The 137,216-nt window shown below is 30.1% G+C and overlaps 11 protein-coding genes and 1 long non-coding RNA gene across 12 annotated transcripts; 6 read left to right on the top strand and 6 right to left on the bottom strand.

Annotated features, from left to right (window-relative positions):
* Window positions 3,509-5,995, bottom strand: LOC109340784. The gene is made up of 3 exons (XM_019578548.1): window positions 5,273-5,995; window positions 4,821-4,892; window positions 3,509-3,718 (listed from the first exon to the last, which is right to left on the bottom strand). Exons 1-3 carry the CDS (start codon window positions 5,993-5,995, stop codon window positions 3,713-3,715), a joined length of 801 nt encoding a protein of 266 aa, XP_019434093.1. The 3' UTR covers window positions 3,509-3,712.
* On the bottom strand, window positions 17,443-19,054 carry LOC109325232 (oxygen-evolving enhancer protein 3, chloroplastic-like). The gene is made up of 3 exons (XM_019557448.1): window positions 18,802-19,054; window positions 17,931-18,226; window positions 17,443-17,686 (listed from the first exon to the last, which is right to left on the bottom strand). Exons 1-3 carry the CDS (start codon window positions 19,037-19,039, stop codon window positions 17,588-17,590), a joined length of 633 nt encoding a protein of 210 aa, XP_019412993.1. The 5' UTR covers window positions 19,040-19,054; the 3' UTR covers window positions 17,443-17,587.
* LOC109325226 (transcription termination factor MTEF18, mitochondrial) lies at window positions 22,337-24,556 on the bottom strand. The gene has a single exon (XM_019557439.1). It carries the CDS (start codon window positions 24,422-24,424, stop codon window positions 22,763-22,765), a length of 1,662 nt encoding a protein of 553 aa, XP_019412984.1. The 5' UTR covers window positions 24,425-24,556; the 3' UTR covers window positions 22,337-22,762.
* Window positions 33,327-61,887, top strand: LOC109325206 (cellulose synthase-like protein G1). The gene is made up of 10 exons (XM_019557408.1): window positions 33,327-33,954; window positions 34,450-34,542; window positions 35,313-35,414; window positions 35,527-35,739; window positions 35,921-36,023; window positions 36,286-36,464; window positions 36,956-37,303; window positions 37,831-38,353; window positions 55,157-55,166; window positions 61,877-61,887. The coding sequence occupies exons 1-8, from the start codon at window positions 33,376-33,378 to the stop codon at window positions 38,296-38,298; spliced, it is 2,085 nt and encodes a 694-aa protein (XP_019412953.1). The 5' UTR covers window positions 33,327-33,375; the 3' UTR covers window positions 38,299-38,353; window positions 55,157-55,166; window positions 61,877-61,887.
* Window positions 55,245-58,082, top strand: LOC109325214 (homeobox-leucine zipper protein HAT3-like). Its single transcript, XM_019557420.1, has 4 exons — window positions 55,245-55,475; window positions 55,929-56,263; window positions 56,887-56,966; window positions 57,404-58,082. The coding sequence occupies exons 1-4, from the start codon at window positions 55,280-55,282 to the stop codon at window positions 57,756-57,758; spliced, it is 966 nt and encodes a 321-aa protein (XP_019412965.1). The 5' UTR covers window positions 55,245-55,279; the 3' UTR covers window positions 57,759-58,082.
* Window positions 60,279-60,753, bottom strand: LOC109325222. The gene is made up of 2 exons (XR_002105101.1): window positions 60,645-60,753; window positions 60,279-60,531 (listed from the first exon to the last, which is right to left on the bottom strand). It is a non-coding gene; the product is annotated as an uncharacterized LOC109325222 (long non-coding RNA).
* On the bottom strand, window positions 65,067-90,858 carry LOC109325196. Its single transcript, XM_019557398.1, has 6 exons — window positions 90,623-90,858; window positions 90,239-90,353; window positions 89,418-89,478; window positions 88,962-89,261; window positions 81,801-81,813; window positions 65,067-65,077 (listed from the first exon to the last, which is right to left on the bottom strand). The coding sequence occupies exons 1-4, from the start codon at window positions 90,654-90,656 to the stop codon at window positions 88,965-88,967; spliced, it is 507 nt and encodes a 168-aa protein (XP_019412943.1). The 5' UTR covers window positions 90,657-90,858; the 3' UTR covers window positions 65,067-65,077; window positions 81,801-81,813; window positions 88,962-88,964.
* Window positions 69,709-71,236, top strand: LOC109325178 (hydroquinone glucosyltransferase-like). The gene has a single exon (XM_019557376.1). It carries the CDS (start codon window positions 69,756-69,758, stop codon window positions 71,151-71,153), a length of 1,398 nt encoding a protein of 465 aa, XP_019412921.1. The 5' UTR covers window positions 69,709-69,755; the 3' UTR covers window positions 71,154-71,236.
* Window positions 85,449-88,884, top strand: LOC109325172. Its single transcript, XM_019557363.1, has 6 exons — window positions 85,449-85,604; window positions 86,637-87,036; window positions 87,203-87,516; window positions 87,611-87,667; window positions 87,927-88,321; window positions 88,475-88,884. The coding sequence occupies exons 2-6, from the start codon at window positions 86,660-86,662 to the stop codon at window positions 88,754-88,756; spliced, it is 1,425 nt and encodes a 474-aa protein (XP_019412908.1). The 5' UTR covers window positions 85,449-85,604; window positions 86,637-86,659; the 3' UTR covers window positions 88,757-88,884.
* On the bottom strand, window positions 91,494-98,498 carry LOC109325186 (protein PIN-LIKES 3-like). Its single transcript, XM_019557387.1, has 11 exons — window positions 98,418-98,498; window positions 97,206-97,416; window positions 96,350-96,429; window positions 95,805-95,929; window positions 95,456-95,577; window positions 94,753-94,995; window positions 93,895-93,987; window positions 93,502-93,602; window positions 93,221-93,273; window positions 92,608-92,793; window positions 91,494-91,787 (listed from the first exon to the last, which is right to left on the bottom strand). The coding sequence occupies exons 2-11, from the start codon at window positions 97,338-97,340 to the stop codon at window positions 91,663-91,665; spliced, it is 1,263 nt and encodes a 420-aa protein (XP_019412932.1). The 5' UTR covers window positions 97,341-97,416; window positions 98,418-98,498; the 3' UTR covers window positions 91,494-91,662.
* Window positions 105,245-106,090, top strand: LOC109340636 (AT-hook motif nuclear-localized protein 28-like). The gene has a single exon (XM_019578376.1). The coding sequence runs from the start codon at window positions 105,245-105,247 to the stop codon at window positions 106,088-106,090; it is 846 nt and encodes a 281-aa protein (XP_019433921.1).
* Window positions 125,535-126,407, top strand: LOC109340552 (AT-hook motif nuclear-localized protein 28-like). The gene has a single exon (XM_019578304.1). It carries the CDS (start codon window positions 125,535-125,537, stop codon window positions 126,405-126,407), a length of 873 nt encoding a protein of 290 aa, XP_019433849.1.

Here is a 137,216-nt window from a genome sequence, read left to right as displayed (position 1 = left end):
TTAAGCGTCAGTATTGCTTCACATTCAGATTTCAAGACTGGGAGACGAAGATTCGCTCACCAGCAAGAGGAGGTATTAGAGTATATCATTGTGTTCAACACAATTATTTCAAGCTTGGAATGCTTAATACATTCCAGCTTGCGGGGGGAATGTTAAAATACTTGAGCATTTGTTAGTTGGTTAATTAGTTTAGTTAGGATAGTTAGTTTTTCTATCCTTTATATAAATGATTCAATGTAATTTTGTTATCATTCTATGCAATATTCAATAAATAATATTCTTTTCTTTCATGTTTCTTTATTCATCAAGAAATCTTTTTCATGCCTCCTACCATTTTAACATGACACGCTAAACAACACTTACTTGAGAAAGTATTGCTGAATGTATCATAATCAACAACGATTTCTTGAGAGAACACAGTTGATTTAAAGTGTTGTCGAATCTAGCCTTATATATACTATGACCATATAGACAACATCTGAAAGTTTTATTGAATGCCAATTTTAAATGTTATTATTTTACAATTATAACTTAGTGTATGATAGCATTATGATGGCTAAAGTGTGGTGCTTCTATAACATTATGTTATTATATGGACTAATCTCAATTTTCAGGTTTGAGTAAGGGTCGGTGTCAACCTAACTTTTACACACACCAAAAAACATGAATATTGTCAAATGATGAAGAACACAAATAACAATACTTGTGGCATCGATAATCGAGGTTCTAAAAATGGCATCATTGTCAAGGATTTTTCTAATAGTTACATTAACCCTTTTGGAGAAGTTTAGGTTATATTCTTTGCTTTCTATATTTTAAATCCATTTATTTAAATTATATTGCCAACGATTATGCTATTTATTTAAAATGAAAAATAAAAAGATAATTATATCAAGTATAATTATGCTTAATAGATCTCCTTCACATAATCTTGATTATTATAAAACAAACATAGAAAGGATTGAAGGCAAATTAAGAAAATTAAGAAGCAAGTTAAAGAAGAATGGTTGAGAAACCACACACATTCCAACATTATCGATCTTACTCCAATTATGAGAGATCATATGGACACTACCATCATAACCTATATGGCTGTGAACAAATTCGAGTTGAATCCACATATAGTCAACATGATTAGTAACATCACTCAATTTGGAGGAAGGGCATAGAGGACTCACATTTTTACTTGTAAAGATTCAAGAAATTCATAGATACAATGAAAAAGATTCATGCATTAATAGACATTATATATAGTTCATGTGAAGATAGATATTGAAATGTGTCACAATTTTTTAGAAAATTCTACAAATGTGTGGCAAGATATAATATTTAGTTTGTATCTAGTTAGAGAGTTCTATACTAAATACATCATGATAGATATTACTTATATTGTGTAGAAACTTCATGACACTTCTTTAGGTTGTAACATTTCTATAAATAGGACTTATAATGTGAAATGTAATGATATAACGAAGGATGTTCGAGTAAAACATGTATCTATGTTACATCTTTCAACCTACCATAATTACTCCTCCGACTATTATTCTATTTAATGAATATTGTCTTCATCTAAGACGTCCTATGTTTAACTATCATTTTTATTGTTCTCTAAAACTAACTAGTGGTATCAGAACTAAGTACCGCCATATACTAGGTAAGTAGGTACATCCACTCAACCATTATTCCAAAAATATGGTCTAATAACAATATCTATAACTACAAACAAACTTTCTATTTGATACTAAACTACTTCTAAAATTTTCTAGAGTCATAGCAGACTCAACCATTTGTCATCTACATTTGTCAAAGTGCTTCAGATATATAGCCTCTAAGACTCAATTTTAAATAAGGACCACAAGCCTATGCAATGACTAAAAATGGAAGGCATGTGACATACAAACCTGAAAGGAAGATTGAAGGTACAACATGGAGTTCCTATCAAAAGTGTCTAACAAGACCAGCAAGGACACTATCATATAACTAAAGAGTTAACAAGAGTCGTTATCAAAAGTCACCGAACAAGGCAGGGAAGGAGACTCACCACTTCAAATATAGAAGAATGTAGAAGTTCCACTTTGGAGTTCAATAATATTATTTGAGTGTCAATATGCTAGAGGAGGATAGGATGAGGAAATATTGCGAGAATTATAAGAGAGTTTGAAAAATTGTGCCAAAGAGGAGTATTAAAATGTGCCACAATTTTATAGAGAATTCTACATATATGTGGCAAGACGTAATATTTAGTTTGTATCTATAGAATTCTAGAAAAATTAAATTTTGATAGATATTACTCATAATTTGTAGAAGCTTTATGAGATTCATTTAGGTAGTGATAGTCCTATAAATAGAATATGAGGAAAAATGTGATATGTGATATAATGAAAGGTGTTATGGTAAAAGCATGTTATCAAAATTACTCCTCCAACTAATGTTCTATCCTATACATTCTTGTTTTCATTTATGACAATATCCTCTCATATTCAACTGTTATTTCTATCCTTCTCTAACACCAACACTAATGTCAGAGAATCTGATATTCTAGTCGTTTGTGGTAATTATTTAAGGAATAAGACCTAGGATGCAATCTATGACATTATATAGGAGAATTTTCTCTCTTCCATGTTCCTCATATAGAAATAGCCAATCTAAGAATATATATTGATTATTAAAAGTATATAAAAAATATAATTAAAGTTGAAAATTTCCATGAATATCTTGGATACCTGCAAATAGGTGTAGGTATTGGCATCTAATATAACCACATTCACCCTATCTATATCCTAATATGTACTCGGTAATTAGCAAATAAATATATTTACGAACTTAGTTTATTTTCCAAATTATTTCTCAATTTGATAGAGAGAATAGATTTGGCACCCGTTTTGAATTATGGTAACTTCATTTTGCTTGGAAAATAATATTTTGGAATAACTAGGAAACTAAGAATTATATTTAGGTGAACTATTAGATTTTTTATACCTTTTTCCTTAAATTTAGGTTCATACCCTTCTACAAGAAAGTTGAGACCAGGAGGTACTAGTTGATTTTGTAACAAATTTATTGAGAAAATTGTTTTATCTTTTCAAATTCATTGTTAATATGATAATGTACAAAGATATGAGATTTCAGATATGTCTCTAGCTAGAATAATGATTCATTTTAGAAAGAAATTTATACACTCTCATTGCATCATCCACCATTCATAATTTGAATTTTCAGAAAAGTAATACAAATGAATGTTGGATGATGTACTGACTATGTATAAATATTTACACTGACATAGTATAAATATTACACTAATAATTTAAATAGTAACTTATTAAAAAATATTGTAGCTGTAAAGGTATAACAACAATGAATATATCACGCCATTGAACATATTTTGTCATCATTTGCTTATTGTGAACTTATACTGATAGAGAGAATATGATTTCAGCACACAGAAGCAATTTACACATCAATAAACAACAGAAATTGAATAACACAGAAGTAAAATGATGGATAAAGATAAGGTATATTATATAATATATATAAAACATGCAAACACAATAAGGAGAAAATAGAAGAGAAATGCAACATGTTTAGGTCTGAGAATAATAAAGTTCATAAACATAGACACAGGAATTGAAAGAGGAGACAATATTTGAAAAGGTAAACTGTAAAAGAGTTCCATGTTCAGAAGATATCAGAACTCCAACAAACATTCTCAACCCTATATCTGCAACAAATATAAAACAATTCTTAGTACCACTGCTTCATTATTCTGAAACTTTTAAGTCATCAAACAAACAACAACTTAAACTTACATATTTGTAGTGATTAGTGCCTTGATACTAATAATAACAAACAAATATGAATAATAATCAAGTTGGTTGTCACTTGAATAATATATAATGAGGAAAAAACGTATGCACCAATAATATAAGAGATTTTTGCGGTGTATAAATATTACAAATATGAGTTTTATTATTTAGTCTCTTTTAGCTCATTCAATGTGTATTATGTTATTCTAACTAGTCATTTAAAGATTCAACCTAATTTGCACGAGGAAATGCACAATTAAAACTGATGAAAATGGGTTTGGATGACTGCAGATTGTGTACTATTCAGACCCATCTTGTTTACTGATTTTTAAACTTCGATTTGTTTTAAACTCATGTGGATACTCGTTAAGTTTGCTAGAGATAGCTCATATAATAAGAAATTAATAAAATATTAAAAATAATTAGAACAACTTATACAATTGAGTGTCTATTTCATATAATCTTATATTTATTTTACTCAAACAAATATAAAAAATAAGGCACTACTTCAATAATGATGAAAATATATTTAGTAAGAATTGTAACAATATAATATTATTATTTAACAAAATAACATCACAATGTAAAATTTATTTAGCAAAAATTATTTAATTAATATAATATTACATTAGAATATGAATTAATGACATAATATTGCTACTTATTAATATGACATCACAAATATGATTAAGATGATATTATGGTATGTTATTGCATGTATATATAAGAATTGTAGATCGGAATATACATGAGTTTGAATATATCATTACTCGGATTTATTTAGCAGCAAATTTCAAAATCTTTAGTCCCAATTACCCATTGATCCAAAATATAATCCAAACTCGACTCATTGTAGATATTACTCAGGAGTATCAACGAGTAAAGTTACTTACTATCAACCGTAATTGAAACTTCTTTTTAACTTTTTGTTTTCTGTTGTTCATTAGCTAGGCTTAGGCAGTCAAATATATTGAAAAAAACAAACATAAAACAAAAAATGAGGTTGGAAGAAAAGACCTTAAGAGGAGGATCCGGAATTTTGTAAGTTTCAGCAGTGATAGTGTCCAAAAACATGCCTGGGAAAATTGCCTACAAAATGACAACAAATCCTGCAATAAGATCCTCGTAAAGCCAAAAGAAAAAAGCCTAATTATCATCATCATCATAACTTAGTATTCTAAATTGTGGTTGGGATCGTGATTGTGACGCAGTTGCAGTTACTGCGACTATGATTATTGCGGCCATTTTGGTGTAAATTATTTTATGAGTAAAAACATATATTTGACATCACTGTAGCCTGATGCCGTCTGCGTTATGGCCTGATGCAGATACGTTACGATCATATCACTGTGATTTGGTATCACACCACAATTTGCGATTATTGCAGCCGGATCATGTGATGCAGTACACAATTTGAAACACATAATGCATATAATGAAATTCATGAAATAGAAATGAAATTGAATTACATCAATCTGATTCTGCACATTCCTGGGCCTTCTAAGAGGCTTCTTAGGTGGAAGCTCCCCAGTCATCTTCAGAAAATCACTCTCAATCTCTTTCTTTGTCAAAGTCAATGAGAAAACTGTTGAAGCTGAACCTGTTGCATTGTTTGCAGTGCGAGACCTAGTTTGTGTCCTAAGCCTAGTTGGTATCTCAGGTAACTTACACGTTTGTCTCGTCACCCTTGTAGCACCATTTCTTGATCCTTTAGCAGCAACATTAATCTGAGTTCTAGAATTCACCACTTTCTTTTCCTTTCTTGGCCTCAGATTGAACTTTTTCTTTCCCTCTCCTTCTTCCTTTTTGTTATCCAAATTCTTCAGCATCAAATTTGTCTCCTCTTCTTCATCACCCAACACTTCCTCTTTCTTATCACCTTCACCACCATTATCATTGGAGTTTGAACCCTTGTTCACTTCTACTGGTAACAGGAAACTGACCTTGCTTTTCCTAAACCTAGGGTAGTAATTGGTTTGGGCTGTCATGGAACCTAAACTCAAGGAATTGAAACTCGTAGCTGAGTTTGAACCAGAATCAACGAATCTAGAACCTCCATGACCAACACTAAGACCATAATCACTAAGTGAAGGTTGGTTTGTTTGTGGTTGCAGTTTCAGTTGGGGTTGTGGTGGTGGTGGTGGTTGAGTAAGTGGTGGTGTTTTAGCATCAGACATTGGATTAACAGACATGGTAGCTAAGAGAGTAAGATGAAGATCACTATGAAGAAGGTTGTGGTGGATTGAATGGAACCATGGAGGGATTATATAGTGGGGCATGAAGAGAGAAATACAGAAAGTAAAGGCATAAGAAGACAATGTGTAATGTAAAAGTTACTATACAACAATGTCATAATGTTTTATCATAAATCAAGTTTAAATTTTGGAAAGTTAATATATTGTGCAAATCCATTTCAAGATATTGGTTGTATAAATATATTAGCTTTAAGATTTTTAGATGATTCATTTACTATTCAATTCATAAGGATAGGTACATTCATCTCTATCTCAATGTAAAACTCTACTACATTTTTAAGGTTGAAATTTGATTTCCGGGAGCAATACTTGTTGCAAGGGACAATCATAAACTCTAAAATGAGTTAATTCCTTATCTAAAAAGGTGAGAAAATACTCTTATTAGTACCAAAAAATAAGTAAGTAAGTAGAACACAATATGTAATGAGAGATTAATATATTGTGTACATTTGGAACGAAATTTAATATTTTTTATATAATTCATTTAATATTTTTGTATAAGTCATTAAATATTTTTATGTGATTCATTTAATATTTAATTCATAAGGCTAGGTACATTCCCCTTTACCACAAATTATGCCAAAAGAAGACAATATGTAATGAAAAGTTAATATATAAAAATATTGTAGAAATTTGGAAATAAAAATGTATTAAATCTTAGATTTTTATATGATTCATTTACTGTTCAATTCATAAGGATATGTAATTTTTCTTCTTTTTATCAATAAAATTTTGTATATTTTCACACCTACATCCATTAAAAAATACTAATCACATTAAGAATGCATTTCAAACAAAATTCATAAAGCTTTGTTAATTCCCTTCATGTTAAAGTTTTTTTAAAACATGACACAATGTTTATAGATAATTTTATAAGTATGTAAAGACATAATATTTAGTTTCTAGAGAGTTCTAAACAAATGATGTTATGATAGATATTATTGTATTGTATATATTACTGATCTAAATAATTAAATGATGTTAGAGATATTTGGTTTGTTAAAATATTATCTTATTTAGGATTAAGTTTGTTTCATTTTATTTGAATTTATTTATAATTTATTATTATCTTATTAGTTTTTGTTTGAGTTTATTATCCTATCATTTTTAATAACTTCTACCTATATAATAAATTGTTGGATTACAACTCGTATTTGAATTTGCCCAATCTTTATTATCATATATGTTTACGTAGTATGAAAGCAGTTTCATCATTCATAACTTGTTTGATTATTATTCTACTACAAAGGTGTCGAAAATTTGGAACTTCAATTAATCATCTCTCTTTGGTGTGTCACAATCTCATTATTATTCATTTATTTTTTTCTCAACCTTACAATTCCATATTACATGCAACAATTATACAAACACCAACATGCTCCAATATACTAATTCAACTTCTTTTATTTGTATATATGGTCATCTTCACATCGACGATCATCCTATTAGTGCATTTTCTCTTATTGGTTAATTATGTTAGTAGTGACTTCTTTTTTCATTGGGGATCAATCCGATAGAGATATACCATTGTGTTCTATTCCTACTGACACTCATTTTTGAGGTGCATTTTCTCCTATTAACGAGTTATGTTAGTAATTACTCATTTTCCTATTGACGATCATTTTGATGGTGATTATACCATTGTGTTCTCTTCTCATTGACGTTCATTCTAATTCTTCCCTTTCTCCCATTGACGACTTATGGTAGTAATGACATCTTTCCTATCAATGGTCATTCTGGTGATGATTATATTAGTGACTTATTTTCTCACCAACGATTATTTTAATAGTTCCTTTTGTCTTATGATGAATTATATTAACAATGACTTCTTTTTATATCAACGATCATTCCAATGCTGACTATATCCGCAGATTTTGAAGTTCATGACACCATTCAATGTTTTTTGTAGAATTCATATAGTTATTTGGTTATTTTCGTTTTTAAAGGATTTTTTTGTAACAACCTTAATACTTACTAAACTTTAGTTTGATGGGGCGTGTTAGATGATATTTGGATTAATAGAACACTATATCATTCATGTTTTAGTTAGTTTCATTTATTTGAATTTATCAATAGATTATGTTTATCTTGTTAGTTATTATTTGTATCATATTATTGTATCGTTTGTAACAGTTTTTGTCAATATAACAAATTATTGATCTAAGTCATATTTGACATTGGTCAATCTTTATCTTTCTGAACTTCTACAGTATAGGGATAAAAGACATCACTAGAATGAACATTGGTGGGAATAGAACGTAGTGGCCAGTGTAATCACCATTTGAATTATCATTGATGCACTACCAAAATGATTATAGTTGTGAATATTACATTATATAAATAAAGGAAGAAAATGAATCGTTGTATCAAAGCATGTCGACATTTCTTTATTTGGATAATTATTTCATGTATTATGAAATTGTGAGGTTGAGAAAAAAATGAATGGATACTAAGGAGAAGGTGACACGACAAATGGAGATCACTAACGAAGTTCTGAATTTTGGCACGTTAGTAGCAGAATAGTAATCTGATAGGTTATGCAAGATCAACAACTCTATTTTGTAGAAGTTTAGGATGATAAAAATTGGTGAAGTGCACACTTATGAAATTACAAAGGGAAAATGATTTACACAAACCTAAACCATCTACATTCCAAAATTACACCATTAAGTTTTGTTAGAAACATTCCAAAATCACACCATTAAGTTTTGTTAGAAACATTTGTGAAAATCTGTGCCATAGTGCACATTCATTTATAGACTACTCTCTCCATGCCAAATATGTCAAATATTTTGCCCAAGGACAACATTAAAAGAAAAACCAATAATGATATGCTAGCAAGAAACTATCATAATATCAATATGGCTTATAATTATAGACTATACTACACATCTTGTTATATAAAAACACTTCATTATTGTTACAATCCAAACATTTATTAGCTTATCAGTAAACAAATATCAAGGATAAATTAATAAAAGTAAGTGGTTCCAGTTTGAATCGTGAAACTAGTGGAACTGAACCAAACTAAACTATAAAATATGTTTGGTTTGATTTCATTGTTTATTTAGTTTTTTTTAAGGAATTGTTTAAGTTCGGTTCAGTTTGTGGTTATGAAAATTTAGGAATCATTGAACTGACTGCATATCAAAGAAATATATATTAGAGAATAATATTGTACTATTTTATAAATTCTTCAACCAATTTTGTGGCTTAAATTACCAACTGTTTATGAATTATACTTTTATAAATGTTGTGATTGCATTTTTTTGCATTAATCATGTTGAGTCCATTAATCATCTATTCATATACTATATGATCACCAACCTTTGTCTCTACAATAAGATTTATTTGCATCTTGCAAAACTTATTATCCATATACTATATTAACTTATACCAAATATTCATGTGCTTCTAAAGTTTTTCTCTACATTTCTACCTTTCCATTTAATTCTTTTCTCGAGCCTCGCACTAAGACAATGTCATTTACAAAAAGCATGCATTGTGGCAATGATTCTTGGATATGCTCAATGAACATATCCTAGATCAATGTGAACAAGAAGAGGCTCAATGTTGACCCTTAGTAGCCTTATGGCAATAGGAAAAATTTCTAATGTCTCTCTTGTGTTATCACGCTAGTCCTATTCTCATCGTACAAATCCTTGATTGTTCAAATATAGGTAACTATACAGGTTCCCACAAAATCTCTCTATGCACCTCATTATACGTCCCTCCGATTATGTACAAGTCTCTTTTGTTCATTCAATATATGTCCATCTATCGCCGTAAAAAGTAAATAACCTCCATAGTTGACCTCCCCAATATAAAGTTAATTTGATTCTCAATGATATTTGTCTATTGTCTTAACCTCTACTCAATTATCATGTCTCATAATTTCATAACTCATTAGGTACTAAACAATATCCCCTCCCCTTTCTCTCCATCTCAAATATGTCAAAATATTTTGACTACTATCTCTTTTATTATTTTCTAATGTACCCATAAATTAAACAAACAGAAAATGACCCCAATTAAAATAAAAATCAGTAATGATATGCTAGCAAGAGAAAAAAAAACATGATAATATATATGACTTGTAAGTAGAGTAACGTAACAATCCAAACATTTATTAACTGCCTCAGTCAACAGAGATTTTTAGGCATGAAAAGAAGATACAATGTTTTTATTCTCTCATACTTCAAATGTTCTATGGCTATATGGTATACCTTCGGAGGATGTTAACATGAAAAACAATTCCATGTTCAGAAGATTACAAACCTCAAACAAGTATACTAATCCCAGAACAAGTAACTCAAAACCCTATCTCTGCAAGAAATATAAAGAATTATCAGTACCAATATTGTATTAATCTTACTTTTTTTACAAGCAAAAAAGTGTTATTTGATAAGAGGATGAGTGGTACTCACACAAATACAGTGTATTATTCAGGAATGTAAGATTTCAAACAAGAACTTGAATTCAGACATATTTGTTTTCTGAAGAATTTTAATACATGAAAGAATTCTCTAATGTGTAATAATATCTATGCACTAATGGTGCAAATATTTATATATAATCAATATATCATTCATTATTCATTTATATTACTTATATTTAAAAGTCAATGACAATTAAATATGAATGGTGGAATATTTCGAATATATACAACAGGTGAGAAGGGAGACATATTTGTTTTCTGAAGAATTTTAATACATGAAAGAATTCTCTAATGTGTAATAATATCTATGCACTAATGGTGCAAATATTTATATATAATCAATATATCATTCATTATTCATTTATATTACTTATATTTAAAAGTCAATGACAATTAAATATGAATGGTGGAATATTTCGAATATATACAACAGGTGAGAAGGGAGACATATTTGTTTTCTGAAGAATTTTAATACATGAAAGAATTCTCTAATGTGTAATAATATCTATGCACTAATGGTGCAAATATTTATATATAATCAATATATCATTCATTATTCATTTATATTACTTATATTTAAAAGTCAATGACAATTAAATATGAATGGTGGAATATTTCGAATATATACAACAGGTGAGAAGGGAAAATTTTATCAGTATATTTTAGGTTTTGAAAGAATTCATTTAGTAGATTTTAGCTTACTAATGGCATAAACAAAAACAAGACTAGCAAGAGAAATATTTTTAAACCATAGAATTACTATTATATTACAATGTGCATAAAATCAAAACAAGCATTGTTTGGTTCCTTTTTCATTAACCCTAATCTGAACACCTAAATGCAAAATTGGAGCCCTTTTTTCTTAATCATTTTCAATTCTTCATTAGCCATGTATCCAAATATACTGATAACTGAAAAAGCATATATAAAACAAGAATAAAGAATATACCTTCAAAGTTTATCAGGAACTTTTGTAGGCTTGAGGTGTGACTTTGTCTAAAAACATGCCTGGGTAAATGCCCTACAAAATCACAACATATCCTTCATTAAAATACTAACAAATCAACACAAAACTTAATTATCATAATGATCATATCATCATATATATAATAAGATTAAAAATTAATGAAATCTAAGTTAAATTGAATAGTTACATCGATATGCTTCTGCACATTCCTGGACCTTCTCTGAGGCTTCTTTGGAGGTAATTGCCCAGTCATCTTCAAGAAATCTTCCTCTATTTCTGACTTTGTTAGAGTCAATGAAAACACACTTGGCCCTGACCCTTGTGTAGAATTTGCAGAACGAGGTGTTCTAGTCCTTGTTGGCATCTTAGTTTGACTACTATCTTGTACTACACTTCTTCTCCCTCCACTACCATTTGTAGTTCCAGACTTGGCCACTTTCTTTTCCTTTCTTGGCCTAAGATTCCATGTTTTCTTCCCTTCTCCTTCATCTTCTTTGGTTTTCAAATTTGATTCCTCTCCACACAATCCTAATGCTTCTCCTTCAGCACTAACATCAGAACCAGAAACTGAACCCTTGGTCCCTTCTAGTAACTGAAAAGTTACCTTGGCTTTCTCCTTCTTCTCCGAACCCTCTACCAGTTCAACAGGTTTCTCAGTCAGCACATCATCCAGCTTTGAAAATCCTAAGCCATGAGAAAACACAATTTGGGTTGGGTTCGGATCCAAGGATAATGAACCAAAACTTAGAACCGGGTTTAGACTAGAATCGACTAATCTCAACCCACCAGGGCCAACACTAAGACCATAGTCACGAAGTGTTCGATGGTTAGGGCTTGGAACCGGGTTTAGACTAGAATCGACTAGTCTTAACCCGCCAGGGCCAACACTAAGACCATAGTCACGAAGTGTTCGATGGTTAGGGCTTGGAACCGGGTTTAGACTAGAATCGACTAGTCTTAACCCGCCAGGGCCAACACTAAGACCATAGTCACGAAGTGTTCGATGGTTAGGGCTTGGAACTGGGTTTAGACTAGAATCAACTAGTCTGAACCCACCAGGGCCAACACTAAGACCATAGTCACAAAGTGTTCGATGGTTAGGGTTAGGATTGTTCAGAGGCTGACTAAGGATGGAAGAAAGAGATTCTTCCTTACCAGATAATATCATCGAAGATGGTTGTAATTGTGGTTGTGGTTCTGGTTTCGGTGATATTGGTTGTGTGATTGATGTTGTTTCAGCATTTGAAACAGAATCAGAAGACATGATGATAATAAAAAAAGGTGAATTAGAGAAAATGATATTAATGAAAGAAGAGAATAAGATATTGAGGATTCAGAATAAGGTGATGGATTGAATGGAACCATTGATGAAAAATATAGTGTAGTTGGAATATAGAAGGAAAGAAACTCAAAATAAGAGAGTATATATTGAGAAGTTATTACATTCAACAAATTTGGAAATAAAATTATAATGGATTTTAAGATTTACTAATTAATTTTTTTACTATCTATTTATTAGACCAGGTTCATACCCCTGCTGAGTGATAAATATATTTACAAACTTGGTTTATTTTTTAAATTCATTATCAAATTCTACATATGGAAGTAGTTATAACATGAAAATGAGAAAGCAAGAAAAAAGAAGAGACTTTCTTATGAGAAATTATGAATATTTTTTTAGTATGGAAGAAGATATATTTGATATTAAGGTTTTCCAATTATGCCTTTTACTAATTAACAATTTATGAGAGACCAGGTACAGAACTCTATATGTTAAAGTTGAGGGAAGGAAGTGTGATTATATAATAAATATAATATATTTACATACCATTGTTAATTTTCAAATTCAAGATATGGAGATGGTAATATGAAGAAAAAAAGCAAGCAAAAAGAAGAGGCTTGATTATGAAAAATTATGACATTTTGCATGTATAGAAATAAATATATAATGGATTTTAAAACTTTCTTATCGTTTATTTTTCTATTAAATTTAAAACGGTGTGTGTAACATTATGATAATTAGATTAGTATATTTACAAATGTGGTTTATTTTCCTAATTTCATTCTCAATTTGAAAATGTACAAAATAGATGAAATTTGGCTCCTAGATTGATAATATTTTTATTTTAGAAGAAAATGTAATATAGTAGGAATAATTAAAAAATATTTCATCTATTTTAAGATTTCATTTTATTCATTTTTTTTATTAAATTTTAAATTTATATGACTAGGTACAAACTGCTGTATCTAAAAGTTGAGGGCCAAATGGAGTGATATAAAAACTGCTTCAAACCAAACAGTTTGACTAATTTAATTGTCACATCAACATTTGACTGATTTGAGACTCTTATAAGTCTAAAACTGGTTACTTAAATAGTTAGATTTGTTTGCACATTTTTGTTATAATAAAATATAAAATATTTTTTTTATAATGTTTTCAATTTATTTATAACATTTTAGGGTAGCAATCAATAATTAGGTATATTAATAAATTTATTTTGGAGAAAATCTTCACCAGAAGAACTAGCCTCGTTATATTTATAACATGGATGTTCTCATAGGTAACATTTGCTTATGTGGATGAAACATATGGCTAGAACAAATAAAAATGTAAAATATTATTTATTATAAAAAGAACTCCCATTTTTTAAATAAATATATATATATATATATATATATATATACGTTAATCCACATCTTTGAATGGGATGGGTGTTGTTGAGATCTTTATACTCAATTAGTAAATTTATATGCATATTATATTATACTATATTATATTATATTATATTATATTATATTATATCATTACAAATTTTCATGATGATGTCAACGCGGTTATAATTCTTCCTTTTTTCTTCAAGGTGGATTCTACACATCATGGTATTTGTATACACAACACTATTCATTTTTATTGTGACTTATATCATTACTTGATTTGATTTTGTTAACCATTCCCCTAGAACCCAAAAGTGTAAAATTAATTTTGGAAAGTGTTAGATTTAATAATTAATATATCAAATACTCAAAATTTTAAGTTTTCCGAGAGTCCGAGACTCTTTACATTTTTATGTTTTTACTTGTTTAATTATTGTCGTAAGAGAATTGATAAAAGAGGAAAAAAAATTTGAATCATCATTATAAATTTAGCTTTTCAATTTCCCTTCTAAAGTAGATCTCTCACAAAGGGAGGAATCAATGAAAATAAATGTAAAACATAATTAAAAATTGTGGATTACTTTTAGTATTAATAGTAAAAAAAGGAGTGGCTTAAAGAAATATAGAATGTATACATTCGGCCTCAAAGGATCCAACATCTCTAGACTAGGAAGAGAATCTAAATCCAAATTTCAATATTTTATTGCCACTTTCGGTAAGTCAATCTTAATATTAGTATCATACAATATTTATACTGGTCATTCAATTACGTCGGTCAAAACTGGTTAAAATCGGTTATATCGGCTGGTTTTCAATTGAATTGTACTAGTCATACAAGTTGGTTTCTATTAAAATTATTTTTTTAATGAAAATAATTTATTTTTACCAAAATGTTGGTTTGGAGATCAAGCACACAACTACTACATTTTTATACATCTAAAATATGGTCTACCATATACATTTTTAATAAGTGGTATAAATAAAAATAGTTATTTTTTTCTTTATTGATTTTTCAACATTAATATTAGTAAATCGGTAATAACATTGTTAATCAGTAAATCACCGGTTGAACAACCATACCCCTATATCATACATTATCCAGTTTGATGATCGGTAAGGAATTAATAACATTGTTTTATTGTGTAAACAAGTGTCAAATACATCTAGTCTTGAAAAAAGAGGATATTAGCAAAGAGTGAGACTCTAATGGAGAGGCAAGTACTCTCAAATATTAAACAAAAACAATTTACATTTACATTTATATCCTTTGAATTTATAGTGACATTACATTATTACCCTTGAAACTAGAAGAAAAAAGAGTACTTGTCTCTCTATTAATGGAGAGAATATCTTGTTTCTACATATCCTCCTAAGTAATAAGGAATCAAGACAAAATAGTTCTTGATTAAAAATGTTTTGTTAGTTGAGTAATTTTTATTTTAAAGTTGGAAAAAAAATAATAATATTTAATCATAGTCTATTATCCTTTCTTAAGAGATTGAAGTGCACCCAAATGTATGGTATGTAAGTAATATGTACTTGCTTCCATATCATGGGTACGTTTAAGGACACAAACAGATATGTGAACTTAATGAATATAGCAACTATATTACACCTTTATTTATTTATTTTATGATAGTAGATTGATACATCTTTATCACAAAGTTGAAAGGTTTGATGTACTAGGTAATTAATTTATCATATTTAAAAGAATATTTTCATATTCTTTCTCAATTTTGGAAATCTACATAGAAATTAGATTTCATATTTGTCTAATACTAGACTAATAATAAATTACATGGGTTGTTTACAGTTGTGAAACATTAGTTAAGAATTTTATCATTACATACAAAATTTGTTCCCACCTTGTAATAGAATTAGATATATATTCTTTTTGAAAATGTGTAAAAAATGGTTTATCGATATCTAAAAAATAGTTTAAATTCATTTCAATTGACCATAACATCAAAAGAAAAAATTATATAGATTATACCCACAATTCTCTTATATCTGAGTTTAGGGTAGCATCTATTCATGTTCAATTATTAGAGCTTCTATTTGTATTTATTTAAAAAAGAATAAATTTAATATTCTTGTTGTGCTTTGTTGAGGATAGATTTGATGGCTTGAACTTGAAGATAACTTATAGACTCCAACAATAGAGATTAAAAATATGCAAAGTTGTTGATATAAGGCCTTCTTAAATATGTAGTAGTACTTCAGGAGGTCTCATACTTTCTTTTCTAATATTAATTTTGTTGGGAGATATTCATTATGGGTTAAATTGTTCTTTCGTTGGTTATATCAAAAAATATATCAAAAAATATATAAGTGGATTTGATATCATACCTTACCTAAAAACCTTAAAATATTAGGTCTATGAATTCACTAATTTATAAATTGTTGAGAGATATTCACTTCTGGCCTATGGTTTACATCTTCATTAGTTTCCCATTGTGTCGTATTGCTTGACTTAAAATACCTAAATCTAGTAACTTATAGTATGATATTGTCCCGAATCTTTAATGAGTATGTCAGCCCCTTTCTAAACTTAAACTCTATATACTTCGTCTCACTTCAACTTATATGAAAATTGTGTGCTTCTAAAGTTTGTATCAACATTTTTGGCTTTCTATTTAATTCATCTCTCCCGTCTCTCACAAAGACATGCATTGTGGCACCGATTCTCGGATATGTACACTAAGCATATCTAAGACCAATGTAAAGAAATAGAGACTCAATATTGATCAATTGTGCTCCTATGGCAAAAGAAAAATCTTATGATTCCACATCTTTTGTTCTAGAATTAACCTTAACCCCATCATACATATCATTAAATGCGTGAATGTAAACAAGTTGAACACCTTTCTTCTCTAGAGCTTCCGACAAAACCTCTCCAGACACCTTAATATACACATTTCTCTAGAGCTTCCGACAAAACCTCTCTATACACCTTAATATGCATATTCTTCAAATAAATGAAGACCATGTTCCTAGTCTAAGTGGAGCAAAGACAAAGTGTTTATAAAGGGAATATCTAGCTTCTGAACTTTTAGGAGAACTTGTACAATCTAAGCTCAAGTTCCAGTCACCTATTTATGAACAATAACACGTCTCTTTCGGGGCATGTGACTACCCCTCTCAACAAGTGTTACTCCTAGGAATCGAACTCTTGCTTTGTGTTACTTAGGATCAAGCAACACTGTGTGAAGTTTGGTCATTTTTTTTATCTTTGGTTCTTAGCTATTTTGGCAATATTGAACACCTTCAAGTTATATTCTCTTTTTAGGAGCATATAAGGTTTCAAAAACTGTAACAAGAACCTTAACAAGTGTGACATTTGATGATAATTTTGTGCTTATTTATAACAAACTTTCCCTCATTTGATTTTCTTCAAATAGCAGTCAAACAAAGTGTCTGAGAAAATCATAGACAAAAGCTTACACAAGAAAGCAACAAAGTAATCACATTACACAAATTTGGCAAGAACATCATTCAAAGTAGATACAGTCTCAGCATAGTACTTCTCTGCTTCTGGAGAACTCTTAACTTTTGCTGCATAATCCAACTGTTAAACAAAATACCAAAATCAAAATTAGAACCAGTAATTACTCTACTAAACTGACAAAGAGCCCGAGTTTTCGAATTTGTCATTCACAACTGCAATCACGGCCACAATATTGCGATTTTGGTTGCTATCGTGATCACAGTTGCAACCGCATTTGCCCAAAATTTCCTTAAACGCAAAATCATAAGTGCAATTTAAAACCATAAAAGAAGTCCTATATGATTGTCTTAGTTTGTGAACTTACATTGTTGATATCTTGGAAAAGTTTTCCAGCAAGTTCCTTGAGGGATTGCTTCTCTTCTTTCGGCTTGGAAGAGATGATAGTGTTAAGGTCATAGCGAAGATACTCGGCCCTAAGACGCAGATCGTTCTGAACAAAAGGCCAAGCCTTCTTCTCGATGAACTTCTTGACAGCAACAATTTCCTTGGCTGATTCCTTTGTCCTTTGTGCAGCCTCATTGGGAGTCAATGGTTGAATGAAGAACCTTTGTTTCAATGGAAGATCAAGGTCTCTTGCTTCATCTGAGTTCAATGTTCCAGCTGCAAAATTCCATAACACACTCACCATGGTTATAGTTTTCATCAAATTCCATTCTATACATTCAGGGAATATTTGGCTAAACAAATAAAGCATAAACTTTTTTGTTTAAAAGCTAAAGATATAGCTTCTTTATACAAGTTTCTCTAATAAGCTTATTGTAAAAGCTAAAAAAACATTATATCAAAGTTATATACTACTCTTACAAGTCCAAATAAACACTTCATATGAAACTAATCTTCTACTTCTTTTTCAAAAAAGAATTCTACTTTATTTCTTTTTTCCCATTTTTCATAATTTAATGGAACATTGAACCTTTTTACTCTACAATACTAGTTCACTTATAATTGGTATAAATATTAATACTAATACTACTGCTTCCTAGAATCTCACATCCAGTACTGGACTCTCCGATACTGATTTGTACCTGAAGCACAAGATATATATAAAACCATCTATTAGGTGAGTTGGGTCTTTCGGGCTCACGAATAGAAGTCAGATCTATGACTAAGATGTGAAGTAGTTTTTTTTAAGGTGGATCTCCTCCCGTAAATAAAGAATGCAATTAAAAACTTACGAAGTCCGCCAGAGGGTGGAGGAGGAGGTCCAACTTTGATAGGAATAGCATCAGCAAGAACAGCTTGAACAAATGATCCAGTTACCAAAGTAGTAGCAACAAGACCAATAACTCCTCTTCTACTAGTTTGTGGTTCAACAACATTGTGAGCTCTAACTATGAAACGTGTACCTGAATTTACTTTATTACCATTGCTACAAACATTGAAACTAGTCATTGAAGCCATTGCTTGAGCCATTGAATCTCTTTGATTGTTGATAATGTGAGAAAGAATAAGAAAAGGGTGTTGAAATAATTATAACGTTGTTGGGTGTGTGATCCATAGTTAGATAAAGTTGGATATGGTATTAAGTATTAACCAATCAATGTGAAAGAATTGAGGTTGTTCAATCACATGCAAGATTGTGTTACTACCTTCAACTTTTAGTGCTCTCACACGTGGATTCAGATATTAAGCAAAAAAAATTATATTTTTCATTTTTCACTCATCTTTTGTTTTTTTACTTTGTTTGTTCACCAATGTAAAAGGTGGATCAATTGAAAGCATACATAATTTAAAGACAAACTTTTAGATAAATGCTCTAATAGTTACTAATTCAATAATATTAAAAATATAATTTAATTATAATGCATACTATTATATTTAATTATTAAAAATTCTTGTCACCCAAATAAAATTATTTGAAATTTTACTAATAGTTAAAGAGAAAATACTTATTTTGGTACCTTAAATTTTTGTGAATACCAACTTAATCCCTAAAAAATAATAAATAATCAAAATGATTCCAAAAATATCAAATGTGAGTTAAAATTTATCGCAGTTGAATACTAATGTGGATTTTTATTTTTTTGGATATCAAAATTATATTTGTGAAAATTCATAACAACCATTACAAAAAGTGATACATAAGATTATGCATAACCGGATGATCGTTTAAACAATTATTTTACAAGGCTAAAATTAATCTCTAAAAAAAACTATATGTTTTTAACCTTTGAGAATAAATCTTCTAAGACATGCACACAATATTTGTTAGACACAATTGTTTTTTTCTAAAAAAGTATTGGATAATGATAATTTGCCAAATCCTAATGTAATTTAGAGTTGCTAATATGATAGGATAAAATTTTACTATTGATTTATTATATCATATTCTATATTTTATATCTCTTATAAGGAGTTGTGTTAGAAACTAGAGCTGTCAAAATGGGCTATTCAGTTAGTTCGGAATACCCAAATGGATTCGAGCTAAATTGGACTGAGGTAAAGAGTTTGGTTACAATTTATATATATCAAATTGCAGCCTAAATCCACCCTAAGTGGGTTGCGAGTTGTGACGGACTAACATGTATAATATTAAAATATATTTATTTAAAATTTAATTACTTAATCTATTTTTTTAAATATATATCATTTGATATTAATATATAACTTTTTTAACACATTTGTTATGTTCGAATCAACCAAACTCAAATTCAATATCTTGTATTTGATTTAAGACATAATATCAAGTCCATTTATATGATTTTTACATAACTATTTATTAAGTCTTTTCATTTCTACTGGACTCTCAATTCCTAACATAATATATTTGAGACTTCACTTTAATATATAAATCTTTTGGACACTATCAAAAATAATATTATATCAATTTATACTAATGATAGTATAAGACTGAACTTCATAAGGAGTAAAATCATCATCTAATATATGGTCATCATTATTTACTTAATGTACAAAGATCATTTGTATCTTCATTATCACACATTCATTGTGAAATGGTGCGAATGAAATTTAGTTGTGTGAAATTCTTTATTATGCTTTGGTTCTAAAAATTAAATCTAATTAAATACACAATTCTTTTGGTACAATTAAAAAAGGAAAAATATAATCTATATGATTTAACACTTTAACATTTCTTCTCATTTAATTTAATATATTATTTTGTTCTTTTACTTAAAAATGACATTCTCCAAAAAAAAACAAATAATATAATGTTTTAGGATTCCATCAATTTAAATTATTATCTCTAATAGATAGATTTAATTTTCTCGGATTTAGATGAATATCTGTTTAAGACCAACCACTTCAATTACCAGAAAGACTCATGAAGATGCTAACTAACTTAGGAGAATGGTTAAGTTTGGGCCTCAAAGGAAACATGCATATTGAATCATACTCTAGCCAATGAACAACAGAAATCCATGAGAACATGGAAAGGTCAAGAAAATTAAGATGCAACATGAATGATGATTGTGAATCCTAAGAAAACCATGAAATTGAATCCTAAGCCACCATTGTCTAGTTCAATCATAATCACAAATAATTTGTGCAAATATGAGTTCTAAAAGATGAAGGATACTCTTATGGTTTCACATGTCAATTAGAATCTGTCAACAATGTTCAGCTCATCTTCATTTTAGTCAATTTTTCCCAAAGCCATAATCCAAAAAGGTAGGGTCAATCTACACATGTCCAAGATTATGGTGGAACTTACGTAATATCGTGACGAGTATAACTTAAAACTGTTCTACGATGCAACAGTAGATTAGAAAACGCCATAATACTCGTCAGAAAATTTAACAAGCATGCATAACAGTATATCTAATAACCATTGCAAATAGGATCATTTTAAACTATGTTGTGAGTTCTGTAATTGAAATTGAAGGGTTAGACTTATGCTTGAGCAACTTATTTGATCACTTGCACCAAACCAGCAAGCTCAAACAGCTCACAAAATATCGAAAATTCTAGTGACATTAGTAGTTTCACAAATATTCAACACAGTTATATAGTTTTACTTTCCTAATACCATGCAAATTAAGAGCAAGTATTCCATTTAGAGCCAAAGATAAACATCAAATCTTTGTGCTAGATAAGATTTTAATTATCTGATTAACTTTTCAGGTCTGGGCCTTGGGTTTTTCAGCAGCATTTCTCAAGAAAAACAGTGCAGCTACAAAAGGATGTGCATTTTCCGATGAATCAACTGGCCATGATGAAGCTTCAGGGTCCAAACCTGCAGCAACAGAAGCAGCTTTGCTACTAATACTAAAGAAATTTTTCGAGGTCGTTCTATATCACCCTGCAGTGAATAGGTAATATCTCTCTAATCGTTGCTCTTCTACTTAATTGTTGTTTAAAAATTTCATCTCAAGTTTTGCTTGTCTTTGATCTGAATCCAAAGTATTCTTCTACAAATTAATTTATTGTTAAACAGTTGTAGTTAAGAACAAGTTGATAAAAAACAACCCTGGAATGATTCGGCAATATGATTAAACTTACAAGTTACAGCATAGTGATTCAAATGTGATCTATGAATCTTCCTAATGGTTTTCAGTTAAGTTACCTATTCTTTCTCTTGATGAATATAGTGTCATCTTGTAGGTGGCAAAGCACATGTTATGTTTTGCATAATTTTTACAAAAAACGGGTATCACACACAAGTTCGCTCTGCAGAACTTTCATTATATGTTTTTCTATATCCGACATTATGAAACCATTCAATAATTTCATATACAATTTTAAATAATGAAAAATGTGAAAACAAATTCATGAATATCAACAGAATGAAGTCAAACAGAAAGTACATATTCTTACAAATGGTCTACCTATCATACCTCGGCTCTGGTATAATAACTTCGAAGAAGCATAACTAACAGTTCATAGAATTTGTTTCTTTTTCTCCGAACTGTGATCAGGTTGTGGGAAATGAAGTAATTCAGGATAGGATGTTTGCATGTCATTGTTGATGTCTCACGGTCATTGCAAAGCAAATAAATCTGTCACAAGTTTTCAAACAATATCCTAAAGGTTTGTGTCTTCAACTCCAAAAGATGTGAAGCATAGTTACATGGTCATTTAGCCTACGTATCGCGTACTGAATACCTCGCACCGGAACCAGTACCATGTATCTATGATGTTAAGTAACCAAGTTCACGAATCTACACAATATCAGAGTCATTCTACTGACAATTTCCTAGGATAGAATTGCTCAAACCAATGTTTTGGAGCAGCTGGGTGAATTCTAGAAATACGAGCAACGAAATTCTTGTTACTAGTTGCAATCATGCTCGCAATGGAATAGTTTTTCTTAGTCAGACCCCTTTCTTTAACCCACATATGGAATCTATATCTAGGCTTAATGCGGCTCTCTAAATCATGACATAAGTATGCCGGGAAAGCGACCAAAATCTCTATGTTATTTCCCATATCCTGACAGAGAAAATTAATCTTCTGCACTAAAATTTCAGGGTTTTGGCTTAGAATCCTTGGTCGAATAGTGATCATCTTACAGACCTTTGAGAATTCGATCCCTGAATTCATGAGGCAATCGAATCGTTCCTGCAACTCACTAACATTTCCATGCAAGTCATTTAAGATACTCATGGTGAAACCATTTTCTCCAAAGCCCAAGGCATGCAAGAAATTCAACTTATTCATATTGTGAATCGGGGTTCTTGAAACACGGATTGTCTCTAAACCGCGTTGATAATCTTTATCTTGGCCTTCATTTGGATAGGTTGTGATGTAACTCGGTAACAAATGATGATCCCCATCCTTGAGTTTATTAAAGAACCACTCGTGTAAACTCAAAGCCCTCATTACACTAGGCAGATTCGACATTTTAATTGTTCCCAACGCATGAACATAATTCCGCCTTACATCCTTGAGACCTTCAGAGCTTAGACCGACGTGTTTCAACAACTTCAATACATTAATCACCGGCGTCTCCAAATTGATATTCAACAACTCCGAACTCTGTAGAATCAACAAAGCAACTTCCTCCTTCTTCACACCAAATCTACAGAAATACTCGACTTTGCGAATCAACTCCTCCTCTCCATGCTCAAGAATGACACTCTTATTCCTTCCGATGAGTTCCCCTATCTTATACTTCCCATCATTCAAATCATAAAAAACCCGAATTTTCCTACACACCTCATACCATGAATCCACACTCCCCTCAACAGACGCAGCCAAATCAAAATCCAAGAAAACCAACTTCAAATCATCCAACAACCCATGAAATTGAGAACCATGTTCCTCGTCGTCACGAAAAACAAAAGGAAAAGCCAAACACACCCCAATGACTTGAACATTACAAAAACCATATCTTTTGAAAAAACAAAGCCTACCCTTTAACTCAAAAACACTCCTCTTAAACACAGACCCACCAGTTTCCACATACAACAATCCAAGCTTATCCCAAGGGAACCCAAATTCAGAAAGCACAGCAGCAGCATCAAGAAGAGACCCATCTTCAGAAAAGAAGAACTTGTTATGAGGCAAAAAGGAATGAACTTTGGAGTAATTTATACCAATACTCTCAAAGAAAAACTCAAACTCATTAATGGGGTTGTACCTAAGGAACTTAACAAGGGATTTGAAACTAAAGGAACCACCTTGGAGTTTGGAAATAAGATTAGAGAGAGAAAGGAATGAATTTTTGGCAATTTGATCAGCATAGGGATAAGGAAGAGATCTTGTAGCATGAAGATAATCAGTGAGGACTTGTTGGGCTTGTGTTAAAGCAAGTTGCTTCGATTTTGGAGGGAGTTTTGAGAAAACTTTGGTGGTTGAGACATGGCGGTAGAGTAATATCATTGATTTCATGAACATGATTCAATAACAAGGTGCTTTAACATTCAGAGGTTGAAGGTAACATATTTCATATTTTAGGGTTTTGTTTCAGCAATTCTCATCAACTGAGAAATCAAATTGAGTGTGAAATAAATAATAACAAAAAGAATACCCTTTGCCACATTCTCACCCATGTGTTATGCTAGAGGGCTCTCACGCTAGACCCAATATAGGTACCACTCACTAAGCATAGATATAGATCGTAAATCGGACAATGTCCGGCGCGACCACATAGTTCGTATTTTTATGTTAATAGGGTATACAAATTTTGTCTATTTATTTCTTTTGTTTTGTTTGTTTTGTTTGCAAAGCCCTCGCACATTTCTATTGGTCAATGTTGGCGGCCCAAAGAAAAAATTAAGAAATTTTTAAATAAGTTATAATGTAATGTGATTTTTGGTCTTTAAAAAAATTGTAATATAATGTGATTCGTTCAACTTTATATAAAATATTAAATTTTTTGTTATTTTTTTATCTTCAATTACTTTATTTTATTTATTATATGATTCTTTTTAATTATTCAATAATGTCTGCAGGGCGCACGCAAGCCCATTTTAAAACATGTATGGCACTGAGTTTTGTTCGTTAAGTCAATATGGACATGCACGCCCCCGCTTAAATTATTACAGAATTTATGGGCATGGGCTAAATGAGTCAGGTGACCCGTTTTGCCATCTCTAGTTATAGATATGTGAGAGAATTCTTTTTTTATTTTATTTTAAGTGTAAACATATCATCCCACTTTACGAATGACAATGAGCATTCAAACTCGTGAGTATCCATAAAAATATCTACCATACGTTGAGTTTGAGTCATATTTTTGTGCATGCTAATATTTGAGACCCAAGATTTTAAGATTTTTGTTTGATAGTTCTAGATCGGATAATGAGCTACCCAGATTCACGAGTACCTGGACCTGTTATTTCTTTCCAAATATATATTTTGTTCAATCATATCTCCTGACACATGAAACGACACAAAAAAGTGAGACATCAGATATAGACTCGTCATCATCTTTATCTCACTTATACATAAGGAGGGGTGTTTCTGTGTGGGTATCCCCTCAGCCATTTTGTGGTTGGTCTCAATGGGCTACTCCATTTCTCTGCCATAGTTGCTGGGTTTGGATCAAAGAGGGTCGGCCTCATTGGGCTGGCCCTTCCCACTTTCATTTTTTTATTTCCTTAATCAAAACAAATAAATATGCATAAGGTGTTTCTGTGGAGTATTTTTTTATGCTGGTTAAGTTTATATTTTGAGTGTAATATATTTATATTGTTAATGTAAATAAAATTTATATGTAGTTATTATATCATTCATTATTGATTTTGATTAGAGTCAATGATCATTAAATATGAGAGATGAGTGATTTTTTTTCTATTATGCTTTTTGTGTTTTTGTGTATTATTTGATTTTTTCCAAAGAACTACAAATGACTTGCTACTTCATTAAAGAAAGATTGAAACATAAGTTATCATGTTAACTTCCATAAGTTTTAGTTTTTAGAGAATGAAAGTTTATTTTATCCACACTGCATTTAATGATTTTATTTCAAATTTTGCGAATAGTAGATTATACACTTGATACTACTTATGATTAGGTTGATTACTCTAAAAGATTTAAGACGCACGAGTCCATTCATTTTTATGAGTACTGAGGCATATTCTGAGTGAGATTCATGGTTTAGTTTGATGGGCATTTCATACACTTCCGTCAAACAAACCAAGAGCTTCAAGATCAAGGATCACATGCTACACTTAACATGCATTTCTTAGCCCATTAAGCAATTTAGTTATGTTTTTATTATATTTTTCTTTACTTTAGGGTGAGTGTTTTGGTGTTTTGTGTAGATTTTCTAATTAGAAACCTCAAAGATGAAGAAATCAAGCTAAAAGAAGCAACGATTTTAATTGAAATCAAGAGTTGAACAAAAAGGAGCAAACATCTTGAGGAAAGCATAAAGGCAAGCAATGCAATACAAGTGATCATCATGTTGGGAATCATTTCTAATTGATGTGGAAGTAAGACTAATGAACTTTCATAGATAAATAATTGAGTATATTTAATGATGGTTATTCTAAGGTCTTGAAGTTATTCTTTTGCTCTTGAGAACTATGAAGTCTAACTTAGAAAGTTGGAGTAACATTTTTCGATGTGTTTTGAAAACTATGACAACAATTAATCTTCTATTATATCTTTATGATGACGTGTTCTTCATCTTCACTATATAAAGGAGACTTGTGATAAAGAGAATCACAATCAAGTGAGAAAGATCAGCATAGAGAGAAAGTGAGTGAGTTTATATCCACTTAGTGTGAGACTTGTATTCCTAGTCATATACTAGAGAGAGTTTGTATTTACATTCTTTGTGGGTGAGATTGAGTGTTATCCTCTTAGTAAGAGTCAAATATTGTAATCCTACTTTCTACAGTGGAGATATTTTCTAGACTAGGTCTCGTGGTTGTTTACTTCTCACATTAATGAGGTTTTTCAACATTAAAATTATTGGTGTTATTTTTCTACTCTTCTTTATTTTCTTTATTCACGTGTCGCTTCTGCAAGTGCCCATTTTGAATCATTCAGATGAGGGAAATTAATTATGAATTTCTCAACAGTGGTATCAAAGCTACCAGGTTCATTCGGGGAGCTTAGCCTATATAGTCGAAGATGGAAGGAGCCGCTAATATCTCATTTGATGGGGATATGTTCAAGTTGACAGTTGACAACTATTCCTATTGGAAGCTCGTGATGCAGGATCATTTTTATTGCAAGGATATGCATGAGCCTATTTCTTGCAAAGACAAGTAAGAAGGTAAGAGTGACAAAGATTGAGAGCTTTTGAATCGAAAAGTTATTGCAATGATTCAGAAGTATATTGACAGAAATTTATTTGAGCATGTGTCCACATACACAAATGCATGAGTTGTGGTCAAAACTTGAATCTATAATTCAAAAGAAAACTCCTGGAAATAAAGCATCTCTTGTCAAAAGGTCATTGAAACTCGACTATAGAGATGGGCAGAACATGATAGAGCACTTGAATTTATTCAAGGGTCTTGCCAATCAATTGACAAAAATAGATATGAAGATAGATGATGAGCTACAAGCACTTCTACTACTAAGTTCGTTGCCTGAAAGTTGGGATACATTGGTGGTCACGCTCAACAACCTAGTCCCTTATGGGAAGGTCTCAATGGACACTGTTTCAGATAGTCGATTGAATGATGAATCCAGAATGAAAGAACAGAGTACATCCTTCCATTCTAAAGCAAATGTTGTGGAGGGGCGTGGAAGAAGTGAAAATCATGGGATGGATCTCATGGAAGAAGCAAAAGTAAATTCAGAGGTTGCTCTCAATAGTACGAGGTCAATAATATGTTATTATTATAGTAAAGAAGGTCATAAGATATCTGAATGTAGGTCCTGAAGAGAGACCAAAAAGCTAGAAATGTCCATGAAGATTTAGTTGATTGAAGGAAAAATGATCATAAGCTTACCACAGTCGTCGCCGCAAACGATGATGTTCTTCTCATTAGAGAAGACAGTTACCTAAACTTTGCATATGGTGATTATGCTTGGATCGTTGATTTTGATGCTTCTTTCCATGTAAGTCCACATGAAGATTTCTTCTCAAACTATAAGAAATGTGATTATGGTACTGTGAAAATGGGAAACCATATTACAAACAAGATTGCGAGAAGTTGTGATATTATGTTGCTAATAGACACACGAGGAAAGCTTGTACTGAAGGATGTGAGACATGTCCCAGATATACATCTCAACCTTATCTCAACAGGTAAGTTGGATTATGCTAGTTTTATAAGTCACTTTGGTGCTGAAAAGGGAAACTAGCAAAAGGCAACCTAGTCATTGTTAGAGGCTCGAATGAAGAATTTTTGTACATTATGCAAAAAGGAATTTGTTTTGGAGAAGCAAATGTTGCTACTGACTCCAAAGATCTTTGGCATAGGAGATTGGGGCACACAAGTGAGAAGGCACTTCAGATGCTCGCCAAAGACCACCTTCCACGTATAAAAGGTCAAATTTTAGACTCATGTATTGATTGCCTTTATGGTAAACAACATATAGTCAATTTTCGGAGTATATTTAATCCCTCATGGAGAGATTAAGTACTTGAATTGGTGCATTCAAATATTTATGCACCATCTGGAAGATCTCTTTGAGGAGCCTACTACTTTGTCAGATTCATAGATGATCACTTCAGAAGAGTATAGGTGTACTTGTTAAAAAGAAAAGATCAAATACTATCGGCACTCAAAGAGTTCCATGCACTAGTGAAGCGTGAGATTGGGAAGAAGTTGAAATGTCTACAAGTAAACAATGGTGGAGAGTATCATTGTCCATTTGAAGCCTATTGCAAGGCTTATGGTATCAGACTAGAGAATACACCACCAAAGACTCATCAGTTGAATAGAGTAGCTGGGAGGATGAACCACACAATTGAAAAGAAGATCAGATGCATGTTGCAAGATGTCAACCCCCCTAAGTGTTTCTGGGGAGAGGCAGTAAAGACTAAAGTAGACCTCATAAATCACACACCTTTAAGACCCCTAAACGGATAAATTCTAGAGAAAGTATGGTACAATAAGAAGGCATCATTCAACCATCTGAGAGTATTCAAATGCAGAGCCTTCATTCACATTCCAAAAGATGAGAGAAAGAAGCTAGATGCTAAGACCAATGAGCGTATTTACCTTGGGTCCTTACAGGATGAATTTGGGTACAAATTGTGGGATCAAATAAACAAGAAAGTTGTGAGAATTAGAAATGTTGTGTTCTTTGAGGATCAAATGATAGAAGATGTTCAAAGTAAAAACCAGCGCAAGTCTGAAGTTTACATTGATTCAGTGGGAGGGATTCCTCAACTGACAGATCCTGATCATCATATAGATCCAGAACAGATAGACCAACAGGTAGATCTTGCTCACATAGAACTTGACTAGATTAATGAAGAGTCGGATCATGATGAAGTGGGTTAGACACACAAATGTATCAAGAACCCAAGCTAGTAGTGCATTAGACGCAAGTTGAGTGAGGTGCTCTGGAAGAGGCATAATACCTTCTTCAAAGTATCCTGAAGAAGATTATATCACATTGACAGATAATGATGAACCACAAGGCTTCTTAGAAGCTATGCAGACACCTGATAAATAAAAGTGGATTGAAGCCATGGAAGATGAGATGAACTCGTTACATGAGAACCACACTTATTATCTGGTGGAGTTTCCCAAAGGAAGAAAAGCCTTAAAAAACGGGTTTATAGTCTTAAAGTTGAATAAGGAAGCTCAAGACCACGATACAAAGCTCAGATTATTGTTAAAGGATGCAATTAGAAGAAATGAGTTGATTTTGATGAGATATTCTCACCAGTGGTGAAGTATTCCTCCATAAGAGTAGCATTCGATCTAGAGCTAGCCTAAACTTAGAAGTTTAACAACATGATGTCAAAACAACTTTCTTACATGGAGAATAAAAAAAGAAATCTATATGGAGCAACCTGAAGGTTATGAAGAATCGGGCAAGGAACACTTAGTATGTCATTTGAATAAGAGTTTATATGATCTGAAGCAAGCCACGACACAGTGGTACAAGAAGTTTGAATTCTTCATGACCAAATACAGTTTCAAGAAGACAACTAATGATCATTGTGTATTCATTAACAAGTATGAATATGAAAACTTTGCTATCCTTCTCTTATATGTTGATGATATGTTAATCATTTGTCGTGACAAAACCAATATTGTTGATTTGAAGAATGCTTTAAGCAAATCTTTTACTATGAAAGATTTGGGTCTTGCAAAGCAGATTCTTGGAATAAGGATAATCAGATATCGTTCCAAGAAGTAGTTATGGCTATCACAAGAGAAGTACATTGAGAAATTTCTCAAGAGATTCAACATGGATAAGGCAAAACCTATTAGTGTTTCACTTACTGGACATTTCAAGTTAACAACAATGCAATGTCCAACTAGTGATGAAGAAATGAAAGAAATGATCAAAATGCCTTATTCCTCTATGGTAGGAGCCTAATATATTTAATGATTTGTACAAGACCAGATATTGCCCATGTAGTTGGAGTTGTGAGTCGGTTCTTGTCCAATCCCGACAAAAAACATTGGAATGCAGTAGAGTGGATGTTGAGATATCTGAGGGGAACTACCAAAAGATGTTTATGTTTTGGTAATGAAGATCTTATGTTAGTATGATACACAGATGTTGGCATGGCTGGATATAGAGATTCTAGAAAATCAACATTAAGTTATCTAACTACATTTGTATGGACAGCTGTATCTGGGCAATCCAAGTTACAAAAATGTGTTGCATTATCAACAATTGAAGTAGAGTATTGCAGCATCCGAAGCTGACAAGGAGATAAAATATATGAAAAATATCTTGCATGAGTTGGATCATATTCAAGATAGATATGTTTTGCACCATGACAATTAAAGTGCAATTCACCTAGCTAAGAATCCTATGTTTCATTCTCAGACAAAGTATATTGATTATCGTTATCATTGGATACGAAATGCTTTAAAGGATGGTGAGTTGCAGCTAGAGAAAAATCGTACAGATAACAACTGGTCCAACATGATGACCAAGATAGTTCACTCAAGAAGTTAACAGTCTGTTATAGAAGTGCACGACTGGTGATACCCCTCAATTAATTCAGGAAGGGGAGATTTGTTGGGAAAGCAAGACTAATGAACCTTGGTAGATGAACCATTGAGTACATTCAATGATGACTATTCCAATGTCTTGAAATTATTCATTGACTCTTAAGAACTATGAAGTCTAACTTAGAAAATTGGAGTAACACTTTTCAAGGTGTCTTGAAAAGTATGACAATAATTAATCATCCACTATGTCTTTATGGTACAATCTTCTTTCGCTTCACTATATAGAGGAGACTTGTGAGAATAGAAGCACAAGCAAGAAAGAACAACATAAAGATAAAGTGAGAGAGTTTATATTTGCTTAGTGTGATACTTGTATTCCTAGTGAGATACTAGAAAGAATTTGTATTTCCATCTTTTTTGGGTGAAATTGAGTGTTATCTTCTTAGTAAGAGATAGTCAGATATTATATTCCTACTTTCTATAGTGGAGATATTTTCTGGATCATGTCATGTGGTTGTTTTCTTATCACATTGAAGAGGTTTTTTCACATTTTTGGTGTTATTCTTTTACTCTTCTCTATTTTTTTATTCAATTGCCCCTTCCGCAAGTGTCCATTTTATATCATACAGAGGAAGAAAATTGATTCTTAATTTCTCAACACACCAAATGAAGAACAACTACGAAATTGTGTGGTTAACCATGGTCCTGTTTTGGAGATTAGATAAAGATATAATTTTCCAGATAGTGATTCACGACTTGATCGTAAGAAAAACCCACCATTCATTCATGAAATATGACACTTATGTAATAGAATGGATATCTCTTGTTCCGGTCAAATAAATAAAAAATGATAAAACAAAATTATATTACGCAGCGTTATTTATTAGACAGAAATAGAAAGAGATTGAGTTTTTGGAATGGATAATCTCTATTATATGTAGCATAGCAAACTAAAGCTTCCGAAATTCTAAGATACAAGGTCCCATTGAGGCAATTGTGTTGTGAACTTGTAATTGGTGGAACTCGAAAAACCATCCCATAGGTCGAAACCTTATAATTTAATTGTCGGTTGGGTCAACCTTTAGTCCAAAGTCTAAACCAAACAACCTAATGTTCCTCCTTTGCACTAATGAAGAATTGCATAAATTAATGGATCAAATGATGGGCATAATAGACAAGAAGGTAATAGTAGTACATCTGTATCATATCCTATTCAAAAGTGAAAACGTTATCTCTTACTATAAGTTTTATATATTTTATTGTATTTATGATTTATGTTTAATTATCACTAAATCTTCAAAAAAATAAAAATAATACAAATGAATGGTTGATAATATAGTGACTATTTATAAATCTTCATACTAGTTGTATAGTAAACTAATTTTTCGGAAAATTAAAATTTTAACAATAAAAAAATAGCCACGAGGGTGGCAATCTGAGATTCTGAGCCATGTGTTATGCGAGCTCTTTTGGCGATATGTTTCTCCTAAATATAATAATGATAGAGCGAGTACCACGCTAAACATAATATATGTACCACAACACTATTACTTTATATTATTTAGTATTTACCCAATCTATTCACCTACCTTTTCTTTATTTTACTTGTTTTTTCTCCAACTCCATAATGAACATCTACTACTAACACATTAATTTATATATTCTCTTTCTTAAACCACTCACATTTTTATAATAATTAATTTAAATCAATATCAAAATTAAGTCATAAAATAAAGAGACCAATAAGATATTGGTCTAATAGTGTAAGGCACCGCTAAATCTTAGAATGACCAAAGTGATAGAAGTTTGATTTATGAGAGTGATATTTGTTGTGAGTGACAATCATGCATCTCGAAAATGATTAATTCCTTACATAAAAGATAATGATACCTGATACAAAAAACTAAAATAAAGAGAGTTCCCTTATTTAAGAACATAAATCTTCTATATGTAGCCACTAATATATATCATTTTTATTACGTTAACTTGCTAAAGAAATTATTTTCTTTACAAAACAAATTATCAGAATTTTCAATGATATGAGAGACAAAGAAAGTGACTTAAATTAGTGAGCTTAGTTATTTAATTAGCAAACCTTTATTTGTTTCATGTTTAAACATAACATTTTCCAAAGTAAAGGTCTACATAATATTTTATACTAAATGATAAAGGGTTATTATTATTTTTTGTCAACTTTCATTGATTTTGACTCATATGGCTTTGATGCCATATATAATAACTTCTTGAAGTAAGTAACATGGCAAGAAGCTCAAGAAACTATTGTAGTGAATAATGGCCACCTTCACTCTTCACACTGAAACCGTTCAATCATGGCTTTTCCTTAGTAGACTTCACATAATTTCTCACTTACTTGTTGTTCTCTCACTCTTCTACTATCGCCTCATCCATGACACTACTACACCAACCCTACCATGGATTCTCCTCACCGGAGCTGAGCTTCTTTTGGCCATCCTATGGTTCTTCAACCAAGCCTTCCGGTGGCATCCGGTGTTACGGTCGGTTAAGATAGAGAACTTGCCTTTGAATGCCAGCCTACCAGGGCTTGACATCTTTATTTGCACACTTGACCCTGAGAAGGAGCCAACTGTAGAAGTCATGGAAACCGTCATATCGGCAGTTTCCATGGATTACCCACCAGACAAGCTCGCCGTGTATCTTTCTGATGACGGCGGGTGTCCGGTGACTTTGTATGGTATTAGAGAGGCTAGTGAGTTTGCTAAGGTGTGGGTTCCTTTTTGCAACAAGTATGGGATAAAGTCAAGGACTCCAAAGGTTTTCTTCTCATCCATAGGGGAAGATGAGCAACTTATTAGAAGTGATGAATTTAGGGTAGAACATGAGGAGATCAAGGTATGTATATGTTATTATTAATTGAAATTTAACTTTAATCTACTTTTTTCTTATTCAATGTAATTTAAACTTGACTTCAATGAGTTCAATCTTTTTTTATTTGGATAAAACCTTTGGTCATTTAGTACTATAGCATGAAAAGTGTTTTATACAGTAATGGATGGATTATTTTGATATAGTAATAGATAGAAGAGTTGATTATCACTTTGATATTCAAAAGTTAAAAGTGTCATTAGTTTGATTAATATCTTAAGAGAAAAACTATAGGAACAAGTGATAGCATTAAGAATGGTGTAGAAATCAAGTATTTATCAATACATATTTTATTATAGGATATTATAACCTATGAATCTGATCCTATATAGTGAAAATAATACATGCTTTTTATTTGATAATGTTTCTTATTTATTTTAGTTTCTTGAGAATTAATTCTTGTAGTGTGAGCTACAAAAATAAAATTTATTTGTGCTAATGTGATGTTTTATTATTTTGCAGGCTAAATATGAGAGAATGCAAAAAAATATTGAGAAATTTGGTTCAGACCCTCAGAATCTTCGTATTGTTAGTGATAGACCTGCTCAAATAGAGGTACACTAAAAAATAGCAACTTTTGACTTTCCAAGTTAAGATTAAGAGTGAATAAATAAGTATATACACATTTTGGTACTTGAAATCTGAAATTGTATTTAATAAATAAAAAATGATTTATTTAAGTATGTGATCTCCATAATAGTTTCTTAATCAGTTTTCTATTACTTTGTTTTTTAGTCAATTAAATAATATTATCACTTCCTTCACTAAAATAAAGTATGAGTTCAAACTTCATTACCTGTCTACACTACACAGTACACATTACATTAAGAAAGATATATTATTTGAATAATCATTTTTTACAATTTTTAAGCAATTTTATTTTTATCAGGATGAGTACATATATTATGTATGAAATATTATTAACAAAAATAAAGTTAACCTATTTTATCTTTATTCTAGCAACACTTCCTGCATTCACTACTTGAGTAATAGAGTGCAATTAGAAACCTCAGTGGCTTGTTAAAAAAAACTTTTTTTTTTGTTTTTCCATAGCTTTTTCAACAACAAAAAAATGAATATGAATAAAATTTGCTAGTATATTTCGGATGAATATAATATTTACATATTTTCTGTATAAATTTTTATATACAATTGTTATATCATTCACTATTCATTCAGATTACTTTTTTTTTAAGGTTGATGATGATTAAGAAATTTACATTGTCATCCACAGGTTTAAGAAATTTATATAAATTGTAGATAATTTTATGTGAATATAAAAATCTCTTAATGATTGATGAGTTGATATGTTAATTGACTTTTAGATTATAAATGAGGAACCAGGAACTCCTCTTGTTGTATATGTGTCTCGTGAAAGAAGACCATCTCTTCCTCACAAATTCAAAGGAGGAGCTCTCAACACATTGGTTTCTTCTCTTTCTCTCTAAATATTATATTTATTTATGAATAAATGTGTATATATATATATATATATATATAATATATGCTTTTAATGCATGTAATAAATTGTTGTTGCAGTTTAGAGTATCAGGTTTATTAAGCAATGGGCCTTATGTACTTGCTGTGGATTGTGACATGTTTTGTAATGATCCATCATCAGCCAAACAAGCCATGTGTTTCTTCCTTGATCCTCAAACTTCCAAATATATTTCATTTGTTCAATTCCCTCAAATGTTTCATAACCTTAGTAAGAAAGACATTTATGATAATCAATCAAGGACTGCTTTTAAGGTAACCCCACATCCTAACTTTTTAATCCCCTTCTTTTTTATTATCAAATATGTTTTTAATTCCGGTAAAACAACTTTTTTTTATTAACAGAATAGTTCGATCCATATAGTCGATTTTACTTAGTAAAATAAAGACTTGATTATTGATGTTGTTTGATATGGACGAAAATAAATAAATGTAGACAATGTGGCAAGGCATGGATGGACTAAGAGGTCCTGGTCTTTCTGGAAGTGGCAATTACTTAAACAGAAGTGCATTATTATTTGGAGGTCCAAATGAAAAAGGTACATGTGAGATGGATGTTTATTCACTAATATATTTTTTTACTACTTAATGTATTTATCAATTTCACTCAATTTGATAAGTAAGATAGAATTTGTATGGTCTTGCTTGTTAATAAAGCCCCACTCAAATAATCTTCTTAGAAATTCCTAATCATGATTGTATTGTATAATATAGTAAGTCTAACAATTGATATTATTGTTTTATATTATATTCTTCCAAGAAACAAGGTAACTAATTTTCTATAGGATTCTATGATTTCAGATAACTATTTACTTGATGCTCAAAACTACTTTGGGAAATCTACAATGTTCATAGAATCACTGAAGGTCATAAGTGGACAACAAACTGCCAAAAAGAATATTCCAAGGGATGCAATTTTGAATGAAGCTCAAGTAGTAGCCTCTTGTTCCTATGAAACAAATACAAAATGGGGTACAGAGGCAAGTCTATATAACATTTGTGAATGCAGATATTTAAATTACGGTTGTAGTAGAGATTGCAATTACTGTAATTATGGTCACAATTGTGGTTATTGCAATTGTGGTTACAGTTGCGGTTATTACGATTGTAGCCACAGTTGCAGTTATTCCAATTATGGTCAAGGTTGCGGATTGTGGTCATTGTGGCTGTAGGGATGCAAATTGTGGTAGTTGCGATGCAGATTGCGGTTTTTGCAGTGTGAAGTACTTTTTGATTAAAAAAATATTTTTGAATTTGATGCAACCACGATATGGTTGCACTACAGCCTGATGTGACCGTATTATTATGAATCAGTGTCACACCACAATTGCGATGGAATGTGGTTACATCAGCCATCATAACAACAATATTGCGGCCGTATCACATGATACATCGCGCAATTTAAATCACATGCATTATCTTAAATTAGATGGTTATTATGGACTAAAATTGAGAACTTTGACACTGATAGGTTGGATTCTCATATGGGATATTATTGGAGAGTACTATCACTGGTTATCTATTACACAGTAGAGGATGGAAATCAGCATATCTTTATCCAAAAACACCTTGTTTCTTAGGTTGTGCCCCAACTGATATCAAAGAAGGAATGCTTCAATTGGTGAAGTGGTTATCTGAGTTATGTTTACTTGGAGTTTCCAAATACAGCCCTTTTACTTATGGCTTTTCAACAATGCCATTTTTCCATGCTCTCACTTATTGCTTCTTAGCAACATCATCATTATATTCTATAGTCTTCATACTTTATGGCATTGTACCTCAAATATGTTTCTTCAAAGGAATCCCTGTCTTTCCAAAGGTCAACTTCCTATTCTCAACAATGCATACTTATTTATTTCTTATACTTTATGTTTTCTATTTTCACTAATATGTTCCTATAACTTTTTCCTTCATTCAGCATATGATATAGTTAAATGTTAGGAGTCTCACATCGAGTAGAATAGTAAACTAAATATGGTACTTAAGTCATGGGGCTCTTCCACCTAATAAGCTAGTTTTTTAGGTTGAGCTATTCTCATGTGCTTAAGTCCTAACAATAAGTTAAGACTCATTTAGTCCATATAAAGTTTTCGTCTTTTGGTTTTAGTCTCGTTAAAAAATCGACGAAATCCCTATACACTGTTTGTTTTAATTTTAGTCTTTGTCATCACCCAGAGTTTGTTAAGTGTTTATGCGACATTACGTTTCGAAATCAATACTTAACGGACTCTGATTAGTGACAAGTACTAGCATCAAAATAAACGAGTTTACATTGACTTGGATCAAAACTTTACAAGGACTAAGAACATATTTAAGGCAAAAATTAATTATGTTTCTATGTAACAGGTTACAGATCCATGGTTTGCAGTGTTTGCATTCCTATACATAGCAACACAGATTCAACATTTGATTGAGGTTCTTTCTGGTGGAGGGTCAATAACAATGTGGTGGGATGAACAAAGAATATGGATATTAAAATCAGTTACAAGCTTATTTGCAATAACAGAAGCAATAAAGAAATGGTTAGGATTAAACAAGAAGAAATTTAGCTTATCAAACAAAGCTATTGACAAAGAGAATCTAAAGAAATATGAACAAGGTAGGTTCAATTTCCAAGGTGCAGCATTGTACATGTCTCCTATGGTTGTGTTACTCATTGTGAACATTGTTTGTTTCTTTGGTGGTTTATGGAGACTAGTTAAAGTCAAAGATTTTGAAGACATGTTTGGTCAACTTTTCTTGGTTAGTTATGTAATTGTTCTTAGTTATCCCATTCTTCAGGCAATAGTAACAATGAAAAGTAAGAGTGGGTAGGGAACTTTTTTTGTTGTTCATAAAAGTGGGTATTGAATTTTGAGTACAAATAAATGGATAATATGTATCAATGTGTCTTGGAATGGAATTGCTTTACTACATCATGCAACATATTGATTTTTCATTAGCATCAATATTGATTTTCCACTATGTATTAGAATAAAAAGAAGCAAAACAATTAGTGAAATGAATTCCAAAACCTTTTTTCTATCCATTTTCCTTTCCAATCATTGATTATTGTGATAAAGACATTTCATCACAAATATGAACCATGAACAAGAACCTTTTGTAAGAAAACATATAGTTTAGGCCAGTATTCATTGATTAAGATTTAAGGGTGAGTGTCGACGTGATAGTAAGGTTGTTTGCATCGTGACCCAAAAGTTATAAGTTTATCCCTTTTTAATTCCTCAATCAATACACATTTACACTTAATGTTATTTGATGTAACGTATAAGGCAAACAATCTTGTAATAAAAATGCCGGATAAGTTACAAGTGTAATATATTTACATTCTCCATATAAAGATTTATATATATTTAATACATTATTTATTGTTCATTTGTATTAATTTCTTTTGAAAATTTAATAATGATTAAAATAAAAATAATAGATGATACAGTAAAAGTGTATATAAAACTCATATATTATCAATACATACATTTTTTTTTGGTAAGAAAATACCTAGTTCTAATTATATTACTGATGACAATTGTATGAAAATGTAACCTCATTCTTGAAATCACAATATTATAGTCACAATGACGATAATAGGGTATAATATTTATTGTCATCTTATTCTTATATTTTTATACAATGTTGTACCAAATATTGTATATTAACATTCTTCTAGGATTCTTACTATCAAGTGTTAAATATGGTATCTCATTGAGCAATGAAGAAGAAACACAAGAATGAAAACTGAATAAAAGATTAAGGTGGATAATACTTGGGCTTTTCATTGATGAATTTACTCTAAACAAGGAAAAGCAATTTTGTAGAATAATGTGGTGGTTAAACTAACTAAAATAATCACCTGAAACTTAACAGACTTACTAGAAATAATAGTGGGCCTAATAATAACAAGACTAAGCCCAAAAACCAAAAGAAGAAAACTAAAACAAAGCCAACTATACCTCATTGTGTTTATGTATCTCCAAGTCATCTTCCTTGTTATCATTCTTTCTTTGATCACTTTCAACATCCCAAGTTTGGAGTGCAGCTTATGAAATAATCGAGGTGACAAGGATTTTGTCAAAATGTCTGCAATTTGAGATGCAATGGGTATATACAATAGGTGCAACAATCTAGTTTGAATCATTTCCCTTATTGAATGGCAGTCAACTTCAATGTGTTTGGTCCTCTCATGAAAAACGGGGTTGGCTGCTATATGGAAGGCTGCTTGGTTATCGTAGTAAAGCATCACTCGTTCTGAATGAGGAATCTGTAAATTATGCATCAGGTAGCTCAACCACTATGCATCACAAGCAGCCGAGGTCGTGGCTCTATACTCTGCATCAGCTGAGGATCTTGCTACAACTCTTTGTTTCTTGCTTTTCTATGAGATGAAAGCATTCCCTAGATAAAAGCAGTAGCCATAAACATATTTTCTTGAGTCAGGACATGCTGCCCAATCTGAATCTGTATACCCTTTTATCTTGAGATCTGAACCTACAGGAAAGAAAACCACAATGCTAATGGATCCTTTGAGATATCTAAGGATTCTCTTCGCTCCCTCATAATGAGCATTAGCAGGTGCAGATAGGAGTTGGCTTAAGTGGCCAACTGAAAAGCTAAGATTCGGTCTAGTATGGGTTACGTATAAAAGTTGGCCCACGAGTCTTCTATAGATACTAGGATTAGGGAATGGTGTGCCAGTTTCTGAACTAATTAGCTTCTTTGCATAGTCCATTGGAGTGGAACAGGGTCTATAGTCTAGCATCCATGTTTCTTCCAACAGATCCATGGCATATTTTCTTTGATACAATACAATACCTTTGTCAGATCTGACTATTTCCATTCCTAGGAACTATTTCAATTGACCAAGATTTTTTATGTTGAATTCTAAGTTGAGTAGGTCTTTTATGCAATTAACTTCTACTATGTCATTTCCTACCAAAACAAGATCATCTACATAGACAAGGATAGTAGTAAAACTAGAAGGATTAGATTTAATGAAAAGAGAATGACCAGTATTAGATTTTTGATAACCTAATTGAAGAAGAACTCCAGTTAGCTTGGCATGCCACTGCCTGCTGGCTTGCTTAAGACCATAGAGAGATTTCTGAAGTTTGCACACAAGTCCAGTTTGGTTGACAATGAGCCCATGAGGGATCCTCATATAAACCTCCTCTTTTAGGTCTCCATGGAGGAAAGTTATGTTGACATCTAGCTGGTGTAGGTGCCATTTCTTGGTTGAGGCAAGTGATAAGATCACTCTGATTGTAGTCATCTTGACTACAAGGCTAAGGTTTCCATATAGTCAACCCCCTCTATTTGGGTGAAACCTTTGGCCACAAGTCTAGCCTTGTGTCTTTCAATAGATCCATCTAACCTATATTTCAGTTTAAACACCCATTTACACCCTATAGCTTTCTTAGTACTAGAAAGGGTAGTCATGATCCAGGTGCCATTAGCATTGAGAGCATCAAGCTCTTTCTCGATGACATGTTTCCAACAATCTTGTTTGATTGCTTCATTAGAAGTATTTGGTTCTTTATTGGAAGAAATGATAAGAGAGTAATGCTTATGACAGGAAAATAAATGATCATAAGACACATTTTTTCATAAATGATACCTTATATTTGAAGACTCTAGTGTGACTGAATGAGAAGCAGATGTGGTCAAAGTGCAATGACAGTCCTGCAAATAGTGAGGCATATGCTTAACTCTTAGAGACTTTCTAGTAGTTTAAGTAGTGACATTACTGTCCTCATTGTTTTCAATAGATGAAACAAATTGAGAATTGTTAGGATCATAGTTGGCCAAATTGTTGGTAGGTATAGTGGACTTAATTCCATTGGAAGTATGATAGGTGGAAATGGATTCCTCATTGATGTTGTTGATGTCATTATCAACTTTATAACCAATGTCATTCTCAATAGGTAAGACTAACCCATGGTCCCTTTTAGTGCATATCGATTCCTTGGAAGGAAACATTCTTAGATATGAAGATTTCATGACTATTGACATATTATACAATATATCCTTTTACTCCTTTTTTCTGGTCCTAAGAACACACATCTCTTAGATCTAGGATCCAATTTCTTCCTTTGTGAAGTAATAGTGGCAGCATAGCAAAGACATCAAAAAATCCTAAGGTTAGAGATGTTTGGAAATTCTTTATACAAAACATGAAAAGGACTATCATTTGATAGATAAACATTAAGTTGTCTATTAATTAAATATACAACATGTGCCATAGCAAAGTTCCAAAAATAGTGAGGAAGATTAGATTGAAAAATCAAATATCTAGTAACACCAAGGATGTGTTGGTTTTTCCTTTCCACCACCCCATTTTGCTGAGGTGTTTCAACAAGACTTGTTTGATGCTCGAATCCTTTTTCTGCAAAGAAGTTACTCAGGAAAATTCTTTCTCATTGTCACTTCTTTATTATCAACTATGGTCAAGAAGTATCTGTACCCAAGGGTGCTAGGGATAAAGAAGGGTCCCTATATATCCATGTGTAACAAATAAAAAACACATACATAGTTAGTGATACTATTAGGATAGGGTAATTTCCTCTGTTTAGAAAGATGGAAAACATGACAAGGATTCATAATTTTATTGCATTTAATAGAAGGAAAAATATTTTGCATAGTCATTAGTTTGTCATGAGAAAGGTGGCCTATCCTACTAAGCCACACATTAGTGTCATATGAAGTAAAGGTATTAACTCGGTTATCTTTTTGTTGAGTGTGTGTGATGGGTAAAGTCCTCACAAAGCCTTTTATTGCATATAAATCATTCCTCAATTCAGCTACACCAATCATCTTCAAGGATGGGAGGCCCTGAATATGGCAAACATTTTTAGAGAAAGTTAATTGACAAGGAATATAATCAACCATTTTTGAAATAGAAATCAAATTATAGTGAAATGTCGTAATATATAGAACATCAGTTAAGTACAGATTGGATGAGAAAACAACACTTCCTGAAATGGTGGTGGCTATTTGGTTGCCATTGGGCAGGATAACAAAGACAACATTGATTTGTTTGTAGGTTTGGAATTTTGAAAGAGTGTGTCATACATGATCCGTAGTCCCTGTGTCAAGGTACCAGTCAAGAGATTTAGTGTGACAGTTCAAGAAGTACCTTATACCTTTATCATTGGATTCACTAGTGTGTGCTGAATTGGTTGGTGTTGTGATCACTTCTTGAGGGTTGTTGTAATATAGACAAAATAGTCTGGTGTTGTTGAGGAGTGATGTTGACTATAGTGGCTTGTTCATTGTTTTTGTTAGAAATGACTTGCTCCCTCATTTCCTTTTGGGAGCTATGTTCATATGGTTCTTCATCAACAGTAACAAGATTGTTAATGCTGTAATTTTTAGAGTATGTTGGTGGGAAACCATATTTCTTGAATCATTGATCAATGGTGTACCCTGTCCTGTGGCAAAAGGTGCAAACCTTGGCCCATCTTTCACTTGGACCTCTTGCTGAATTTCTACCTGTTTGATACATCCTTTATCTACCTCTTCCTCTGTTTCCTCTAGAGTTCACTACTATATCATTGTTGTTGTTGCTATAATTCGCTTCAACAGTGCTCAACATAACCTTTGGTTCTCCATATTGATTAGTAATAAGCCTTTCTTGTTTGATTAAAAGTGAAAAAGGCTTTGTTCATTATAGGGAATGGATCCATCATCATAATTTGTGACATCACTCCTTCATATTGGTCATTGAGCTCATTAAGGAAGCAAATGATATAGTCATTTTCCCCTATATCCTCTTATAGTTGAAATCAAGTTGCAACTACACCACTCAATGCAAGAACATAAGAGGATAGACCTAAAATTATCTAATTTTTGCCAAATATCTTTTATATGTGTATGATATGCTCCTATACTAAGGTTTCCTTGTTTGTAGGTATATTTTTCAGCCAACAATTATGAAATGTGGAATATATCACCTTAATAATATAACTAATAATTAACTTTTAATTAAAATTATCAATACATGATTATAAGATTCGAATTCATTGTTCTCAGAATTTTATACATATTAGATTATTATGACTCGAATTATTGATGAATATAGGTAAGATTTGGAGGCAGTCCTAGGGTAGGTGAGATTGTGTTGAATGTTAAAGGTGAATAAAATTAAAAGGGAATAAAATAAAAAAGAAAGTGGATTGGATGCATGTGTGATAATAATATATGAATGATTGTAGAGAAAGTGCGTGTCTGCTTAAGAACCGACAAAGTGACACGCACGAGTGTAATCATCGGACCACGTGTTCCCACGTGCCTAATCATCACATCTCAAACCACGTGCCCCATCAAGATATTAATTGTATATTATACATAATTGTATTAAGTGAATGAAGTAATTTATACATATTTAATATATATTTAATATTTATTTGTATTTAAGAGTTAAAGATAATTAAATATGAATAATTGATTGATAATTTAAAAACCATTTTATACATTTCTGTCTCTTAATATTTCTCAATAAAATCATGATAATATAATGTGCCTCTGTATTTGCGTTTTCAGTTTTTATAAACTTCACATATTTCAAAAATAAATAGGAGGGTGGTCAAAATATAAATTTTATTTTTTGACAATTAACTTCTGCATCTTTTAATTTTTCTTTGATTTTTGAATGAGATTTCTTATCCATCTTTGAATGATAAAAATGAAAAATTAGTGGTGTAAGGCTTCACCGGATCACCAAGATTGAGTGTTCAATTCATTGGAACGACATTTGTTGAAATGGACAACCACAAAACTAAAAATAGATTAGTTTCATACCCAAAAAAGTGAGAAAATATCATTAGTAATACCAAAAAATACATGATGATGTCAACCATACTCAAGTTTCAATTTCTTAAAGAGTATATAATTCAAAATTCAGTGCAAAACACTAATATTTCCATATCATCATAAATTTAGATGAAATTATAACATATATTTATTAATTGAGTGCAATAATCTTAATTATTTATTTTATTTAATGTCTAAATTAATATAGATTATGCAAAAACCAATCAGACGTTGGTTTAGTAGTGTACGACTCTATTGAATCTTCAATGTCTAATGAGAACGATACTTGTTGAGAGTGACAGTCATGAACTTTGAAAGTGATTAATTCCTTACTCAAAAAATGTGAGAGAATACTTTTACTGGTACAAAAAAAGAGTGATAGAATGTTGATGGAATGAGGGCCACAAGAAACATTCGTACATTGTTTGCAAGAAGATAAATAAAAGGAAATAAAATAATATAAAAGAAAATAAAGATGTTAAAGAATCGACAGAAGAAAGTATATTTCATTTACATATTTGGATGAAGAGAAAACTAATAGATTTTTCATAAAAAAAGAAGACATGTAAAATTACCCATCTATATAAAATTATAAATGCAAATACTTTATGATGCATAAAAAATTAATGATTTTCTTGGAGCACAAAATCCATCTCATATTTCTATTTCAAAATATTGGCATTTTAGACATGTTATGTTAGTATTAATTTCTTTGTGAGAGGTTAAAACTGACAAAATAATTGATAATTTTTATTAAGAGAATAAAGTATTTTATTCCTATAAGGAAATAAGTTATTTTATCTGACCACTAAAAATATAACATATATTCTATTTTTATTTAATTTTCATAAATATTTTGGTATAAAATGATTAAATATGACACATGTCTAAACTTATAACATTGTTTTCCCATTTTCTAATTGTGAGCAAATGTAATTATAATACATAAATTTAAATATTGATTCAAATAAATATCATATCACCATATATTAAAATCAGAAAAAGTGTATATACTGACAGTGTAAGAGTTTTTACATTATTATTATATTATTCACTATTTATTTTTAATTATCATAGACTTTTCGAAAAAATTAATTCAAATAAAGATAAATAATATACTAACTATATATAAATTTTTACATTGTCACTGTATATTTATTATACTATATTAAAATTGTCTATCATTGACTTTCAAATTTTAAAAACTGTTACATTGCACAATTAGATAAGTTTAAGATTATTTAAGATGTATGGCCAACATTCTACATTGCATGGTGATTTCGAAGTTAGGAAGATTCATTAAAATGGTGAGTTAGATTATTTAAGATTCGTTTTTGAGTTGGGTTGTGGATGAGAAATAAGGAAAAATAACAATTTTTATTTTTACTCCAAAACTTAATTCATAAGCAAACTTTAAATTTTACATTAAAAGCTAAAGTATACACCATTAAATATAATAATTGGGGAAGATTGTTTAACTTCTATTAATAAATCATATCATCATCAAGAAGTTTGTTTAATGTTGTAAGACTTAATTAGATTCTTATAAATAATATAATATCATTAGAAGTCAATATTTGATCAATAAGAATATATGTTAAGAGGAGCATCTACCATCTCATTAACGACTAGTTTCTTAAGTATAGAATGAAAATATAAACTCAATTAACAAAACAAAATATATATCATTTCATCTTTTTGGTAAGGAACTAATCATTTTTGAGATATATGATTATCATCCTAACAAGTGTTTCTCACGGAAATCAAATTCTCCACCTTTTGTTTTTCTTACAAATCTAGCAGGGTTTTATACTACTGGACCAATATCTTGTTTTTTTATAAAAATAAAAATATTATTGGGTATTTCAAGATTATATAATATATGAGTTAAAAAATATAAAGGAACATATATCTAATGCCCTCAAGGTTGGAGTCAAACTTAAATATTTTTTCATACGGTTCATAGAAAAATACTGCACCTCAAAAATGAAAATATCCTATTGTTTGAACCCTCAATCCGAATGCAGTAGATAAAGATCTAAAGTGGAAAAATTAAGTTAATTGCATACATAATTTGACATGGTATTTACAATATTTCTCTACCTCTTAATTAATTTTTATCTTGTTTCTTAAAAAGTAAGAGAAAAATCATTCAACAACTTTTTAATGTCCCAGAAATCAGTTACCCACAGTTTATAAAAATATTTCTATATTTATGCATCTCTTAATTTTCCTTGCATATTGAATATTATTTTTTTTTGTTGGGGGAGGGGCTCCGATTCGGCAAGAAATCAAAATTTTCTTCAAAGATCATAACTCTCTAAAATTTGTTCATTTTTAAATATTACTTTTAAAAAATCACAATTTAATGATTTGAACCCATTAATTAGTCAATTCTAGTAATTTAAATCAGTTTACTCTTTTTGACCTATTATAAAAATGAGTTAACATGACCAAAGTTATTTTTAAAGTAATTCAATCAACTCGAGTTAGCGAATTGGATATTTTAACCTTGTTGCCCCACCCAAATCCACACTAATTAAATAAAAGTAACATAATATTATACTATACATGTAATTTTAAAAGAATTTAATCTTCCAGCACAAATAATGAAATATTTTTATAAAATGACATATATTATTTCTATTTAAGAGTTTTTCATATAATTATTAAAAGATACACTAACCATTAGGGATAATAATGAGTATCCAGACTCGTGGATACCGGTAAAAGATATTTACAACTAGTTGAGTCTAGTTCATATTTTTGGACTTGTGAGTAATTGAAATCTGAAATTTTAAGATTCATTGTTGGATGAGTCTAGGTTTGGGCAATGAGGTACTCAGACCCATGAGTACCCAAACCTATTATTCCTTCGTATATATTGTTAATCCATAATGTTATATTGTTAATTCATAAATTTGATTGTTATATTGTTAAATGATATGTATAATCCAATATTTTGTTGATTGAATAATTCTTCCTAAATCAATTTTACATCATAATTTAAAATAGTCAATTTAAAATGTGTATAAAACTTTAAATATATTTTACAATATTTTTCTTTTGATATAAGATTGTAAGAATCAAATACACAATTACATAAGTTTTTCGTGATAATTTTTAATGTTTTTGAATTTGTGAAAAATCCGCAGATCTGCTGGGTACTCAAGGCCCTGTATGCAACAGACTTAGTGAGTATTAGCACAAGCCTGGTTGAAATCTGAGTCCAAAAATGAAGCAACATAGCGGGTCCAGGTAATACACTACTCGGGTCCATCCAGACGCACTACTATCCTTACTTATCATATAAGCAAAATTCTTATATAAAAACTAAACTCATTTAAGATAGAATGTAATAACTATTTACGATTAGTGTAAATATATATAGTAACTAATATCATTTATAATTCATTTACATCAATAATAATTAAATATGAATGTTAAATAACATATAAACAATATAATCGTATATTGTTTGTGCATACATTCTTTTTAAAATATTAACATTAGATTTTACCACCTTTTAAGAAAGTGCTTAACTTAGTGTAGAATATAGTAAATTAAATTTTGAAGTATAATTGAATTAATAAATTTGAAAGGTGGTATCCTTGGAAACACAAGAAACCATTAAAAACTTAAACGCAAATATTTGAAACAAATGAACCCATTAATTAAATAGAGAACGTTGGTTAAGAAATTAAGAAACACAGTGGTATACAAGTGAAGTTTTAATGAAACCATGTCCCATAAAAAAATGTTATGACTTAAGCGAATGGAGATCAGCGGTCCCACTTTTTGGTGTCCCATTGTGTCTCAATCCAATAGAAATTTGATATGTACTTAAAAAGAAAATTAAAAAATATATGAAATAACATTTTATGTAATTTGGTGGGATTTGATTGACTTGAGACATAGGGACATAAAACTTTTGGGACAGAGGATCTTGGTTCGACTTAAGCGAGAAGAGTCCAACTCAAATGGTTAATACTATTAGGTGGTGTACTTTTATGACTTAAGTATAATATTGAGTTCGGTATAATATTTAATATGAGACTTTTAATATTGTCATCTTTAAGAGGTCGACGTCCAATATGAAACTCCTAACATTGGCTATTCACTTATCTATATTCGATAATATATATTAATTTATCTTATAGATAGTTCTTCTCATGACGCAACTCTCAACAAAGACATCAATTGTTAGAAACTTAAACACACGAGAAGAACTCAACCCAAAAGACTAGTCAATTAGGTGGGAGAGTCTCATGACTTAATATCACATTAAGCTTGATATGGTATCCAATATGGAGATGACATCTTTTGTTGTAAAAATGTGTCACTCTATATCATCATTTGTGATTTGTCAGAAAAATACTTAATTATTGAAATTTTAACTTAACTATTTTTTCAATTAATCATAAATGAGTAACACATAGAATAATAGAATTTTTAGGACCCAAGATGTGTTTCTCCCTATGTGAAAGTTCTAATAAATTCTAAGTCAAAATCCTTCTTCAAAGAGATAAAATCCATTGATAAAGTCCATTGATAAAATCCATGTGTATTATTGATGTCACTCTCTCTAATTAGTTAAAAAAAATTAAAGTTATTGAATATTAAGTTGAAGTAAATTTTAAAGTGAGTTTTTTAGTATTATTAAGGATATTTTTACCCTTTTGGGTAATGACTCTTTTTCAGGGTGTGTGGCTATCCCTTCAAATAAGAGTCACTCAGAGGAATCAAATGCTTAACATTTTGATCATCTTAAAAATTTAGCAAAACCTTATTAGTTTAAAGTGAACAATTTTTGCTAATATTAAATCTGGACTCATCATCACTTACAGATTGGACTAGTTCATAATCTGAGTTAATATTATATAATATAATTATCTTCTCCAGAATTACAATTACATAAACCTAATTAAACAATTAATAAGTAATATTTTATTAGAATAAAATGTCACAACTAACTTAAAAATATCATCAATTTTCATATTTTAATCACAACGAAAATACACAAATAAGTTTAAAAATAAACTAAAAACTAACATTTTGTTAATAACAAAAAAAAACAAATACAACTGTAATAATCACAAGAAAAACTAAAACTAAAATCAAAACACTATATTTTCCCTCTCAAAATGATATTATTATGGTGTTTTAAAATATCATTGAATCAACTGAACTAAACGAATGAACTGATCAAGACGTGTTTTATGTTTACACGCCTTAAATTAATTGAGTCAAACCAATTTATATTAATATTAGTGCATGATCAATTGGGTAAGCAACTTGGGCCGGTCAAATTATTAATTCGACTGACCGGACTTACCTGAATTAATAAGAAGTGACATATAAAGAAATATGTGTCATTAAACTAGTTAACTAAATTTATTGTATAGTTTATTACTGAAAATTATATACATATAAATTAAAATTTTAAAAGTAAAATATACAAAATTTATTGTTAGTGATAATGATATATGTAATTTTGAGGGATTATAAGAATAATATAAATATAATTTTTAGTAAAGCTAAAATTTAAACAAACATGTACAATTATTATATTAGTGATAATGATTTATTTTATTTAAGAGATGATAAGAATATGAAGTAATGTGAAGATATAATTTTTTAATAAGGATAAAATGTGACATAATAAAGTTACACCATCTAACTGCTAATCCCCTTTTAAAATAACTATGAGAACTAGATATATATTATAGATTTAATAATAATCTTAAGGGTGAAATATTAATTTTAAAAATAAGTTGACTTTCTCTTTTCACTTTTTATTTAACCAAATGAAAGTTAAGTGAACTTAATACTACTTTAACTACTCTTTTTCTCTTTTTCTCATAGTAACCAAACAAGAAAAAATTATCTTCTGTATCTCTCTTTTTCTTCTCTTCGGTCAAATAAAACATAAATGAATTAGGGAATACTAACAAGTGTCCTAAAAAATATTGTTTGAGATTTTAAAAATAGAAAATAATACTACAAGACGATGTATTTAATATCTTACAAATTTAAAAGTAATTAATCATTTTCAACGCCAAAAATATATACAGAAAAGTTAGTTGTAAAATTGTTAACATATAAGCTATGTATCATTCTATGGATGGCAATAGACACAAGACCCATACATAAACATGAATAATATCTGCAACGGGTAAAGTTCAGATTAGTAATTTTAGATTCTTAGGTAATTGATATTCTAGATTTTGAGATTTATTATTGGAGGAGTCTGAGTCTGGGTAATGAGATACCACATATAGTGGGTACACGAATTTGCTATTCCTTCATAAATCTATATATAGTAATATAATTGTAATATCATATTAATCATAATTGTAATGTTATATTGTGAATTCATAATTATAATTTCATATTAATTCATAAATATGATTGTTATGTTGTTAAACAATGATATTATGTTGTTAAGCAATGATGTGAAGTTATGTTGTTAAACAATGATGTTATGTTGTTAATTCATATGTATAATATAATGTTATGTTGATTAAAGAGTTACTAAACAAATTTCTATCCTAATATTGAAGTTGTCTTTTTATGTTTGTTCGAGTATAATGAGTTATGCTTAATAATCAATTTAAATTATATTTAAAACTTTAAATTATGTTTTATGCTTTTTTTTCTCTTATTGATTGCCTAAACAAAATATATGATTGTAAGAAAGAAACACATAATTGCATAAATTACTCACAATTATTTTTAATATTTTTGAATTTGTGAGTACTCGCGAATCTATTAGGTACTCAAAGACCCACTGGTAGTAGACTCATCAGGTATCAACAAGGGTTTGGAATGTGTCTGATTCCAAAAATGGAACAATTGGGTGGATCCAGGTAATGCATTACTTTGATACATCTAGACTCATTGTCATCAATATATCATTTTAGTGTTCCTCATTCCAAGTAGGGGTGAGCATGGGTCGGAATGAGACATATTAAGGTTTGTCCGTTACTCGATCCTGAATGTTGGTTGGGTCATTTTTTTGAACCAAGATACAGCCTAGAGCTGAAGCTAACCCGACCCTAAATATTGTTTGGGTCAACTTTAAACTCGACTCGACCTAGACCCGATTAAATATAATGCATAATCATTTTAGATAGAAAATTTTCAATATTACTTATTATTATTATTAATATGTAATTTGACATATAAAATGATATATATATACACATATTGTTAATCATGTATATATGATAAAAAATTTGAGAATCAATGATACATTCGACCAAAAAATGTTATTACTCGGTATACAATTAAATAGATACGCATACAAATATGATGAGTAAATAACCACGTGACAAGTTGAGCTGGATCATGCTTGGTGTCTACCTGACCTTAAATATTGTCTAAGTCTAATTTTTGAATTTAAACTTGGTCTAGATCTGATGAAACCCGACTCTATTCGGGTCGATCATGATCGAGAAATATTTAGTGAGCGATAAGATCAGTTACTGCTCACCCATAATTCCAAGACACTTCTAATTAAATTACAAATTCATTTACTTTAACTAAAAACATTTGAAAACTGATATAAACAAAACAATAACAATAATCAAATTTTAGTCTTAATAGGTGTCCCTAATATATGAATTAAATCACACCATAATATTTATCATATATTATATTTATTAACAAATTATTATTATATAAATTTTTCTAATCATTTATTTTATAATTTTTTAAATCTTCATTTACCTCAAGAAATTAAATTAATGTCTATTCATCATATTATAGAAAATTTGAGCTAGGATCCTATTAAAAAATTTAAGAATTCAAATTTAAGGACCCGAGTTCTTCCCCTTATATTCCAGTACTCAGAGAATCTAGATGAGATGGTTTTTTGTTGAGTACTTGAAAAGCCATTATTAGGTTAACATTCCTGGCGCGTTCATCTGCATAGCGCGTGAAACACAATAGTCAACCAGCGAAAATGACGCTTTTCTACTTTTCTTCCTCAACACAAATGAATTATAATTATAATATAATATTATATAAATTATTACAAATAATAAATACAATGTTAAAATGTGAAACTTTAGTTCCTTATTATGTTGTGTGGAATTTTCATCTTCCAACTTAAATCATTTTGTAAATATAATTACTAGCGTGTCGACAAACATTTTGTATCTGCCAACTCGCATTCTTATTTTATGATATTAAATATTAAATTTATATTTTTTATTATAGAGAATTAGAATATTTTTTATTAGATGTGCTTCATATTATAATTTTTGTATTTATTATAATATCCAACTTAAAGTGAGATGTATTAATTATAGTTATCTAAGATTATATAGTTTTACTTTAAAAATTAAAAATATTAAGAGCAAAATGGGAAAATAAAATTATGGGGATAGTTATGTCAAAATTTGACTTTATATATATAATAAATAATTATAATCATTCCATTAGATTATATAATATTAAACGTATCATCCCCATATAAGATCCAAAACTTTTGAGGTTCTTTATTTGTACAAAATTCATCTTCCTAATTTTATATATATGCTTTACATCTTCTAATTAAAAATTTGTAAAAAAAAATATCCTCACATTGATATAATAATATCATCTTCTACAATTAAATGTTTAATACAGTTTTCCAATATGTGTCATTGAGAAACATAAGCAAGACAAAAGAAAGAGGAAATGAGATAGTGTGGAATAATAAAAAATAATCCTTATTTCTTCTAATTTTTTTATTTTTAATAATAATCTAATCTAACTAATCTAGAATTAAGTAAAGCTGTAAAGGACATCGGTAAATGTTAGATTGGATGAATAAACACACTTTATTAGGTTGATCTATGAAAGATTTTTTCTTTAAACAAATAAAAATGAAATTTCCACATAATTATTTACTTTGATTATTTACATTAATATTTTGAAAATTAAAAAATTTATCCACTAATATTTCATTTTATTAAATATAGTACAATAAGGATGAGTTTGGCATAATTGAATAAAAAAACATCTTCCAATTTTTTTCGATTTTTTATCTATTGATATAGTTAATACAAATTAAATAAAAATTTGGTTTCAGTAAAAAATAAATAAAAATAATATGCTTTAAAGTAAGATGATAATTGTGGAAAGAAAAGCTTGATTTTAGGCTAAAATGCAATTTTAGTCTCTTATCTTTGTTAATTGTTGCAACTTTTATATTCCTATTTTTATATATGATTCTTATATTCCAGCTTATATAGATGCTGTCCAAGGTAGTATTGCATTTGTTATCCAAACTTTTAAAGTGCAATTTTAATATCTTTTTTTATATTATGCAAAATTTACCCCTAATTTTTATAAGTGATTTTCATCATTAACTAACATGATTGTATAAAAACAGTCATCATATTAACATATCCACTTTGTTTTTTGTAATTGTACTTAAATTATTTATTACAATTGTCCATATACATTTTTATTGAATAATATATCTTTAAATATAAGTAGTTTTATAGATGCTTAATTTTTTGTATCAAATATAATATTTTAACTTATTTTTGGTAGTCTTAATTACTAATAACTTGAGAGCTTAAATAAGAGTGTAATATTTATATATTATCAGTGTAAATATTTATACAGTTAGTAAATCATTCATATTTTATTTTTAATTTTTTTAAAGAGTTAATAATAATAAAAAATAATATATTGATATTGTATAATTTTTTTATACCGCAAATACATACATTTTTTCTCCTTCATAAAACTCAAGCAGTGTGTTTGAAACATTTACTAAACCTATCCAAATTCAATGTCTAACAAACACAAACATTAAGCTAAATAAATAAGCATTGTTTTCAAACACAATTAATATTTTTTGCTACTGCCAAATGTATTTTCTCACTTTTTAGGTAATGAACTAATGTTTATCGAGATTTATAATTACTTCTCTCAATAAATATTGTTCATAGAAATCAAACTCTCAATCTTACGAGTTCAATAAAACTTTATACCACTAAACGAATGCATTATCAGTTAATAATAAACATTTTAACCGTATTTTTATCTTACACACAAGTTTCTAACCAAAACATGCACCAACAAGTTAAGTAGTAATAACTCAACCATAGTTAAAAAGGTAACCAGATTTGGACTTTTATGAAACCAAAAGAAGTGTGTAAAGATGAGATTCAAACCCTACTTGGACACAATACTTGATAAATATGCTACAAACAAATATTTAAGGTTTAGACTTATTTTTAATTTTAAGTTAAAAAATTTTAAAAAATTTCAAATTCATTTCCCTTACTTTCCACCATGAGAAGGTTGAGGAGAAGATTCTGATTCATAAAGGAATAAGAATCAGTTGTCCAAAATTATATCACAAATCATATTCTGCACCAATAAAAATATGTAATATTAATTAAAAAAATTAAAATATATTATTTTTTCTGTTTTTATTTCAACATCATTAGTACCGAAAATGATTGAAACATTTTGGAACAACAAATTTTTGGATGACATGAGTTTTTTTTGTTTACAACATATATCCTCGCACCGGAGGCAATCCTATCTGAGTCGGGAATATCCACAAGTACGTGAGGCTAACTCTCCTAGTGAATATTTTTTCATCCACAAGACTCGAATCCAAGACTTTACTTAAAGAGAATCAAACATGTATCACTTGAACCAACTCGTCGGTGGATGACATGAGTTGAAAGGCAAAGAAAGAAGATAGTAATATTATATATGATGATTGAATGAAATTGGTATACTGACACAGGTCATCATTAACTCTACACCTATTCACTATCTCTTTTCTTATCTATCTCTTTCATATTTATCTATCTATCTATCTATACATATATATATATTTACATAGAGAGAGAGTCTCATTCGTTCATTCATTTATCCTTCATCCTTTTACTATTCTGCAAAAAAGCTAAAGTTTGTGACACCCCCACAACTTCACCACCCTATTCTATTTTTCATTTCCTTTCTTTTTCAATAAATGGGTGACAAAGATGATGCTTTGAGTTTGGATTTGGATTTGAGTTTAAGTTTGGGATGTGCTCAAAATGCAAATAATAATAACAATAATAATAATAATCAAACTCCTTTGAAGGTTATGAATCTCATGCATAACCCTCCAAATCAATCTCTTCAAAATCAAAGACTTTCTTTTAATACTTTGTTTCATTTTCCTGGTATGTTATTCTCCTTAATCTCTCTCTCTTTTCTCTTTCTTTTTTTTTTGTTAATTTATTTCATGGATTCATTCAAATGTTTGTGTGTGTTTTTTTCACTTGCAAAAACTTTAATTTTTTGGGTTAAAAGATAAACCCATTTCTCTTTTTTCAACAAGTTTTGTATTTTACATTTCATTCAATGTTTCATTTTTTGTTTGAACGAGTTTTTGGATTCTAGATTCAACCAAATTTGTTTCTGTTTTTGCCACAAAGAAAAATACCATTTTTAAAAAAAAAAATCAATTTTCTTCTTTGAAGAACGGAGATATAAAATTATATATCATGCAATGAGGAACAAAATATTCATTTGTTTCTGAATTGAAGCATCTGTTTTAGACAGAAATACCCTTAACAGTCATTATTAATTACACAAATTGCCACTATCTAACTCACGTGCCACTCACATGACAGATCGAACCTCCGAGCCGCCCTCGTTCCTCCGTGGAATAGCCGTGAATGCAGCTCCGCCGCCGTCATTGGCGGTGGCGTCTGCCGGCGACGATGAGAATGGGGTATCGTCGCCGAACAGCACGGTATCGAGTGTCAGCGGGAAGAGGCTTGAAAGGGAAGCTAATGGAGACGACACCGACGCCGCCGAGAGGGCCTCATGTACTCGTGGTGGTAGCGATGATGATGGTGGTGATGGTGATGGCGATGGCGAAAATTCGAAGAAGAAATTGAGGTTGTCAAAGGAACAAGCCTTGGTACTAGAAGATACATTCAAGGAGCACAATACTCTGAATCCGGTGAGTTGTAGTGGCATTTATGTAATTCAATGGAATGGTAAGGGCATATTTGGGATTTCATTCTAGTTCTAATTTGTTTATGTTGAGGTTGTCTTTTTCTTTCCTTCTTAAATTATGTTTTTAAATTGTATTATTTTTAAACCATTCTAATTCAATGTAGGATTTGCACTTAAATTGTTACAACTTTTTTATCATTAATATTAATCTAATATATATGCACTATCAATATGAAATTTATACACAGTATTGGTTTCTATTGCTTTTTTTATGCAAGAGTAAATCATAGATGGTGCGACATTAATAGCATAACAAACTCTTATATTATCGCTTCATACATCTTTTTCTCTTAATCATTTGTGTCTATATTATTCTCGGTATTTGAAATTGTGGACCGAATATGTGATTCGGCCGCAATATTATGGTTGCAGTGATTGCATTTGGGCTACACCAGACTGCATCGCTATCAAAAATATTTTTTTAGTCGCAAAATAATTCACACCGCAACAGCCGCAACCGCATTGCAACAATCCACAATGACCGCAATCACATTAACTACAACCGCGATTGTAATGGCGACCTCAATTTAAAACAGTGATTATTGTTATTATATTGTTTTTTTGTAGAAACAAAAGCAAGCATTGGCAAATCAGTTGAATCTGCGGCCTAGACAAGTGGAGGTGTGGTTTCAGAACAGAAGAGCAAGGTGAGTTTCTCATTTATGTGACATGCCCACACACACATGCACATTTGATGTATATGCTTGAGCACACGCCCGAAGATGTGTGACATATATACTACAAAACAACCGCACGAGCGTTTCTAGCCTTTGTATGATTCCATTTATACCGGGATTTGTGTTATAAATGTCCATAAATAGAAACAGAAAAATATAAGCAATGTTGTTGCTTTAGCTCAATTGTTATACAAACAATATTGATGAAACAAACGACAATTGAGCGTGCGGCAGCAACAACGATGTCACAAACATTTAGACATGTAGTAATCTAGTAACGATGTAATCTGAGTTTTTAATTTTTTGGTGTTACTTCATCTTATATCGGGCGCGTTGTTTGACTTCATCTTAAACTATGCCATGGAAGAAAGAAAGTGATGTAAATGCTTTTGTTTCGATTACGGCAGGACCAAGTTGAAGCAAACTGAAGTGGATTGTGAGTACTTGAAAAGATGCTGTGAGCATCTATCTGAAGAGAACAGGAGATTGCAAAAGGAAGTGCAAGAGCTTAGGACATTGAAGTTATCCTCACACCTCTACATGCACATGAACCCTCCTACCACTCTTACGATGTGCCCATCATGCCAGCGAGTTGGCGTCTCATCTACATCCTCCTCATCACCAGCCACCATGCCCTCTGCTCCGGCTCTAGCTAACTGCAACCGACTGGGCCTTAACATCCAGCGGCCAGTGCCGATCAACCATTGGGTGCCGATGCAAATCCAACACCGACCATTTGACATCCCAACCTCCCGGCCATAATTGTCTGGGCAAGTGCATTTTAGTTGCTAGACAGAAATGAATCAATGAAATAGAACTCTCAGGTGTTGGTTTATTAGGGACTTAATGTGACTTTGGTTACTCTCAAGTGCATTTTTTATTTTGGCCCTATAGATAGAACATGTTATAGTAAACTTAAGAATATGTATAGTGTGGACATGGTAAAGTAGTTTGGTTGTGTTTTCCTTATGCTGAATAGTTTTTTGTTAGACTTCAAAGCTGGAAGAGAGAATGTAAGTCTTTTTCTCTTATTGGATTTGTGATACAAGTTGCTGAAAAAATTGAGATTTTGTAAGGGAGAGACAAATATTTGTTTTTAATTCGATGTATTTTTAATGATAGATGTGATATTTCATTATATATAAAGGGATATAAATGTCTTTATCTTATTACTTTTTTATTTGTTTTTATAGTATTTGTCTTTTCATTAATGAGGAAGATCTTACTTCGACAAATTAAGGAGATTCCAATAAAGTTATGATTGATCTCAAGTAGAAATAAAATTTGACAAAGATTTATAGTACTGTTATAAACACCAATTCGTGTTGGCCGGTTCAACTAGTAAATCAGTCAAAAGACTGTACGGAACAATAGTTATGTCAGTCATGTAATCATACTGTCAAAAATTGCTGAAAACTGGTCGAAATTAGTCATACTGCTTGCTTTCAATTGAATTGTACGAGTCATATGAGTTAATAATTATTTAAAATTAAATGTTTAATGAAAATAAAAAATTATTAGACTTTTATTGATTTTTCAACATTAATGTTAATATATTATATATGTATATTTAAATTCACTGGTATGCAGTTTAATTGGTGAGCTACCGTTTGAATTGCTATACATTATACCAGTATCCTGACCTATTTGATGATTGATATATTATTAATAACATTAATTAATACACCAAATATTTACATTTATTATTATATTATTTATCATTCATATTTAATTATTATTGAATTTTAAATATAAGTAATACAAATAAATGATAAATGAGTTTATATATATATATGATTTTGCATCTTTTGTTTTGATTCACATGATCTAGAGCATGAATATGGAGTTGAGTGAGTCAGATTGTGGGTCTCAACTTTGGGCCTTTATTTGTCTCACAATTTGACTTTTTAAAATATGACATGTTAAGTTTTATTTATATCAAGCCTCAAGTCTAGATTTGAAAATCGGGAACTTACAATGTTCATGTCGACAAACATAATATGTTTCATAAATTGAAAATATTATGATTGAATTACTATTCGTGTATATATTACAGACTCAAATGAAACGAATACTCATATAAAAACCGTGAGAATAATAAATTTGGCTTACAGGTTGGAATTATATTTGGTTTGAATGTGATTTTTCTTTGGTTGTGGACATGTTCAATGGAAAGCACTCGGTCCCCTGGAAGCTTGCAAACAATTGGAAAAAATGTTGTGGCATTATTACACAAATGAACTTTCGGGTATCCCATATTTTCAGGGAAGAGAATGTTTATGCTGATAAATTTTTGGCGGTTTTTGGAGTTTTATCTAAGGTTGATACCTGGTGGGATACTACTCCTGATTTTCTGGTGCATGAAATTGCTAGGAAAAGGACTGATTTGCCTAGTTATAGGTTTAAGAACTTTTAACTGGTTTGTGTGTTTTCGTTGGTTCTTTTGTCTTTGTATTCCTTCTAATCATCATTTAATATAGTTTGGGTGTGCTACCACCCTTCTGCCAAAAAAAATATATTCATATTATTGAAACAAAAACTTTCCCAATAACAATTAATGGAACCTTTCTCATAAAGATTAAAGTACAATATCTATGCATTGATGGTGTAAAAATTTATATATATTCAATGAATTATTTATCATTCATTTGTATTACTTTTATTTAAGAGTTTATAGTGATTGGAGATTGATGATGAATAATATAGTGACATTGTAGAAACTCTAATAGGATCTACATATACATTTTTTCTAAAGATTAATGATTAAGGTCACTAATTTTCGAATTTAAGGTCACTAATAATTAAGAAACATGATTTTTTATTTGTATTCACGAGAATGACAATTAATAAATTTAAATTTTATAAAAAAAATAGATCCACTTTCAAATACAATCACAATACCAATTATTAAAAAATTATTATTATTATTTTTTATGAAATTTGTAAGAAGCAATTACTTAATTCTATTGTATATCCCAAATATTAATAATATAAACAAACTAAGTTATAATTTGTTTTCAATGAAAATATTAGTAAATTAGAGAGGAAGACGTAAAAGTTTTTCAAATGTTCATCCAAGAAATTAACATAATATACTTTATAAAGTGTAAATATTATAATTTAATTGATATTTAGTTTTGTATATTTTACTCATTTTTTTGTACATAGATCAATCATTTGTAGCTATTTTCATATTGAAATTTAAAGTCTTGTAAGAGTATTCTACAAATTTGAAAAAAAAGCAAAAGCAATTGTTTATGAACAAAATAAATCACTCATGAATTCCATATAACAATTTTATTTATCATAGTAAAGCTTACATCTTCATGAGATATAGTTTGTAAAGGAATAAAAACCTATAAAATTGAAGTATATTGTGTTTTTATACAACAACACTTATTGGGTTTAGGTGGAGCAGTAGGGATACATAATCCTGTGAAATAGTGCATAGCTTTGCATTCTTTATCACAATTAGGATGATCTATGCATGTTCCTATACAAACTTCCTTTCCACCAATTGGCACAAATCCATATACTGCATGTATATATCATATGATCAACAAAAGTTAGAAATAAAAATGTATCAAATATTGAAACAGAAAATAATTATTCAAGATTAAAGTTTTGTTTTGTTATTTGTTTACTTACCATGAGATATAAGGAGAACTCCAACAATGAGTGTGAAAATAAATTTCAGCATAACCATGGTAGGATGTGTGCAACTCTTTTCTTTGTAAGTTTTGAATAGGTTGCTTGATATTTATTAGTGTATTTCAATTTTAACTGATTTTGTAATTGTTTCACTTAAAATATATCTAGCCTTCTTTTTTCTTTTTAATGTATCTTGACACGTCCTTATGATTCATTAATAGTTAGATTTCTGGTTTGCTGTAAGTAAAGAGCACATGCTCCTTTTGTAAGAATTAATTATGAAAGCTAATAAAGCAAAACATATTATTCTTTCTCTTTCTCCACCTTTTTTTCTTTTCCTTTTCTCTCTCTCAACACATGACTTCTTCTTCTCCACCGTTCTCACTACTTCTTTTTCTCCTCTAATTCTACAAAAACAAACATGATATCAGAGCTTATAGATCCGAAATTACCATGGATTTTTTTGCCAAAAACGACGTTGTGATGCTTGAAAATTATTTCATATTTAATATATTTAATTTCTTAGAAAAATGGGTAAAATTTTCTTTCCTTTTTCTTTTCTTTTATGTAACCTATAACTTACAAATCATTTTCACTTTTAATTTATTCCATTTTCAAGACGTCACATTTTCAAACCTTGCGGAAATAAAAATTTTAATACATTGAAGATAAAATATTTATTAATTTTTTTTGCCAAGTCTCTTACGGTCAGACGATCTCGTTGCATGGGCACAACATAATACTTCTCAACACCACTGCAAACCATCACTGAATCATCCTGGAGGACTCCTCTATCCAAGCCTCTTACAGTCAAACAATCTCGCTGCATGGGCATAATATCACACACTCGGGCCTTGCCTTTAACAAAGAAATTCCTTAATTGTATTACTTTCAAGAATTTCATATAGTTATTTACCTTTACAAATTCTTGAGGGCAAACATGTCATTAGGCTCTCGTATATATGAGTGTTACCGTTCAGACGACTTAAAAAGAAGTCATGTCTGTATGGAACCCTCTCGCTCATGCGAGAGCTGTCTCGTTCAAGCTAGGGCACATCCATTTTTGAGGCATTTATGGCTTAAGCGAGAGCTGTCTTGCTTAAGCGAGAAAACAATCACTTCTCTTGGTGCCTATTTTATCTCAAGAGAAAGTTGTCTCGCCCCGAGCTAAAACACTTGTTTTCTCTAGACACTTCTCGCTCAAGCGAGAGCTGTCTCGCTCAAGTGAGAAGAGCCTGAATATCATTTTAATTACTTTTCTCAAGGAAAATATTTCTCATTTATATCACGTGTTTTTAAGCCTTGAATTTAACAATTATCATTCCCATAATAATCATTCAAATATTATAATTCAAGAGTGAAAATGGTATTTGCCTACATAAACATAACATAAATCGGTATAAGAAATATTGTTGTACTTAATCCAAACAAACAAAAAATTGATTAAGTACAAGCTTTCTTAATTCCCAAGGCAACTCCAAATTTGTGAGGGAGTTTGGAGGTCCTGATGCATATTTGGACACTACTGTGTCACGATGTCTTCTCCCTCACCTGAGTGTATCGGGTCGCTAGGTTCTCTATTTGCAGGTGAGCTTACTTGATCTGATCTCCTCTCAAACTCTGCATTACACAAAAATAACGTTAATTAGTTAACTGGCAATAATTATTATATTTATGAAATAACTTTTTACATGAAGATAAAACTCGAATTTAAAATGATTTTAATTGCTTTCGTCCATCCGATTCAAGGTTGAATATCTTTGAATCATCATTTGTCATTGAAAGTCTTACAATCAAATAACATTTTTTAAAATAAGATTTTAAATAAAACTTATACCAGAATTATATCGTAATCTGTGGATATACACTAAGCTAGTTCCCACGAAAGAGAGGTGGGTCATAAAGACACCCTGAAATACGAAGTCTTTCCTTTGACAGAACCTTTATGGACATATATTCTCACTTCATTACATTTTTCCGATAGTTCATAAAACTTATTTTTTGTAAGTAAAACATTTTTACTAAAACTAACCTTTTAAAATAAGATCATTAAGCTAGACTTATCATTTTTAAAGTTAGTCAATTTAAACAAAATCAATGCTTTTAAATCAATACTTTTTAAGTAAATCTTACCATTTTAAAGTAAGTTCACTTAACTAAGATTCAACATTTTAAAATCATTTTACCATCTAAGACTTTATAACACTTTAAGTTTATAAAGTCAAGACTTTTAGGTAAATCTCATTATTTCAAGTATACTACTAAAACAAATTTTCATGAACATCTTAACACCTCCTAATTTTTTAGGAAAAAACCTAAGGGTTAGTAAATGTTATTTTCATAGTCATGAAAAAGAATGACTCTGAATTTAATATTTTACACTAAACATGTTTTAGTTATTCTTATTACTTTAAAGTAAGTCAACTAAAATAAATACAACAATTTTTTATGAACATCTTAATACCTCCTAATTTTTTAGGAAAAAACCTCAAGGGTTAGTAAGTGTTATTTTCATAGTCATGAAAATAAATCCTAAGGTAAGACTTTCTACTATTTTAATATTCAAAACTTCATAACACTTTAAGTTTATGAACTCAAGACTTTAATAAATCATCTTTTATCCCAAATCAATATTCTAACTTGGAAATCAAAGAGTAAAATATGCTAAACCACTTTTAAAACATAATACTTTCTAAAAATGAAACATTTTCAACAACAACTCATCAACATCATAAACTTTCAAGAATAAAATACAAACTTTTTCCTAGACACATTAAAGGTTCCTTTGATGTTAAAATCACCACCTTTAAATGTATTCAAATACTAACAATAATATCTAATATTTTCAAACAAATAACTCATCTAACTTTGTCCAAAGGTATAGTTTTTTCATCTAAGAACAAGAAGATATTTCAAGATTTACAAAAGTCAAAAACTACATAAAGGTTCATATGATTTTATTATCACCCCATTTAGTTATGCCTTCATAAAATACTTAAAGAAAAAATATGAACTCTACTTTATGAACAACATAATAAAAGCTCATAATTTTCTATGAAGCATGAGAAGAAGATGAAAAAGAGAAAATAAAATACTACCTTAGTTTGTATAGAGAATTTAGTGCAAAAATGAGAAAATTGGGTGAGGTATTTATAGGAGAGCCTCACCGTCATCAAATCAGAAAATTTAATGCAAAGTAAGTAGATTTAGACTAGAATGGGTGATATGTCTAATGGTGGTGGAGTGAGAGGATTTGTTGACTGATTTAGGGAATTTTGGAAGCTTTTGCATTACTTGTGTAACAAGTAAGTGACTCATGAAATGATGACTTCAAACTTTATTGATACGATGTAATTTCCCGATAAACGTCGTGTCCGAATATTTTCAAATAATTTCGTCCAGAAATATACAATCTCCCGATTTAGGACATTTGCCCGAAATGTCGACACTTGAATTTCGAGGTGGAAAATATCTAGAGATGAGTTACGAACAAACTTGATGTCTATTTTGACTAGAAATAATATTTCGAAGCCAACGGCGAAATCTGAATTCGATTCCGAGTTACGGAACTCAAAAACTGGGCGAAAACTCGATAAAACTACCTGAAATCGTCTGAGAAACTTTTATTCTCCAAAAATCTTGAAACAAATAGGGCAAGCAAGAAAATCATAATACAAGACTAAAACTCAACTGAAGTTTAGTCTAAAACATTACTGATTAATTTCTATAATTATTCCATTAATACTAATTACTTAAATAAAAGTGCTATGAAAAACACGGTTTTCCATAAGTTACTCTTATACTATATTATAATGAAAACAAAATAATGAGAATGTATCGACTCGTATACTATTTGTACATTTTCCCAAAATATACTATATTTTGTTTAAGTAAATTATGCTTATCGTCATTTTTTGTTTAAAATGTCATACTTATTTCTCATATAGGATAGTTAGTATAATGTATGTATAAAACTTAGAGGTTTTGTAGGTGTACAAAATTGAGGGGTAGTTTGTATAATTTCACTAAAACTTAGGGAGTATCAACCTTATTTAATCTAAAAATTATGGGGATATTTTTAGAATAATAAGGGCATTTTCTAAGGTACACTAGGACACAAAAACATCTCATTGAAAATTTTCTAATTAAGGCTATATTTAAAATCGATTTTTTTTTAATTTAAAATCGATTTTTTTTTAATTTAAAATCAACATTAATACAATTAACCACTTTAAAATCAGAAATTGATTTCTTAATCCTCTCCCTTTTTTTTTTGAAGTTTGACCAACATAGTTATAGAAATTAATGAAATTTTAATAACTCAATCATGTTTGGTGTCATATATTTCTTTTTACTCTCTAAGGAGGAAGTTGGTTCAGGATCAATGAGATCTCTTTATTATTTATTCATTTTAATTAACCAAATAATTTCTTTAATAAAAATCAATTCAATTAATCATTTTTCAATACATAATTGTATAGTCTTGGTTTTCCTACTACACATAAGAATATATATAGTAAGATCAAATCTTACCAAATACAGAAAAAATATATTCTTTAGTTTAATAATTAATTTTTGTAATAAAATAATTGAGGGTATAAAAATCCATCTGTTAGCAATGATGTAATTTTACAAGAAATGTTAATCAATTCCTGAACTCAAAACACTATATTATCCTAAATTTGACATAAAGGATAGTTTCTACATTTTTACCTCCAAAGTTAATAACAATTTCAAAAAAATTAGTAGCGATTCTAAAAATAGTAGTGAATGATCCACCTATACTATAAAATAAGCAGTTAACATATATATAAATGCAAGCAACAAGAGTGAATCAAAGAAAAATAAATAAGGTAAAATAAGATAATGATTCACCTTGTATTCGAAAATAGAAACCAAAAGCTAATTACTTGCTTGAAGAGAGAAACTAAGAGGATAAAAAGAGTAAGATAAATAGAATACTGAATAAGAAGTATAATACTGTGTGTAAGGTTTTGTTTTTAAATCTGCAAAGATTCCGCTCACTAGCTAATACAAGCGTTTTTTGAAATATGACTTTTAACCGTGCTTATTGTACGAAGTGATGTTAATATGTCACCTTTAACAACACTTATTTAAGCAAGCGCTGTTAAATAGATTCAAATCAACAATGTTTGTTTAAAAAAATGTTGTTAAATATCAAAATTCTTTAAAATTATTTAGTTGTCATATTATGTTCAACTTTTCATAATGGAATGACAAACAATATAATTTACTTACCACATATGATTTTTTGTTATGTCAAATCACATACCTTAATATTCTAATTTAGTAATATTGTAAAAGAGCGTTTTTTGAATATATGACTTTTAACAATGCTTATTATAAAAAATGTTGTTGATATGTCACATTTAACAATGCTTATTTAAGCAAGCGATGTTAAATAGATTCTAATCAACGGCGTTTGCTTAAAAAAAAAATACTGTTAAATATCAAATTCTTTAAAATTATTTAGTTGTCATATTATGTTCAATTTTTGTTAATGGAATGACTAATAACATAATTTAATTACCAAATATGAGTTTTTGTTGTGTCAAATCACATACCTTAATATTCTATTTTAATAATATTATAAAAAGCCTTTTTTGAATATATGACTTTTAACAACACTTATTTAAGCAAGCGTTGTTAAATAGATTCAAATCAACAATGTTGCTTAAAAAAATGTGGTTGAATATCTTAGGCAAACATACAACAACACTTCTTGATGAAAGTGTTGTTAAAACTATATCCACCTATCAAATTTAACAGCGTTTGTTTAAAAGAACACTGTTAATTATCTCCCACACTTAAAAGTGAAGTATTGTTGAATAAGCTCCTAGCTTTTAGTGCTTCTCATATTGGCTGAAGTAGTTTTTGTTTTGTTTTGTGACCAACACTGTATTTGTCTCACTATAAAAATTTTGAAATTGAAAAGGAACTTATCCCATATATGAGTATTTTCTTTATGCATGGATGAGTATTCAAGACCTCTTAAAGTTCTACAAGTATTTCTTATTAACTAAGTCTCTTCAGATACATTATTTTTTATAGTTTTGTTTAACCAAGTCTTTATAGACTCATTTTCTAAGTAATGGGTGGCAAGTCCTATTGAACCATATAATTTGATATTAAAACTATACAAAACAATATTTTTATTTGAGCACCATATATGGTGTTGTGTATAATTTAACTCTATCATATACTTTTTTCTTCTTCATAGACACGCATCATACTTTTATGCATGCCAACAAGAATTGCAAAAGGGAATCACTATATATCAAAGCATCTAGTTCCACGATATTCACAAAAAGATCCACCAATAGCTATGGACAAAACCACTTTAACCCAAACCCTATACGTGGATTATCATCAACCACATAATGCTCATCCTCGAGATCCACCATCATACACAAACTTCCAAGAATAGACGTAATGATAATACGATGAATGTGTGTTAATGACATGACATGTTCCTTAGTTATTTGTGTCCATTGAAATATGAGTATCGTTTATCTGAATAAAAACATTTTTATTTTATTCTCTATTGTGTTGTTTTATTTCTTGATTTTATTTGGAAAGTGAAGAGAGAAGTAGATGTTGTGAGAAAAAAATAAATATCATAAATCCCAAATAAAAATAAAAATGATGTTTATTATTATAGAAAAAATGATAAAATAATATGTGAGATTCGAATAAAAATGAAAAAAAGTTGTTTACATCCTAGATACCAATCTTTGAAGGTTTCTCATTCAGCGGGAACAGTATCAACTTATCATTAAAATATCAACAGGGTTTTAGAGTTATTGTAGTTATTGAGAATATTCCAATGTTACATGTAGTTATTCCAAACATAATGATGTATTGTCTTAAATTGAATTCCAAATTATATTTTGAACAAAAAAACATGTATATTAATTAAAAAATGTAAATATTTTTTTTATTTTAATATTATTGATCTATGATTTAGGACCTAGTTTGAATCAACAAATAGTAATTCATAGGACCATTATGAACTATCTTATTCATATAATACCAAGGGATTAGACGTATGGACAAAAATATCACCTCTATTCATCTCTCAAATCAAATTATATCGGCCTTAAACTAACAATGTGATCTCCTTATATCATATCTCTCTTTATTCTACTTAAATCTACTTAAATAAATTGTTTTTTGAATTTATTACTTTATTTTAGTTATTAAATTGTCAACTTAATTTGAATTCGTTATTTATTCTATTTTTGTTTTAATATCTATTATTTAATATGTTGAATAAAGTTAATTTAACATTATATACTAGACTAAAATTTAAAAAAAGAATTAAGATATAAAGATAATGAAAATTTTAATTTTAGTGAAAATAGGATACAAATTGGAAATATAAACGATTATTAAGAGTAGAATAGGATAAAAATTTATGTTGTCTAACAGCCAATTATTTTGTTATTGAATATATAGTCTAAAGTTTTAAACATAAAAAACATTATTAGTTATAATGAATAATACTAATAAGATGAAATTTAGAATATAGATAATTAATATGTATCACATAGAGTATAAGCTAAAGCTAATTTACGTTATGTAATTATCAATTCCTTTATAGTAGTATAGCTATATAATATAAGACATGCTAACTATATGCTAATATATAAATTAGTTTACATTTTTAGTGTTCACATAGACATCTCTTACATAAGATAATAATAAAAACAAAGAAATTGCCGGTTAAAATTAATCATGTATAGAGACTCAACAATTTATTACTATATCATCTCTCTGATGTACAAAAAAACAGTCCTAAAATAATAAATATAACAAATTAAGTAAAATAATCTCAGAACGCTACTGAGATATAATGGCTTTTATTTTGCCCTATCTATTTCATTTAAGAAGACTTCAATTTTTTTCGTTCTCAAAGTCTTTATAAGGGAATAACACAAGTCCACAAATACACACAACATATCTCTTTTTATTGTTGAATATATAATTTTAAATAAATTTCCTTGCTTTGACAATGATCTGTTTCGTAAGCGCTTACGTCACTTTTTCCATTATTGTATTTAATAGTGGCAAGATAGTAATATAGTATTTAGTAAAAACCACGTTAGTTTCGAGGTCTGATGAAATAATACCACGTTAGTTTCGAGGTATGATGAAATAATATAATATTTTTGCACATATAAAAACAGATATATACATCATTTATTTATATTATTTTTTATAAATAGTTAATAATAATTAAATATAAATAATAGATAATACAATAATATTGTTTAAAACTCTTATAATATTAATGTGTACATATTTTTTTCCTCATTTATCAAGCGTTCCAAATTAATGATTTAATAGAAATTGATGGTTCAAATCATCCTATGTTTACCGACATGTGTTAATCATTTGAACTCACTTAAACATAGATATATTATTGAATAGGCGATTCTATTAATACTTTTAGGAAAAAAATTACTCACCCTAAATAATGGACCATCCAATAGTTAAATGTCATAAATGGCCAAACATATAGGACCATTTTCCTATTATAAAATCATCCTAAAAAATGAATGTGCATTTAATTTGACCAATAAAACATTTTCCTTTTATAAAGTCATCATCAAAAAATGAACTTTCTAGTCCTAAAGCAATTCTTTCAATATAAAAAAAAATCATTGTGGACATGATCCCTATTATAAAATAATCTTAAAAAAAGAAGGTATATCCTACCATATCTGAGTATATTTGTTGTCCCAAAATATCTAACACTTCATATATCATTTCGTTTTTATTAGTTAAAAATACAAAATTAATATATATTTAATTTATATTATGCTCTTCACATTAATAAAAAAACAAGTGATACATCAAGTAGTAGAAAGTCTAAGACATAAGATATTTAGCTATCCTTGCTAATAAATATAGTTCCAAAAATCAAACATATTTGGTTTAATAGGATATTTGAAAATTTAATGGCCTTACACCATTAAAAGAATACATTATCTTAGGTGTATTTAATTTGATCTATAGAAACATTTTCCTATTATAAAACCATCTGAGAAAATGAACTTTGATGTCTCATATTGATATCAAATAATGGAGAAAAAGACATGCATTGCCATGGTTCCTAGCCCAGGACTAAGCCATTTGATCCCACTTGTTGAATTTGCAAAGCAACTAGTTCAACAACATCACAACATCTATGTCACATTTCTCATTCCAACACTTGATTCTCCCTCTTCTTCCATGTTATCAATCCTAAACAATCTTCCATCAAATATAAACTTCACTATTCTACCCCAAATCAACATACAAGACCTTCCTCAGAATGCTCACTTTGCAACAAAAATGAGTCTCACAGTGAAACATTCTCTTCCTTTTCTTCATGAAGCATTGAAGTCACTAAGTTCTAGCACTAACCTAGCTGCTTTGGTTTTTGGCATGTTTTCAGCAGATGCTCTTGATGTGGCTAAACAATTCAATCTCTTATCTTATGTTTTCTATGCCACAGGAGCTATATTTCTTTCATTCATTGTTTCTCTTCCAAACATTGATGATGGTGTTTTCACAGACTTAACAAACACTGTGAATATTCCAGGTTATGTTGTTCCTTACAAGGTTAAAGATCTTCCAGATCCAATTCCAAATGAAAGATCTTCAAAATCAATTGTTGGTACAAGCAAACTATTATCTTTAGTTGATGGTGTCATAGTGAATAGTTTCACAGATTTGGAAGGAGATGCAATAAGAGCATTAGAAGAGAAAAGATTGAATGGAAAAAGTGCTCCTTGTGTTTATCCTATTGGACCAATCATTCAATCTAAGTCAACAAATAATGAAAACCAATTTGAGTGTATTGAATGGCTTAACAAACAGCCACCAAAATCTGTGTTATATGTATCTTTTGGGAGTGGTGGAACACTTTCTCAAGACCAACTCAATGAGTTAGCTTTTGGATTAGAATTGAGTAACAAAAAGTTTTTATGGGTTCTAAGAGCACCAAGCAATTCCTCTAGTTCTGCTTATCTTACTAGACAAAAAGAGAATCCATTGGATTATCTACCATTAGGGTTTTTGGAAAGAACAAAAGCTCAAGGTTTAGTTGTTCCATCATGGGCACCTCAAATTCAAGTCCTTAGTCATGGATCCATTGCTGCATTCTTGAGTCATTGTGGTTGGAACTCAACACTTGAGAGTGTGGTTCATGGTGTACCTGTGATTGCATGGCCACTATTTGCTGAGCAAAGAATGAATGCAGTAACACTTACACAGGTGCTGAAAGTGGCTATAAGGGTAAAGGTAGATGATGAAAGTGGGATAGTAAAAAGGGATGAAATTGCAAAAGTTATTAAGAGAATTATGGAAGGTAATGAAGGCTTGGAAATAAGCAAAAGAATAAAAAATTTGAGTTATGCTGCTAGTGCTACACTAAGTCAAAATGGTTCATCTTACAATGTTCTCTCTGATCTGGCACTCAAATGGCAGAACATTTGAGTTGTATGTTTTACATTATTACCAATGTTATTCATTTTAATTTCATAATAATGCATAGCAACAGCATCAGAACAATAATATTTTATATTGAAACTATACATAGCAATACCTTTTTTAACATCATATTTCACATTATATATTGTTGAGAAAAAAAGTGTATGCACTTTATGAGTTTAACATACATCATTCAATATTTATAGGTGTTGTGCCTTGATTTTTTGTTGCACGACTTTCTTAGAATCGTTGCTATATTTTTTATGGTAAAAATGTAGAAAAATCTTCTATAGCCCAAATTCAATGGTCTTTGGATTTTTGATATTCAGGTTCGAGAGTCGGTTATATAGTATAGAAGGTATTAACACCCTATCCTTCACTACGTTACATTGTTTATTTTATACCTTAATGTTATTTGGTTATTTAATTAATTATTAAAAAGAACAAAATTTATTTAAGTTTGCTGTTGTGTCGTGATACATTGCTCCTACGTATGCATACAGTAAATAGGGAATCAAGGCTACGTAGTTCTTAAGTTTAAATGTGATTGTTGGTTGAGCTTGAGTGTTTTAATTAGGAGCAGAAGCGGAATAGTGTGACCGTCCAAATGATGAGTTGAGGAAAAAATTATCATTGGCGACTCTCCCTCCATCTTTGATGAGATTAGCAATTTTTATCTTTTATGTAAAAGTGTTAATTTTAGTATTTATTTATTAATGAAAAGTAATTTTGATTATTATTGTTGTTAACTATTAATTTTAATTAAGAAATTTTTTTATTTTTTTATTCGGAGTTAAACCAAGAGAATAGAAGTGTCACAATATGGCCTATTTAAAGATGATATGAAGATGAGAGGTGTTACCATGACCTTCCTCTATATTTGATTAATCCCATAAAATAGATAATATGTATATATATATATATTTTGTAAAGTGCCGGAAAGCACTTAAATTATATTAATAAGCCACCACATACAAAAGAAAAGAGCAAATTACATGTTCTTGAACCTGTAGTTGGGAAGATCCAACAAGTTTCTAGAAAAATCATAGTGAATGAAAGAAGGAATGACATTCCACCAAGTGAAAGTCTTAGAATTTATGCCAAACTTAGCAAGCTTATCCGCACAAGCGTTGCCTTCTCTAAAAATGTGGGAGACATGAAAGTTCATGTTGGACAAAGTTGTTCTGCATTTGCACCACTGAGCAGCAAGCTTCCAAGGCACCTCTGCCTCCCCCTTAAACATATGCACGACTAGCGAGGAGTCATATTCTAACCAAATTGAATTCCAGCCTTTCTATTTAGCAAACTCCACTGCCATCAAAGCCGCTTTAAATTCGGCATAAAGAACATCCTTTATGTCGAAGTAATCAGCAAAGCAACCCATGAAAATACCGTTGTGATTTCTAAAGATTCCAGCCCCAGCAGCCTGACTAAGAGAAACAAAAGCTGCACCATCCGTATTTGCTTTGATCCATCCTATAGGGGGACTCTGCCAAGTGACTTCCACCATCTTAGGACTCTGTCTGATATTCAATTGTATGCTCAGACTACGCATGATTGAGAACTCCCTGATGGTTGAATTGGAGCAGGCCGAAGCTAGCTTACCAGACAAAGCAATGTCCACCTTAATATTGGATATGATTATGCTATTAATAATGATTCTATCCTCAAACCTGCATTTGTTTCTAGCATTCCATATGCCACTTATTGCTAGAATGATTGAGTTTAAGTAAGTTTTGTGAAGCTGAGGGCTCCAACCATGGTTGGATGAATCAAGGAGCTCCTGAATAGAGTTATTTTTGATTGAGCAAGATAATATAGTGCCAATCCAAGTCCAAATTTGAGCAACCAGAGGGCATGAAAGAAATAGATGATTAGCCGACTCATAGGTGGACTTGCACAAGCTACACCAAGAAGTTATATGGCAACCTCTTCTCTGCAGATTGTCATCAGTAGGCAGTCTTTGATGAATCCATCTCCAAACAATAAAGGATTTACTAGGAGGAATGACCTTAGACCAAATAAGCTTAAACCATTTTTACTTTATGGCAGTTGGATTGCAGTGAAGATAGGCTTGTTTGGAGGTGAGAATTCCATCACAAGAATGCTGCCAAACTATTCTATCTGGAGAGTTGGATCTGGAGATTTTTGTAATCTGATTTGCTATTTCAGGATGCAAGATTTTGATGGAATTTGGAATTACCCATAAGTTATTCTCAATGAAGTCAGAGACCTTGGCATGAAGGCTAGAGTGCCACTTTTCAGGGATTTGTAGAGAGTGAATCAGAGGAGCACCTAACCAATTGTCCTTCCAATAATTAGTCTTTTTACCATCCCCTATTAGACAAAGAGGGTTGTTCTGCATCATTGCCCAATTCTGCTTAATACCATGCCAGATTGAAGATTTAAAGTATCTTGTTGCTTTGTTAAAATGAGATCCAAATCTCTCCCTATAGAAGTAGATAATTGATATATGATTATAAAAAAATTGTCATAAAAAGAAATATACTTTCAAGGAAAATAATTTTTATCACTGACATTTTTAATGATATAAAGAAGTTCTGATTATATTTATTATTACTGGTTATTCTAAGGGCTGATGATAATAACAAAACTAAAAAGAACATGAGTAGGAGAAACTAACTAGATTTAGCGTATATTGTGAGACTATGGAATGTGACTTTATTAGGTTGGAGATAGCCTAACACACTACAACTAGTCGCCAAATTGGGTAGTGTTGTACTAACTCATACACATATATGTTATAGAAGACGAAATACAATATATGGAAAAATGGATGCTGCAAGTTATTTTGTCACTTTTTGGGACATATTTATGTTATTTGAGATTTGTTGTATATTTGGGATAAAACTACCAAAATAATTTTTGATCTTTTTTAGAGAGGAGGAGAGTGAGTATTTTTTTAGATTTTTCTAGAATGGTTTTTTTGGAGAGACATTTCTATGTGCACCTATCCTTATTTATAGTGATGAAATTTGCACATGTAAAATAAAATAGGATCTCCAAATTAAGTTATTAAAAAGAGTTAAGGGTAAATATTCTCTTACCCATAAATCAGATTTCTTGTTTTTTGTTGTTGTAATTTTTCTATCTTTTTAATGTGTGATTTCTCTTATTTAAGAGAGAATTCAACCCATGTTTTAAAAATAAAATAGACAACTCATAATCACATAATCAAATTATATTCCAAAATATTATCATATCCTTAATAATAAAATTCGAATTTAAAAATAATCATAAATTCAAATGTTTTAATTGAGTAATTTTGTATCTGGGACATCTAAAAAACAAAGTTTTGCTCTAAAAATAGTCTAATAATTTTTATAATGTCAAGAAAATGTTGTAATACCAAAAAATGAACTCAACATAAGTATTTGACCTTTTTAAATATTGTAATTATGAAATGATTTTCGGGGCATTGTAACTTGCACTTTAATGATTGGTTAAATCACTATACGTTTTAAACCATTATATCAGTATCCTATCCGACTTGGTAACTGATACAATATTAATAACACTAGTTATTATATATTAACTATTGCTTATAAAATATATAAATATTTAATGGTACTATATATTATTCAATATAATTTATAATGTAATTAAGTTTGAACTTATAAAGTTTTTAAGTGATATTTTAAATTTTACATATAACAATCACAATACCAATTATTAAGAACCAATTACGTAACCTCATTGTATAATTTTTGTAATGAAAATGTTGGACCTAGACTGCGACCGGGGAGCCTCCAACCATCGGGGAGTTCCATTGTTACATAGGTATGGGAAGAGTGAAGAGTCACAAGTGAGACACCACGTCTTGAACCAAAACCTTAAGGCATTAGTTTCATGGGTCTTTCCTTCTTATAAACCCTTTGACTCATCCCTACATATCCAATGTGGGACTTCACACTTGAATAAACCCAACAGATTAGTAAACTAGAGAGGAAGAAGTAAAAGTTTTTCAATGTTCATGTCAAAAAATTAACATAATATACTTTATAAATTGTAAATATTATAATTTAATTAATATTCAGTTTTATATATTGCTCATTTTTTTGTACATAGATCAATCATTTCTAGGTATTTTCATATTGAAAATTAAAGTCTTGGAAGAGTATTTTACAAATTTGAAAGAAGAAAAAAAGCAAAAACAATTGTTAATGGACAAAATAAAGCACTCATCAATTCCATGTAATAATTTTATTTATCATAGTGAAGCTTATTTCTTCATGAGAAATATAGTTTGTAAAGGAATAAAAACCAATAATTTAGGATGATCAAATTATTGGATTTTTACACAACAACACTTAGAGGGTGCAGGTGGAGTATTAGGGAGACATAATCCTGAATAATAGCGAAGATGAATGCATTCATAATTACAAGTAGGATGATCATTGCATGTTCCTATACAAACTTCCTTTCCACCAATTCCCGCAATTCCATCATTTGGCACAAATCCATATCCTGCATTTATATATCACATAATCAACAAAATTTAGAAATAAAAAGGTATAAAATATTGAACCAAAAATTAATTATTCAAGACTAAATTTGTGTTTTGTTATTTGTTTACTTACCATGAGATATAAAGAGAACTCCAACAATGAGTGTGAAGATAAATTTCAACATAGCCATGGTAGGATGTGTGCAACTCTTTTCTTGGGATGGATTTCTTCAATTTTAACAAGTAGCATTTCTTTGTTTATATAATACATAATCTATAATTGTGAATCCAATTTTGTTTGGTACAGAATACTTCAAAATTAATTCGGTCAAAAATATTTCCATAAAAATTTGAATCTTTTTTGGATATACTTTCATTAAAAAATTGGTCAATAAATAAATTGAAGATTGCAATGTGCGAAACGTAAACCATATCAAAACAAATAATTTTTATATCAATTTAATTAGGTTGTAGCCGATCAAAAAACAATTTTATTAGGATGTATGAATTGGTTGGATATAAAATCAAATCTGTAGAGATTATTTTCAATTTCATCAACAAAAAATAAATAAATTAGAGATTGTTGTACGAAAAATGCAAACCATATCAAATAAAACAATTTTCATATTAAATTGATTGGTTTTCATTTTTGTAATACAACAAGAATTATAATCAGAATAAATTAAATAAATTAAGGATGACAAATATATTTTCCTTTTTTATCTCCTTTTTTTGTGTTCTTTTTTAAATAAAAATAAAAAAGAGATTTTAAATTACTTGACCATCACTTACTATCCTAATTTTGGAATGAATCATTTTTAAAGAAAAATCACATGCCAAAATAACCATATTTTTGTTTTCGTAATTAAATTAAAATTAAAAATGAGTATAAAATATTTTTAACAGTGCAATATTTACTTTTTACATACTCAAGGGTGTTACAAATGAGTTTTTGGCTCAACAAAAAATATGGGAGTACTTTTAGAATAATAATGGTATTTTCTAAGCTAAACTAGGACACAAAAACATCTCATTCAAAATTTTCTAATTAAGACAATATTTAAATTCGATTTTATTAATTTTAAATCAACATTAATACAATTAACAATTTTAAAATCATAAATTGATTAAGGGAGATAATATATTCCCTTAATCCTCTCCCATTTCTTAATGGAGAAGATTTACTTTCGAAAAAAAAAATTATACTTAAAGAGGATAAAGATTGATGATTGATTACTAAAAGATTTGATTGCTCCTAAAAAATAACATTTATTTTTTATAAATCTAATAAAGTAAATTAAGATTTTTATTTTTTGGCACATGTAAATTAACAATTTTCATTCACATAAAAAATAGAGATTAACATGTATTGTTGTTTGGGTATTATCTCATATTTTTGTGCAATATGTCAATCATTTTTAATTTTGTTTACATTTCTTCTTCATTCATTCATTAATCATTTTCTTATTAAACTATATTTCAAATAAATCATAATTATTAAAAAATATATAACAATGCTAAAACAATTATCACAGTGAATATAAAATTATAGATATGTATTCTTTTGTTTAATCAAATAAAAAATGTGAATTTATACACTATCATAGTTATTTTTTTTTTGAGGCACTGATTTCTTTTAGTAATAAATTAGTGAGTTATCTGTGCATCAGCACAGACCGGTATTTTTTGCTAAATGATTAAGAACTCACATATTACATATGCATTCATATGGTTAAGAACACATATATTACTCGTGCATTCGCATAGTTAAAAACACATGTTACTCGTACACTCATAATGTTAATAACAAACATGTTACTTGTGCATTCACATGGTTAAAAACACATATGTTACATGTACATTCGTATTGCTAAGAACACACATGTTATCTATGTATTTGCATAGTTAAAACACGCATCATACCCGTGCAGTTGCATTATTAAGATCATTTGTATTACTCGTATATTTTCCTATTCAAACACATAAGAAAAATAAACGACAATTTCGAATTTGAATTTTCTAATGAAAATAGGAAACCGAACATGATAGTATGTGATTTTAAAAAAATATATTTAAAAGTTTTAGAAAATGAAATGATTTTTTCAATTTCAAATTTGTTTTTTTAATAAAAATAAGGAAATCAAATCTTTATACTATATGAGTATTTTTTATTAAAAAAATATTTAAAAGTTAAATCAAATTATTATACTATATAATGTGAAATTGACATGTGACAATAGATGATGTGAGATGACATTTTCATATTATATTGTTAATAGAATTATTATATTATTATAATAAGGAAATGAAATGTGTAGTTTGAGAATGTACACATGAAGAAGGTGAAACCATTTTGGAGAGAAAAAAATAAATGAAAAGCTGACATGTGACAATTAATGATACGGTAAGACTTTTTATATTATATAGTTAAATAGATAACAACCACCAAAACTAAATGGAAATAATTATGGATAAAATTAGCTATTAATTCTATTTAATTAATTTGAGGTCGTTAGTTCTTAATGTTTTTAGCTTATGTCATAGCTTCTTTTATGGAATTTAAAAGCTCGATCATAGCTTCCTTTATACTCTCGAAGCGAGAAGTCGGATTACAACCAATACGATATATTGCTATTCTATCATTGTAATTAAATTGAAAATGTCAAACTGGTCTCTAAAAATTTTAAATTTGGGTTAAATTAGTCATTTAATTTTCAAAGTCAAATTAATTCATATCAAATATTTTAAAATATGCTAAAATGAATAATTTGACACACATTTAAAAAAATTGGAAACCATTTCGGTTTTTCAATTTATGAGAGATCAAACATGTAAGATTGAAAAACATGATGGACTGAAATGAATATACAATCATTTTCAAATGTTTTAACAACATAGTTATAGAAATTAATGAAATTTTAATAGCTCGGTCATGTCACTTGTCGTATATTCCTTTTTACTCTCGAAGCAGGAAGTTGGTTCAGGATCAATGAGGTCTCTTTACTATTTATTCATTTTAATTAATCCAAATATTTTCTTTAATAAAAACTAAATCAATTAATCAATTTTCAATATATAATTACATATTCTTGGTTTTCCTACTGAACATAAGAATATGTATGAGTAAGATCAATTCTTACCCGATACAAAATAAAACATATATTTGTTGGTTTAGTAATTAATTTTTGTAATAAAATAACTAGGGTATAAAATTCCATCTGTTAGCAATGATGTCATTTTACAAGGAGTGGACATAGTGTTAATTGATTCTCAGACTCAAAACTGTTTATCAAAGACTATAATTTCCTAAATTTGACAAAAATGTAGTTTCTACATTTTGACCATAAAAATTAATAGCCATTCCAAAAAAAATTGTAGCGCCTTTGAAATTAGTAGACAATGATCTGACTAGAATCAGGTCGCGATATTATGTAACTGTGTGAGACATAGAGACTTACAGTTGTGTGGCAAAATTAAACACTATGTTTTTATGACACCTTTTCTAATATTTTGCTTTGAAAATCAAAAGAAATAGATTAGTTGAATGACTTTAGAAATTCGGGTAAATTTATTTTGAAGTAATAAATATATGCTAAAACTTAAATCATAATTTGTATTAAACTGAAGTATCATTTTTTCCATACTACAACTTCAAATTCTAGTTATGTGCCAATTTAGGCTTTTGAGGAAAAGTCGTGGGAAATCAATTAAAACTACTCTCGAAACTCATAAAAGGTGATATATAAGGGTTGTTGGACGCACAACTCACTCTTCATTCGCACTTGCAGTAAAAGTAGAAAGTAGAGAAGATTTTGATAGAAGAAAGATTGAAGATAGTGAAGAAAAGAATGAGATAGAAAATGCGTTTATGATGTAGAGAATATGTAAATGAATAATACTTCTGTTGTGTATTCTTATGTTGAAAGATACAAATGAACCTTGCTATTTATAGGAGAATACTAAACTAACTAAATTAACTCAATTTTCTAAAATTTGAAAATTCCTAACTAGTTATTTTGAATCACAAGTAATACATCCCCTTGATTTAAACTATTACAAGCAAGTTACATTCAAACGCTTTCTTAATTTTCTAAAAATCTCTCCCTTCAATGGCTTAGTTATTATATTAGCCAATTGAATTTCTGTTTTGCAATGTTGTGGTTGAATCACTCCTTTGCTCACTTGATCTCTTAGAAAATGGTACTTGGTGTCTTTGTGTTTTCTTCTCTCATGAGACACTAGATTTTTGGCCAAATCTAAGGTTGATTTGTTGTCTATCAACAGTTCAGTACTACCTTCTACAATTACCGCCAATTCACTCAACAAGGAAGACAACCATAGTGTTTGGCAAGCAGTTGAGCATACTACAATATATTCAGCCTCACAAGTATATAGAGCCACCACTATATGCTTCTTTGATCTCCATGACACAGGAGATCCAGACAATAGGAACACTTGTCCCATTGTACTCTTTCTATCAACTAAATCACCACACTAATCTGAGTCTAAATATGCTACCAGCTTTGGCTTGTTGTCACTGTCATTTTGATCAGGTGGGAACATTATTTCATATCCAATTGATCCCTTTATATACCTCATGATCCTTTTAGCTGCTAAAAACATGATTGCCTTCAATCACTCATAAATCTACTTATTAATCCCACACTATATGCAATCTCTGGTATGCTATGACATATGTATCTTAGGGTGCCTATAATTTGTCTATACATAGTGGATCATCCGTGGCTTCATCTTCACACTTTGTAAGCTTGATGATTGGCTCAGCTGGAGTTTATGATGAGTTGTAGCCACTCATGATGAACCTTTTTAGCACCTCTACGGTGTATTTCCTATGGTGCATTAGAATTCCTCTTGTAAAGTATGAGACTTCTAATCCCAAGAAGTATGATAGAATTTCCAAATCTGTTATCTCAAACTCCTTCTTCAGACTTTGTTTGATTGCTTCAATACTTGTTGGACAGCTTCCAATGATCAGGAGATCACCAACATAAAGACATATGACCAATGTGTCACCAGAATTCAGAACCTTGACATATACTCCATGTTTTGCAGAGCATTTATGAAAGCTAATCTTTGTGAGGAATGAGTCAATTCCCTTGCTCCAAGCCCTAGGTGCTTGTTTCAATCCAAAAAAAGGCTTTACTCAACCTTAATACTTTCTGCTCACTCCCTTTGCATATGAAATCAGGGGGCTGAAATATGAACATTGTTGAAAGATTTTTCCTTGCTACTTATTGAAGCAAGTTTCTGATTAATTTATTTAATGACAGGTCGACTCTTTGTTCACCATCTCGGTTTTGTTGGAATAACTCCCAACGTTGATATCATGGTTTCAAGAATGTTCCTTTAATGAAAAACTTAGCTTTATTGCATTATTAACAATTTCATACCATCTCGGTTTTGTTCGAATAAATTCCAACACCGGTATAATGATATGAATTTAGAAATTTAATACAAGTGATAATGAATGATATTTATTTTCGTTTTCATTTATTTACCAAACTACTTCCTTATGGAATGTTGGTAAAGAATAAATAAATAAAGCAATAAAGTTAGAATTTAACCGTACAACTTCTTTCAAAGGGTTGGTATAAAGAATAAAGTATAAATCAATAAATAAATGTCAGTTGCGGAAATGTAAATGACAAAAAATAAATGTTAGTTGCAGAAAATAAATGTTAGTTGTAGAAAATAAATGACAAAAAGTAAAAGTTAGTAGTTAAATCACTCATTATAACTGTGTATTTTTTCCTTTTCACAGAGATACAATTTATGAATTAAATTGCACTTTGATTTTCTTTAATTTTTTTGTTTTGTTTCCATTTCTACTTCTTTTATTGCATTCATCATGTTCATATTAAATTATATTTCAAATAAATCATAATTATTAAAAAAAATATATAACAATGCTAAAAAAATTATCATAATGAATATAAAATTATTAATATATATTCTTTGGTTTAATCAAATAAAAAATGTGAATTTATATAATATTGTAGTTATTCTTTTGAGGCACTGATTTCTTTTAGTAATAAACTAGCATGTTACTCGGGCATTACCATGGGGCAATATTTTTTGCTGCATGACTAAGAACACACATATTACATGTGCATTCATATAATTAAGAATACATATGTTACTCGTGCATACGCATGGTTAAAAACACACATGTTACTTGTGCACTCATATTGTTAAGAACACGCATATTACTCATGCATTTGCATGGTTAAAAACACATATGTTACCCGAACATTCACATTGCTAAGAACACATATGATATCTATGCATTTACATAGTTAAAACGCACATCTTACCTGTGCATTTGCATTATTAAGATCATATGTATTACTCATGTATGTTTTTGTTCAAACACATAAGGAAAATAAATGACAATTTCGAATTTAAATTTTCTACTGAAAATAGGAAATCGAACATGATACTATGTGATTTTATAAAAAATATATATTTAAAAGTTGTAGAAAATGAAATTATTTTTTTCAATGTCGAATTTGTTTTTTAATGAAAATAAGGAAATCAAATTGTTATACTATACGAGTATTTTTTTATTAAAAAAATATTTAAAAGTTAAATCAAATTGTTATATTATATAGTGTGAAATGTACACATGAAGAAGGTGGAACCATTTTGGAGGGACAAAAATGAATTAGAAGTTGACATGTGACAATAGATGATGTAGGATGACATTTTCTTATTATATTGTTAATAGAATTATTATATTGTTATAATAAGGAAATGAAATATATAGTGCGAGAATGCACATATGAAGAAGATGAAACCATTTTGGAGGGAAAAATAAATGATGTGACAATTGATGATGTGGTATGACCTTTTTTATTATATAGTTAATAGTTAACAACCACCAAAACTAAATGGAAATAATTTATTGATAAAATTATTGGAATTTCAATTATATGATCATGACCCATATTGTATATCCATGTTATCCATTGACGGCGTTGAATTACACGGAATATCACATCCTGACAGACACGTAGAATATACACAATATATATCACATACATAAATGCAAATGATAAATGATGCTTGTAACTCGGATATGGGGATTAACATCCACGAGTACAATGTATGAATTCTATGTTTATTTCATCCATCCTTACACCAATATCCTTCCAATATACTATTCAGAAATAACCGAGAGTACATGTCCCATAACAACCGATTTGAAAGCACCAAAAATAAATTATTCCTCGCAAGGATATATGATCGATCGGTTTCAAAGAACTGCCCATTTCAGGACGGTGTCGTATCAAACATTTTGTAGACATCTCTCTCATTGATCCTGATTGTAGAGAGGGATTGTAAGAGATTGTCTAGTTTGCATTATGAGAACTGTCTGATCCAACATAATACCTAATCTAGGAATACAAGGGACTCGTCTCATCTAGACTCTCCCTCGAGACTTAGCTGACAATCACCGCCATCGTTGTCCCCTATGAAGCACAGATACTAATACATGTGTCGAGTACGATACGTATCCGATACGTCGATACGTATTTTTTTCAAAATACAGGATACGATATGTTCAGGGATACGCGTATAAAATAATAAAAACACATAAAATATGATAAAATTATAAGTGTAAATCAAAATATCCAAAGTAAAAAATATAATGGAAATTTAAAATCATGCCCTCCATAACAAATCTATCTTATCTTATTTTAATGAAAACGAATCTATCCTAAAATCATTGTCCTCCATAACAAATATATGTTATCCTATTTTAATGAAAATGAATCTATCTTATCTTGTTTTATTAGAAACGAATCTATTTTATCCTGTTTTATTGGAAACAAATCTATCTTATCTTGTTTTATTGAAAATGAATCTATATATCCTATATTTTACTGAAAACGAATCCATATATCCTATATTTTATTGAAAACGAATCGGATACGTGTCTTAATATTTATTTATTTAATTTTATTTATTTAATTTTTGGATACTCTATGGATACATATCATTCGCAAATCTGAGCCTGTCCGTGTCGGATACGTGTCGGACACCGACACGTGAGGGTGTTTAACGAATCCGTGCTTCATAGGCCGTCCCTCTCAACATCACGGGACTCGTTCGTCTCCCGTAAATTTCCTCTTCACTACTTCGTTATTCATAATGAATATGCACAATAATCAAGGTTAGCCGATTAAATCTTTTAATCATTCTTTTATATCGATTGACCCATCCTAAGACATCTCCCAAAGGAATGCTTCTTGTGGGACCCAATCTTACGTTATCACTTAATATAGGAATAACATTTCTACCACTATGAACCATTGCTGAATTACCCTAAGCAGCTGCATGGCCAAGCCTCTTACGGTTAGACGACCTCGCTATGTGGTATCTTGTAATCTTTTTTAGGCATCTCCTTGCTCACAACGTCCTTGCCCACATAAGGCACAAGAACAAAGTAACAATATAAGTTTGTCGATTTGGGAACCGAACTCAATCCTCTGAGTCACGGTCTTTCCCGAGTGTAAATAAACTTCACACCCAAGCTAGGGTTATTGCTTACATAATAAATCAATAAAAAATAGTCACAATTTATGTCTGTCTCTCGCCTAAGCGAGAGACTATCGCTCATGCGACCAATTCATCAAAACAGACTCAATTTCCTGCATGGATCTCGCTCAAGCGAGACGACTGTCGCTCAAGCTAAAAATCTGCCAAAACCTAGTCAAAATCACCCTATGGGTCTCGCCCGGGCGAGGTACTGTCGCTCGGGCGCCCAGAACTGCCCAGAACAGGCCAAATGTTAGCCTCGTCATTACTCAGGCAAGAACCACTCGCTCAAGTATGGATGGATATTGGGCTTGAATCAATACATGGATGAATATTGGGCTTGAATCAAATTTGCATACTTCATAGACTAAAGGGACACATTTCACCCAAATTAAAATAGTTATGAAAATCAAACATAGAAAATTGTGATCAAAATTGCAATTAAACCAAAAAAAATAAAAGCATAAATGTCAACAATTTAGTATAATATTCTTATGTCATTGTAGAATAATTTTTGTGGTAATCAAACATTTTTGTATAAATCAAAAATAACATTATGAACAGGAGATTGATTTAGTGGTATAAGTATAATCAACCTGATAATATGCCGCAAACATACAACATATGACACATATTTTTTATTTATACAACTAATTTTATTTCTACATGATAAATATGTTATTATTCTTATTCTTTTGAAACTTATTGTGTTATCAAATATTATTACTTTATGCATAAATTCGTTTAATACTTTATTGATTTTAATGATCATTATTTTATATTATCACATATTTGATATCTGACTAAATAAGTGTCTAGCCTAATATGAGAAAAGTATGAAGTCGTTTAACACTCATTAAGAAGATGATCCAATAAAATACTAAACTCAAGTAACCAATAAATAATAATAACCAATCCGAAAAGAAAATGTATTTTTTTGTTATCATGATTTATATGAAACCGTTATGTTTAAAGTTTATTATAAAAAATAAATTCTTTTGAAGACACTCATTTTATTTCACAATTAAAATTTTTAAGCCATTATATTTATTTGAACTTTGACATACCTCGTTGTAATAAGATATTGTTTTTTTAATATAGAAATTAAATATAAATACTCATTAAATCATTAACAAATATAAATTTAAACATATAAAAACAAATTTATGTAATTTAAATTCAATGAATTTTATGATAGAAAAAGGAAATAATTAACGGATATCTCCAATTAACAAAAATCTTAACGAGTCGTGATGATTTCACCATTGGACTCTCTCACTCTCTTAGTCACAACAAAAAAATAAGAAAAAAATTAAATCTTTTTGTTCCTTTTTTTCTTTCTGTTTCTTGAATTTCGCAAGTATTGTTGGTGCCTGTTTTTGAAAAGTTTTGCTTTTTCTTCAATTCCTTCAAATTCTGCTTTATGGGTAACTCTCTATTTTACTCTCTCTTTCCAGATTTTGGATTTTTCGAGGTATTTATTCGAATTGTGTGTATATATCTTTTTATATTTATTAATTTGTTGGTTTTCTTTTTTGTAAGTAGTGGGAACTGAAAATTTTAATTTTTTTTTTGTAATTTTGGGTTATGGGTGTTTCTTAATTCTGTGCGAAAAAGATAGAATTTTTAAGTGTTACAAGATTATTGTTAATCAGCCTTGAATTGTTCATTACATCGGATACCATCGAGGTTTTAGATTGCCATTGCGATCACGGTTATAGATAGTCCAAGAACCATGACATCATGGACAATTAAACGTGGCCAGTGGGCCATAGTAGCGGTCATGATGCTGTAACAGTGACTCCCAAAACATTAACATATCGGCGTTTGTATATGATGACATGATCATATAGAATTTTAGATTCTTTTACATTGTGTGGATTTGCAAAAGAATCTATTTGCAAGGATTCATATGTCAATGTTTTGTCTAGACATGATTTAGGCATGACTGCTGTTATTGTCACCTAAGGTTTTAAATCCGTGTCTACAACCACTACGGACAACAATATGCTAAGGTTTTGGGAGTCACCGAAACCGCATGGTGTGCACAGTTGTCCGTTATGTCAAGGTTTTGGAAGTCTTTGAAACTGCGAGCACAACCATTATTTAAAACCTTGATTATTCTCGCCATCGTTGTTGTTGTTGTCGATTTTCACCTAGGTACTAATGTAGCGATACAAGTGCATGGAAATAGAACAATAATAGCACTTGACTGTCCCTTATCTGGGTTTCTCAAATGTTTTTAAAACTCTTCATGAACACAACTATTACCTAAGAATTTAATTTAATGGTTATTCTGTCTGTGTTTTACTTATTCATATCATAAAGAATGTCACAAATTGAAGTTGAAGCAGTTTCTTCTATGCTCATGGTTTGGGGTGCATCTTAGTTTCAACTAAAATTCGAATTTCATATGTATTTGATGATGACATTGTGGTAATTGCATGGCCTTTGAACAGTGAAGATTTCGTGATTTGCAAAAATGGGACCAGACAGAGAGCAGAAGAGCAAGTCAGAGAATAATCATGCCCCTGCATTTTCAGTAGAAAAGGTTCTGGAGTCTGTAACCGACTACATGAGTGATGCTTGTGACATGGAAACATCACCGATTAAACAAAATCCTTTGTCCAGTGGAGAGACAGATGTGGAAGTTAACATCACTGGGTGCACAAATGCTGGCAAGGCTTTGGTGGTGGAAGATTCTTGTGAGGATGTCACTGAGTGTTCTAGTTCTTTTGGTGATACAGGATCGGGGACCGAGAATGCCTCCTTCAGTGATAATGAAGTCGAATCACGAACGTGCGCTGACAATGGATCTTCATCCATGTGTGATGATTGGTGTGGAGCACTTCGAAGAAGGTATATTTCATCTGTGTTATATCTGTTTTCATGTGTGTTGCATCTATCGTCCAGTCTTTTCAACTGTACGAGTATATGTATAGCCGACCCTGCCTAGTGGGAAAATGTTTTGATTGTTGTTTGGTTTAGTCTATCATTTATACAATTTACTCTATTGACCATTCAGAAAGAAAAGGACGATGGCAACTCATTGGAGGAGGTTCATAGGTCCTCTTATGTGGCGTTGTAAGTGGATCGAATTGAAACTTGAGCAACTTCGGTCTCAAGAACTTAAATATGTTGAAGAGCTTGCAGCATACAATTACACAAAGCAGCTTGATTTTGCACACTTGACGTTAGATGGCTTCGATATCAAATCAGTACCGATATCTGGTCGGATGCGTAGGAATAAAGTTATGAAGAGGAACAAACGGAAAAGAGTTGAAGAGGAGTGTGATTTAGCATCATACATGTCTAACCACAACTTATTCTCCTACTTCGGTATGGCATTTCTTCGCCTGTTAAAGTATTTATTATTTCCTGGTGTTTCTTATATTTTATTTTGTAGTTTAATTTTGCTTCTTTCATTTACCAGAGAAAACAGATCGTAATACCGATGCTTGTTTGAAAGATTTTCATGGTGTTTCTGTAGGTGAGTTGTAGTAATATACATGATGTTGTTTTTGTTATTTACTTAACTTGCAAAAATCGCCATTAAATCGAGAAATTGTGAATGAATCAAGCACAAAACATGAAAAAGAATTACATAGGCAAGTTTTCGTTGTGTTTTGTATTAACTTATAACTATACGACTTTCTTTTGAACGAATGGCTGATTAGTTCAAGTGGTAACCGGTTTTAGTCATTTCATTCCACGAGATTCTAAATCGACTCTTTGTTGTTTGATACCAGGAGGTAATGATGAAAATATTCAGGAGTTCAAGTTGAGTGATATGTGGGCTTCTATAGATTATGGTACTAATGACAAATCTTTGGATGAAATCATTCAAAAGATTGAAGCAGTAAAATCACAAGTTCGTGAAATGAAAACTCGAACTGACAAGGTGGTTAGTGAAAATCCGGGAAATTTTCATTCTGTAGCTCATTTGAGCATGCTCGGTTCATCGGACGGATTTAATCATTCTGATCTAAATTGTGCCTCTTTGGCTGACCATCAAAACACAACTCAGGTTGAATATCCCACAGGTGAACTACCTATGCATGGAAATGCATCATCAAGCCGAGAAAGGTTATCTCCCGTCATTGAAATCAGTGACGGGTCTGACCTCGAGGAACCGTGGAAAGATGTAAGTATTCAATACAATTTTCTTTTATCAAACTTATGATGGTCGAATAAATGATCAATCATGTTAAAATTCATTTATTCTGCACTAAACCTTATGGCCGTGCTTCGGGGTTGAAAATCATATGTTGTAATATTGGTCTTTTCAAACGTGCAGACGAAGGATGGAGTTCTTGTTCAACATCACGCAGTTAAGGAAGAGCTGCATGATTTCGAGAATGTTAGAACTCGTCTTGTACAGAAAACCAGTGCAGCATTTGAAGAGAGTAAGCCCATTTCTCAGTTTCAAGTTTCAGCACCAGACATGGCAATTGTTGATGCTGCTGTGCGTAACGTGCACTTGAGTTTGAAACCATGTTCTACGATAAAGTCGAATGCCCCGAGGGACAAAAGGAAAGGAAGGAAGAAAGGTAGCTTAAAGAGGTTAAGCCAGAGATAATCCGGTTAAGCTGAATCTGATTCGAATGAACTGAGAATTTCTCAAAATATGTTGCACTTTGCTTCTATAATATTGTGTAAATGCTGGTTATGCTATTAATACTTATACATCAAAAATTAATTCAATTATTCAAATTTTGGAAGATTCTTAGTTATGGATTCATTTCTGTAATCAATTCATGTTATACATTTTCATCAATTCATGTTCTTTATGATGATGCCACTTTCTTCATTAACATTCTTTTGGAGACCTTAACAACAATGAGAGCTAAGATTGTAGCTGTGGGTACAAAGACGACATCCGGAATGGCTTTCATGGCAGTTAAATGTGGCAGACTCTGGCCGGATCTCTTAATTACCATGGCTGCCGGAGGTGCCACCGCGCCAGTGATCACCATAGATTGATCCACTTTGCTTAGATTCACATTCTTATTCATGAAGTCAGTGAAAATCTTCTTTTTATCTTCTTCCTTGATTTTATTATTAGTCCATTGTTCATACAAAACCTGCTTGTTAGAAACATGTTAGTGAAGACTTGTTTCGACTTATTAATAATTGCAATTGCGACCGCAATATTGTAGATTCGATAGTTTCCGCAACAGCATTATAACCAAAATATAAGTATATTTGATTCAGCAGAAATGAGGGAAGAGTTAGCTAACCTTGATTTCCTTCTGTTGTGGTGCATCATAATGCTTACCAGGCAAGGCCATGTTGATAGTGCTAACCAAAATTTGTTAGAAACTATTAGTAAAACAGATTTTATATATTGCGATCGGTAATTCAAATTGTAGACTGCATCACGTGATGTGACCGTAATATTGTGGTTATGGTGACCTTCGTAATTGCATTATATTGCAATTGTGGTGTGACGTCGAATCACGATGTGGCCGCATCCGACAACAATGCAACTACATCGGACATCGTTTGGGTCGCATTAGGCCGCAACGCACCAACATCAGACCGTATTTGGGCTGCAATGCAATCGCTTTGGACTGTATTTGGGCCGCGTCAGGCCGCGTAGATTTCAAAAATATTTTTTACTCCAAAATAATTTACATCGCAACGGCCACAATCCACATTGCAACGACCGCAAGCGATTTTGGAACATTGTGATTATGCTACAAAGATGATTAAGGTTTAGCTTTTAGTCATTGAATATATAAATTAATTTATTGAGCAATATCTTCTTTGCTCCTAATGTTTATAGTACAAAATGCATTAATTCCTTTATCAATTATAAGATGTTGATGTTCAATTTAGTTGTACTACAAAGACTTCTCCTTTTTTTTGCAGCTATCATATCAATAAACATTTATATCATTTTATAAGATGTTGGAAAAGTGTAACATAATTTGTTATGCCCCTTTTCTTTTGTCTCTTTGGTTTTTTGAACAAGAAATTTATATATTTTAATCCGTGATTCAATTTGTCGAGTGATGCAGCCGTAATATTATGGTTATGGGTAACATTAGATGCTTACTTAAAGATATCAAGAATGGCAATGTGGAAATCATCGAAGTCTTTGATATCTTTCTCAACAAATTGATCAAAGAGTGCTCCCATTACAACAGTCAAAGATTGAGATGCTAAACCACCTGAGATAAAATATCAAAGTGCAAATCATTCATTTTATTCTAAGAGGAATAAATATTAGGCTTAATTAAATTTTTTAGTACTTGCAAAAATTGTTAGTTTATTGATTTATTCTTGCAAAATAATTTCTTTTCGTAATGGATAAAAATTTTATAAAACATTTGGCTATAGTATTTGAACGTTACGTGTCAACATCACAACCGATCGATCATTTCAATAGCAAGAGAAAACTAATGCAATAAATTGCAGAAAATGAAAAAAGATTTGTGACCTGATCCTCCCATGAAACTCATGCCCATGCCCATGATGTTTTGTATTTTATGAAGCTAAGAACTATTACCATAAGGAGAATATATATTGCATGAAATAGTGATAGGTTCTATGAAGAAAGTATATATGATAGTTTGGTTAAAGCAAGGTATTCTTTTAAGGAGATTTATAAGTTATATATAATTCTTTTCTTATTTGTACATTTCATATATTCTTGGCTTGGAACTAGCATGTGGCTTAAGATAGGCACATTCATGATAAATAAACATGAGAATATTCCCATTTTATGTGATTCCAATTTGTAGTGTGTATCAATCTTTATATCTTCATTGTTGATTTCAGGTTATATATTGTATCTTTTTCCTTTACATATTATTGAGATCAAGTTTCTTAAGGAATTTAGGAGAATTGGATTCCTCCTACTTTCTAATATTTTTGTGATGATTATAATAAATTATACTATACTCCATTAGTTTTAATGAAATTACATAAATCATTCATTATTTTTTACATCTATATTATAATGACTATCCTATGAGAGAGATAATTGTAATCTCTTAAACAAAAAAGAATATAAATGTAATTAAGTTAAACAAAATATGATATTATGTGGAGAAAAGTCAAAATAATATAAGAGATAACTTTTCATTATTTTTAGTTCGTTACAATATAATATAAAAGTGATTTACACATTTTCTTAGAATTACTGATTTATTGACTCTTATATTATTTGAATTTGTCTTATATCTGTTTAACATGATATATGTAACGGCAGACAACAACAAAAAGTGTGGGCTAATATAATATTTCCTTTTGACACCAAAACCTTAACATTTATACCTATATATTCATGCTGTAAAAATTATGCATTGTACACATAATGATACACTTTTTTCATAGTTTCTTCCTTCTCTTTTGGCTACAAACAATAGTATAGATTTACAAATTACACAACATATATGCTTTGCAAATTAGAATCTCAAACTAGTCCTAACAAACTCTATAGATATCTTAGATCTTAAGATGCAATTTTTAAAGTAATTATAGTACAAGCCACATAAAGAATGTGCACCATAGAGTAAGTGAAACAGCTGAACAAGAATAAGTTGCTAACATAATAACTGAACATTCACCCTCACCAGCTCCAAATAATTGAGTAATTGTACCTGCCAATCATAAAAATGTATATTTAATTTTTAGCATAGTTATCTGACGGAAATCACCTGTACTCAATCATTTCTTTGTCTCGGATTAATCAAATTTTAACAATTAACATAAAACTAGGACACGTTTGCACATAGATCTATTAGAAATTTATAATTTATAATTAAGTTGGACATTGTATATTTGATACAATGATATTGACTATTTATTTTGGGATTACATTATATGTGATTTAATTACCGACACCCCATAGATGTCTAAAAGCTGATAATGGATATGAGCTTAATGGTAAATACCCATCAGGTTAACCTATAGGAGATAATGAGAACCTTATAAGTTAACGCATAAGGAAGGTTATGGTCCCAACACACCAAATCAAATTCAGTTTTCACCTCTCCCCATCAGAGAGAAAACGCAAGTCCCAAGAGGAATAAAAGATTTGGTTGAGGAAAGTCATCACACCAAAACCCCTCTTAGAAAGGTAGGTCAAAGGAGCACATCCAGGAACATGAATTCAAATGTGACACTACACCCTTTGTTTCATATATGTATGTGAGAATCATGTGATTCAAGATCTTAGGATTGATATTTCACCAATCATAAGGAATTGCCAACAAAATCATCTTTTCCTAAGGATATCTCATTCCATATCCTGGACCAATCAGACATTGTCAAGGGTGTACTGCTTAAACCAAAACTAGTTCAACTTTAGGGACCATGAACATAATCAAGCTTAAGTTATTTTTTATTCCCTAGAATTTAACTTGACAAATATGAAAAAAAAAACACATTTTTAAGTTTGATAAAGTAAAATATACTTACTCATGCTTACTGCAGGTGGAAGAGAAAATTGAAGAAGTAAGAGAAATTGATATAATGGATCATGGTGGATGAAGCCAAAATGAATAGCACCTTTAACAATGCCTATACCTATTCCTGGCATGGCAATAAATCTAACCATAGCAATACCAATAATTAGTGGAAGCTGCTTTCTTACTCCTTTTAACCCTGAAATCAATCCAATTTATTTAAGGTTAAGAAATTTCTTAAGGTTAAACTATACATTTATAATTTATTCCTAATACTTTATGCTTGTCTTCAGGTTGGTCCCTATACAAAAAAATTTTTTATTTCATTTCTAAATTTCTTTATAATTCAGTTTTAGGTATTTATTATTGTTGTAACATCATTTATTGGTGGTTAAAGTATAGGAACCAAATTGAAAAAGATTGCGATGTATACCAAAAAAGTGTATATTTGGTCCCTACATGTGACAATAATTTGGAATTTGTTCCTTATTCTTCAACTCCAACTAATAGTGTTATTACAACAATAAATGAAAAATATGAGAATAATTTTACACATGAAGATTGAATTTGAATAAATTTTTTTAAAGTATATGGAGGTATACTTTAACCTTTATGTTACTGATTACCCTTAAGAAGATTTGCCCCAACTAACAAGGTCATTGCTGGAATGGCTGCATCCCTGAAAATCATGAAACAAAATAAAAGAGTACAATCTAATGAAATACCTTGACTTTTCAACTTAATAACCGATGTGGGAGCCTATCTTCTGACTGATAATATGTGCCATGAGTCGTGATTAGTCAACTTTTTTTTCTTTTAATTAATCACACCTCATAACACATTGAGTCACACATATTGTGGAATGGAGAATCTGCTCAAGAGGAAGGAGAGGAATGAGAATACTTACCCTAGCATGTCTATAGAATCTTGAACCACACGTAGAGGAGCATGGTCAACAACTAATAGTTTTCTGAATTGAGGGACTACACCAATTATTAAACCAACAATCTGGTATCACATGGAAGAAAAAAAAGGTAGCATCTTTATTAAGAAGTGTTCTTTGGTTGAGAGATGATCGGGCTAAACTTGACGGTTTAGTCCGGCCATGACATGACTATGTAAGGGATTGAATACGAAGAAAAGAACGTATATTACATTTGATCTTGTTTTGTTCACTCACCAAACGTTACCGAAATGTATTAATTTTGTTAATGCAACTCCTATGCTTCATTCTATGTCATTCCATTGATGTAAAATAATAGAAAGGTTACTTGGAAAAATAAGAGAATTTTTGACATACCGCTCCTATTGTGGATGGTGCAAATAGTACTTTGAGGTTGATCTTTTCAGCTATTATTTTCAGCTGTTTCATAATCTTTTCCTTTTTTGGTACCTGTAACATTATTGAAAATGTAAGACCATAATCTTAACCAAATGTTCTATACATATTACTCTACTCAACAAAGATTAAAATGCAAATATGCAATACTATATGAAGGTTTTCTACACTACATTTTCATTAACTCCAAGAAATTGGAGTTGCACATCTTTATTTGTTTAATAATTGCCATGCATGTCCTAATTTTCATTGGATTTCAAACACAAAATCTTATTTATAATTATTTTATCCATTGCCAACCACAATCAGGGACCTATAAGATACCACGTTTTGAACCAAAACTTGAAGACATTAGTTTGATGAGTCTTTCCTAGTTATAAATTATTTTATTCTTTCCCTCATATCCAACGTGAGACTTCACACTTGAATAAACCCAATAATCTCTCCATTAAGTGTGAGTAGCACATACTTATAGGTCCGCTCCCCCTTAAGTCCACCATGTCTCAGTCAAAACATTAGCTCTGATATCACTTATTGGACCAGACCATTGTCGGGGAGCCTCCAACCACCATAGAGTTCAATTGTTACTTGAGCATGAGAAGAGTGAAAAGCTACAAGTGAGACATCATGTCTTGAACCAAAACATTTAAGACATTAATTTCATGAGTCTTTTCCAATTGTAAACTCTTTCACTTTCCCCCTCATATCGAGACTTCACACCTAAATAAACTGAACACCTCGTACTTATATAATAAAGAGTTTATGAATATCTTAAAAAAATGCTAATATATTTGAATTATAACATAACTTATATATAACCTTTGCTTGTCCATTAGGCATTGTGCATTGAATTTCAAGTTCCTTGACATCATCATTAGTACTTAATCTATCCTCAGCAACATGCATTGTTTTTGTGGAACATATTGAAAGGTTTTCTGGGTCAGTTTCTGTTCCAGACACTGGGTTTTGTGTGGCACCATCAACTTTGATAACATTGGAAATCTTAGGAGAAAATATACGGACAATGTTGTAGGCATAAGACCATATGAAAATGGCTCCTAGCTGAAAAACCAGAAACACACTGAAAAAGTTTATAACAATTTAGAAATGTAATGAAATCTATGAAAAACAATCTTAAATGAAAAATGCAATAATAACTACATAAATTTTATAAGATTTGTGTTTTCACATTAACCATATATTAATTTTGTATCTTGTATCATAGTTGTATCATGCTCTTTAAATTTTAGCATGACATATGCTATGTGCCAGTGTTTTAAATTGTGATGGCAGTTATCATTACGATTGTGGTTATTATTAATGCGACTGTTATGGTATTTTTTCGTGATTAAAAAATTATTTTTAAATTTGATGCAGCCTGATGTGGCCCGACGTAACTGTATCCTTATGATTTGATGCTACACACAATTACAATATAATACGGTTCCAACTGCATGACATGATGCGATTCGCGATATAAAAAACACATTTAAATTCCAAATGTCCTAAGTTAGTGTCTTACTGCCATTGAGAGAGAAACATATGCTAATGCATTTCTATAGCAAACATCCACATCTCCAAAAGGGTTGCTTCTTTCTTTACAAACAGCTGGAACAATAATAAGAGGCAAGTTCCCCAAATTTCCTGTAGACATCAAACTCCGAATTATCATAGACATATAAATAAACTTAATGAGGTTCGAGGAGGATAAATGTACACAGTTTATCTCGGAAGTAGAAAGACTGTTTTCAGATTTGAACTCATGACCTTATGATCACTAAGCAAGAACTTTATTGTTGCGTGAAGCTCACCCTTTACATTGAGAATATCATTAAAGAGAAAATTATAAGTTAGTAATTAAGTGGCTTTACCTGAAGAACAACACCCTAATACAAGGCCTTGAAGATGATGAGGAACTCTAGTTACTTTAATAAGTAACCATCCAAGAAATGTTCCAATCATAAATGTGAGAAGAACATTCAATGGCATGAACCACCTACATTATTTGCAAAAGAGTATTTGTTAGTATGAATATTTTAAATTGCGGCTGCGGTAACGGTTGTGGTTATTGTGATTGCAATCAATGCGGTCATTTCAATGTGGATTATGGCCATTGCGGTGTAAATTATTTTGTAATTAAAAATATATTTTTGAATTCGGCATGGTCCAATATGACATGTTGTAGCCCAAATGCGATCCGATATGGTTGCACTACAACCTTATGCGGCTGCATCATTATGATTCAGTATCACACTGCAATTGAAGTATGATATGACTACAGCGGTTACTGCAACCGCAATATTGCAGCACACGTATCACGTGATGCGAAATAACTTGTTAAAATAGAGAACATTTTAAAAACAAATGTCACGATAGAAGAGTAAAAGAAAATGAAGAAGTTGAAAAACAAACTTACAACATAATCATGCTCTTTAAAGTTATGGTTTTAGCTAGATTTCCACAAACAAGAGCTGGAGCGAAGACAAAAAATACCATCTGTACAGAAAAAGCCAAAAGTAAAAGAGCTTGAGTATATATGTAATATTCTTGAAAGACAAAAAACACTCGTTTACCAATTGTTTTATATGTGTCCCTCTAAACACTTGCAATATATGTCCCTCTCACTATATTCACACCAGTGATTTAAATTGTAGACTGATGTGACCCCAATATTATCGTTGCATTGACTGCTACAACTACATCATATTGCAAATATAGTGTAACTCCGAATTACAATGATGTGGCCACATCGGGCTGCAATTTAGATCGTATCAGGTCACGTTGGATTAAAAAATATTGTTAATCACAAAATAATTCACATGGCAACGTCCATAATCCGCATCATAACGACAGTAATGACCGCAATCGACAAACCGCAATCCCGACCACAATTTAAAACACTGATGCTCACTTTGATTGAGTTGCATGTGTCTCCCATAGTAGCATTTGTCCCATTAAAAATAAGAGTAAATACTCCTTTTAGTCCATCATATTTTACGACCTTACCAGTTTAGTTATTTAAAAAAGAAAAAATCTAAAATGATCTCCAAAAATTTCAAATGTGGGTCAAATTAGTCTTTTTGGGTCAAACTAGTTTCTACCAAGTGTTGTAAAATATGCTAAAAATGACTAATTTGCCCTACATTTGAAATTTTTGGGATCATTATAAGTCTTTTCTTTTTTGAATAACTAAACTGGTAAGGTCGAAAAAATATGAGAGACTAAAATCAGTATTTACACTAAAAATAAATAGAGAAAAGGAAGAGACTTACAATATTCAAGTGTTTGGTAGCATTGTTGCCAAGTATATGAAAGCAATCAAGTGCAAGTAATGTCCCAAGAGCAGTGATCAATAGTACCTTCAGAACTGGCATTAATGCAACTATGAAAAGTCCCCAAAACTCCATATTCTATCTTCTTTCTTCTCTATGATTATAATACTTCAAATAACCTCTCTTCTATTACTCCAACCCAAGTTGCAACCTAATATGTAACAAGTTTCACATCAAATGAAAAGGAAAATAAGATAATCTTTTAAGTGATTAAGCATGATATATAATAATTTACATCATAAAATTAGCAAAATATAAAATAGTGTCATGTTAACTAGGCCATTCCTTGAGATATTGTCTTTTCATTGTAATTAATGAAAGTTAGTGTGCTTTTCAACCTAAATCCTTACTAAAAAACTAAAGCTTAAGAATGGACAATTGTGTATATAAACTATATATTTAAAAGTTCAAGAAAGTAAGTATATATTAATACCCTAGGTGATGCATTTATTTATATATGAGAAAAAAATTTATACTTTCATAATGTAAGAGTTTTTATCATTCACAATTCATTTTCAATTTATTGACTTTTTAAGGAAACTAATTTAAATAAAGATAAATAATATATTATCTGTGTATAAATCTTTACACCACTGTCAATGTATAAATATTACACTCTTTATTTATATATAGGGTATCGTGTATATATTACACTAGAAAATCACATATTAACATGCCATGCATAAGAAAAGATAAATATGGAGGAAAATTAATAAGTTTCAGGAGTATGAAACAATTAAAGGTTTACAAAACAAAAACGTAAAATTTAACATCAGAAGAAAAAACAAAATCATTTTTATATAATAATTTTAGAGATATTATATATTTTTTATTTAATGGATGTGGATGCAAAAGCACACCAACCTTCATTAATAAAAAAGAAAGGACTCTAAAACAAGATCAAAACATAACAGCAGCTACCCTGACTTTAAACCAGGGTCAAAAAACAAAAGAACAGGACTAACATTATACATTATAACCGTAAATATTTATACACAGTCAATACATTATTCACCATTATTTGTATTATTTTTTGAAGAATAAATAATAATTAAATATGAATAGTAGATGATTCAGTGACAAACATTTTCGGTGCATGCATTTTTTTCCTCATAATTGTATAGTGACAACTAAAATTAGCTAGAATTGTACCTGATGCTAAGTTTCTTGGCCTCAATGAAGGTATGGTTGTGCACCTTATAAACACTTGTAGAGTAAGGGAGCATGGAGAAATATATACATCGATATAAACCACTATATATAATGACGAAAATCAAATTGAGCACTCAACTTATTATAATATATAAATATAAAAAGTCTTAAAAACTATCGTTCAGAATATTAAAGATAATTGAGAAGTTGAGAAGTTAGAAATTAGCTAGGTAGGGTTGTGTTAGTTACTTATTTTATAAGCTTTTTTTTTTCTTTTCTCTCGTATAAATAAGTCATATTGACTTGATTTTTCATTTAATTCAATAATGAGAATCTTATTCATTTAATATCAATTCATTCAATTCATACTCATGCATGACTCTACTATTTTAATACATGAAGCATTTATTTGTTAATGGAATTTTAAAGTTTGAGCCTAGGAGGAATAGAACCTAGACCAACTATTACCACCGCCCAAATCCTTATCCTTATTTTGGTAATAAACAATTAACAATTTTAAATTTAGATAAGTTTATTTTCTAAAAGCATAAAAAAGTTAAAGAAGAAAAATAAATGAGTGATATAAATAATTGAATATGTTCTAAAAGAAATTGTAAAATTCTAATTGTTATCATTATTTATTATTATGCTATAAAAGTAATGATTTTCTTCTACCATTCACTTGTTCCACTTATTTTTTCCATTTTCGCTTCTTTCATTTTTACCGCACACGTTACATCAACATTGTCTCTTATTTTCTTCTCTTAGCTGTCCACTACCACTACCACTCAAATTCTTTCCCCTTCTCAAAATTTTCTTTTCTTTTTAGTCATGATTATTTCCATTTGGGTTCAAATCTCTTAATAGTTTATATAGTGATTATTTCCTATTACTACACTATATTAAAGATTTTATATATGTGTTCTAGTTATGTCTTATAAAATCTTATTACTAGAGTTAAAACTTAGAAAATGTTATACTTGCATATTCATATAATCAAGTATAAATCATAGAGAAGTATTAACATGGACATTAGTTGTTGGAAACTTAATATACCAACTATTCCCTTTAATGTTGGACATAAAATAAAATTAAATAAATAATTTTTTTTTGTTAACACGAGTAACACATATAAGACGTGGTTTGGATAGCAAAAGTGAGGTAGGTACGCATATAATATGCACGAAGCTAACGACCCAATTAATTTGGGAGTATGGCGTGGTAGATAGGCGTTTTAATTTAGTGTTTACGGATAATAAAATTGTTTAATGATTGTTTTATTGGCATTGAAAATATGGTTAATTACATTTTTATTTTGTTTGAATAAGGCTATATATAGAGAGCTTCAATTTATCAATACAATTGTAGCAATCTTTCTTCTTTTTGTTATCTCTAAATTTCTGATTTCCAACAATTGGTATAAGAGCTCCACGAGGGGCTTGATATAGAGTGAATGAGAGTGTGAGTTAAACACAGAGAGATAAGATGTCAATCATTTTCTCAAGAGGAAGGAGGTGTGGAACCTGATGGATGAAGGGATCCCTATTACGACAATTGGGACAAAATCAACAAGTGAAACACAAAGGAAGGTCGTGGAGGAGGCCAAACTCAAAGATCTGAAGGTCAAGAACTTCTTATTCCAGGTAATTGATAGAGAAATCCTGGAAACTTCTTATTAGTAAGAGAGTCAAATGATCTAAGTATTTTGAGCATTGATGAGTTGCATGGTAGTCTGCTGGCCCATTAACAAAGAATGCATGGATACAAAGAGGAAGAACGTGTGTTGAAAGTGGCTCGAGAAGATAGATAAAGCAAAGGAAGGGGTTGTGGTGTGTATAGAGGAGAACGTGACAGAGGTAGAGGGAGACAACCTCTAAACCGTACAATTATTGAGTGTTTCAAATGTCATAGGTTGGGGCACTTTCAATATGAATGTCCTAGCTGGGAAAAGAAGGCAAATGATAATGAGTTGGAAGAATAAGAACAAGAGATTTTGTTGATGTCCTATGAAGAATCTCATCAAACAAAGAGAGAAGAGATATGGTATCTTGACTCGGACTACAGTAATCATTTGACAAGGAACAAAGAATGACTTCTGCATTTGGAAGAAGATTTCAACACGACAGTAAAGTTTGGGAATGATGTGAGAATGGTAGTAGCAACAAAAGAAAGTATAAGGGTGCAAGTGAATGGCATAACTCATGTAATATATGATGTATACTATGTTCCCGAGTTTAAAAACAATTTATTAAGCATAGGACAACTTCAAGAGAAGGAGTTGGCCATTTTAATTCAGGACGGAACTTCCAAAGTATTTCACCCTATGATGGGGTTGATTATGAAACCATCTAATGACACAAGTTATTGCAAAAAAAAATCTATTTCACGCCTTACAAGGTTGGAATCGAAGACGTTTGTGTTCCCTCATTACAATTTGCTAATAATACTATTTTGATCAGAGAATACTATGAGCAGAATAGAAGAGTGTTTTTCAATTATTTAAGCTATAACTTTTGGCCTCAATGTAAACTTCACTAAAAGCAAACTGGTTGAGGTGAATGTCTATAAGGATTAAGTCGATAATTTATCCAACTTCCTTAATTTCAAGGACAACATTCAATATTTCTCTTACCTGGGTATTCTCGTGGTTGTAAATTATAGAAATTGTGTTGTTTGCATGCCCATCCTCAAAAGACTAAAGTCAAGCTTGTCTTCATGGAAATTGACTTATGGATCTTTTGGAGGTCGTTTTACTATGATTAATGTTGTTTTATCTCTCCTTCCTATGTATTTATTGTTTTTCTATAAAGCTTCAACTACGAATTGTGCATTCTATTAAAAATATTTAAAGGGACTTCCTTTGTATAGTTTTGAGAGCAAAAGAAAAATAATTAGGTTAAGTGGGATGAAGTGTGCTAAGAAAAACCTGAGGGGGATTAGGGGTTAAATATTTTCAACTTAACTCTTTTAGGGAAATCGAATGGGAGGATGCTTACTAACAGCGAGATCCTATGATATAGAGTGTTGAAGTCTAAGTATGGCTAGGCTTTCACTGATCCTTTAGAGGAATGGACCTCAACCCCTTCATCTAATAGTTCCTTATGGTTCAGTGACATAGGCAAGCTAGTTTGTAAGGGTGTAGACACAACAAATTGGTTCAGGAATATGGTTGTGAGGAGGCTTGGAGATGTGACAAATACTAGAATTTGGAAAGACAATTGGTTAGGGCATGGTAATCTTATGAAAAAGTATAGTAGGTTATACAATTTGAGTTTGATTAAGGATGCTCTTATTGACGACCTAGGGAGATGGTCAGAGCGGAAATGGAGGTGGACCTTTGCTTGGCGAAGACAACTTTTTGTTTGCAAACATGGGCTAATAGACAATCTTATATATGATCTCCAAAAATGTGCATTACAAAGACGTAATCTAGATTCATGGGTGTGGTCCCATGACAAGACAAACTTTTATTCAGTCAAATGCTTACAAGCTTCTTGCCAAGTAGCATCATCAACACGAACACATCCACATGCCTACCAATCTCTTATGGGAATCAAAAGCACCTTTGAAGGTCACTACTTTTGTGTAGACATTTTTTTAGGACAAATTGTCAACCATGGATGCCTTGATTAGAAGGGGAATCACTTCATCGTCAAGAGGATGACTTTTATGCAGGCTTCATAATGTTCAACTAGAATCTTGTCAACATATATTTTTTTTCATTTGCAGATTCACTTATTTTTTTTTTGGAAACTCCTTTACAATTGGCTCAACTTTAGTACGAGTCTACCTTTAGACCCAAAAGGTCATTTTATCGTCCACATGGGTATGCCAATCCACATAAAGTGCATGAAGCTTTGGAGTATTATATAGTTAGCAACAACATGGTCAATCTGGTTAGCTAGAACTAATATCATCTTTAACTAATTTCAGATGTCTACACATCAAATTATAGAAACACTAAAGGTGAAGTCTTGGTCGTGGATTAAGGAGAAGAAGATCAAGCTTCCAATGTCTTATTCTAATTGGATAACCAGTCCTCATAATTGCGATATGAATTTGTTTTGACTTTACGAATTTGTTTTGACTTTATAGATCTTTTAACCATAATTCTTTGAACATTTATATTTCCTACTTCATATCATTATAACACATTGTATCTTCTTGTAACTCTGATCCACATCTAACAATATTACGTTTGTTGATAATAAAAATAAATGAGATAAATTTTATGAAAAATAAGGTGTAATACACCTTAATAAATCATATTAAGTTTAAATGGGAAAGCAGATAGGGATTTACTTGGTCAAAGTTGATTCACAATGAGATACACTTGTACTAATAATATTATTGCATGTGAAAGGGGTTAGTTTTTATGGGGGGAAAGTTAACAAAAAAATATAAGGACAAAAGTAGCTTTAGTGACACTTGTTGGGAGTTGTAACTACGCGCCTCGAAAGAGATTAGTTCTTTACCCAAAAAGGTGAGTCGATACCATTGGTAGTACAAAAAAAGGCACGTTCATCCTCATCATCATCTTCATCCTAAACCTAATCTTAACTCTCATCCTAATACTAATCATATTACAGATCTTAATCATAATCTTAGTCCTAATCCTAATCCAAATCCATATGTGAATCTTAATCTTATTTCTAATTCTGATCTTAATCCTAATTATAATCTTAAATCTAATCTTTGTCATCATGATCATCCTCATCTTCGTCTTCATCCTCGTCCTCAATCTCATTGTCATCCTCATCCTGATGCTTATCTAAATAAAAAAGAAAATAAAATAACAAATGTGTCATTATTCATTAAATAAAACGAATATTTTAAAATGTTTTGACGAATTATTTATATTTAAATGAGTTATTTATGTTTTATTTATTTTCTCAAATGAATTTGTGTCATTTGTTTTTCGATTTCTCGAATTCTATAATCTTCCACAAACAACTAAATAAATAAATATTTTTAATAGTACAAAAAAAATACATTCATAAATGACCAATACATAAATAAAAAAGAAAATAAAATGACCAATTTGTCATTATGTATTAAATAAAATGAATATTTTAAAATGTATTGACAGATTCTTTATATTTAAATGATTTATTTATTTTCTCAAATGGATTTGTGTCATTTGTTTTTTGATTTCTCAAATTCTATATTCTTCCACAAGCAGCTAAATAAATATATACCTTTGGTACTACAAAAATAATATTCATAAATGATTGATACATAAATAAAATGACAAATGTGTCATTATTCATTAAATAAAATGAATATTTTAAAATTTTTTGACTAATTCTTTATATTTAAATGAGTTATTAATGTTTTATTTATTTTCTCAAATGAATTTGTGTCTTTTGTTTTTTGATTTCTTGAATTCTATATTCTTCCGCAAACAGCTAAATAAATTAATACTCTTAGTAGTACAAAAAAAACATATTCATAAATGATTAATACATAAATAAAAAAGAAAATAAAAATAACAAATGTGTTATTATTCATTAAATAAAATGAATATTTTAAAACGTTTTGACGAATTCTTTATATTTAAATGAGTTATAAATGTTTTATTTATTTTCTCAAATGAATTTGTGTCATTTGTTTTTTGATTTCTCGAGTTCTATATTCTTCAACAAATAGCTAAATAAATAAATATATTTGGTAGCATAAAAAACGTTTATAAATGATCTATATGTAAATAAAAATAAAATAAAGTGACAAATGTGTCATCATTCATTAAATAAAATAATATTTTAAAAGATTTTGACGAATTCTTTATATTTAAATATGATTTATTACTGATTTATTTATTTTCTCAAATGAATTTGTGTCATTTATTTTTTTGATTTATCGCAGTTCTATATTCTTCCACAAACAGCTAAATTAATAAATAAGTATTAAAAATTACTACGCTCTCCATTTCTAAAACTTTAATTAATAATTTTTCACTTATACAGTCCAAAAAATATAAACATGATCATAAATATTTTTGACTGACTTTAATGTAAAATTTTACTTCAACAAAGTTGACATAAGTTTTTAATTTTATATTATATAAAGATGCCCCACCTTCATCAATATCCGAAATTTCACATATGGAAATCGTTATTGTTTTTTATAACTTTCTACATCAAAACACAAGAATTTTATTTTTGAAAAAGAAATGAAAGCTCCAAACTTTCTCTTTCATGTTATTTCTCTCCTTTTTTCCAAGAATGAAGTTATGAAGTTTTGGGGAAAATTCTCTTACTTGAGAGACAAGTTATCATTTTACTTTTATATTTAAGGATAAAAGTGTTACCATATTATATTTAGAAGGTAAAAATGTCACATCATCCTATTTTTTTATTTTGTTTTTCATGCATTTTCTCTCTAGTTAACTATAATTTGGGTAATTTGGTTATTTAGGAATGACTTAATCTTTGACTTAGTTAAACTCTCTCTTATTAGGATTCTGGAATCAGTGAAAGAGAAATCTTGGCTTTAGATCAATGATCAGTCGAGAAAAAACTTAATTCTCTATTCTGAGTGGATTGTTAATCCCCTAACTTATTTCAATATCAATCTTTTGTAACTTTTTAGTTTTTTCTAATAAAATTTTCATTTGCCGATCAAGAAAAAATAATATACAAAGTTGAAGTTATTTTTCAAAATACATTTTTATTTCATATCTCTCTATCTAGAACCTTCTTTCCCATTTTCACTATAAATTAGTCCCCTTCAAAGAAAATATACATATGGGATCTTGAACATATCTCAATTCTTTCACTCTCACTCTTTATCTTCATTCATCATTCTCTTACTTTTAATTCCTAAAAATGGCTGAACATGGAAACCAATTCTCTCTCTATCAACTTTCCAACACCTCTGAAGATGAACCCTCTGACCACAATGCCGTAACTATTAATGGTGATCATGGTGCAAGTGGTTGGTCTTGTCCCCACCACCATAAACCACCACCCTCCTCCGCCGACAACGACGACGACAACGACAACCACTACCACCTTCTTCCGCCGCCACAAAAGAAACCTCGAGGTAGACCAGTAGGTTCTAAGAACAAGCCAAAAGAACCCATCATAATCACCCAAGACCATGAAGAGTTATTGAAACCAGTGGTTATCAAAATCGCAATTGGCCTTGATGTGATGGAATCTTTGAAGGAATTTGCTCGTAAACGCAATGTTGGTATCTCAGTGCTTAGTGGGTCAGGTTCAATTGCTAGTGTTACCCTTCACCACCCTCTTCTTTCTTCACCTTCTTTTACCCTTCATGGACCTTTCACTTTGTTGTCTCTTACTGGAACCTATTTCTCTGGTCCTTCTCATCCTTCTTTTCCTTCTTTCACTCTTGTGGATGCAACTTCATCTTCTGCATTAAACCCTAATTACTCTTTTTCCATTACTACAAGCTCCTTTGGGATTTCACTTTTAGGGTCTCAGGGTGAAATCTTTGGTGGGGTTGTTGCTGGAAAGATTGTTGCTGGTTCTACTGTCACAATCTCAGCCACTATGTTCAAGAATCCAGAGTTTTATAAGGTTGGATTTGATGAGAATGATGAAGGTGGTGTTGGTGAAAAAGATCATCATAATCTTAATGCAAGATCATCCAATTTTGTGAATCAATGGGGTCACATTCACTCTTCTACTCGCCCTAGAAATTATTGAGCAAAACTTTGTATTAGTATTTTACCCTTTTTGGGATTTATAATGTTATCTAAATCATGATATGATATGTGAATCTATTAAGTAATTAGTCATATAGTATAACAATAACAATAGCCCTAATGCATTGTGTGACACCTGCTAAGTTTGAGTTTCGTCAATCCTGTATTAAATGTAAACTTTATAGTAATATAAATATTTCCTTGTATATGATCATTTAACTTCTATGTGATAGCTTTTAGATGAAATATTATGTGAGTTAAGGTTTTTAGAGAATAAAATATCTCCTCATGAAGATAACTTATCTCTTTAAATTCATATAGTGTTTGACATGTGTTTTATTTTGTTTCATTCAAGAAGTTTTCATTTTAAAATATATATTTAAAAAAGAAAAAAATAAGACATATGTCAAACACTATGTGGATTTAAGAAAATAAGTTATCTCATTGTATGAGGATATACTTTATTCTCAAGTTTTTATTAGAAGATCCGAGTAATACTTTGAGACTCCTCTTCATTAATGAAAAGGAGAGTGATGTGAAAAAGTAAAGGAAAAGCAACGTACATTGACATTTATATCTTTTTCTTTAAAATGAGATTACATGTTTTCATTCTCTTTCCATTACTCATGAGGAGTCTACTCATAACTTTTTTATATGCAAATTTAATTAGAAAGATGTACAAGGAGTGTTAACCCAATTACAGGTTACAAAAGAGTTCAATACAAGTATTGGAATATATCTAAACACCAATTACCAAAAATATATGAACTAGATTCTGCATTTTTTTTTGAAATCATAACCAAGATCTAATTTGAATCAAATCTAGAATATAGATATAACTAACCTTCCTACCTAAAAATTATATCATTCCTCATACTCTAAACTGACTAGATAACAATAAACCACAACATTTTTCACAAAAATTTCAAGCTCGGTGGAGTGGAGAATGTAAGAATTTAGAGTTAAAAAGCTACATTGTTTTAGCAAAAAGTTACAAAAATGTGAAAGAAGAATTGTGTCGTCAAGGAGAAATCTCATTTCCAAAGCTTGTGGTTATGTGGTGGGAAATTTTCACATTTTTAATTTAAAAAAGTTTATAAAAATCAATTTCTTTCTCTATAAAAAAGATGACCAGTCCCCACCTATTTTTGGGTTATGTTCCTCTCCTGCTCATGAGGGAAAAAAGGGGTTTAATATTTTTTTATTTTATTAAAAAATAATTAAACTTTAAACAGTTAAGAAATTCTTTTTGACACATGTAAGTAACTAAGTATCTCCATTTAGTTCTGGATTTTCTAGTACTAAAGATATCTTCATTCTATTTTCTAACCACTTTTTGCTACATAATCAGATTGAGGGAGAGCACAAACTCTTCTCCTTTCATTTTCTAAAACTTTCGAGTTCCTCTTCAAAACTTCAATTGTGAAGTCGGGAAAATTATGAAGTCGTTTTATATATTTTCATTTTTATGTCAATATAATGTTGTAAAATATAAATTGATTAATGATAAAAAAATAGGTATAATTAAATATTAAACTTGATTTTATCTAATTATTATTTTTATATTAGTGATTGCATGTTAATAAGATAATAAATTCAATATTATTCAGTTTAAAATATTATGTCATATAAGTGAATACACTATAGAAAATATGATTATTAATTATTTATTAGGGAGAAAGTTGTGATAGCTTTTTTGGGTAGAAAATCCCAACTTAATTAGGTGATATATGTTCATGTGTGAACGAGACAGTTAGAAAAACATCAAGGATAACACAATAATACATCAAATGAAGATTAATCCAATTTCTAGATACAAATGGAAATCTTAATTGAAACAATTAAGAAAAATTTAGATATAAACATTTTGTTGATGAACATGGTAAAACATTATGATAATATTCGAAACAAGTATCAGATCTCACCTTATAGGGACTAAAACTTGGTTCTTGTATTTAGTAATTACATGTTGTATTATATTCCTGTATAATAATAATATTAGATTTACAAAATCATATTTTTTTTTGTTAGTTATTTTAATTTCCTATTCAAGGTGTAATTTTGTGCATGCTTCTTGGATTTATATAGTTTTTTATATTTTCAGTGTTTTTATTTATTGTGGTATAGTTTTTCATTTTTGTATATGAAAAGGGATTCGTTTACACTCAAATTAAGTCACACTAGTTATATTTAATCTCATACATTCATTTTTTAAATCCAATGACCATAGAGGTGAAACTTATAAGTCTTTAAAGATTCATCTTTATCTCTTTTATCCCCTCTTTCATTTGCCCCTTTGGTCCGTTGGATTTAAAAAATGAATTGATGAGATTGAGTATAACTAGTGTAAGTTAATTTGAGTGTAAATGGATCTCTCTTCATATATAAAAATGAATTTTAAGTTTCACCCCTATGGTTCGCTAGAAATAAAAAATGAATGGGTGAGATTGAGTGTAACTAATATAATTTAATTTGGGTGTAAACAGACATCGCTTCTATTATAATTGATATAAATTTTTGAATATTTATGCATGTCTTTTTATATTTTTTTATATTTTTGAAATTTCACTAGGTTGTGTATATGGTAACACTATGCCAGAATTACAAAACAACACTTAAAATTATTATTCAACAGTATTTTCAGATACTGTCTATATGAGTGCACTAGAATTTAGGGCTAGATTCAACAAACTTTTAAAACATTGTAGTAAGTGGAGAATCAATAATACTTGCTTAAGAGAGCGTTGTTGGTTGTGATACATTCAACACCGCTTTCTCAAGAAGGTGTTGTTGAATATGGTATTTTCAACAACGCTCTCTCAAGCAAGTAATGTTGTTTGTGACACATTCAACAATGTTTTCTCAAGCTTGCGTTATTGAAGAGTGCCTCCTTGAGCAAACGTCATTGATTCTCATAATAGTATTGTTTGATATAATAGTACTGTTATATCAAACAATTTCTGCATATATATCAAATACATCCAGCAACACAAAACTCATATATATATTAAAAAAATTCAACAATTTAAAGCAACACAAAACACATATATAACTAATCTCATTTATTACTACAACAATAAGTATATTGTCTATTTCAAAATCTATACAATCCAAGAATCTTTGTCTATCTATACTAATTAGCCTTGTTAATCTATACTATACTTAAGAGATAGTTAGTCCAATCTTTCGTAAATTGTGTAATTTGATCACCAATGTATGTCAATACATTACTGAATTCACATAAAGTCCTAACCTGTACCTTGCTCTTTTGCCATTATTGGATGATCTCATGCATGAAGTATATCATATAATAGTCACAATCATTTGAATTGCTTTGGCTTAGACCATACAATTAAAAACAAAATAATATTAATTTTTGAACATAAGCAAATACTTTTACATGAAATTTATATACTTTAGTTTCTTAAAATTTGTGAAAAAACCTTTACCTGAATTAATTTGATGATGTTTGAAGTAGCTTTGGAGCAAATTTGCGATATGTAAATTTGCAAGACCCTAAAAAGAGAAAGTACATAATTATAATTCAAATGATAGTATATTTCCTTCAAGAAATTATAATTCAAACGACTCCATTTACTTAGTGAATATTTCCTTCATATCGGGATACTTGTTTGCATTACCAAGAACCAATGAATACAAATACTATATGTGTTCGTCAATATGATTTATTACAATCAGCAACTAATCACAATTCACACCTACAAAAATGTGCAGTACAATTAGAAAATGTTAAGCACCTCAAACCAATGGACCTCACTTTAATTTTTTCGATACGTAAACACCCGATTGCCAATTTTCTCTCATAGGGATGTCATTGACTCCTTTGTTTCTTTAGACGTTTTTTCATTGAATCATTCATGTACCTGAAAATTTTGAGTTAATATGTCAATTATCAATACCTTAATATCTTATTCAAACTAAAGCATAAATGTCTATGAGTAGTAAATCCAACGAGAGTACATATGTTGTCCTATAAGTTGTGCCACTATATGTACAATCAGTATGTGATTGTTTTAAAAATTATATTTAAATTAAAAAAATTAATAATTAACTATTTTTCTAACCAACCACAACTAATAGCACATGTAGTGACATAAAGTATGAGACATTAAATATGTACCCTGATTCAACAACACTCATTACAAAAAAGTGATGTTGAAAATGTGATAATTAACCGTGTTCCCTTCATTGAGCGTTATTCAATTTTTGTTTTTTGATCGGCAAATTTTATTATGTTTGTATTTGTTGCGAGTGACATTTGAACTCTCAACCTCTTTCACTTCACTCCTTCTCCCTAATTGTCAAACCACCTTATAACTCATTTTTTATTTTATTTTTAATTTGATATGAGTGAGACTCGAACAAACAATCTCGTTCACTCCATTCCTTAAACTCTTTCACCTTAACTATCAGATCACCTTATGATTCTGAGCGCTATTGAATTTGTACGTTACAAAATCAACAATATATGCTTCATTGAACATTGTTGATGGTATAGATACAACATCGTCTACTTCATTACGCGTCGTTCAATATCTTTCCCTTGAACTCCATCTATCTTTTAACAGTGTCCTATATACTGAGGTTGTAGAATGTGCTTAGTTGAAGTCAATTCTCACGTAATGTAATACTGGGAATTTTATTTCATAAATATGTTATTTATAAACTCAAACATTTCATTCATCATTTTTGATCGAAATCAATTCTCTTTAAATTATTCTATAATGTTTTAAATTGATATTTATTATTTCTATTGTGGACATTTATTTCTTGAACTGCTTGTTTAATTCTGCATTCATATTTCCTCTACGTATATATTTTCTTCGTGATAATTGTATTGATTGTACTAATTTTGGTCAACATAAATTTCATTTAACAAGGTAGTAACAGCTTTAAATGCAGGAAGCTTCATGTTTAAATACGTATGAAATTTCAGTTGGCTAAGAGGAAAAGGAAAAGCTTATGAATAAGTGTAGAGAATAAGATATCTTATCTCCTTAAATTTATTTATTGTTTGACATATATTATTTCCCTCCTTTCTATGAGTTTTCATTTTAAAATATATTATAAAAAGAAAATTAAGATACATGTCAAACAATGAATGAATTTAAGATGATAAATTATATCTTAGTATAAGAAGATACTTTATTCTCGTAAATATATATGCGGATAGATTATTAAAAAAACAAAAGGTTACATATGCCGTTAACATCTTTGACGTCCTCTAATCTTTAATAATTTTGTACATACATACTTTTCTTAGGTCAGAGGGATGGTTACATATGCCGTTAACATCTTTGACGTCCTCTAATCTTTTTTAACATCATGTTGGAGTATTGAGATATTCTTCAGCACTAAAGTCGAGTTCCAGATATGATTTTAAGTAATTTTTTAAATCGTAAATTTAAAATTAAGAAAATTCTTTTTCTACTTGTATGTAGTATTGGCAATTAGGGTCGTCTTGTTCATGTCCACACAATGCTCATCAAAATTAGGACGGGCATGGACATGCCCGTTTTTAAACAGGGCATGAAAACTCATATCATGCCCGCCCCAAATTAAAAAAAAACTAAAAATGATTTAGTACATAGAACATTGCAAAATATTATATATTGTCTCTTATTTTTTATTTCACTATTGAAATATTGCAATATTTATGATATCATACTTGAGATTATATTGATGCATAATGTGATAGTATGATTCAAAACACAAAATATAACACATTGTTTTGCATAAACCGAACATACAATTAATATGTAAGATATTATATTTTAGAAAATTGATACATTGTACTCGAGTGGTGAAAACATGAATTACTTTTACCATATTTGGTCCATCAAATTTCTTGTTTTAGTATTCATTGATGTCCATGGGCCACCCAAAATTTTCATACTCTACCCGCCCAAAATATACAGACGGTCGGGCGGGCCCGATAGGTATGGTCCAAATTGCCAATCGTGCTCCTATGCTAGTATTTGATTGCCAATATTGAAGAGGAGCTCAACTCCATGATGCTATTAAGGTATAATCTCTCCAAACAAATTTATTTGTTTTCAGTGGGCAAAAAATATAATTTTTTTTAAATACTAGTTGCACAAAAAGTTATAAAAGAAATCAAAAAAATTGATCATGAATAAACTTGGTTCCAAAATATACTAAACCAATTACACATTCGTTCCAAAATAGATTTATTATTTAGTTTAATAAATTTGCTTCATGATTTAGACGAATTGAACTTTAATTAAAATAAAATTCGTTAAATATATGAGTCAAACTTCAACTAAAAATAGTTTAACTAGTTGAATTCTCGATTGTATATATATATATAAATATGGAAAATTTTAGTTATACTACATTGTTATTTATTAGTAGTATCTCTTTTAAAATTAAAAACTTATTCCCAACCAAATCAAAATAATGTGAAATGGAAAATAAATATGGAATGAATTTACAATTGCAATTCAAAATTAATGGCAAAAAAATCTAATTTGAATGGCTTTAATAAACATTATCTATAAATAGCGATGTCAACCAACTATAAGAACACACAAAAATACACCAATGAGCACCTAAAAATCACAAAACCAATTGTCATTTTCTATGACCATCATTCTTTCCCTCATCATTTTGTACAATATTTGGATATCAATAGCCTATTTATGATCGTCCTATTGCTTAGGGATATGTGTATATAACCTTATACTACTAATTAAAAAAATCAAATTTTGTTGTTTTATTAATTCATTAACTTTTATTATTTTTATAATAATTATAAATGTTAATAATTAAATTTACATAATTAGATAAAGTAATATGTAAAGTATTTAATATATATTCTATTAAATAATAAAATAGTCAATGAAAAATTAGTGTTTTTTGTCATCATGTTAGTCTAGTTAATATAAATGTAATTAATAAATAATTATGATAGTTGTTTTTAGAGTAAGTAACTATTTCAGCTCCTTAAATTTTTTGCATGTACCAATTTAATCTTTAAAAAATTGAAGAACCTAAAATAATTAACAAAAATATTAAATATAGGTTAAGTTAGCCTTTTTTGGATTTATATTACGTCAAGTACAGACTATTTTAGCTTCTATTTTTATCTTAGAGTACTTATTTAACTAAAATCATATTTGAGTGATTGTAATATTTTACTTCTATAACATCTAAAAAATTACTATATTTTTGTAATTAATTCTTGAACCACATATTATAGTTTTATTTTATAATAAAATAAGTACAATAATATAATTAATTTACTTTAAGAATGCATCTCAATGTTAAGATAAGAAATAATAATAGAATTTTATTTTTATTATATTCGTATCATTATTGTTATAATTATCATTATTAAACTATATATGTCAATCTATTATTTGAGTTTGCAATATATTATTTGTATATATGTTATCTTGTTCTATACTAATCATTATATATGTTTGTTTTCTTACACAATTTATAGTATTCTCTCAAGTTGATAAAGTAGTAGAATTTTATATTTTTATCATCACTACTATTATTGTTATGATATGATTGATTGAAATATTTGATTTGTAATGAGATTAAAAAGTTGACAATTGTCATCAAGGTTTTAGATTAATTAGAATGAAGGATCTCATCTTTCATAAAAATAAGAATTTAGATTAGTTGAGATTTAGGTAAGTATAAAAAGAAGGATAAGTGAGAAAAGCCTTTCAAACTTAAATCTGTCCACCAACTACAAAAAAAAAAACTTAGTAGCTAGAGAATGGAGTGGAAAAATCATGAGCAAAATCTAGCTTATGAGTGTAAACCAATGGAACTTCTTAACTCATTTTCAAGTTACTTTGCATTTTCAATCTCATTGGATGATGTGAATGGTTTACCTTTTGTTATGGTTTCAAGTGGTTTTGTTGTTTGCATAGCTCGCAACAATTCTTAATGGTTTGAAATAATTTATATTAACTGAGTCACAATACGACCAAATCACTCTCTTTAAGATGTTTCATGGTAATGCTAAAATTGTTCAAGTAGACTATCAATCACGTCGTCCCCCGGATAAACAACACAATTCTCTATTATACGATTTCTTACTACATTATAAGAATTGTTCTTGAATACACCCACAATATGACTATCAGTGTCAATTCTCGAATTTCCACAATATGGCTACCAGTGCCAATTCTTTTCCCACAATACTGACTACTAGTGTCAGTTCTCGAAATACCCACTTTGGCTGTCTGTGTCAATTCTCAAGTGTCACGGAAAGAAAGGGAGAAAAGGTTTCCGGAAATGCGTCGGCGAAATTTTATGGGGGAAAAGAAGAAAGTCAAGGAAGATTGCTCGACTAGTGTGAGTTATAATGAGGGGATGAGGTCTCTCTTTATAGCATGAGGCCTCCAACGTATCCTTCATCTGACAATCACAGTGGGTGGTAAATCCCATGTTCCGACGGTGGAAAATTTTACCACCCAATGGCTCTCTCATTATGGTCGAGTCTCCCGCCCCACTCCCATCAACTTGCTAACCGTGTGGACTGAGTCACAGACGTGTGGCACATGTGTGTTGACTTGGTCAACACATGGTCCAAAATCCCAAAATAAAATAAATAAAATTTATTTGAAAAGAATGTTGGGCCCAAGCCCGAACTGAGTTGAGTTGAGTCGAGCCGGCGGACGGCGGCGGAGGAGGTGGTGGTGGTGGTGGTGCGCACACACACGTTTGTGGAGGGGTTTTATTTGTGTAAGTCCTCACTCACTCATAAAACTCATTATACCCCTTGGGGCACACCCCAACATTGTAACTTAAGGCTTATAAAGCCTTTCAACTTTCCTCATTCAAGCAATGTGTGACTTGAGGTGTTTTTCATTTCATACCCCAAGATTCCCATTAATGGTCACATTAGTGTGCATTTAAACCACATTAAAACTCATCATTTTTCAAACAAATTCCAACAATCCCCCACTTGAAATCGAAAAACGATTTCTGAGAATTTTTGTGGTCTCAATAAGATTATGCGTAAACAAAGGTATCATGCGACTTGAACATTTGCATAGTGAATAAGATCCAAATTTTACTAGAACGACTCATAGTCTTGAACTCTACCTCTAACATCAAACCACACACAACATTTTCAAAGGTGTATTCTATAAAGCTCATGCAGTAAAGGCGATGCACGTCTATCCTAGTGTAGAGAATGCTCTAGAAATTTATGCCCTAAAATTTCATAGGAAGCGGTTCCCACTTCCACATTCACATAGGTGAATTTATTAAGAATACTCATAGCATATGTAAACAAGTACAAATGAACATGGACTTGGAATATTTGGGTGTGCAAAACAAGGGGGCGGATTTCAAATTCAAACTTAAATTCTTTTCCATTAAAGAAAGAGTATGGTATGATTCCAACTTACCAAATTGGGCTCAAAGCCGTGTGAAGGGGACGCGCAAAAACTAGGTGGATTTCAAATTCAAACTTGGAGGATTCTTCTTCATAAGTGATCTGTATGGTGTGATTAGAACTTACCATATATGAATCAATCATCAAATCAAGAAAGATTTCTTTCCATACCAAGCTAGGCATGGAAAACCAAGGCTAAAGCTCACATGTGGTAAAATTACAAATTTCCATAAGTGATCCAAGGTCGTGTGGTCATCATCATAATCATAAGGGGACAGATGGATTCTTTCCATATCAATTAGGATGGATTCAAAATATGGCATGATTAAACTTACCATAAGGAGTCAAGGTCGTGTGATCATCATCAAGGCCAAAGGGATTCTTTCCACAACTAGCTTGGCGTCATTTCCTTCCTTACATAGAGTAATTTGTGTGCACCCAATCAAGCAACCATCAACTCGGCCAAGAAGTTACCATATAAGGAGCCTCGAGTCAATTTTCTCATAAAGAAGAATTCATGGGCACAAAAATTCTCATTACTAGAATACATTGTACCTAGACTATGCTTAAGTTGTTGGTCGAGGAAAGTAGTAAGGAAACACTCATTATAGTTATGTATTTCATATTTGCATGTGGAGCCATGTGTTGGCTGATCACCACATTTGTATCCATACTTACCATGAGAAATAACAAATTGAATTTTTTTGGGATTAATTCCTCTTTAGTTGAGCTTTGCTCTTAACTTCGAACTTACAAGGAATTTTCCTTGTCGCGTTTATAGGCTTATCACCATTGATGTGGCACGTTACCCTTAGTTCTTATCAAGGATCCTTCCTTGTGGCGAACATCATTAGCTTATCAAATAACACTCTTGTTTGTGGTGCCATCAACTTCAAATATTTTCCATTTCTTTTATCCAACACTTATAATTTTCACTGCCTTAAACAAACCAAGTTTGTCTCGGCCAAACACCCACAAACTTGGCCAAAATAATATTTGTCTCGGCCAAGCCACAATTCTCCATTTGTCTCGGCCAAAAATTTATCTAGCCTAGGCCATGTTTCAAGCAACCTTGACCAAAGCTAATGCATCAATCAAGAACGATCGTGAAATGAAAACCACCCCCAAAGAGGTTCGCATCAGGTGGTATTAGAGCCACTTCTTGTTTGGTATCTAGACCACTTGTTCATCGTTTGGTGACAAGTCTTTCTTGATTTGTGTCGTTAATTTCTTTTCTTTTATAAGTCAAAAGAGTCCAAAAATAAATAAATAAATGTCACAACAAAAGAGTCAAATCAAAACCAAAGTGTCAAAAACGTGTCAACCCAAAATTGTCCAAAACAAAAAGTGTCAAGATTGAGTCAAAGACAAAACGTGTCAAAATGAGTCAAAATTCCAAAAGTTATAAGTCAAGTGTCAAAACTATTCCTAGCGCACCCACATTGTATGCCACGATAATAAAGCAATTCCAAGCCCTTCAACAACAAATGGAGCAAATGAGGCATAAGTATGATAGGAAACTTCCTAAAAAGAAGCCAAAAAATGATCCAGAAGCCTACCTAATATATGAATTGGAGATGGAAAAAGTCTTCGATGGTATTACTTACAATGAAGAAAAAAGGTTAAGGTGACTACTTTAGAGTTTAAGGAATATGCCTTAGGCTGGTGGGTTCAATTCCAAAAAAAAGAGGAGTATATGTGGTGCCAAATCACTTGGTACTTGGGAAAAATTGAAGGTGGTGATGAGAAGTAAATATGCTCCAAAATCCTATCAACAAGTCAATCACAACAAACTACCCAACCAACCCAAGTCCATCCAGAGGGAGTATGAGACAATAGACTTTGTAAGGGAGTTCAATATGAAACCATAAGAAGAAAAAGAGAACCTGAAGTCATGAGCGAATCACTTGTGAGTAGGGAAGATTTGAGTGAAACACTTGTGAGTGAGGAAAACACTTTGAGTGAAGAGAAAAATTTGAGTAAAATTACTTTGAGTCAAAGTGCTTTGAGTAAAAACACAATGAGTGCAAACACAATGAGTGAAATTCAAAGTGAGGTTAAGAGTGCAATGGTTTCAAGGCAACACTTATATCTATCCTCTTGCGGGAAATGTTTTCTTATCACTAACCAAACTAATGAAAATTGTTTGTCAAAATTTGTTGAACAATTTTTACATGGAGTTGGTAAATTCTTTCCCAAAGAAGTCATTAGTGTTATTCAACATACTATTCAACGTGTGGACCTTAATTGAGTTGTGGATCATGTCAATTGTTGGAGACAAACAATGATGAAGCATCAAATATAATGGTGAAAAATGGTTATTCTGAAATGAGTCCCTAGCTGTCACGACCCGATTTTCGGTTGGAAGACCGACTCTGCGACTTAGGAGGAGGCAAACTCGATTTCTACCTCTCCCGATTTATTTGGAGTTGCCACTACGTTTTTTGCGGCTAAAACGTAAGAAACTCTTTTTTAAGCCCAAATAGGATAATTTGGTCTTTTGAACTTGAGATTCTAAGCTCAGGAGTCGATTACGGGTCGAGGAAGGTATTAACACCATATTCGCCCGTATTAAAATGGTACCCTCGCTAATCACATGGACTTTTATACCGTTAAAATTTATTTATTTAGAATTTAATTATCACAACAAAATATTTTTAATTTTTTATATTTGTGTCTGACAAGAGTTTATCCTGCTCCTTCGTGTCCCCGGGTGCAATAGAAAAATCAAGACTATGTAATTCTGGTTCAAAAATTTGTTGGTTAGTTTGGTAGATTATTGATTTGAAAATGTCAATTTGGTATTGATAGATTTGGTGGAGTTGATTTTGAAATATTTATAGTATATGATCGACTGTTTTAATTTGATGGAACTAATAGTGTAGAGACGGTGCTAGTCGTAGATCTTCTTCTCATTTTCAGAGAAGTTAGAGATGACTCGAACCATGACCTTTCTATAAAAGTTCTATTATTAATTAGGTGATAAAATAGTTTGGAACAACTTTTATATATGAAATTAAGTGATAAAACCGTCTCGGATTATTTTTATATATGAAATTAATAGCTTAGAGATGGTATTGGTCGTAGATCGTCTCCTCATTTTCAGAGGAGTTAGAGACGATTCGAACCATATCTTTACTATAAAAATTCCGTTATTAATTAGGTGATAAAATAGTTTGGAATAACTTTTATATATGAAATTAAGTGATAAAATCGTTTCGTATTATTTTTATATATGAAATTAATAGCTTAGAGGTGATATTGGTCGTACACCTTTTCCTCATTTTTAGAGAAGTTAGAGACAACTCGAACCATAACCTTACTATAAAAATTAATTAGAGAGATAAGATAGTGTTGCATCGTTTTTTAAAAAGTAATGAAATAGTTTTGGAATTATTTTTATATATGAGACTAAAGGTCATTATTACAAAATACTACATGGAGTGAGATTTGCATAGTATTATATTTTATATATGGCACAGTATAAATAGAAAATAACATAACATTTATATGATGTTGGGTGCTAAAAGTATATACCTTCTTGAGGTTGAACAAGCTAATTTGAAAGAATACCAAATCTTTTTAGCAAATCTTTTTAGCACCACCACTCTATTGAGTCTCACAATAGAACCTTCAAAAATGTTCATGACAAACACCTTAGCTTCCATACCATGAAGACCTATGCATGATTGAGTATTATGGTTCTTTGAAACCAAAGCCTAATTTGTGACAACCCCACCAACTTTCCCAATCTCAGTAATCAAGTCCGGAATTGTCACAAGGTTGAAAAGCTTCGTGTTAGGCTTAGGAAGTGGCACTGCCACGGTGACCCACCAAGCAAACACTCAAGCAATCACAACAAGCATTTTCTTACTTGTTATAGGGGCATCAAGGTTCACAAAGAGACATATAGTAAGGGATAATAATGATCCTAGAGTGACATAGAAGTTTTTAATTGTTAGAATAGATTTTATGTTTAAGTGAGTTGTATGTGTTATTTGTATAGGTTGATGAAGTGGTAGAAGGGGGGCTTTAAGGGCATCATAATCATGTTAGAGATAACAAAAAAAATGGTGGCTATAGGCATGGGTATGTTATGGGATAGAGAAAAATGAAATGTCCACACCATATGATAGAGATAGATTGATAGCAAAGTGTTCATTTTTTGAAGTGTTAGCAAAGTGTTCATTTTTTGAAGTGTTAGCAAAGTGTTCAATGCTTTAGACAGTATCCTTAAGTATGGGAGTTAACTTCATGAAATGAACACTGAATTTGTTGTAATAAAAATCATCATACAAAAATGCATAAGCAAAGTAAAAGATATATGCTATATACAAGGTATTGGAAAAGAGGATAAGATGTGTGCAATGCCAAAAATAAGATATGCAGTATATACATATGAAGAAAATATCTTCATCTAGGACTTATAGAGATGAACTTATTGAATATGAATAGGTGACTCTTTGTTTTTTTTGTGTGTAGGTTTTAGTGTGAGTATTATGAGTTAGATAAATTGGCAAAGTGAAACGTAAATAATATTATTTAGCAGTTAAATTGTTTTGTAACATTGCTATAGTCTAATTATTTATAAGAAACACCAATCATGCGGAAAGGGTAAGAGTATGCATTATTATTGTAACGTTTATTTATTTTCCTTTTCAATATCTATATCTATACTATTAATAAAGGGAAAATACAAAATAACCACCCATCATGGTGTAATTTGGGTTTTCCTATTTTGCCCTCAATATCTTTTTATTTCTACCAAAAAATCATATAATATTATTTTCTTATTTTATCCTTATTATCTTCTTATTTTAAAAGTGTATTTAAAAAATGAATATTAGACCAATTGAATAAATTCAACCGTAAATTTAGCACAAAAAATTATATTTGAATTTATAAAATACAAACTACACATTACAAACGATAGGAAAGCAGGTTGACAAGCACGACAGTACATGTCAACACGCTAGTAAAAGATAAATGACAATGGTTTTTTATGTATGAAAAATGGAACCGTTGATTTGATTTTAGAATATAAAAAATAAAACTAACAATTAAAAAATTCAAACATAAACGCCACTAATTAATAAACCGTTAATTAGAATTTGAAGATAAAATTGGTTCCAGAACACCTAAAAATGCCATCTATTTTATCTTTGGTTGTCTCAATTATTTTTGTAATTTTATATATAGGCCGGACAAAAATGGGTGTTCACAGAAATAGACAATGGTGAAGCATCAAATATAATGGTGAAAAATGGTTATACTGAAATGACACATCTTTTCCATCCAAAGAAGTCATTGGTGTTTGTCAAATTATTAACTTATTCGTTAAAATGGTGTCCCTTGATGAATATGTAGACAAGTGGATTGAAATGTTTAAGAAAATTTCCTTTGATCCGAGAGAAGAAGATGCACATGTATCGGATCCTAAGCAACTCAAAAGGAGAGTTTTTTACCTGAGAGAGTATGACCGCTTGAATTTGAGGTCAAATTCTCTTCAAAAAGGAGAATATGATGTAAACCAGCTTGGGGCAACCCTTGATTCAAGGGTCACTCAAGACCAAGGGGGCCGTAGGACTAGGGGAATGGCTAAATCCTCCAAGGACATGCTTGCAAAGACATTATTCACCCTTGAGAACCACCTGAAAGCCATGATCATGAAGGATATTCACGTCCTTCAAATTTAGTTTACTTTGTTTTGAATAAATGAGAACTACTTCTCACAAGTTTGTCATATACATCTTTAGATGCAAGAGGATCATCTGAAGCTATTAACATTTAGAATATTTGTCATGCATTTTTGTTTTTGAAGTGTAATATGAGAGTATTTTTAATTTTTTTAATTTTAAGTTGTTTATAATAAATGTTGGATTATAACTCATTCAACTATATTATGTCACATTAGTTATTTGTAATGAAAGTTTATCATTTTTACGAGTATTTACATTTACTATTATAGATTTAAAAATCATTACAAAATAATGAGATTAAAGTAATATGTTTACATGTTATTAAACCTTATACCGAGGGAAGATAAACTACATATATAGCCCAAGACTTATACCTACAAAAGATAAACGACCGTGAGTATAGCCCATGACTTATATCTACAGAAGATAAATCATGGGTATTGGCCAAGACTTAAGAAAATAAAAGACTAGGCATAAAAACTTATTCACAATGGAGAAAATTGTTCGTAGGTATAGGTTTTTGGGGCTACATCAATAGATTTTTATCTTTTACTAACAATTTTTTCCTCGCAAATTTCTTCTAGTGAATGTATAGAATGCTTTATTTTTGGGTAGAAATTTCAAGACTGCTTTATAAAAAATTCATAAATGTTGCATTATCCATATGTGAGTAAAAAATAATTATTTGATTGTTATAAAGTCACAAAAAATTATTATATTTTTTTTATTTAATTAAAAAACAAAATTTAAATGAAAAATACATGTGTTTTTATATCAAAATGAACTCTCTTCACTATTAGGCTAATAAGTGTCTATCGGGTCACTTAAAACCCCTTTTATTTCTTATTTTAAAAATAAAATGAAAATTGGTGGAGAAAATTATTTTGAAATAATATTTCACCGATCCAATTAGGTGATCTTTAAATATCCTTTTTATTTTTGTTTGTAGAGAAAATCAAAATTTGGGAGGGAGATTAACTTTGAGGTTGTATATAGTCACTTAAGTTATCTAAATCCTTTTTTCTATATGAGTGAGAAATATGAGATTATCTTCTCCCTCAGATAATTTTTTTCAAAACAAAATCTTTCTTTTAACCAAATCTAATTAAAACTTTTGTATCATATTAATTTATTTTTATTTCATTCTTTTTATCATATTATACAAAATTGGGTGTTAACAATATGACAAAAGATTGGTCTTGTAACCCATTTTTTCTATGTTTTACATTTAGTCTTGGATTTATTTTACTTAGCATAAATTTTATGAAATATTTATTTTTCTAAAATAGGATATCTTACTAATAGTTACATTTGTGAGTTCAAGTTAACAATTTTGTAAAGTTCTCATTCAGAAGGAAAGTTTACAATAACCGAAAAAAGGAAGTTTACATTGACTCTGATTTCGAGGTAAAATATAATGCCTTGTTTTTTTAATGTAGTTAGTTAGTTTTAAATGTTTCAATATATTGAACACATCTTTCAAATGAATTTAATTTTGCTAGGACTTTCTAGCATCTTATGTTTACTTTCTTTATATTTTTACCATATTCTCAATAATAAAGTCTTGAGCTTTCAATTAAAAAAACAGGATGTTCCATGGACCATAATCATAAAATTTAGACTTAATTAAGTTCTATTTCCATGTAAATCGTGATTATTTTGTCCATATATATCCTTAAAAATTGATATTTGATAGTTTAAGTTCTGTCGGAACATTTGTTAGAGTTAGCTTTGACCAAGTGCATTCTCATTTGTAAACATGTTTGTTAGAAATTATATATCATTAAAATGATTCAGATAAGATTTTAATATCTATTCACTGTCAGTGTAAAAATTTATACATAATCATTATCCATTATTCATTTGTATTAATTGTTTAAATAGTCAATGATAATTAAATATGAATATCAATGACAATATATAAAAAATTTAGGGCTTATTCTACATATAATTTTTCTCATCAAATAATTAGCCAAGTACTATACTTAGATAGAGGACCTTTCACCACTGTTTTGGATTTGTGAGAACCTCAAATTATTAAAATTAAAAAATTAGAGAGACCTACAGCAATGTACTGGTCTAGTGGTGTAAGACTTTATTGGATCTCCAAGGTCAAAGGTTCAATTCCTACAAGCGACATTTGTTGAGTCAGTAATCAAACATCTTCAATTATGGAGTCCTTCAAGTATCATGAATCCCTGAGAAGTGGTAAATGTGCAAAATTGTGGAGAATGCTTTGGTTTACCGTCGTCTGGTCTCTATTGAGAAATGAAGTGATTTTCCTGGAGAAGGCGCCGAGTTATGTGAACCTTATTGATCTAGTTCAAACTCGATCTTGGATTTGGTTCATCTCTTTTGTTTCTAAAAAATCTTTATCTTTTGCAAGTTGGTGTATGGATCCCAAAACTTGTATAGGACTTCATACTACAAAGTTGACGTCTTGATCTCTTTTGTATTGGGTCGGCACTCCTTATGCTCGTTTTAATACAAATTTTATTTATCGAAAAAAAGAATTTGAAAAGAGATTAATTCATTACCCAAAAAGGAGATGGAATATCCTTAGTGGTGCAAAAAAAGTTAAAAATATCATGATGAAAAACTAAATCAAGCCTATAAAAGTAATAATTATTTATAACTTTTGTCATAGCTTAACAGGTTATATATTACTAGATAGAATTTATGTATAATAATTAAATATTTGTTGCATATTAGAGAATGTAATCTACCTTAATACACCATAACAATTAATTTTACATGGAAAAGAATAAGGGTGGATTTGATCAAAGTAGATCCACAAAGTGACACATGTACTAATAATAATATTAGACTTTAAAAGAGTTAATTTTAATAAAGAAAAAAATGTTTAGAATAAAATAAATAAGAGAAATCACATGTATATAACTTTTTTCTATGCCACTTGCTATACTTTAACTTTTTTTTATCCCTGGCCTAACTTTAAAATTATCTATTACAAGTATCCATTCTCTTCTCATAACTCTTTCCTCGCATATTCTACACTAAAAAGAAAGCTGTATGAGAAATGTTTTTCCATAAGAAAGAAAAAGACAAATGTGCAGCATTTATTGAGTAACAATATAAATATTTTAAAATGGTTGGCCATTATTATTTTATGTTTTAAAATTATGATTTCTTTTTGGTCAAAAGAAATTCAGTTGTTTCATTTAATATCTTGATCGATATATTCTATATTATCTAACATGGGAAAAATGTTTTCGCAAAAGGATATAGTGGCCAATTTACGCAAAAGAGATATGTTAACAAATGAGTAAAAAGTACAAAGTAAATAAAAATAAAGGAAAATAAAAAATATATTGTCAAATTATTCCTTAAAAACATATAAATGATTTAAAATGTTTGACCATTATTTATATTTTAGAACTATGTAAAAATGTATATTTTGTTTGGATGTAAAAATAACAATAGACAAAATGATTAAAAAAAATTAAATATTATTTTTTATCAATAAACATAATTTATAATAATATATTACAACATCATTCGATTAGTCCAATTAATCTAACATAGTGGGATTAAAGTTAAAGCTTTTATTCTTGTTGTGTATTTGATTTGGTCAATAGATTATATTTTACTTGTGTCCTCTTTTTTACCCTCAGATTCTAATCCTTTAAAAAGATTATATACCCAATCCTCTTCATTTTCAAAACTAAATAATTCTACACATATACAGCTACAAAAGAATAGATAAAGAAATAAATATTATTTGACTCAATCCAAAAGTAAAATATCATTTGACCATATACATACATGCTAAGAATAATTTGTTAACTTTTATCACTAGAGCAAAAATTAATTAAGGAATCAGGAAAATGAAATCACGCATTAAAAGTTAAGTTTGCCCAAAAACATTTTTTAACTACTTTAACTAGGACCCTTAAAATATCCATATATTATTATAAAGTTATAAACACTGGTTTCTCTAAAGTGTGCTGAAGAACAAACTTTTATAAATGACATTCTATAAATACAAAAAAAATTGTCTTTTAGTCAAAAATGATGTATTTAAGATTTCTAGATGCAATATATTTATTTAATTCATGAAATCTAAAAATATAGGTAATTCGGAATACATTAGAAATAACATTCATAAAGACTAAGACCCCAAAATTTGATATCTCTTTATCTTACACCTTTTTGATCTTGTGTACCAATTAGTAAAAAAATTTGTTAAATGCAACACTACTCTCTCTAACCACTATATAAATAAATTACCTATGAACAAAATATACATATGAAATCTTGAATATCTCTTACTCTCACTACTCTTTTATTCATTATCCTTTTATCTCTGATTCTTAAAAATGTTCGAATATGGTACCTCAATCTTTCACAACCACTCCTCTGAAAATGAACCCATTGACCCAAACATCTCAAACAATGGTGGTGGCGGCGTCGGCGGCGGCGGTGCAAGTGGTTGGCCTTGTCCACATTGTAGACCACAATCTGGTGCTACAAGGAAGCACCACCTCCACAACCACCACCATGAACATTCATCACCACAAAAAAGACCTAGAGGAAGACCACCAGGTTCTAAGAACAGGCCAAAACCACCACTTGTGATAACACAAGAAAACAATGAAGGTTTCAAACCAGTGGTTATTGAAGTTGCCACTGGTTTAGATGTAGTGAAAGCATTAGTGAACTATTCAAAGCGCCACCATGTTGGAATCTCAGTGCTATGTGCATCAGGATCCATTGCTAATGTTACACTTCGTCACCCTCTTCCTCATTCTTCTTCTTTCACCATTCATGGACCTTTCACCATGTTGGCTTTAAATGGCACTTATATATCTGCATCTTCTTCTTTTGCTATAAACCCTAACCACCCTTTTTCCACAGAAACTAACTCCTTTGGGATTTCCCTCTTAGGGTCTCAGGGTGAGGTATTTGGAGGGGTTATTGATGGAAAAGTTGTGGCTGGTTCAAATGTTACTGTCATGGCTATGGTGTTCAAGAAGCCTGAGTTTCATAGGTTTGGATTCAATGGAAATGTCAATGATGAAGGTGGTGTAGTAGCTGAAAAGGAACATAACCCTAGTACTACAAGTGGTGGTGGTGGTGGCGGCAGCGGCGGCGGTGATCATAGCAATATTATGACTGAATTGTTGAATCCACAAGTTCCTTCTGATGATGATGTGATGCAATGGGGCAGAATCTACTCTTCTACTTTCTAAGGAAATTACTCATGATTATTGTTATTATCATAGAATAGATATTATGATTTTCTTTTTTATACTTTATAGTTTGTTTTTTACCTTAAAAATGAAAAATCTTTGCCTATCAAAGATAAAATTAGTGTTTATATTTCATAATCAGTTTCAATAGTGAAAATGTATCTTTTGTTTTTTGACTCATACTTTCAATGATTTCACTATTTGGATACTCATTGTTGTTTACATCTTCTTTAGAACATTACATGTATTATTGCACCATATATACTTTTTCTAAGGGTGGGTTCTTTCCATGATATACATGTTTATACGAGTTCAAAAATTCGAAGCAATCCTATACACTGACATTGAAAAAGATATAACATTAATCGGAAGAGAAAAAAATATATACACTAACAGTGTATAAATATTTTAAATTGTGATTATAAATGTATTTATGCAGTGTTTATCGTAATTGTGGAAAATTTGATAAAGATATGGCTAGTCAAGTCACAATTGTGACCATGATATCATTGTGAATGCACCCGAAACCATAATATGAAATTTGTAATTGAAATTATGAAATTCAATTTAAAATATTGGTATTGATTAATGAAAAAATATTAATTTTTGTTTGCATTATTGTTGATTGAACCTTCACCTTCTTTTCATACATGAAAACTTGTTTGGAAACTTAGCTTTGTTATTCACCAAAAATAACGTTTCCTAAATTAAGTAATTATTTTATATCTGGACTTAAGCAGAGTGGAAGAGATACTAGTTTCTTAAAATGTAATTTGAGATTGCAAGTGGCTCAAAAATTAAATTATGAGTGAAAATGAGTCACCTGAAAATTTGCAACTTAAGTTTAACTCATTAAAATATATGAACTTTTGAGTGGGTAAACGAACTCAAATTTATATCGCTCATGAGGATAAACTTAAAGGCTTGAAAGATTTTTATATATTATACATATACATGTAAAGAAAATTTGTGAATTTTTAGCTAGTAATAGTGACATATCTTAACTAAGTTTATAATTAAAATTCAGTGAGTAACAAAGAAATATAAAGAAACATACATAATTATTATAAAGTTTCAAAATACCATATTAATTTTATATAACAATAATAAAATCTGTTACAGAAAAAGATACATTTATAGGGTCGTTCTTCACTCTTTTAAAGACTAAACCCACTGATGATTGAATTGAAGGTAAATTTTTAGTTGTTTCCTTTTCAGTATAAATCATCATGTCATCAACAAGAAATCTTCCACCTATCTTACTATGTAATTTTCTTTGATTGTTTTCATTGTGGAAAATGACTTTCCATATTAGTTGAACCATAATTGTTATGATAAAAGAAATAACTTAATCAAACAAGTAATATGTATTCACATTCCCCATTTTTGTTAAAGTTGCACTAAATTCATGAGTGATTCAGAGTTTTTCAAACCTGAATGATTACTGATATTAAGAATAAAATATTGAAATTGAAATCTCAATATAGTATTTTCTTACTCATTGAAATCCACATGATATGATTTTTTTCACACAAATACATATATATTTTCAATATTAAATGATTTATATACTTCCTTAGGATATTAGGTATTGTATTGCAAAGTTTGATAAAGGCAACCTGTGATCCTCATAATTTATATTATCAAGTATAAAATCATTGCGAACTCAAATGAAATCATAGTATTATAAGGAAGATCTACACTTATAAGAGAATTTGATATATTATCTATATTTTTTAGAAGGATCACACAAATTAAACTATACATATTTATCAAGCTACAAATTGAAAAAATGTGAACTCCAACAAATATATCCATGAAAATGTCGATTGGGTGTAGGTAAAAAACAAATGTAATACATTTAAAAAAAATCGGGGGTAGGTGACTAGGTGCCCACCCCTACTCTTGCTATAGTCCCCGCACTTTACAAATCAATATTGTGAAACCTAACTCGGATATCAAACTGGTTTAAACGGTTAAATAGTCCAGTCGGACCAGATGATTTCATACGTAATTAATAATTTTTATCTATAAATATGTAATTGTATTAGAGTAATATTCCATTTTTTTTAATTTTTAAGTGAACCGTTCGGTTCACTTCTCGGGTTAATGTGGTTTAACCAGGTTTAGCACGATTGGACCAGATTTTCCCTAGTTCAAAGCAGTTCAACCACTCATTCAGTTAATACTACAAACCAGAGTCATTTTAAAGTCCGATCAGCGGTTGGACCGACCAGACCATCCAATCCGGTCTAGTTCTCACAATACTAGTATATATAGAAAGTGACTCAAGTGAAATAATTACTAACATGAGAAACGAGAACAATTAATATATATCATTGAATCTTATTTGAATTATCAAAATTAAAAGATAAGTGTGTACGACTTTTTTTAAGTGATCATTAAATAAATTTTAATCTTAATTATCGATGTATGTTTGTGCGACACTAATATGCTATTCTCATAATTTTTATATGAAAATTATTCTCACTTGAGTCACCCTTGTGTGTTTATATATATATGTGTGTATATGTATAAAATTGAGTGAGCTCAAGAACCTAACAATTCGAACTATAATTAACTCAAGTTCTATTCATTAATTTAGTGAACTTAATTTTTAATTCATGTTCAACAAATTTGGTTTATGAACAAAATTTCTCGAGTTAAATAACAAATGAAATTTAGAAAGAATGTCAATTTGATTCAATTTTATGGTGAATCCTAGAAAAAGTATTGTTAGAAGTTCCTATTTAGATGTTTTTGATCAAGAGTGATTAATCAATCAATTAATGAGTATGGATATAAAATCTGAGGACTTATACAATTTCTTTGACAATACCACTAGCTAAAACATTGATACATCAATTTTTTTAAATATAAATAACTATCAAATCGTTTATAATCTTTAAAAAGTTATTTAGTGATTAATGATACACTTACCTATTTCTTTTTTATTATTATTATACATTGATCATTTATTAACTTACCTCTGCCGATGATGACTCATTAAATGTTGAATTCTCTAGTTTTTTAGAGGAACTTAATGTTCTCAATAAAATAATAGTATTTTTCACTTCTTTGTTAGCCTAGGATTCTTATTTTTTAGAATACTCCTTCCAGAAAAACATTTTTATGTTTATTCTTATAAGAAAGTATATGCCCAAAAATAGAAAGGATGATAAATAAATTATTTGTTATTATAAAATATAAAAGTGTAAGTAAATTGTAGACTCAAATAAAAATAATAAAAATATTTATTATTATAGAGAAAAACAAGATGTTATTCTTAATTTATGAGAATATAAAATAATGTATGAGATAAAAATAAGAATAGAATAATGTTTTTGTGGAAATTAAACTTTCTTTCCTTGCCAATATTTTGAAAATGGGATTTGGTCAAGGTCATTTATGTACACTATTAGATAATGGAAAAATCGGAGCCACCGTAAAGGTTTGAATAGTTGAGATTAATAAATTATATGGCTTGTGGTAAAGGATTCAGTTTAAGGTATGTAGTTAAGACATTTATGTTGTGTGTGAATATTAATTTTCTGAAAAGGAAAAAAAATAATTAATTAAAAAGAGAGTACAAAGCTACTCTAAACCTATTAGAAAGGGTAAGATGTCTTAAAAAAATAAAAAATAATACCAAAGCCATAGCCATAATCTAATTTTGATGTGATCCATATACTTCTGACACAGGTTTAAAATACATAAGAGTATTGTCTAAATTCAGTGAAATAGCTTCACTGTTTAGAAGAAATATAAGTCATTACACATAATAACAAGCCAAATAATAACATATAAGATAAATATAAACTATAGATAAATTTAAATAAAATGAAATTGAATTAATTTTACATAATATAATATTCTATTGATTCAAATAGGAAGAATTGTGGAACTTATAGGAAATAATATTAACCAAATCTTTAACTTGATTTCACCAGAGAAATAAGAGTCTTAATACATATCCTTTTGAAAGCTAGTTCATTGTCTATGCTTCTGAAAAAATAAAGGATATGTGTGGTTATTTACCAATGGGATGGAGACATATATTGATTGAGAAAAACTTATATGAAGATTATCTATATAGAAGTAATTAATAAAATTTGATAATATATTAAAAATATAATTTAAATTAAAATTTAATCTTAAATAATTATTGTAAATAATACCAACAAATAACGTGTTGGATATATCTTTACATAATTTTTTTCTAAACATTGGTCTGCTCCAAAAGACGACCAATGTGTTGGAAAGTAGGGCCCACAAAGTGATGCCCATCCTGATACCATTTTTATTTTCAATTAGTTAGTATAAGATTGCGGACATTGGGAAAATACCAATTACATTCTTATTTGAGGATCATATATGATTTGTAATTTATTGCATATCCAAATAAATTAAGAATAACAGCTATTTTTCTCACATTGACAAATATTATTCTTTTTTTATAAGCAATAAATATTATTTTTATTTTTATTTGGGCCTCATAATCTATCCTTAAACCAACCCCACAACATACCTCATACAACTTTTCTCCTTCTTTTTCTCTTTAGGGTTTACATTTTCTCATAAGAATAACTATAAGAATGTTGAATGAGTATTCTTCATAAAAAAAATGTTCTTACTTCAATAAGAATGATGAAATAATGAATCATTCGAGATGCTCTAAGTATATCTTATGAGCATAATTTCAAGTCCTCTCAAGTATTGATTTAGTATAGAGATGTTGACATATGACACCAAAGATTGCATTCATCTCCATTGCAAGGTTGGTTACCTGATATATATATATATTAGGAATGATTTATGTGGGTGCAAAAAAAGGATGAACAGTTTGTATAATTTAACTAAAACTCGTGAGGTATCAGTTTAATTTACTTTTTTTTAATGGTACAAAATCTTAACTATTTTTAAATTAAATAATTTCAATACTTACAAATCTCTTACATATCTCACATATTATATTTGAGAGGACGCCAATTTTATGCTTATAGTTGTTGTAGAGGGCCTAATCTATGCCAAATTTCAACAACTTTAGTAAATGCTAATACACAGATTAACAGCTATTTATTAAGAAGAGGTGCTAAACAAATTTAATGAATTTATGACACATTTTCTCTCTCTCTCTTAAATTAAATATTATTTAATTAAATAAATGACTTTATTTGATTTAAATATACCATATAAAAAAAGGAAATTATTATTGTCATCTATAACATTCACGATTTCTTAACTAATTTACTAGAAACAAAAATTGTTGATAATTAAGTTGTTCATCATAAATTCATAATCCGATTTTTTTTCTTCAATCTTTCGGCACATTTTTTCTTCAACTTTCCCATGACACCCAACACCCATTTTTTTCATTTAACATCATTCGACTAGTTTGGCTTGAGAGAATATTTTTTACATTCAAAATTAATTTTTATTTATCATACAAATTGAACTTGGAGACACATTCCTATATATTGATGAGTGAAGTCTTGAATCTTACATATAGAATGAGTATAACAAAGTGATTGATTCTATTAGAAAAGGAAAAAAAAAGTTAGATAAAACGTAGTTCAACTCATTCCCTTCTAAAGGAAAATTACAGCAGTTTCAACTCCTTGCATGAGCTTATAAATAGTAATTATATTTACTACAATTACGAAAAAATGAAAAGAAAGAAATAGGGCTGCAATTGCAGGAGATTCAATCTCCTAAAATTCTCTCAAACACATAAGTTTACTCAAACTTTTTTTACGTTTTTTTGTTTCTAAAAAGTACATTGCTTACTAGCTCTCATATTACAGGATGTCAGGTGTCTTTGGTATGGATTATATTTTTAGCTTCAGTTTATAAGTTGTACGATTATAATGTGTGAGATTAGAGTTTTTTCATACTATAATATGTTTATGTTTGATACCTTAGTTGGAAACTTAATATAAGGTAATTTGTTTCGTTTGATTAAGGTAAAAAAAATTATTTTTGCTGAGTAAAATACAAAAAAGATGTATAAAATTTTGTTTATGTTATGAATATCCTATTTCTTTTTTTATACTATTTTTAAAGTATGCATTTTTAATATTGATCATCATATATGTTTTTACTATAAATTTAATAACTTTTCATATCTGATAATAAAGATTAAAAAAATATTAAAATAAAAGACAATATAAAAATCAATATCAATATTTAAAATAATATAACACACAAATAAGCAAAAGCTATAAATTTTCATCTATATGAAATGCTGACCAACTAAGATAATTAGATTAAATGTAAATACAACTTAGAAATGGTTGTCATTAAATCTTTTGAGTAATAGATAAATATTGAACAACTTATACCATTTTCTTCAAATTTTCATGTTTTTTGTACTACCAAATATATTTCCTCACTTTTTTGGTAAGGAATTAATCTCTTTCAAGGTTGGTGGCTATTCCTCCCAACAAGTGTCACTCTCAGGAATTGAACCATCGACCTTGAAGATCTAAAGGAGCCTTACACCATTTGACCAATGTCTTGTTGGTTCATATTTTGAGGTTTAAAATATTTTAATCATCATCTTAGTATCCTTATCGCCCCAATCAAAATTTTCAGGTTTAAAACATTAAAATATGGATTTATCACTACATTTTTTACGGTTCAAATGTAGAAAACTCTCTTTAAGTGTAATTTGGAAAATATGGTCTTTGAACTTGAGTTCTAAGTTCGGGAGTCGATAATGGATTGAGGAATGTATTAGTACCACGTCTGCCCGTAATAAAATGACATTCTCGCATATTTGCATGGACCTTTATACCCTTAAAAATTTATTTCTCAAAACAAAATATTTTATTTTTTATTTTTATGTTTGTCAAAAGTTTATCTTGCTCATACGTATATATAGGTCCAATAGGGAAATCAAGACTACATAGTTTTACGTAAAGTATTGATTGATTCATTTGGTTTAATTTTTTAATATGATTTAAAAATAATTATTTCAATTTAATGGAACTAATAGCGAAAAAATATATTGGTCGTAGACCTTCTTCCTATTCTTGGAGAAGTTGGAGACTATATGAATCATAACCAAAGTATAAAAGCTCCATTAAATTTATTTAATAATAAAATAAATGATTAACTAAAAGTATGAGTTATTAATTTTAAATAGAATTAGTAGCGAAAAAATGGTGTTGATTGTAGACTTTCTTTAAATTTTTAACGAAATTAGAGATGACACGAGCCATAACCGAACTATAAAAAATCCATTAAATTCATTTGGTGAAAAAATATTTTTTAATTACTGTTATTTTTAAATTAATAGAATCAATATAACAAAGATGACACTTGCCATAGGCTAAATTTTCGCTCTAAGTATAAAGAAAGAGAAGACATGTGTCACAATCATACTGTTAAATTGTTAAAATCATTTTCAAGTATTTAACATTTTAATTATTTTATATAAATGAAATTAATGGCAAAGATATGGCACTAGTCGAATATCAACTTTCCATTATAGGTAAAAAATGGAAGACACGATGTATGTCACAACTAGAGTATTCAAATTTCATCAAATTTTATTTTCTAAAATTTTTATATATAGAAAAATTATAATTGTTTAAATTTTATCAATTATGATTAACTATTTTCCTTTAAAATGTTTTATAGAAAAAGAAATATGTGTTGTTATTATTATAAAAAAAGAAAATGTTGGTAATTAAATAATTGTTGGTTATACTTATAAGATAAAATTGGTTCTGTGACATCTAAAGTTTGATTTATTTCGATAAAATTATTTTTGGAGAATAAATCTCTAGTTGAGGGGAACATATTTTATTTATTCTTAAAAATAGAAGAGTACCCTTCTACGGAAAAAAAATCCTTTGTGACTCTATAAAATTCCAAAAATAATGGGAATACATATTGTGACAATATATTCGATTGGAAACCGACTCTACGACTTAAGAAGATATGAACTTGATTTCGACCTATCATAAATGATTTGAAGTGGCCACTCATTTTTGCGGTTCAAACATAGAAAGAAGAAAGATGTCGCATGAGACGTAGCCTCATTATCGAATCCTCATTACTACATTTCATTTATTAAATTAAATCATTTTTAAAATATAGAATTAATAGATGTAGAGTCGATATTGATCACTTTCGTTCATTTCGCTTTGATAAATAATAGAAGCAATACTAATGACCAAAATCACTTCTAGGCTCGAGGACGAAGAAAGATGTGACACGATTCCTAACCTCACAATTGAATCCTCATTACAAAAATTATTTTGTTAAATTAAATCATTTTTAAAAGAGATAATTAATAGACGAAGAGTCGACATTGATCATTTACCTCCTATTCACTTTGATAAATAATAGAGGCAATACTAATGACCACAATCAGTTCTCAGCTCGAAGAAGAAGAAAGATAAGGCATGAGTCGTAACATCGCTATCGATTCCACATTAAAACATTTTATTTATTAAATTAAATCATTTTGAAAATAGAGAATTAATAGACCAAGAGTCAATATTACTCGCTTAACTCCTTCCCAATTTGATAAATAATAGAGGCATTATTAATGACTGCAACCAGTTTCGGCTCGAATGGGAAGAAAGATGCGGCACGAGTAGTAACCTTGCTATAGAATCCTCATTATAACATTTTATTTATTAAATTAAATCATTTTTAAAGTAGAGAGTTGTTGGAAATTGCTTGAAAAATGATGACCTTTAATGTGGTTTAAAGCACATTAATACGGTCATTAATGAGGATCTTGGGGTGTGATTTGAAAAAACTCCACAAGTCCCATATTGCTTGGAGGAGAGAAGTAGAAAGACTTTATAAGCCTTAAGTCGCAACTTTAGGGTGTGCCTCAAGGGGTACAATGAGTTTTGTGAGTGGATGATGACTAACACAAACAAAACTCATCCACATGCGTGCACACACTACCACCACCATCTCCTTCTTCATCACCGTCAGGTCGAGCTTGGGCTTGGGCCCAACATTCTATTTAAATAAATATTTATTTATTTATTTTATTTTGGGTTTGGATCATGTGTTAACCAAGTCCACACATGCATGCCACGGGTGGGGGAGAAGTTCTCGGTCAAAGAGTTAGAGATCCGCGTGGTGAATTTTTCCAACCGTCGGATCATGTAGCCATTTGGGATTTAGCCACCCTTCTAGGACATCGGGTTAGGGAGTCGTTGGACGCCTCAGACTATAAATAGAGGCTTCCTCCATTCATAATTCTCGTCCCAAGTTGAAGGTGTTTAACTCTCAACTTCTTCTTTCTCCACCATAATATTTTGCCGACGCATTTTTGGTACATTCTCTCCCTTTCTTTCTGTGGCACTTGAGAATTGGCACAAGCAACCAAAGTGAGAATTTCGAGAACTGACATTGGTAGTCAATATTGTGGAAAAAGAATTGGCACAGGTAGCCATATTGTGGGAATTCGAGAATTGACACTAATAGTCATATTGTGAGTGTATTCGAAAACGATTCTTATAGTGCAGTAAGAAATCGTATAACAGAGAACTGAACTATTTTATCCTTGGGATGACGTGGTTGGTAGTATGTTAGCACAATTTTAGCAATACCACGAAACGTCTTAAAGAGAGCGATCTGGTCCTGACTCATCCAATAAAAATCATTTTGTGCCATTCAGAATTGTTGCGAGCTACACAGACAACAATTTTAAGACATTTCTATTGCAATGACATTCGTAGATAATATTACTAGACCGAACATATTTGACCTGAACAATCCATTTCGCTTTGATGGGACAAAATTCAAACGTTGACAATATTAGATGAAATTTTCCCTCACTATGAGAAATGTTGCTCACGTTCTAAAAACCAATATCCTAGTGGTTTCGGATGAGGTTGAATAAGATGAAATGAATAAACTAGCTATTGAAATAGCTCTATAGAATGAAAGTATTTACTTATGTAAGAACTTCATTCTGAATGAGTTGTCTAATGATCTCTATGATTAGTACAACTTGTACAAGTCTACCAAATTAATTTGGTATGTACTTGAAAAGAAATATGATACTGTGGAAGTTGAGACTAAAAAGTATGTTGTTAGTCGCTACCTCAAGTATCAGATGACTGATGATAAATCAGTAGAGTCTCAATCCGACGAGATACAGAAAATTTCTCATGAGATCATCTCTAAGGGTATGCCCCTAGATTAGTAATTCCAAGTGGCTATCATAATTGACAAACTGCATCCTAGTTGGAAGGACTTCAAAAACATTCTGAGGCATAAGACCAAATTTTTTTTTGGAATCTCTGATCACTCGTCTTCGAATTGAAGAAGAGGCTCGTAAGCAAGATCAGAGAGATATAATGCTAATTGTCTCCAACAATAGCACAAAGAAGAAATTCTTAGGTGTGATTATGGAGCCTTCTAGCACTAACTTCAAGAATCAGAACCGTAGTGGAAATAAGGCTAAGAACACTAGTCGCAACAAGAATTAGAACACCTATAAGGTTCAATATGCTAAGCCACCCACTAAGAATGATACTAGCAACCTGTTCATCTGCTTCAAAGGGGGGAGCCAAGTCATATGGCACGGAAGTGCAGAAATAAACCTCTGAATCGCCCTCCACATGCCAACATGATTGATGAGCCATTTGTGGCAGTATTATTTGAGGTCACTATGGCTGGAGGAACTGTTAGGTCGTGGGTACATACTGGCGCCTCCCGCCACTGTTGTTGCTGAAGCTGATGATGTGGAGCTGAAGATTACATCTAGGAAGACTCTGATTCTCAAAGATGTGAAACACACTTCAGATATGAGGAAAAATCTAGTTTCTA

Source organism: Lupinus angustifolius, chromosome LG01, assembly GCF_001865875.1.
Source record: "Lupinus angustifolius cultivar Tanjil chromosome LG01, LupAngTanjil_v1.0, whole genome shotgun sequence".
NCBI lineage: Eukaryota > Viridiplantae > Streptophyta > Magnoliopsida > Fabales > Fabaceae > Lupinus > Lupinus angustifolius.
This window is presented reverse-complemented; position numbering and strand designations above follow the sequence as displayed.

Coding starts and splice junctions, on each gene's coding strand:
- LOC109325214 (XM_019557420.1), top strand. CDS start 55,280: ATGGGTGACAAAGATGATGCTTTGAGTTTGGATTTGGATTTGAGTTTA. Junction 55,476..55,928: donor TACTTTGTTTCATTTTCCTG/GTATGTTATTCT, acceptor CTCACATGACAG/ATCGAACCTCCGAGCCGCCC. Junction 56,264..56,886: donor AGCACAATACTCTGAATCCG/GTGAGTTGTAGT, acceptor GTTTTTTTGTAG/AAACAAAAGCAAGCATTGGC.
- LOC109325226 (XM_019557439.1), bottom strand. CDS start 24,424: ATGTTCATGAAATCAATGATATTACTCTACCGCCATGTCTCAACCACC.
- LOC109340552 (XM_019578304.1), top strand. CDS start 125,535: ATGTTCGAATATGGTACCTCAATCTTTCACAACCACTCCTCTGAAAAT.
- LOC109325186 (XM_019557387.1), bottom strand. CDS start 97,340: ATGGAGTTTTGGGGACTTTTCATAGTTGCATTAATGCCAGTTCTGAAG. Junction 95,578..95,804: donor ATTAGGGTGTTGTTCTTCAG/GTAAAGCCACTT, acceptor TGATGTCTACAG/GAAATTTGGGGAACTTGCCT. Junction 92,794..93,220: donor TGGGGCAAATCTTCTTAAGG/GTAATCAGTAAC, acceptor GATTGATTTCAG/GGTTAAAAGGAGTAAGAAAG.
- LOC109340784 (XM_019578548.1), bottom strand. CDS start 5,995: ATGTCTGTTAATCCAATGTCTGATGCTAAAACACCACCACTTACTCAA. Junction 4,893..5,272: donor ATGTGCAGAATCAGATTGAT/GTAATTCAATTT, acceptor GTCATTTTGTAG/GCAATTTTCCCAGGCATGTT.
- LOC109325178 (XM_019557376.1), top strand. CDS start 69,756: ATGGAGAAAAAGACATGCATTGCCATGGTTCCTAGCCCAGGACTAAGC.
- LOC109325196 (XM_019557398.1), bottom strand. CDS start 90,656: ATGGGCATGGGCATGAGTTTCATGGGAGGATCAG. Junction 90,354..90,622: donor GAGTTTCATGGGAGGATCAG/GTCACAAATCTT, acceptor ATTTTATCTCAG/GTGGTTTAGCATCTCAATCT. Junction 89,262..89,417: donor CACAACAGAAGGAAATCAAG/GTTAGCTAACTC, acceptor TCTAACAAGCAG/GTTTTGTATGAACAATGGAC.
- LOC109325172 (XM_019557363.1), top strand. CDS start 86,660: ATGGGACCAGACAGAGAGCAGAAGAGCAAGTCAGAGAATAATCATGCC. Junction 87,037..87,202: donor TGTGGAGCACTTCGAAGAAG/GTATATTTCATC, acceptor TTGACCATTCAG/AAAGAAAAGGACGATGGCAA. Junction 87,668..87,926: donor TTTTCATGGTGTTTCTGTAG/GTGAGTTGTAGT, acceptor GTTTGATACCAG/GAGGTAATGATGAAAATATT.
- LOC109325232 (XM_019557448.1), bottom strand. CDS start 19,039: ATGGCTCAAGCAATGGCTTCAATGACTAGTTTCAATGTTTGTAGCAAT. Junction 18,227..18,801: donor TCCACCCTCTGGCGGACTTC/GTAAGTTTTTAA, acceptor GGAATTTTGCAG/CTGGAACATTGAACTCAGAT. Junction 17,687..17,930: donor TTTTCCAAGATATCAACAAT/GTAAGTTCACAA, acceptor TTTGTTTAACAG/TTGGATTATGCAGCAAAAGT.
- LOC109340636 (XM_019578376.1), top strand. CDS start 105,245: ATGGCTGAACATGGAAACCAATTCTCTCTCTATCAACTTTCCAACACC.
- LOC109325206 (XM_019557408.1), top strand. CDS start 33,376: ATGGCCACCTTCACTCTTCACACTGAAACCGTTCAATCATGGCTTTTC. Junction 33,955..34,449: donor TAGAACATGAGGAGATCAAG/GTATGTATATGT, acceptor ATTATTTTGCAG/GCTAAATATGAGAGAATGCA. Junction 35,740..35,920: donor AATCAAGGACTGCTTTTAAG/GTAACCCCACAT, acceptor AAATAAATGTAG/ACAATGTGGCAAGGCATGGA.